Raw genomic sequence first — 132,829 nt, 5'->3', positions numbered from 1 at the left:
GTGGCATAATGGCATGATCACAGCTCACTGCGGCCTCAACACCCCCATGCTCAAGCAATCCTCCCGCCTCAGCCTCCAGAGTAGGCAGGACTGTAGAAGCGTGCCACTATGCCCGGCTACTTTTTTAAATTTTTAGTAGAGACTAAATTTTTAACATAGTCTTTCTATATTGCCCTGGCTGGTCTCAAGCTCCTGGGCTCAAGCGATCCTCCTGCCTTGGCCTCCCAAAGTGCTGGGATTACAACCATGAGCCACTGCACCTGGCACATCCATTCTTTTATGAAGTGATGGGAAGAACGGATAGTGGGTCCTTATTTTTTTTAATTTCCTCCCTTGGTATGGAGGGAACTTAGCAACCCTCTGTGGCTCCTCCTCTGGCTTGGGGGAGAGGAGAGGCTACAAGAAAAGAGGCTTCAGCCCCACTGTTCCAGCTCTAGGCATGTCTGACTGCAACCATCTGAGGTCCCAGGCTAGGCCCTTCCAGCTGGGTGTGTCCCAAATTCCCGTCCACAGAAGCCATGAGAGAGAATAAAATCTTGGTGTTTTAACCGTGTTTTGGGGTGATTTCTTACAGCGGTAGATAACTGGAACACCTCGTCTGCTGTGACTCGTGGAACATAGGCAGAAATCCCAAGTCAGGCAACAGAGAGCCCTGGCGAGCCCGGGCTGGGTCCCACTAATAAAGTGGGGTCAGATCTCTGCCCGCTGTGGGGGCCGCTGCGGCTGCCATGACTCCCTGTCAGAATGCCACAGCCAAGGTGAGGGTGGACCAGGAGAGGACCCGTAAATCTTCACCGGGCATCAGGCCAAGAGCTAAGGGCAGGTGACGGAGACGGGGAGAGGCATCCTCTCACAGCCCCAGCTCACCCTGCAAAGGGAGGCGAACGGCCATGGCCTGAATTTGACTTGTGAAACCAGAGGAAGTCACTGGAATCCGAAGCCCTGGAAAAGCTCAGGGAGCTAAGAAGATTTTAATATTTCAAAAGCTTCCAGGTCGCAGCTGAAATGCTGCTTAAGAGGCTTGCAAAGTTCAGGGCCATAACCAACTCAGCTGTGTACTCTGGAGGCTCAGAAGGCAGAGGATACAGGCTGGGGAACAGCCACCTGGGCTTCTAGTGACTCGTGGACCTTCACATGCTGGGAATGTCTCGGGGAGTGACACAAAGTCGGGCAAGTCTGTGCTGGGGTCTTGGCACGGCTGCATCCTTGCATGGGGCAGAGCGGTGAGGCCCACTGAGGGCACAAAACCAAGACCCAGGTCAGCAGGGGCATTGGGAGGTAGGCTCCGGGTGCAAAGGGCCTGTGGCCTCAGCCCAGGACCTCCCAGCCAGGCCGCCGGAGCTGGGACAGAGGATAAAGGGAGGACTCAGCCTCAGAACAAAGCGGCCACCAGCAACTGCAGTCAGCGGGGCTGGGGAGAGGGGAGAGGAGTGAGAGAGGCCGAGGCTAGTCTGCCTGGGGGCAAGGCAGCCTTGAATGAAGGGAGCTTGCTGCCTGACAGCTCCTGGGGTGGAGGGGGTTAACCCAGCCTGGCAGCCCAGGTGCAGGGCGGCCTGCTTAATGAACATCTGAACCTCTCTTGGGGTCACACCCTCCCTCCTTTGAAAGCATTCCTGTGCTTCTGGCTCAGGCGCTGCAGCTGGGAGGACATTGTTTCCAATTCAAAGGGAAGGTGTCATTAGCGCTCTGTGATGACAGCCCAGCCTCAGGAGAGGGCAGGGGAGCAGGCTGGTGTTATTACTCCTTCCTTAATGGGCCAAGGCTGACTCTGGGGCGTTCATGACCTAGAGTGGGCAGTCCTCTCCCTCCCTCACCCGCCCCGCTTCCCCACTTAGCACTCCCAGCTGCATGTCCCGGTGGCCGGGTCACGCTGAGCTTACAGGGTGTGTGAGTTCCCTATGACTCTGCCTTAACAGAGTTCCACAGACTGGGTGGCTTCAAACAACAGAGATGTGGCCAGGCGCGGTGGTTCATGCCTGTAATCCCAGCACTTCAGGAGGCCGAGGCGGGCAGATCACTTGAGGTCAGGGTTTGAGGCAAGCCTGGCCAACATGATGAAACCTGCCTGCGCCCCACCCCCATTTCCCTGTGTTCAAGGCTGACCCCCAGCGTTGGAACTTGTCCTGAGGCAGGTGGAGTGAATTAGCTGGAGGTCAGTTGCAGTCGCGCCACCCTTGACCCTTTCTCCCATCAGGTGGCTCCTCCCAGTTCATGCCCTCCCGCCCCGTCCACCATGTCTCTTTGGTTCTTCTCACCATGCCCAGGAGGCCAACTGGGAAGGCATGTCACACCTGTTTTATGGAGGACAAAAGGCTTCTCATCAAGCCACAAAATCCCTAACTCCCACTGCATGGGGTGAGCTCTGTGATGGAATCAGTCACGCTGGTGTTAGAGTGTCTGTACTGGTGGCCATGTGGTCGATGCATTTCTTGGCTCTCTCTGAGCCTTCCTGGAAAATAAGGATAACCCTTGAACCCCTGGGATGGCTGTGAAGATGAAATGAGATCAACCAGGAATAGGGGATGTCAACTGTAAAGGGCTGTGCACCTCAAATGAGATATCAACCAGGAATAGGAGGTGTCAGCAGTAAAGGGCTGTGCACCTCAAAGGGGTCATTGCCATCTTCATCATCATCCCCCTGATTAACCACCTCCCCTCTGGTGGGGGGCCACGGCAGAGGTGACTTCTAGCCTCCATCCCGACAGCTGAGCAGGGGGCTGGGGAGAAGGAACCCGCCACAGGGACCCGATTCGCCTGGCGCTGACAGCTAAATTCCTGCAGGAGAAAGAAAAAGGCAGGAAGTGTGACCCCTGCCAAGGCAGCTCACACAGTCGGCCCCTGCAGCTGCTCTGAGTTCAAGAAAATAAGTGCTCCAGGGCATCTCGCAGCCAGAGCAAAACACAGTCATTATAGAGAAATGATAGACGCCGGCTGATTGAGTGAATTTTTCCCAGCCAAATCTGAAATTACTTGCGCTATTGATAAGGGCATAACGGGAAAGGCACAAATCCCCCCGCAGGGAGCCCCTGCTCGCCCTTGATGGCAGCAGGACCAGCTGGCCTCTGAGGCCTGGGGAGACCGACCACCCCCATCCCCACAACCCTTCCTCCTCACCTGCAGTGGTGCTGAAACCCACCCTTGGGCACCCACAGCTGGCCGTCTCCCAGGGTCCCACAGAGAGCAGGTGCAGCCAGCGCTTGCTGGTTTATGAATGAGTTAACCAGCCCTCACCACAAGTATTTTTTACAAGAACTGTCACCGCCACCCCCCATCCCCAGAGGAATTGGCTGCAGCTTCATTGTGCACATTTGGGGCTCCAGAATTCCCACCTGAGCACTGTTTTGTCATTGCCAGGATATACATAAAGTTTACCATTTTAATCATTTTTCAGTGTACAGGTCAGTGGCATTAAGTCCACTCACATTGTTGTGCAACCATCACCACCATCCGTCCACAGAACTGATTCATCTTCCCAAACCGAAACTCTCTACCCCTTAAACAACAGCTCCCCACCCACCCACCCCCAGCCCCGGCACCCAGCATTCTGCCTTTATCTCTATGGATTCGACCACTCTAGGCACTTCACAGAAGTGGAATCACACAGCTCTTGTCTGTTTGTGACTGCTGTATTTCACTTAACACAATGTCTTCAAGGTTCATCCATTTACTGGCATACGTCAGAATTCCCTCCCCTTCTAATAAGGCTGAGTAATATTCCACTGTATGGTGAGACCACATCACATTTTTTATCCATTCATCACTGATGGACAATTGAGTTGTTTCCAACTTTGACTATTGTGAATAATGCTACTGTACACACAGCTGTGCAAAAATGTGCTTGAGTCCCCGTCTTCAGTTTTCTTACCTATACCCGGAAGAGAAATTGCTGGATCATATGAGAATTCTGTGATGCTCTGATAATCCTGCAATGAATCTTTTGAGGACCCTCCAGACTGTTTTCCGCAGCAGCTGCTCCATTTTACATTCCCACCAATGGTGCACAAGGGTTCCGACCTCGCCACATCCTCACGAACACTTGTTATTTTCCGATTTGGGTAGTAGCCATCCTGGTGGGTGTGAAGTGGTGTCGCACTGTGGTCGTGTGTTGTATTTAAGAACCCACCCATGTGTCTGTCTCCCATCGGACCACAATGCCAGAACAAGACCCCTCAGCCCCAGCACGTTGGCGGCCACAGGGTTGGAAGTTTGTGGAGATGGCGCCCAGTCCATGCCAACTCCACCTGCCTCCTGCCATCACCTCTCTCCCTCCAGTCTCTCGCCCCCGCTGCAAATGCCGCTTCCTTCCCCAGCGTTTCCACGGGGGTAGCCTGGCATCCGCCCCAATCCTCGTGCAGGCCACAATTTGCTCTTCAAATTGCCAAACTGTTTACCCACAGCAGAATCTCCTTTACACCCTGCTGATCTGCAAAACCAGTCATTATCCCAAGTCTGGCCGCCTCAGCCTGGATGGTAACAACAGCTTAATAGGAAAATCAGCACAAATGGCTCAGAGGCCTTAATTGCTCTTGTCTGTTGAACCCCACGCCCTGCTACAGCTAGCTTCAGCCGAGTGGAGGTAGGAAGCCATGATCAAGATTCAAAGAGAAGGCCGGGCGCCGTGGCTCACGCCTGTAATCCCAGCACTTTGGGAGGCCGAGGTGGGTGGATCACGAGGTCAGGAGATTGAGACCATCCTGGCTAACATGGTGAAATCCTGTCTCTACTAAAAATACAAAAAAATTAGCTGGGCGTGGTGGCAGGCGCCTGTAATCCCAGCTACTCGGGAGGCTGAGGCAGGAGAATGGCTTGAACCCAGGAGGCGGAGCTTGCAGTGAGCTGAGATCACGCCACTACACTCCAGCCTGGGTGACAGAGTGAGACTCTGTCTCAAAAAAAAAAAAAAAAAAGATTCAAAGAGAAAATGCTTGCCTCCTTCCGGGGAGGACAGGGTTCGCCTCTAAAGGAAACTGCAGCTCATCACATGGTGCCAAGCCTGTCCTGCAGACAGAGGCGAGGCCTCCTGAAGGATGTCACCCCTAAGGATTGATCGGGCCTCTTGTGTGCTCAGCTGGTGGGAGGCAGCAGGCAGCGTGATCACAGCTCCAGACACACAGACTGGGATCCAATTTTCTCCCTGCCACTTCCCAGCTGTGTGAGTTGCTTGGCCTCTCTGGGCTTCAATTTCTTCACTGGTAAAACAGACAGCAATAGTGTCTTGTCTGTAATGTGCAGCAATAGTGTGTTGCTATCACAGAATACCTGAGACTGGGCAATCTTTAACGAACAGAAATTTATTTTCTCACAGTCTGGGGCTTGGGAAGTCCAAGGCCTTCCCAACCCCAACATCCAACCTCTAGCCAGGGCTTTCTTGCTGCCTCAGCACACAGCAGAAGGCAGAAGGGCAAAGAGAGACAGAAGGAAGCTGAACTTGGCCTTTTATAATGGCATTAATCCCATCCCTGCAGGCAGAGCTCTCATGGCCTAATCACCACTTAAAGGCCCCACATCTTAATACTGCTACAAGGGCAATTAAATTTCAACATGAGTTTTGGAGGGGACAAACATTCAAACCGTAGCAAACAGCGTCTCTCTCCTAGGGTCTGTGAGGTCTCATGGCAGAGACAATCCACAAAAGGCTTCTCCAGAGTCTGACATGGTGCATGCAATAAGGAGACAGGTATTTCTAGGTTTGAATCCCAGCTCTGCCACTTACTACCTCTAGGGCATTGAACAAGGCACCTAACTTCTCTGTTTCCTCATCTGTAAACAGAAATACAACACTAATTTTGCTGGAGGTTTGCAAGAATGGCATGAGCTCATGCCTCTGAAGGCCTCAGCAAATGAGAGCCCCGGAGCCCCTTCTTCCTCCTATGGGGTCACAGATGGTGGGGCATTCTGGGAGATGCCCCAGCACCCAACACAGAGTAGGGATGGTGCTTAGCAAAGCTCAAATCCAAATAGGAGCACCTGGGGAGTGAGGGGTGGGATGCTTGAGGGGGGCCATCCAGCACAGTAGACACCAGGCCCCCAGGAGCAGAAGGGTTCCGACCCCCTGCTGGGGCACTGGCCCCAGATGTCCAAGGCTGTGCACAGTGCCTGTGCTTCTCAGCATGGCAGTCCTGCAACCACTGCAAGGCAGAAGTCCTTAGAAGAGGTGCTCACGGGAGGACCACCTGGGCACAGGCAGCCAGAACCTGGGCTGCTGCCGCAGAAGGGCCAGCGTGGCAGGTGCAGTTGGCTACAGGTTAGATGGCAAGGGCCACCCCCTTTTCTAGCAGGACAGCCTTCTCCTGCACCACCAGGTCCTGTGTCCTTGCTCCGGCCAGAGGTGGCCTGGAGTGGCGAGCGGCCTTGCACACAGGCCGGGCACTGGCAGCAGTGGGGAAGCTGTGCTGACCGGATGGCAGCCTTCAGACCCGGAAAGCCAGTGGGCTTACTAGCTCAGTGCTCTGAGTGGCGGGCATGTGAAAGTGAATAAAATCCTGGTCTAATAGGGAGGCTGCGCCAGATGGGTGATGACAGTAAAGGCTCACTCAGTGTCTGAAAAGCAGAGAGCAGCAGAGGGGAGGGCCCTGCCCCAGCCTGAGGCCCAAGGCAGCTGCCCAGGGAGCCCTTTGAAGGAAGGGAAAGTAAAACAGATTGAGAGAGGGGTAGGCTGGGGAGGGGCCTCTCAGGGGCTGGTCCGACACAGCCTCGCATGGGTGGCCCTCCCACATAGTCAGGGTCAGAGCCAAGTCTCAGAGGAGGACATGCTGGCTGATCACCCACACATGAGCTGCAGGGGGCTGGTTACGGTGGCGACTGCACGCTGGTGAGCCCGTGCCCTCCCCACAGACCACTCACCCAGGCCTGGGCACCACATGGAGGCTAGGGAAGCATGAGGAGGCCCAGGCCCCACGTGCAGCCATCCCAGGAAATGGGGAAGGAGCCCAGGAGACAGGCCTGGAGCTGTCTAAGAGTCATGTCTTCCCAGGAGAGTTGAGGTGGGGGCTGAACCCCAGCCTGGAACTGGGCAGGCAGATGTGTGGCAGCGGGAAGAGGCTGCCGCACCGGGCTCTGCTGTCTGCACACGAGGCTCCGTGGTAGGTGAGGGCTGGAGGGGAGCGGCTCTCTTTCCCCTCCTAGCTGCCATGGAGACCTGGGCCAATGATGCTCTGTTTTCTGCTGCATCCAGTTGTCTTTCTGCCATTTGTCTGTGGAGCAGGGATTTGCGTGCCCACAGACCTGGGAGATTCCAGAGCTGCTCTTTCATCTGCGTTTCCACCTCTCTCAGTCCTCCTGGTGGGCCCCGCGCCCAGGGGTCCAGCTTCAAAGAAGGGTGAATAGGAGAGGAGGGAGGCCCTGCCAGGAGGCAGGGGCTCAGAAAAAAAATGTCATGATTCATCATCCCCAAACATGAGCCATCATACATAATGGAACAAACTCGGACATGGTGATTCAATGTGTCAAAATATAGAAAGGCCATTTAGTATTGGTGACAGAATTAGATGAGAGGCTTCACTTCTTCCAGTGAAAGAGCAGACGGAACAGCGCCAAGAGGGAACCAGGGCCCACGCCTCGGCCTGCACACACCCAGAACCTGTCTGCCACACAGCCCAGGCTACTCTGCTATGACCAAAGGTCACCGGATGCACCGAAGAAACCTCACGTTATTGAAATGCATGATGGGAAAACACCGCGTCTCTGGGAATGAGGAGTTAAGACCGACCTAGAGTGCTTTACACGAGCAATAACACATTCTCTTGCAGGAATTTCAATAATTAAAATGTGTTTTATAAGAGCATTTACAAAATTGTGTTTTAGAAAAAAGCAAACTGATTGATCAAAACTCATCAAAAGCAAAGCCAAAACACTCACCAAAACAGAACTGTTTCTCATTTGCACTTCTCCAGCTACAAGCTGAGAAGCCTCTGTCATTTGGCCTCCAGGTTGCAATTTTATTCTAAGCAAAAGAAGCACCTCCCGTCCTCCGCACTCCCCACCCCCACCCTAAATCCTTTGAGCAAAAGAAAATCCTCAAAGCAGCCACGGATCTGGGGGCTTTGCAAGCCACAGTCTTCCTCCGCTTTTCTGAATTAGTTCCCATCGCCCTGGCAATCTATGCAGTGACTGTCTGAGTGGAGCAATGCGTATCCCCAAATTAATCCGACCTGTTAGATTCAGTTTGCACTGTAAAATTGACATGGTGGAAAAAATACCTGCATCCACGTAGAACGCATTCTTCACTTGCTGTTGAAGTTTACCACAGAATTTCCCTGAACTAACCCCATGAAATTTTTTCCTTCCTTCCTTCCCTTTCCTTTTCCTTCCTTCCCTCCCTCTCTCCCTCCTTCCTTCCTTCCTTTCCTCTTCCTTCCTTTTCCTTCCTTCCTTTCTCCTTCCTTCCTTCTTCTTTTCTCTTTCTTTCTTTCTCTCTCTCTCTCTCTCACACACACACACACACACACACACACACACCACACCCCCTTCTCTAGGTAAATATGTCTGAGATATGCCACATAGAATACCCCTCTTCTGGCAATTTTCAATGCGTATTAACATACTAAAGGCCTTCAGAAGTCCTGCAATAAGGAAATCTGCTTGACTGTGTTTAACCCAGTGTTGCATCAGATTAATTAACCAAGGAATCTTTTTTAAATTATTAAGACCTATTGACCTATGGAGACGCCCACAGACCACAAAACCCACTGGGAAGTGCTCATATACACATCATCAAATACTTCATCTTTGCATTTGTAGTTGTTTTCCAGAGGAATCTCCCAGTCATCCCTGATGGAGACAGCAAGGCCTTATAACCCATGTGTAACGGCAGCTCCATGAGAGTCGCTTATCTCAGGTTGTACGGAAAGCACTTTTCAGGGAATGTAACCGAGATTTCAATTATATGCAACGTTTATTGTCCATTGAAAAATTGTTCTCTGGTTCAAATGACTGTTCAGAAAAGTCCTGCCTGTCTGTGTCTCTCTGTTGCTCGCTCCTCCTCTGTTCCTGGTGGGACTGTTCTCTCTCGGGCTTGTAAAGTCCCTCTCTGTGGGATAACTATCCAAGCACACGGATCCCAGCCTGCCCTCCACTAGTGAGGGGGCCTCTTTCCACCTGAATGCCACCAGAAGTGTATCTTACTGCCAAGAGAGTTTGGAAACAGCCTTCCTGGACCCTGTGGCAAGGAGGCCACATGGGAACCCAGTCCTGGGCCTCCAGGTTGGCCACACACAGAAGAACAAGCTGAGAACATTCTGTGATGAGTGATAACAACCTGGGGGGCTGTGCGGCGGCTCACAACTGTAATCCCAGCACTTTGGGAGGCAAAGATGGGAGGACTGCCTGAGCCCAGGAGTTTGAGACCAGCCTGGGCAATTCTATCTCTACAAAATATTTTTTAAAACTAGCCAGGCATGGTGGCAGGTGCCTGTAGTCTCAGCTACTCAGGAGGCTGGGCAGGAGGATCCCTTGAGCCCAGGACGCGGAGGTTTCAGTGAGCTGAGATCGTGCCACTGCACTCCAGCCTGGACGACAGAGCAAAACCCTGTCTCAATTTAAAAAAAAAAAAAGAACTTGAAGGTCAAGGTACTATGTCCGGCACAGCCCATACAGTGAGAGGCAAAGGGCTGTGCTATACCCGTGCAGAAGGCCTGGACTGGTGCAGAATGCTGCCTTCGGCCACAGTGGCTAAGGGTGTTCACCAGCTTCCAAGACAGGAGCCAGGATGTGCCCAGGGCCTGACTTGCCCACGTTGAAATCCACAGCCACCTCCCTACAACCACCCAGTCACAGTCAGAATTCCTTAAGGGACGCATTGCCTCCTCATCCTAATCCCTCCTTTTGGCAGGCTCCACCCTGGAGGTAACAGGAATTGGTGCCAGCAATCCCAGGCCACCCGTCCTCGATGACCTTCGGTCCTGCCCCTAGACCTAGGCAGCCAGGGACCCTGCTGTGGGGGCCTCAGATTTTAGAAGGCCCTGCTCTGGGCCTCCTCTCACCACGCAGGGCCCAGGAGACCCCCCCACCATTCTCAGCCTGTGCCCCTGTGTCCTCCAGACCACACCCACCTGCGTTCCCTGCCCACCTGCTTTCAGGATGTGTGCAAGAGGGGGGCCGGGCACAGAGCTGGATCCGCAAGCCCCCGTGTGGGATGGAGCGGGGGTGGTTTCCAAACCCAAAAAACAGTGTGAGTGTTTCAATTCTGTCACTCATGTGATCCCTTGGAGTTTTATTTGTATGTAAAATTTAAAAGCATTTAACAGAGTACAAACTGCAAGGTGTAACATCTTTGTTTGAAAAATACAAATTTAGTTCCGTGTGCGGAAAAGAAAGAGAGATCAGATTGTTACTGTGTCTGTGTAGAAAGAAGTAGACATAAGAGACTCCATTTTGTTCTTGTTGCCCAGGCTGGAGTGCAATGGCACGATCTCGGCTCACTGCAACCAATACAAAAAAATTAGCCGGGCGCGGTAGCTCACGCCTGTAATCCCAGCATTTTGGGAGGCCGAGGTGGGCGGATCACCTGAGGTCGGGAGTTTGAGACCAGCATGACCCACACGGAGAAACCCCATCTCTACTAAAAATACAAAATTAGCCGGGCGTGGTGGCGCATGCCTGTAATCCCAGCTACTTGGGAAGGCTGAGCCAGGAGAATTGCTTGAACCTGGGAGGTGGAGGTTGCAGTGAGCCAAGATCGTGCCATTGCACTTCAGCCTGGGCAACAAGAACAAAATGGAGTCTCTTATGTCCACTTCTTTCTACACAGACACAGTAACAAGCTGATCTCTCTTTCTTTTCCCCACAGTTCCACCCACTAAATTTTCACAAAGAGAGCATGCTTGAGAACCAGAACTTGGATCAAAAAATAAAACATTGCTGGAACCCCTAGAAGCCTCCCTCCCTCGTGACCTTCCAAGGGTAAACACAGCTTTCTTTTTTTTTTTTGAGACAGGGTCTCACTCTGTCCCCCAGGCTGGAGTGCAGTGGCACGATCTCAGCTCCCTGCAACCTCCGCGTTTCAGGTTCAAGCGATCCTCCCACCTCAGCCTCTCGAGTAAGCTGAGACTGCAGGCACCTGCCACCACACCTGGCTAATTCTTTTCTTTTTTGTAGAGACAAGGCCCCACTATGTTGCCCAGGCTGGTCTCAAACTCCTGGGCTCAAGCAATCCGCCCACCTCAGCCTCCCAAAGTGCTGGGATTACAGATGTGAGCCACTGCCCCCGGCCAACACAACCTTATGTCTTTTCTTTTCCTTTCTTATCTTTTCCCTCCCTTCCCTCCCCTCCCCTCCCTCCCTTCCCCTCCCCTCCCCTCCCTCCCTTCCCCTCCCCTCCCTCCCTTCCTTCTTTCCTTCCTTCCTTCCCTCTCTTTCCTTCCTTTCTTTTCTTTTCTTTCTTTCTTTTTTCCTTTTCTTTTCTTTTCCTTCCTTCCTTCGTTTCTCTTTTCTTTCTTCTCTTTCTTTCTTTTCTGACAGGTTCTCACTCTGTCACCCAGGCTGGAGCGCAGTGACACAATCTTCACTCACTGCAACCTCCACCTCCCGGGCTCAAGCGATCCTCCCACCTCAGCCTCCCTCCCTGGGACTACAGGCATGTGCCACTATGCCTAGCTAATTTTTGTATTTTTGTAGACACAGGGTTTCCTTACGTTGCCCAGACTGATCTCAAACTCTTGGACTCAAGTGATCCACCTGCCTTGGCCTCCCAAAGTGCTGGGATTACAGGCGTGAGCCACCGCGCCCGGCAGATGTTCTTAATTTTAATGCAGTCCAATTTATCATTGTTTATTTTGTAGTTAGTGCTTTTTGTGTCCTCTCTAGGAAATATTTGACCACCGCATTAAGACATTTTCCTGTTTCTTTCTGGAAACTGTACTGTTTTGCTTTGCCAATCTGTATCTACAGTCAATCTGGAATTGGCTTTTATGTATGGCATGAAGTAGAGATCAAAGTTCACTTTCCATATGAATATCTGCTCAGTCAGCTCGGGCTACTGTAACAAAATATTGCGGGTCTTAAACAACAGAAATTTATTTCTCACAGCTCTGGGGGCTGGAAATCTCACAGCAAAGTGCCGGCAGGTTTGGTGTCTGGTTAGGCCTCGCTTCCTGGCTCGTGGATGGCTGCCCTCTGTCCTCACATGGGAGGACCATAAAGGCACCAACTCCAGCATGGGTCTCCACCCTCATGGCCTAACCACCTCCCAAAGGCTCCACCTCCTGACACCATCACATTGGGAGTTAGGGGTTCAACATATGAACCCCGGGGACACAGGCGTTCAGTCCACAGTGCTCCACCCCATGGGCTCACATCACCCCAGTTTCCCACCCTCCCTGGCCTGCACGCTTTGCGGGTTCCATTTCCCCCACTCCGGCAAGAGAGGCAGTGGGTGTGGTTAAAAGCAGCATATCTGCTGTCTATGGGGCCCTGGGGGTCTGAGAATGGTGGGCCCACCTGCTCAGCAAGGCTGTGTGGAATTCAGTGAAAGGATATGCTGAAGCTTGGAGCCCAGGGCCCTCTGTGCATGCTTGGTGAGTTCCCACCCAGATAACTTCATACTGAAACAGGGTCGCTCCAGGGGTGTCCCTGCCCGGAAGGGACTCTGGGTGTCTTGCTGTGAGCACCACGGTGGCTCTCACTTCACACTGAGGGCTGGGCTTCTCCAGACTCTGCATTGAGAGAACCAGTTGAGATCCTGGAAGACTGATTGGACGGGAAAGAAAGATTTGGTAACTGAACTGAGATCATCCAACCCATGCCCCCAAATTCATCAAACACATACTGGGCGCTAGGGAGCCGGAACGTGGCCAAGGGCTGGTCCCTGCCCACAAGGAGGTTGGAGTCCATGAGGGAGAAAGATCCAGAGAGATGATTTCGGCACAGGGAGGAGGACTGGGGCCAAGGCAAGCCAGGAACCATGGGCCACGAGGAGGGGCCCTTGTTCACCCGAGGGAGGGCATTGGCTTGGGGAGAGAGTTACAGGAAGTCTGGAGAAGGACTCCAGGCTGCTGGGCAGCAGGAGCAGGGATGGGGACAGCACAGAGCCTGGGGCAGATTTATCCCACCTGGCCAGCAGAGCCAAGTGGCACAGATTTCAGCTGTGCCCCTGGATAAAAGGGGTGATGGCAGCCAACAACACCAGCTACGGGGACTCTTTGCCACCTTCACCATTCTGGGAATAAGCTCTCAGCTACCGTGAGAGCAGTCAAAGCACCGATTCACTGAGCCCAGATTGTATCTGTCTCTGGCTATGCAGGGAGGGTCTATTAAGCCCCTTAGGTCTCCATGGACGGGTGGGGCACCGCCTCCCATTGAGTGGCATCTAATGGATAATGGGCATTCCCCCAGTAGGAAGATTTGGAAGCCGATCCCAACACACACACACACATGCACACACGCATGCACGCATGCACATCAGCTGCAGTCCCAGGGAGGCAAAGACAGTTATCAAAAGGAGAGGGTTTTCCAGATGAATATTCCAGAAGCATATTCCCACAAGAAAAGAGGAGACTGGGCAGACAAAACAATAGTGTCTACTCCACAGGAAGCCACACGGAGGTGCTGAGGTGTGTGGGGCAGGAGAGCAGCACCCCCGGCTTTCTACTATAGAAACTACTTTCCAGGCTGGGCGCGGCGGCTCACAGGGGTAATCCCAGCACTTTGGGAGGCCAAGGTCAGTGGATCACTTGAGGTCAGGAGTTCAAGACCAGCCTGGCCAACATGGTGAAACCCCACCTCTACTAAAAATACAAAAATTAGCCGCGCATGGTGGTGCACGCCTATAATCCCAGCTACGCGGGGGAATGAGGCAAAAGAATTGCTTGAACCCAGGAGGCAGAGATTGCAGTGAGCCAAGATTGCACCATTGCGCTCCAGGCCCTAAGCGATGGAATAAGACGCCATCTCAAAAAAAAAAAAAAAAAGAAACCACTTTCTGCAGCAGGGACTGACTGGGGAGGCCAATTTGGCCACCAGGCAGGCAGGAGACAGGACAGGTCTGAACTGGCAGGATCCAGTGCGTGGGAGGGAGGCCTTGAGCTGGAGAGGAGGGAGGGAGTTAGCAGGCACAGGGATGGGGCATCTGTTGGATGGGTGAGGGGCTGCAGAGGGCATGCAGGGTGATACGTGAGTGTCTGGCTTGGCACTGGGTGGATTGTGGTACCAGAACGTGAGATAGGCTCACATCAGGAGGGGCCATGGCTGGAGATGAGTTGGGTTTGTCCAGCTGGCAGTTGGATCTATAGCTTTGCAGCTTGGGAGAGAAAGATGCCAAGTAAGCCCATGAAATCCTTATTAAAAATATTTTTGTTCACCGAAATTCAATATGAAAACAGCTCATGAAACAAAGAGTGAATCAATAACCCTTTACTCATCTTAAATTAACAAAGATGAGTGGCGTGCAATTACTTTCCATTACAGAATCCTTCTGCCCAAGAGATTCGGTGAGATCCTTGTCAAAAGAGTTAGGCTTTTAACATGTGTATAGGAAGCATATTCTTTTGTGTCTGCTCATGGATCCAAATGTTTGATGCCTTAATGATTTTATGACTCAGAATTGTTTATTCCTGCCTCCTGGGTCTCACTGCAGTCCCAGCGACACAGAGCAATGTACATTTTCAAAATGGGAAAGGCTCTTGTTGATCTGTATTTAATCTGCTTGGCAGAGCTGAGTGGCTTCCTTCCCAGCCCCTTCCCCTTAGGACTGGGTGGTCTCAGCTCTGCTCTGGATAACCTGGGGCCAATCACCTGCCATCTACCCACTTGCTGTCCCTGCGGCTTCCTTCTTCTCCCCAAGCATCACTGCAAAAAGCCCCTGCTCTGCCTCTATTGTTTTTCTCTATTTTCTCTTCCCAATTCCCAATTCCTTCTTTCTCCAGTTATTTCTTATGGCTCTTACAATTCGTTTATACAAGAACAAAAATTCACATGGATGTGAAAAAGAAGTGAATCTGCTTATTCTAGAATTTCAAATAAGGGAAATTCTAGGGTGGCAGGCACCACTCACTCACTCATAAATTCAACAACTGGTGAATGTTTACTGTGTGTCCATGGTAGTCCTGGAGATCTCTCAGGGGCCAAAGGAGAGGAAGGATTTTACCTATAGGAACTTAAAATCCAAAGGAGGATCCAGACCATAACTAGCTACATGAATAAATGTGAAATTGCTCATGTGATCAATGTCACAGATGAGGGGACCATGGCACGAGGAGAACATTTAATGGGGGAGAGCTGATGTAGTCAGGGAGGTCAAGGCAGGCTTCCTGGAGGAAGTGCCAAATGAACTAAACGATAAGTGTCATGAATTAGACAAAGAAAGAAGGGAAGGACCCACTCTATAGTGAAAACAGCACGGATAAGAGTCTATGTGGGCAAAAAAGATGGCACCCACGAGGGGCCAAAAGAGTCCAGAGAGGCTGGGGTGGGAGGTGAGTCTGAGAGGTGGTCAGGGACCGAGCCATGAAGACCTCTCTAACCTCTTAAACGTTTTTGTTTTTATCCCCAGGGTAGTGGGATACCATTTCATGTTTTAAACAGAGGGGAGACTTTATCAGATTGCCTTTCAAAGAGAGAGCCTCAGGTTCAGTGTGGAGAGCGGGCTGAGCGGATCAGAGGGGTTCAGGGGCTGGAAGGCCAGTTGCAGGTGGTGAGCAAAATGCAGTGGCAGCTGGGTGGCCATGGAGATGGAGAGAAAAGGGCAGAGTTGAAAGAGATTAGGAGGCAAAGATGACAGGACTGGGGGTGATTGGATATGGGGGAGGTGAGGGAGAAGGGGTGTCCAGATGATGTCTATGTTTCTGACCCGAGTGATTGTGGTCATCATCCACAGGCCAAAGCTCCAGGAGGCGCGGGGCTGGGAGAGCAGATTGTGAGTTCGTTCTGGACATACTGAGTTTGAGTCGCCTCTGAGACGGCCGTTCCCTCTGCACACAGACCTTCCGTCTGAAACCTCTTTCCTTCTTCCTGAAATGCATTGGTGTGGAGCCCCTTTAGTGACAGTCTCTGCAATAACTGCTCTCAGCTTTTGTGTATCTGAAAATGGCTTTATTTTGCCCTCATCCTTCAAGAATCTTTTGGATTCTAGATTGTAGTAATTTCCTTTGTGTATCCAGCTCTGTGTCTTCCATTATTGCTGTTGTGAAGTCAACTGTCAATCTGTTGCTGGTATTCTGAGGGTAATCTCTCTTGTACTTGCTTCTTTTAAAATCTTCTTGTTGTCTTTGGTGTTCTGCAGTTTCACTCTGATGGATCTAAATATGGATTTCTGTTCATTTATTCTCTCTGAGAATTGTTATGGTTCCTGATCTGAGGACTGGGGCCTGCCTTTGACTATCACATGTCCCCTTCACTGTGTTATCTTCTTCTCGAACTCCGGTTAAGCATGTGTCAGAATTCCTCATTCCACTGCCACCTTTTTTTGGCTCTCTTTTGTGTTTTTCATGTGTTTGTCTCTGAACTGCATTCTACCTCTTGTTCATACTTCTCTTATTGCTGAGTAGTATCCAAGCTATACATTCCATGGGTACTCCTTCACATAATAGATGTTTAGGTGGCTTATATTTTTAGTTATGGTGAATACAACTATTATGAAAAATCTTATACAAGTCTTTTTATGCAGATATATACATTTTCATTTCTTGTGCATAAATACCCAGAACTGAAATTTCTGGGTCATAGGTTAGACATGTCTTTAACATTTTTTTTTTTTTTTTTGAGACTGAGTCTCTCTCTGTTGCCTAGGCTGGAGCTCAGTGGCACGATCTTGGCTCACTGCAAGCTCTGCCTCCCGGGTTCATGCCATTCTCCTTCCTCAGCCTCTCGAGTAGCTGGAACTACAGGCGCCCACCACCATGCCTGGCTAATTTTTTGTATTTTTAGTAGAGACAGGGTTTCACCATGTTAGCCAGGATGGTCTCGATCTCCTGACCTCATGATCCTCCCGCTTCGGCCTCCCAGACACTCTCTTGGCCAGGCACAGTGGTGCATGCCTGTAATCCCAGAACTTTGGGAAGCCAAGGCGGGAGGATCATATGAGGTCAGGAGTTCGAGACCAGCCTGGTCAACATGGTGAAAACCTTGTCTCCACCCACTAAAAATACAAAAATTATCCAAGGGTGGTGGCGGGTGCCTGTAGTCCCAGCTACTCCAGAGGCTGAGGCAGGAGAATCACTTGAAACCAGGAGGCAGAGGTTGCAGTGAGCAGAGATTGCACCATTGCACTCCAGCCTGGGTGACACAGCAAGACTCCATCTCAAAAAAATAAATAAATAAAATAAAATAAAAATAAAAAGGACCCTCTCAAACTGTGTGTTTGTTTTCCATCCAGCGTCTCTGCCATAAATCTTTTTCAGACATCCAAACCGCATATTCCTTGAAATGGAAGGTATCTCTCTCCCTTTCCATGTCTCTCCTCCTGCCTCATCCCCTGAGAAACTAGAACCAGAAAAGTAAAATAGAGCCTTCCCCCACCTCCGAGTGTCCACGAGCATCAGAGGGAATGGAGAAGAAAATCATTCATCCAGTTTGAGGTGGAAGTCTTCATAAGCCCCAATAAGCCGGACTTGAGTCTGAAAGTGATGAGAAAACTCTGGGTTCTGCCCCAAAACGTGTTCTGACCTGGGGAGGATGCTGAGTGGGACATACGGAGGGCAGTGGCCGCAGATATCACAGGCCCCATTCAAGCTGACTTCCCAGGGGACGGTTCACTAATTGTCAATACTGAGCCCCCCTCACAGCTCAGGCCTCAGCCCCTGCTCCACGCCCCCTCCTCATTTCTCTGGGTCTCTGACTCCTGGCCGCCAGCTGAACTAGCCAGGACAATAGACAAGATTCAGGGTGAAGCAGACAGATTCTGAAGAGACGGTAAGGACAAAGAAGCCATAGGGAGCTGGGCGTTGAAAACAAAAGTTTGCTGGATTTGAAGCAGACCACGTGGGGTTGCTTCTAACCACTGCGTTTGACTTTGCTCACACTATGCCTCGGCTGTTTTAGAGCCATACTCCTGGGGACCACCGGGGACCAGGCCTATGCTTCCTGTAGGACCCCATAGGACCCACTCAAGGTCTGCACCTGGCTGGTCTTGGCGATGCCTGTTCAATGTTAGTGGCACATGATGACATCTCTGACCACATCAGGAGGGGCTGTGGCCTCAGAGTTCAGTGCCACCCATCTTGGAAGAGGAAAAGGGACCCTGAGGTTTGGCTCCCAGCCACAGACTAAGTATCTGCATAGTGCAATTGAGAACGGATGCGGCAATGAGTAATTAAACAAATTAGTCAGTGCAGACGTGTTCACAAAAGCCAGGCAGAATCAATGGGGCGCCGATGCATTAGCGTCCTGTCCCTAATGGCCTCGGCTGCTCCCGGCTAGCGGCTCCTCTGAGAGCAAACCACACTTCCCTGCACCCAGGGCTGGGCACAGCACTGAGCAGGGCTGGCAGGGTCACAGCCAGCGACCACAGAAGCCAGGTAGGCTGCTCCGGTGGTCTCCATCAGAGACTTGGCTGCTCCTCTGCCAGTGGACAGAGTGGCAGCTGCCCACCAACCGTTCCTCCCTCTCCTCCCCATTTTCTCACACATTCCTCTCCCTGGAGTCTCCTTCCCTGCTCTCTTCACCTAGCTGATGCCTAGGTATCCTTTAACACTCACCCAGCATCACCTCCTCCAAGAAGCCTCCTCTGATCCCATAGGCTGGATGGGGCCTTTTTGTGGGCTCCCAGGCCCATCACAGGTCAGTCTCCCCTGGAGGTTGGGCTCTGCTGTTGGACGAAGCCAGGCCCCAGGTGAAAGAAGTCTATCTTCTGCTTGTCTCAAGCACAGGGGCTCTGTCTCAATGAGGGTAGTTGGGATGCAAGCAACAGAAACCCAATCTTGGCTAATTTTAGGGGAAGAGAGGAGTATGCTAGAAGGCTAAGGCATGCTCAGAAAATCACAAGGACTGCTGAATGGCCTCACCTAGAACAGGGACCAAGCAGCTCCAGGGATCCAGCTAGCAGGAAGTACCAGCAGTCTCTGGGGGTGCACTTGGGGGAGAAAGGCACAGCCACCATTTGAGTCTTTGTGTCATCAGCCCAAGGCTCAGAGTTCAAATTCTCTGGAGAAAGAGCCTGAGGGTTTGACTTAACCGTAAGCCCCGTCTCCTTGGTCAAGGTGGAGCCGGACTCCATGTCTGGTAGACCTTCACATGTATGTATGTATGTATGTATGTATGTATGTATGTATGTATGTATTTTTGTGAGACAGAGTCTTGCTCTGTCACCCAGGCTGGAGTGCAATGGCGCAATCTCAGCTCACTGCAACCTCCACCTCCCAGGAGGTTCTTCTGCCTCAGCTTTCTGACTAGCTGCAATTACAGGCTCACGCCACCACGCCTGGCTAATTTTTGTATTTTTAGTAGAGAGATGGGGTTTCACCATATTGGCCAGGCTGGCCTCGAACTCCTGACCTTGTGATCTGCCCACCTCAGCCTCCCAAAGTGCTGGGATTACAGGCGTGAGCCACCGTGCCTGGCCAACCCTCACATGTATTAATTCATTTACCCCTCAGGAACAATCTATGCATAGGTGCCACTATTATTACCTCCCACTTAACAGTTGAGGAAACCAAGGCATGGGAGGTTAAGCAGCTTGCTTGAGGTCACACAGCTAGTGGGTGGCAGTCAGGAAACAGGAGCAGCCAAGCCAGCCCCAGACCCATCCTTAAGCCACACCGCCCCTGGGATGGTATGATAAACACGTGAGTGTTGAATGAATGAGAGAATAAGCTAGTAAACTGACAGAGGGCTGGCTTCTCTCAAAAACGGCTGCTTCCTGGTGCATCACTATTTTCCGAGCCAGATGTGGGTGGGTGTTTGGCCCTGGCTGATGGATGGCTGATATTTCCAGGGGAGAAGAAAGGATGGAACGCCTGTCATTGCCAGGGTAATTACTTCTCCCTCACTGGCCTTTTGGCCAAGCTGCAGCCTGAACAGTTGCTGTTCTTTCTCCAGCATTTGCAGCAAGAGCTTAGAAAAAGAGGAGGTGGAGAATCTGTGTTGCTCTGGATGGTCTCAGAGGAAGACGTGGCTTTAGAAAATGGGCCAACGGCTGGGAACAGTGCCTCACGCCTGTAATCCCAGCACTTTGGGAGGCCGAGGCAGGCAGATAACTTGAGCTCAGTGACAGAGCAGGAGAACACCATCTTGGACAAATACTGCCATTTTAAGTTCCTCTTGATTAAAAACCACCTAAATCCACCCTGAAAACAGCAGCCTAATGGCTAATGTCAGCATGATCATAAACCACAAATGACACCTCCAACCAGACACATTCCAACCCTGAGATAAACCTGTCTCCAACCAGAAAAATGCCAACCTGAGATAACTTCCCTGCCTACCAGAAACCTTCTCACCCCACAATAAAACTCTCTTCCAACCAGAAACATTCTGAACCTGTGATAAGCTCTCCCTCCCTAAACCCGTAAATACCCTTAGTCTATAAGAGAGAGTGCTCCTGACAGAAATCGGCCAGAAGCCCCTCTCAGGTTTATTCTCCAAAATAAATCTGTCTTTGACTGTTGAGCCACTTTTCATATTTATTTCTTCCTTCTTCAAGTCTTACATTTGGTGCTGAAACCCAGAACATTCCAAGGAAAGGCTCCAACATTCCAAGCCACTGTCCTTACATGCAAGGTACGTAGGAAAAGTAAAATATACTTTTGGTAGAAAGATTGCAGGGAGGCATGAGAATGTGGATTTTTGCCAAGTTTTAAAGGTTGAAGCATTTTTTTTCAGTTGGATAAAATAAAAATGAAGGTTTGGGCTAGTTGTGAAAGGCTGATTTTAGAGGCAGTTCTGTGTGTAAACATATTGGCTAAAAGGGGTATCCTCCAGTTTTTCTGTAAATTAAATTTTATTAAAATAAAAGCACAGTGGGTTTCTCTTAGAGCACTAACCTGCTCTTTAACAAAAATTGTAAAGGATTGTAAAAAGTCTATAAAAATCTTACCTTGTGGTCAGACATTAAAATTGAGTAAATATGTCTATAAGGATTTACTAATTCGGTTTAACATTCATAGTACACTAACGTAAAGGTGAAATTTGGCTTATTTGGTATAAAAATTTTACAGAAAACATTGTCAAATACGAAATGGTGTTTGGCTTTCTTTGGGCTATATTTGCGTAGATATGTTTTTGATATGTGTTCCAAGGTTGTGGGAGACTCCTACAATCCTGATATGTTTTAGTGTACATTATCAGTAATAATTATAATTGTTATGTTAAAATTGTTGTGTGCCACGTAGGTAACAGATTTCCTTGGCAATTGTGTCTTTAACCGCAGCCACCCTAAAACTTTTTGTCATCCATGAACAATTGTTGTCTTGTTTTGGTCATCTGTAGAAGCTGGTTCTATGATCAGCTGTAAAGTTCTGACAGGTGCTCTTGAACGCAGGTTTCTGATAACTTTGGAGATTGTGACATCAGAATAGAGGAAGGACATTCAGGACTCTTGAAGAGCTGGAATGTTCGTTGATATCAGGCAGGACGGGAACTGACTGCGTGAACTGAACTAATAGACTGGAGTGATCTTTTTGATGTTTTGCTCGGAATATTGCTGGTCCTTTGTTTGCTTTTCAGAGTCAAAGAGGCTTTTCTTTTGAGCTACTGACAGCTTTTGACAGTTTGGTGTGCTCCCATGAACAAAATTTGAGGCATGCTTATTTCTCTCTGCCTTGTTTTCTCCAGAGTCTGGAAACTACCTGTGAGTATCCTTAAATTATGGCAGTACGGTTATTTGCATAGGTGCAATAAAAATCTGTTTTCTTTCTTTCTTTTTTTTTTTTTTTTTTTTTTTTGAGATGGAATCTTGCTCTGTCCTCCAGGCTGGAGAGCAGTGGTGCAATCTCGGCACACTGCAACCCCCACCTCCCAGGTTCAAGCAGTTCTGTCTGCCTCAGCCTCCTGAGTAGCTGGGATTACAGGCATGCACCACCATGCCCAGCTAACTTTCGTGTTTTTTAGTAGAGACAGGGTTTCGCCACATTGGCTAGGCTGGTCTTGAACTCCTGACATCAGGTGGTCTGCTCGCCTCGGGCTCCCAAAGTGCTGGGATTACAGGTGTGAGCCATGGCACCCGACCACAAATCTGTTTTCTTTTATGGCAGGACACAATTGGAAGAAGCGGTTGTTTTACCAAGGCTTTGACTGGAATGGTGTGCTCTCCTTTAAGGAATCAAACTTGACTTGTGAAGCCAGTGGAGCCCTTAGATGGCGGGCCTCATATTTTGTGCGCGGTCCCTGTGGGCCTCATATTTTGTGCACGCGGTCCCTGTGCAGGTTTCTGACCTGAGGTAAGTAAAGAAATGTCACTTTCTCACAGGCCAGGAACCCCAGGTTATCTTGGAGCCTCAAGAGGGGAAGAGTTCACCCAACTCATAGGTATTTGATGGTGCAGTTCCATGGCTGGGATTGGCTTTTAAAAGGTCTTATCTCAGATTCCTTCCATGAAACAGTTTTTTTGAAGCCAATTTAAAAGGCCTATGTAAAAATAATTATTCTTGCTGCACTTTATACAAATAATCTGGCCACAGCCAGGTGCGGTGGTTCACATCTGTAATCCCAGCACTTTGGGAGGCTGACATGGGTGGATCACCTGAGGTCAGGAGTTGGAGATCAGCCTGGCCAACATGGTGAGACCTCATCTCCACTAAAAATACAAAAATTAGCTGGGCATGGTGGCACATGCCTGTAATCCCAGCTACTCAGGAAGTAAGGCTGGAGAATCGCTTGAACTCAGGAGGTGGAGGTTGCAGTGAGCTGAGATTGCACCATTGCACTCCAGCCTGGGCGACAAGAGTGAAACTTTACCTAAAAAAAAAATCTGGCAAAGCAAACTAGTCATACCATGATTTGTCTTTTTTTTTTTTTTGAGACTGAGTCTCGCTCTGTCACCTAGGCTGGAGTGCAGTGGCATGATCTCAGCTCACTGCAAGCTCCACCATCCGAGTTCACGCCACTCTCCTGCCTCAGCCTCCCGAGTAGCTGGGATTACAGGCGCCTGCCACCACACCCAGCTGATTTTTGTATTTTTAGCAGAGACGGGGTTTCACTGTGTTAGCCAGGATGGTCTTGATCTCCTGACCTTGTGATGTGCCTACCTCGGCCTCCCAAAGTGCTGGGATTACAGGCGTGAGCCACCACACCTGGCCCCATGATTTGTCTTTTAATAAAAATGGAAAACTGGAGAGAGAGAATTGTGTTTCAAAAACTATAGCACATCTGTTGTTAAATTCTAATCTTGTCTGAGGTTTTTCAATTTTTATTGTTTTCTACAGTTTGGATTAAATTCTAATTTTTCTGGCTACAAGTCTCAAAAATAATGTCTTCAATTTTTCCTTTTTCTTTTCCTTTTTTCCCTTTTTGTTTTCTAGCTGGAGATCACTAAAACCTAAGCTGTGCTTTCTTGAAGCCCTGTGAGCTGAAGATTAGATGTTTCAGCAGGTGCTGCCTCTGGGCCTCTGAGGCAGAGAGTGCTACCCAGAACAAATTGACTTCTTCCACTCCAGCACCACGTTCAGTGTCCCATAACAACGACAACCCTCTCTCAGCAGGAAGTAGCCAGAAAGAGCACACCGCCCCTCATCCTTTTATAACTATAGGGTCTGGATTGACAAAGCAGGAGCATCGCCATTTTGGACAAACACCACCATTTTAAGTTCCCCTTGATTAAAAACCACCTAAATCCAGCCCCCAAAAAATCAGCCTAACGGCTAATGTCAGCATGACCATAAACCACAAATGACATCTCCAATCAGAAACATTCCAACCCTGAGATAAAGCCCCTTCCGACCAGAAACATTCCTACCCTGAAATCAAACTCTCCTCTGACCAGAAACATTCTGAACCTGCGATAAGCTCTCCCTCCCTAAACCCTTAAAGACCCTTAGTCCATAAGACAGAATGCTACTGACAGAAATCGGCCAGAAGCCCCTCTCAGGTTTATTCTCCAAAATAAACCTGTCTTGGACTGTTGAGCCACTTTTCGTGTTTCTTTCTTCTTTCTTCAACTCTTACACTCAGGAGTTCAAGACCAGCCTGGCCAACATGCAAAACCCCATCTCTACAAAAAATACAAAAAATTAGCCAGGCATAGTGGTGCACACCTGTATCCTCAGCTGCTTGGAAAATTGAGGCTGGAGGATTGCTTGAGCCAGGGAAGCTGAGGCTGCAGTGAGCCAAGAGCGCACCACTGCACTCCAGGTTGGGCAACAGCACGAGACCCTGTCTAAAAAATAAATGGGCCAAAGATGGTGAGACCCAGCTTGGCGGCAGGGTCTCCCAGCTCCCGTGAGCTCAGCTTAGGGCTTCTCCCAGGATCAGAACACAGAGGTCACTGTAAACATGGAAGAAGAATGACTTTGGAGGAGATGTTAGTTAGTCCACTTCTGGAGGACCAGAAGTGGAGGACTGCCCTATCCTGGACCACAATGTTCTCTGATGATTGTCCTGCTGAAGATGCACCCCGTGGGTGGGGCTCCCCTGAAGTCTGTGCATAGCCCCAAAAAGGATGTATGTGGTACATATAGGGGAGAGGCAGGGCCTGAGACACAGAATGCGACCTGGGGAAGGAGGAGGGTTTCCTCCTCCTTTGGGGGGTGTAATTGTTGAGTTCTACACCTACGACAACAGAGCAGACGTGCTTAGGAGCGTGCTTGTGGGGAGGGAAACCTGGACCCTGCCCCATTGGAGGCTTCTGTGGTCAGACAGGCAGACAGGCCCAGCAGGACCCAGGGCCTCTGAGAGGGGCCCCGTCCACCAGCAGCAGTGCTGAAAGTCTGAGTGTCCTTCCTCCCAGAGCCTGGGCCTTAGAGAAGGTATGGCAAAGGCTCTGCTGGGCCCTGGGAAACCCTAAGATGGGACAAGCAGGACAGTAGGTAACAGACACTTAGTTCCTGCATGGGAGTGAAAATTAGAATTTGTTGGTCTTTAGTATTGCAAATGTGACTTCAACTTAAAGGTTGAAAGGACCAGGAGCACTGGGGGCCACTTAACTCAGTGACACCCTCCCCTGGGTCCACGTGCAGCCTCCTCCCTCCTAGCCTGCAGGTGTGCCCATCCCGCAGGTATGCCCATCCACAGGTGTGCCCATCCACAGGTGTGCTCTCTCCAGGCTTTGCTCAACGCTCTCCAGCCCTTCTGCTGCCCAGTGCTACCTGGGGCAGGGCAGGAGGCCATCTGTCCCAGGCCAGTTTGAGCAGCCCCTGTGCCCAGGAGTCTCCATGTCCCCCCAGGACTGGTTGGGCAGAAGGAACATGACGAAACGAAGAGCCAGGAGAGCCAGGCAGGGAGAGGCAGAGATGGCCCACAGAGCCGGCAGCTGCAGACCCAGCCTCCCAGCCAGGGACTCACGTTACCCTTCACAGAGCTGTGACTACCTGTGACTTCCCTCGATCCGCACACCAGCCCTCAGAGGCAGGGATGTTGTCCCCACTTGAAGGAGCGATTGTGAGGCTCAGAGACTGAGTCAGCACCATGCGGGGCTGGGTTCTGTGAGTATAGACCTAGGGCCTGGGGAGACGCCGTGGCAGGGGCAGGGGCAGGGGCAGGGGCAGGCCGAGCTGCCCTGGAGTAAGGCCTTGTCTGAGTGTGGGGAGCTCACTGGGGTGAGCTGAGCTGGCTCCCCTGGACCCCGGAGCACCTTCTCAGACAGCCAAAAGGCCAGTGTTGGTGCTTGAGAGAGGGAGATGCTGCTGAGGAGCGTGGCCTCAAAAGGGACGCGCTCCTGGGGACCCCAGCCACGCAGTCTCCTTCCCATCAGGGGTCAGGGGGCCCCAGCCCTGTCTTCACTCTGAGGCCCTGGCATCAGTCACTCCTGTCCCGGCTGCGGCACCCCCTCTGGCCTCCCGGCTCTGGCTTGGCATCTGGCCACAGCGACCCTGCCTCCTCACTGCCTGGCCCCGTCGCCCTGTGCGGTCACTGCCTGTTTCTTGTCTGCTCCCTCCGCCGGATGGCTGTGCAGGCCAGGGCTGCTGGCTGTGCATCCCCAGAGCCCGGCCCCCCACGGGGACCACACACAGAGGGTTTTGCTGGGTGGGACAACGGCTGGTCCTGGACTCTTCACACCCCACCCAGCAGCCAGGACACAGCCTGGGTGGGCAGACTGACCTCCTGGGCACAGTGTCCTCAATGTCCACTCCCAGGCACTGCCAGGCAGTGCCGGCTGCTGGTCACCACAGAAACAGCCACAGTCTGGACCCAGGGCTCCTGCTGGTCTGTGCCAATCCCTAATGCCACCGCGCCCCGAGATGAAACCCAGCCCTTTCCAAGGAGCCATGGAAGGAAGGCAAGAAGGCTACCTGGGAGACCCCAGCTTGCTGCTGGGCCATGGGCCTGCAGTTGGTGGGGGTTCGTGGCCCATCCCACCCCTCTCTGGCCACCTTTGCTCCCCGCGCCCTCTGTCTTCCCACGGGTCTGAAGCTCCTCACTGCTCAGGCCTCATATGAGGACAGGGGTCTGCAGTGCCGCAGGGTCTTGCCGGAGGAAATACAGGGTGAGAAGCCACACATCTGACTCACTGCTCACCTAATAAGGACTTTTGACCACAGCACATAACAGCTCTGTGGTGCCAGGGCTGCTTCGGCCACCCCACAGTGGCAGGTCCCTGGGCGGGCAGCTCTGCCTTGCCCTGCTGGTGGCAAGATGGCTGCAGTGGCACCAGGCACCATTTCTAGCATGACTGTGTTCAACACTGGAAGTGAGGGTAGGAACAAAAGGGATTTCCTCATATGAGTCTCTGTCTTGTCCAAGCAGGAAAATTCTTTTCCAGAGCCTCCTTAGCAGGTTTTCCTAACACAGCATTGGCCAGGCCAGGTCACTACTTACCTGTGGCAGCCAGTCCTACACAGGACCACCACAACAGCCTTCAGCCAGTCACGACGCGTCCCTGAGGCCCAAGGACACTGCTGCTGGGCAGTCAGGGAGAAAGGCAGGAGGCTGTTGGGGACCAACTCACAGGTCTGCCACATGGGTCCACCCGAGGCTCACCACAACCTCTTCTCCCTTGCTTCCCACCCTTGGTCTCCAGGTAAACGCGGCTCACTTTGTCTGGGACACTCCTTCCTTCCTCCCAAGTCCAACCCTCTGCCTCCGAACCCCACCCATCCTCCTGGGACCACCTGAGCCGCTGCCTCCTCTGTGAAGCCCCCCCTCTGCAGAGAGGCTGCCGCACTGCCTCTCTTCCCATTCTGCGCCCACCTAGCCCACCTGTCACATGACCCCTCGGACGGTGGGTCTTCCAGAACATGCCTGTTGCCCTCGGTAGCTCCCCAGGAGCTCAGACCACACCTGTGGCCCTCACCACCCTGCTAAGTGCCTTTTCCAAGGCTGAGGGATCAGAATGAATTTTAGATTAAACTCGTAGCCACGACCGCATGGCCTCGTGAGGGTTTTGGCGGGCACGTGCCTCACAGGCCTTGGCTGTAAACCCACACACAGTAGCACAGGGCCAGGTTACCCGCGCCACTGAGAACAGAGACGCCGAGAGGTCTAGCAAGCAACTCGCCCAAGGTCAGGCATGAGGCAGCCCCAGAAATGGAACTCGCATGTTTCCCACCATGCCAAGGAGGCAGGGAGGAAAGTCAGGGGGCGGCTGTGACCAAGGAGTGACAGATGAGGATGCAGGGGAGGGAAGGACAGGACAGTGGGGCTGGTCAGAAGGCAAAGTCTGGATGCCCCCGTAGAGCCCCAGCAGGAACCCCGCTGAGCCCACTCCAGGTGGAGGGAGGAAAAGGCAGAGGCACTTAGGCAGCAAGTGCTAACTTGGGCCAGAGCCCATGCTGGGCACGGGACACCAGGCCGGCCACGCCACCCGGGGCCCACCAGTGGTTGGGGAAATGGACATGTGCCATAAAGCAGTGAAGCAGGACGGAGAAGTGCACCGCTAACCCGGGAGTGCGGGGGGACAGGCCCCAGTCCTCACACACACACCCCATCCCTTTTGGGCCTGCACAAGCTGGGGAGTAGGAACTGTCATTTCTGAGTCACAGATGAGCCAGGCTGAGGCACGGCAGGACCAAGACCTTACCCCCAGAGCCCCGCCAGTCAGCAGCCTGACCAGGAGTTGGACACAGGCCTGCCAGCGTCACACCGCCGCCTTTGCTTAGAGGCCACTTGTCTGTCCAAGAGGCCTTTGTCCACAACTGAGCCCGGAAGCTGGCCACAGCCTTGTCCACCCAGGAAGCTGGCAGCCTCCTTCCTCTTCGAAGCTTTTCCAGTTCTCCCGGTTCTAATACCAAGTAGAATCTCTTCTTTTCCTTTCAACGATGACTCATAAGATGAAATGAGGCGTTTTGGAGTAAATGATGATGGGACTGAATTATTCAAACTCCTACAGATTCCGAAATGACTTTCATTTGTTTATATTTGGCAATAAGCATTGAAATGGACAGAGGGTTCACAGGATTTATGTTAATTTGTGAAATGTCTCTGGGTGCCACGCTCCAGCCCAGGAGCAGCCGTAATCTAAATGTCTAGGGACCTCCGTGTGCCAATTAATCCAAACTGTCTTTCTTGCTGGTCATTTTGACAGCCTGGGTTTTGGCTCTGCAATCTCATGCTTGCTCTCAGAGGCCCAGCCCCATCCCCAGGGTGAAGAGGGGTTGCTCTGTGACTGCTGCGGCTCTGCTGGGACATCCTGAATGAAGCCCAGGGTCTGTTGTTGCCCATGGTGCAACTGCCCAGTTAGGGCACGGGACTTGGGTAACCTGAACCTGTTACGTTCATGACTGACAGGTGCCCAGGAGGTCCCCTGGCGTGTGGTAGGCAGTCAGCGATGTTTGCTACAAGGACCGCCTCAGAGCTGTGCCCACACGAGCAGAGCCCTCCGCCCCTGAGCAGGACAGGCTCCTGCAGGCGCGCTCAGCTGGCATCTTGAAGAACACGTGATGCAGAGGCTGTTTGCAGAGGAGTGGGCAGAATGGAGGGACAGTGGGGGACACTGAGGCACCCGGCACCCAGCCCTGTGGAAAGCTGTTGCCGCCTCCAGGCCCAAAACAGTCTCACAGAGCCTCGTGAGAAGGAGGGGCTGGAGGAGAGGAGGCCACCAGAAGGAAGAAGTCTCCCTGCCCCACAGCAGCAGCTCCAGGAGGACGCACAGGAATATTCCAACCTCGCCTTCTACACTTGCATCTCTGGCCAGGGCTTCCCAAATGCAATGATCATTAAAGGGCAAGTGAGTCATTGACAAAATGCATCCACGCCAGCCCCCTGAGACCTAAGCTGGGTAGAAAAAGCAGGGAACCGACGGGGGAGGGCTGGCAAAACAAGGAGGCCACCGGAGGCTTCTGGCTTGTCACCTAAGCTCTTCTGCAGCGGAAGGGCCTCTGCAGAGTAAGACTAGGGGCTGCTCAGAGCAGAGAAGGGAGCCCAGGGCAGGTCTGTGTGAGGGTGTGGCCTCCCTGGAGAAGTCTGAAGGAGGACCCTGAGCCCAGGAGACTGCAGCGCAGCAGGGACATGCGGGTCAGAGACCGAGAGAGGCCAGAGCTACCTCCTGCTGGAGGAGAGAGGCTGGCTCTGGAAAGGGGTCATCAGTTGGAAGCTGAGCTATGGAGAGGAGGGTCCTAGAACCCATGAAGCTAGGGGTTCAGGGTCCGAATGCACCACCTTTGGGTACTGCCTGTGGCAGCAGGGGGGGTGGAGTGGCAGTGCCCAAGTCCGCAGCGGGACTGACCCCAGACAGGCCCTCTAATACTTTCAGTCTTCCCCTGCTGGGTGGTGGAAGTGGGTTCCTCGCAGATCCTCAGACAGGAAACAGGGACCCAGGAGACCAGCCCCAGCGAGGGGGTGCCCAGCCGCCTCTCCGGGCCCCTTTTCCACTTAGGCTTGGGCTACCTGAGGCTGCTCTCACACCAGGGGATTGAAAACCCTGGTCACAAGTGGGCAGGGCTCACGGCCAGGCAGGCAGACCTCTGTCCTGCATGGGAAGGCTTCCCAAAGTGTGTTCCCCAGAGCTGGAACTCCCCAAGCTGCTATAGGGAGAGGGTTCTAGAGTCACCTCGGTTGGAGAAGCCCTTTCCTCCTCTACCATCACCTGAGCGTAACAAGATTCCCTGGCCCATTAAAGGCTCTGAGAAGTCCTTCAGGGAAAACGCCCCTGGGGAAGGCTTTGCTCAGTGCCAGGACATTTACATGTTTGGGTCGGTTCACAGAATAGGACAAACCCAGGTCAGTCCCTAGGCTGAGAAAGCCTCGGCTGAACAGCTTTCACCTCCCCCTCCCCACCCCCTCCTCTTTTGAGCTCTCTTGGGACAGTGGCTGCAGCCTCCGGGAGCTCTGGGCTCTCACAGAGCAGCTCCAGCCCCTGCCCACCCTGGCCTCTGAGCTTGCATCCCTCCACCTCTGGGTGAGTCCCCTCTGGCTTCCATGAAATCCTCAGGAGATGCCGCTTGAGGCCTTACATCAAGTGACAAGACAGCCAAGAGGAGTGTGCAGATTCCTCGAGGGGTCGTGGACTCATTCAACGCCATTTCAGCGTCCTCCTGCTTCCATGCTGTAGGTCCCAAAGTGTGTCCTTGCTGCTCCTGCTGCCAACACCAAACCCCTACCTCCACAGCAGCCGGACCCTGGAAAGGCCCACAGCTCCCACGCCAGGTCTGAGACAGCAGGAGCCTCTCACTTATTCCCAGTGTGCATGGCCCCGGCTGCCCGTGTTCCCTCCAGACCCCGAAGGTTAGCCTGGTCAGGAGGGCTGGGTGAGCCCCTGGGTCCTGAGCCCTGGCTGTGGGCTGCTCCTGGTGCTGGGCCTCCCAAACCCAAGAAGGCCCCAGTTGCCCTCTCTCCCGCCCCTGCTCCGCTCCAACTCAGAGACTTCCCTTTGTGGGCAGCGGTACCTCCTCTGCCTGTGCACCCAGCTGACAGCACCCATTCCCACTCTGCCTAGCCACTCACAGGCACAGCCTCTCTGGGTCTCACCCACTGGCTACTCGCTGCCACCTGTGCCTCCCAAGCCACAGAGCTAAGTCCCTACCCTCACTGACACTGATCTACTGTGGCACTAAGACCTCTCACAGACGCGATCTTGTTAACCTTCCTAAGTGTCATGCAAGGTTTAGAGAGGTCAAGGAGCATGCCAAGGTCACATGGCTCATAAATGTCAGAACCCAGCATTCTGCTGTGACCAAGCCCACACTGCCCCAAGAGTCTCTGCTCCCCTGACAGTCAACCCCCTACGGGCTGATAGGCACAGCGGGGGGGGCTCCAGGCACGAGCAGTGTTGAGCAAATGGAAAACAAGCCACATTCCTGACTTCCTTGTCCTCAGCACATCTGGAAAAAGGTTCAGAGGGCAATGCCAGGGTCCTGTGGGGCAAACTGCTCATCTCGCCATGCCTTTGTGCTCCAGAGAAGCCCAGTGGTTTGTTCTTTGCAGGAAAATGTCATAATTAGAATTACTTTCCATCCACAGGTCACAGGTGGTTGGCCATAGTGGAGCTCAGGCAAGAGCAGGTGAGAGACACAGCTAGAGAAGAGGAAGTGCGTATGGGGACTTGTATTACCATCGTCACCATCACCATCATTACTCTCAGCATTGTAACCATCTCTGCCATCACCATCATCACCACCATTATCATCACACTCATCACCACCAACCCCACCATCACCACCATCATCACCACCATCACCACCATCACATCATCATCATCATCATTATCATCACACTCATCACCACCAACACCACCATCACCACCACCATCACCGTCATCACATCATCATCATCATCATTATCATCACACTCATCATCACCACCAGCCCCACCATCACTATCATCATCACCACCACCATCACCATCATCACCAGCACCATCACCATCATCACCACCATCATTATCATCACACTCATCATCATTACCAACCCCACCATCACCACCATCACCATCACCGTCATCACAACCATCACCACCATCACCATGATCACCATCATCGCCACCATCACCATCACAATCACCAACATCACCACCATCAACACCATCCCCACCACCATCATTACCATCATCACCATCATCACACTCATCACCACCAACCCCACTATCACCACTGTCATCACCACCATCACCATCACCACCACCATCATCATCATCACCATCACCACCACCATCACAATCACCATTATCACACTCATCATCACCACCAACTCCACCATCACCACCACCATCACTGTCATTACCACCACCATCACCATCATCATCACCATCACTGTCATCTCCACCATCATCAGTACCATCAGCACCACCATAATCTCCATCATTACCACCATTACCACCATCACCATCATCACCACCATCATCTCCATTCACCACTTGAAGCCCCTCTTGAGGGAAGGGGACAGACACTTCTCAATGACCCACTATGCGCCAGGCTCTGGGCCAGGAGCTGGAGATGTCAAGATGAATCAGAGTTGGCCCTGCCTTCAGGAAGCCCTGGCCCATCTAGTGTCACTGTGCCTCATGCCAGACTTTTAAGCACATCATCTGACTTAACATTCACCCTGTGAGGTCAGCAGTGGTGTTCCCTTGACATGAATGAAAAAACTAGACTAGGAGAGTTGAAGTCCCCTGCCCAGGTTCACACTGCTGCCCACTGTGGGATGGAGGATGGGGCTGTGCTGGGGACTCTAACCAGCCCCTGGCCTGAGCTCCCCCAGACCAAAGACAACAGCCACTGGGGTCTGTTTTCAGGCTTCCACCCCAGCAAGGGGCAGGCTGCTGGTGGGCGCACTGGCCTGGCCCAGGCTGAGCTGATGCCAGTGCTGGAATACCATCACCTCCAAGCGTGCACCCTTGCTCCTCCTGCCCTACGTGGCCTCGTCACTTTGGCTGCCAGTTTCTAAACGGCACTGGCACTGGCTCGTGGCTGATGAGCCATTCCTGTCTCCTCCGGGGCAGCGCCTCACATTCCTCTCCCTTCTAGATCACTCCCACCTGGCCTTAGCCTCCAGAATCAATGCATCTGACTCCCCTGAAGAGCAGGGGCCACTGCCCACAGGAAGGGAGGGGGCTGGCCCACTCTGCACCCACCTGGAGTGCCCCTTGTGAGCACCTCCTCGGCCAGGTGGGAAGGGCGTGTGTTCTGGGGCCAGACATTGCCTGCGTTTGATTCTTGAGGCCGTGGGCCCTCGCTTAGCCCTCCTGTGCCTCCATTCCCCATTCAAGAACTGGAGGATTACCTGTGTGCCCTCTTTCACCAGTGACTGTGTGGCCTGAGTGATTGATGTGTGGGAGGCAGCAGCATGGCTCTCTGGGCCCTCAGCCAATGCTCTACCAACATCAGCTACTTGGGGCGCCGGCGCCTCCCCGCAAGGATCCAGCCTCCGAACGCAGCCAGGACTGGGAACTCATGACTTCTGACTTCTCAAACTGAAGCTCCTAGAAGGACGCAGGAAGACACACACCACTCTCTCCGCAGCGCCTTCTTCCTAGCTGAGCGCCTGCCCCTCTCTTCAGGGGTCTGGTGTGTTTGCAGTGCTGGTGGAGCATTTCGAACACCGGCCCACAAACGCCCCCCATGCCTCAGCCCAAGGCCCCAGGCCCTGGGTCCCAGCTGCCCTTTGTCCCCCTCAAGCAGGAAGGTGGCTCATGACGACCCCCTCAGGAGCTGAGAGGCCCAAGGAGACTGAGTGTCCCCCAAAATCCATATGCTGAAGCCCAACTCCTCAACGGGACATATTTGGAGATGAGGTCTTTAAGGAGGTGGTTCATGTGAAATGAGGTCCTGGGGGTGGGACCTTAATCCAATAGGACTGGTGTCCTTACAAAGGACCACCAGATGAGGGCGAGACTCCAGGGATGCATGGACAGGGAAAGTCCATGTGAGGACACAGCGAGAAGGCGGCCACCTGCCGGCCAGGAAGAGAAGCCCCACCAAAAACTGAGTCTACCAGCGTCTTCATTTGAGACTTTCAGACACCAGAACCATGAGACGATCTATTCCTGTGGTGTGAGCCCCCAGTCTGTGGCCTTCTGTTAGAGCAGCCCGAGCTGACAGACACCGAGGGAGCAGCAGACCCCAGGCAGGACCACCGGGCTGCCCACTGCACCCCAGCCACCTGGGCCCTGCTCACACTCACCCAAAGTGGGAGGGGGAAGCCCTGGGGGCTGCAGCTCGGGGTCCTCAGGGAAGCAGGCGCAGAGTGTCTCACCTACAAATCATTAGACCAGAGGGTCTCAAATTCGAGGGGCATCGGAACCCCCTAGAGCATGTGTTAACGCACAGATCTCTGGCAGCCCACCTCCCCGAGTTTCTGATTCAGTCAGTCTAGTGTGGGGCCAGAGAACTTGGGTTTCTAGAGTCCCCACAGGAAGCTGATGCTCCCAGGCCAGGGACAGGGACCACACTTTGAGAACCGTGGCATCAGGGAGCATTGGGCAAATGGCCCAAGTCAGAAGCAGGAAGCGGATGGCTCTCCTTGCCTTCCTCTGTCCCCAACCGAATCATGGTGCTGGAGGACAGCAGAGGTGAAAAGGGGCCTGAACCTGCCCAGCCCCTGTGGTGTGGCTCAGCCCGGCCCATCTGCAGGGCAAGCCCAAGAGGTAGGCACCACAATCCCTGTTTTACACACAAGGAAGGCTGGGCTCAGAGTAAAAAAAGTGCCAGGGCCACCAAGATCCACGTGGGGCCAGAGCCCCTGCCTTTCCCTTCTCTCAGTGACCCCCACCACTGTGACCTGGACACACAGAGCCAGCCCCAGGCCTCAGAGCATCCACATCTCCCCCAAGGCCACTGCTGAAAACAAGACAGGCAGGGAGACGCAGAAAAAGCCTCTCTCACTGCACAGTCAGCCCCAGGCCGCCTTCTCCTTCCAGGTGCCTGTAGTTGGCGAATGGCTGTAGTATCTTACCATCACCTGACGCAGCTCCCACGCCCCCTGTGAGCCCGCGGCACCGTGGGAGAGGTAGGAAGGAGGGTCCTGCTACGGAGCCCTGCGTGACCGGTTTCCATGACAACTGGGCTGCAGCTATCCAGAAGGACAATTAACCTCAGAGCTGATCTTCCCGTGGGACTCTTCTGCTAGGTGGAGAGGAGCGGCCCCAGCAGCATCAGGGAAAAAGGGAGAGGCTGGGCCCAGCCCCTGGGTCATTCCTTGTCTGAGAGCCCTCAGTGACCAGCACTCAGCAGGAAACGCCATGCAGCGCTGGGAAGGACCAGGAGGCTGGGCAAAGGCCCCACAGAGCAGGGCTGCACATGGGCCTCAGGGGCACCGGCACCAGCCCCGCACGCACCTCCTCTAAGCCCCCCTTCGGGGGACTCCTGGGCACCAGAGCTCCTGGATCCTTGTCCTGGCCCTGCCAACTTGGATGGTTCAGCGTTCAGCCTCACTGGGACCTGAGCACATGGAGCACAGAAGACGTGTGTCCCCAAGCCCCCGATCTGTGGAGTTGGGGCCTGGCTCCATGTGAGGGGAGGGGTAGTGGCTAAGGTCCAGCCAATCCCCTGGCCCCACCCTGCTTCAGGTAGGGAGTGGTAAGTAATAATGACAGCTGGTGTTCGCTGAGCACTTACTATGTGCTAAGCAGGACCTACGCTAAGACCCTTCCATGTATTTGATCCCAGGAAATCTCTCGACCACCGCTCAACTATCATGAGACTCATTCAGCAGATGAACAGTAGAGGCACAGAGGGATTAGAGGGCATTGACCCCAGGCAGCCTGGTCTCAGCATCTGCTCCTGTGGACCTGCAGGTCTCTGCTTTTAACTGTTTGTACACACTATGGTTCACCAGGCTTTGGTTAGGCAAAGAATGAATCTGCTTCCGAAACCAGTTTGAAAACCACTGCTGGCCGGGCACAGTGGCTCATGACTGTAATCCCAGCACTTTGGGAGGCCGAGGTGGGCGGATCACGAGGTCAGGAGATCGAGACCATCCTGGCTAACACGGCGAAACTCTGTCTCTACTAAAAATACCAAAAAAAAAAAAAAAAAAAAAAAAAAAAAATTAGCTGGGCATGGCGGTGCGCGTCTGTAGTCCCAGCTACTCGGGAGGCTGAGGCAGGAGAATTGCTTTAACCCGGGAGGCGGAGCTTGCAGTGAGCCGAGAAAGCGCCAGTGCACTCCAGCCTGGGCAACAGAGCAAGAAGACTCCATCTCAAAATAAATAAATAAATAAATAAATAAATAAAAATAAATAAAGAAAACCACTGCTATGGTCCACACCTCCCCACTTCACAGAGACGGAAACTGGGGCTCTAAAAGGTAAAATGGCTCATCCAAAATCACACAGCTCTCAGTCAATATATCAAAAGGCCAGTTCAGTCAATGTGTTCATTGATTGTAACAACTGATACAAGTTTACAGTGATCCATAATGGAGGGATTTCTTTCTTAAAGATTTTGAAGATTTCTGCCGAATTTAGGCTAGCTCTTCTCCACTGGACTTCATAACAACATTCAAAGTATGTTGGACCTGCCTCTGTCCAGCAGCCTACTGCTTCAGCTAGGAGAAACAGTCAAGGAGAGAGAACCTCAGCACGAGGAAGGACAGAGAGGAGGGTCAGCTCAGCAGGGGCTGCACTGCCCGTCACCCAGAAGATGAGACTGAGGGTCAGAGTAGAAGTTTGGAGTTTAGGGGAGACTGGGGAGAACAGAGAGGGGAGGTGAAGGGTGGGGGAGAGGAGACAAAGGGACAGAGAGAGGAGGCTGAAAGGCAAGGAAGGGGAGACACAGGGGCACAAAAAATGTACATTTGTAAGAATTCCTCACCCTCAAGAATACGTTCAAGAGTATTTTCCAGAATGTATCCAGTACACTTGAGAACAGAGTCAGATGGAATTCGGTGGCTAAAATCACCTTAAAACCATCCAGATTTGGGAGAGGAGTGAATGGGTGAGGAACAGGGTGAGACAAGACTGGCCACATATGGACCTCTGTTGACACTGATGTCACACGCTGGGCTTTTCTATTGTTCTATTTTTGTCTATGTTCAAAGTTTTCCATTATAAAAAAGTCGTTTAAAGTATGTAGTCAACATATTTCAGAATTTTTAAATAAATAGTTTTTGAATATAGTTTTGAATATATTAATGAATCGATGCCGTCTGTCTCCCTCCCACACTCAGCCTCTCCCGCCTCTCTCTCTCTCACTCTCACGCTCTCTCTCTCGCTCTCACGCTCTCTCTCTCTCTCTCTCGTCCTGGAGTCAGCAGCCAAAATTAACAGCTGCATACTGATTCTCCTCTGCATGGAGGAGATCCAAAGCATTTGTTAAAATACTGATACAAAAGGGAAAATAAGCATTAGTCAAACAAAACAGCACAGAAATCTTCCAAATCTACCGCATCCTACAGGATTTGCTATAAATATTCATTTTTATAAATAGATCAAAGAAACCAGTAAATAGAATGACTTGTTCATTCGTCAGATTGGCTTTGGGTTAGTGCTGCTCTGGGCATGCTGGTGCACAGGGCAGAGACGGGGCTGAAACCCAAGTCTTCCATCTTCAGACCTGTGCTCTTCTAAACCCACAAACACTCTACGGGATCAAAGTCAAGTTGCAAGAATCTTTCTTAAGGCAGTCTCCTCCCTTTCTGACTCAGTTTCCCCATCCGCACAAGAAGTAGATGGTTGAGATGTTCGTGGAGCTCCTCCCAGACCAGGGTGGTGACACTTCCAGGGACAGTTGGTGTTACTGGACTCAGGACCATTCTGGGCCTGCCCCAAAACCATGGAGACCAAGAGAGCTCAGGTCTCCCCTCAGCTGTGCATGGAGCCATAAAGGAGAACAAGGGGCCGGGAGGCAGCTGCAAGGAGGCCTCAGCCCCATGCCAGGTGGGTGCTGCCTCTGTCCGGCCTGCCCCAGGCCTTAAAGGGCCTGCTATGTGGGCCTCCTGAGGGAGGGACGTTTTGGACCAACAGTCCCAGTTTGCCCAGGACTCAGGGCCTCCCACAGCGTAAAACTTTCATTACTTTTGTGATTTTCAATGCTAAAAACAGGACCATCCCAGCCAACCTGAGCCAAATTGGTCCCCCCACTCCCTGGAGAGTTGGCTGTGCAAATTTTTAGTAAAGAGGAATATTGGAAGGGAAGGAAGTTTTGTTTGGATTGCCCAGCTTTGGGAGAAAAGAAAAGAAGAGATTGCTTAGGAACTGCAAGCCCTCTGATGAAACAGCAAACTACCAGGCCGGTGCTGGTCCAAGATCTAATGGCAGGACGTTTGCAGTCCTGATGTTACCAAGCTTTGTCTCCCCAAGCCAGAAAAGGCAGTGGAGCCAGGGCTAGGAACCCTGCTGCCCTGCTTCTTTGCTTTTTTTTTTTTTTTTTGAGACAGAGTCTCACTCTGTCACTCAGGCTGCAGTGCAGTGGCGCGATCTTGGCTCACTGCAAGCTCCGCCTCCTGGGTTCACACCATTCTCCTGCCTCAGCCTCCCGAGTAGCTGGGACTACAGGCGCCTGCCATCATGTGCAGCTGATTTTGTTTTTGTATTTTTAGTAGAGACAGGGTTTCACCATGTTGGCCAGGATGGTCTCGATCTCCCGACCTCGTGATCCGCCCACCTCGGCCTCCCAAAGTGCTGGGATTATAGGCATGAGACACCGCGCCCGGCCTCTTTTTTTTTTTTGAAACAGAGTCTCACTCCATCACCCAGGCTGGAGTGCAGTGGCGCAGTCTCAGCTTACTGCAGCCTCCAGGGACATGTCACCATGCCCAGCTAGTTTTTTTATTTTTAGTAGAGACAGGGATTTGCCATTTTGGCCAGGCTGGTCTCAAGCTCCTGACCTCAAGTGATCCTCCTGCCTTGGCCTCCCAAAATGCTGGGATTACAGGCATGAGCTACCGTACCCAGCCAGAACCCTGCTTCTCTGAATGAATCAGCCACAGAGCAACAGAGGCCTGCTGTGATTGGAATCAAGGAAAATGACCTCACCATAGAGGAGCAGGCAGCCAGGAGAGGATGAGCCAGGCTGGCCCAAAGGGCGCTTGCCACTGTTGACTCTGTCACAGGCTTCTTATTGGATGTTGCCCAGACACCTGCCTCCACCACTCCAGTGTCCCAGAGGCTCAGAGCCCAGTCCCACAGGTCTCAAGGGTCAGAAGGCACATCAGCCCGGTGAGTCCTGAGGCACATAAAATCCTTAGGCCCAGATGTGGCTGGTAAGTGCTGGGTAACCAGTGCTGCCGCTCTTTGGCCATGCTCTCAATGCTCACGCCTCTCCTGCTTCTATTTATTTTGTTTTGTTTTAGAGACAGAGTCTTGCTCTGTGGCCCAGGCTAGAGCGCAGTGGTGCCATCATAGTTCGCTGCAGTCTCGAATTCCAGGGCTCAAGCCATCCTCCCGCCTTAGCCTCCCAAGTAGCTGGGTACACACCACCATACCTGGCTAATTTTTGTAGAGACAGGATCTTCCTAATGTTGCTCAGACTGGTCCAACTCCTGGGCTCAAGCAGTCCTCCCACCTCAGCCTCTCAAAGTGTTGGGATCACAGGTATGAGCCACTACACCCAGCCACTCTCCCACTTTTAAAAGAGTCTGCGTTTCAGTGGCCATTTATTTCCTTGCATGGATGTGTTGGCTGTTTCCCCTAACCTGAGCTACCCTGGAGGGAGGGACACTGGGCAAAAGGATGTCACTGTGATGACCTGGGAGGAAGATGAGCGAGTTGGCAACCATTTGTTTCAAACCACTGATATGTAGCTACTGGTCCTCATGGCTCGTCCTTCTAAGGACTAGCTGCTAAACTCTTAACCCAATTTTTAATTTTTATTTTTTAGAGATGAGGCCTTGCTATGTTGCTCAGGCTAGCCTCAAACTCCTTGGGCTGAAGCAACCCCCTCACTTCCACTTCCTGAGTAGCTGGGACTAGTGTCCAGCTTCTTAGCCCAATTTCAATTAAAACTGTGTATATTTATTTTTTAGGGCTGCTGTGACAAATTACCACAAACTCAGTGGCTTAAAACGACCTGTGAGAAATAATTGTTTCTAGACCACCTAGTTCATAGTTTTGTTTTTTGTTTTGTTTTGAGACACAGTCTTCCTGTCACCCAGGCTGCCAGGCTGGAGTGCGGTGGCGCAGTCTCAGCTCACTGCAACCTCCGCCTCCCGGGTTTAAGCAATTCTCCTGCCTCAGCCTCCCAAGTAGCCAGGATTACAGACACGTACCACCATACCCAGCTAGTTTTTGTATTTTTAGTAGAGACAGTGTTTCACCATGTCGGCCAGGCTGGTCTCAAACTGATCTTGGGGAAGGGACAGACATGAAAATGATTTGCTCAATGCTAGAAAAGAGTATCATAAAAAGAGCCAGGCACAGTGGCTCACACCTATAATCCCAGCACTTTGGGAGGCTGAGGAACGAAGATTGCTTGAGCCTACGAGTTCAAGACCAGCCTGGGCAACATAGTGAGACTTTATCTCCACGATTTTTTTTTTTTTAATTAGCTGCATGTGGTGGCTCACTCCTGTAGTCCCAGCTACTCAGGAGACTGAGGTGAGAGGATCCCTTGAGCCCTGGAGGTCAAGGCTGCAGTAAGCCATGATCGCAACACTGCACTCCAGCCTGGGCGACAGGGCTGAGACCCTGTCTCAAAAAAAAAAAAAAAAGAGAGAGAGAGAGCTGGGCAGTTTGTCAGATTGAGCACAATCCCACCTGGACATCACCAGGAAAATTGGAAAATATTTTGAATGGAATAACAAACTCCAACAATCAAAACTTGTATGTGCAGGGATGCAACCAAAGCAGTACTCAGAGGGAAATTTCTAGCCTGAAATGCTTGCCTGAGCCCAGGAGTTCAAGACCAGCCTGAACTGGAGAAAGGAGGAAGGATTGAAAAGAAATGCACTAAGATCTATCTCAAGAAATTACAAAAGGAACAGAAAAATAAATCCTAAGCAAGCAGGACTAGAAATAAAAATACACATGTAATGAACTAAGAAACAGAGACAATCAACAAAACCTAAAGTTGGTTCCTTGAAAAGGCTGCAAAAACTAATACATTTCTGGTGAGAATGATTGAAAAGAAAAGGGATGACAATTGCTACCATCCTGCAGGCAAATTGCAATATGCTGCCTCTTGCCAGCTGCATGTCTTTGGGCAAATTAATTAACCACTCTAAGCCTGTTTCCTCATCTTAAAATTGAGAAAGAGAATATCTGCCTCACTGGCTATTATGATAATTAAATGAGATAGTGTGAGTTAAGGGTCCAGCAGAGAATAGAAACTATGTAAATCATACTTGTTATGATCACAGTGGTGGTGGTTATCAATATTCTAAAGTGCCACAGGGGGCTGGGTGCAGTGGCTCACACCTGTAATCCCAGCACTTTGGGAGGCTGAGGCAGGTAGATGACTTGAGGTCAGAAGTTCAAGACCAGCCTGGCCAACATGTTGAAACCCCATCTCTACTAAAAATACAAAAATAAGCCAGGCATGGTGGTGCGTGCCTGCAGTCCCAGTTACTCGGGAGGCAGAGGCACAAGAATCACTTGAGCCTGGGAGGCGGAGGTTGCAGTGAGCCGTGATCATGCCACTGCACTCCAGCCTGGCGACAAAGTGAGACTCCGTCTCGTCTCAAAAAAATAAAGTGTTACAGGGGGGACAGAGAGGGAGGATGTCTTCCTGCCCTGGGAGGTGACAGGGAGGAGATGATTTCCAAGCCTTGAAGGATGGAGAGGGCTTCATAGAAGAAGAGAAAGAAGCACCATCCAGGCTGAGAGCCTAGTGAGTAGGAGGCAGGAGCCCTGGAGGCCTGAGTTTCATCCAGAGGGGAGAAGGGGCCAACTACGAGTGCCAAGGCCCTCGTGGGCCTCTCTGAGGCAGTGGCTGACATTTGAGGCCAATGTTGAAAACATAAATGGGCCTGGCCCGCAGCCTTCATGCATTATGCAGCGAGGGTGAATAATGAATGACTTGGAATTTTTTTAACCATTTGGGCACAGATTTCTCTCCTGGGTGATGGAAACACAATGGCCATGCCCAGCCTGTCTGTGTCGTTCACAGAATGATTTAGTTATAATAACCTCCAGGCTCACAGCAAAGTTATTTTCTGCTGGAAGTAAGTGAACAAGTCTTCACCAGACCAAGCCAGCTTCCCCCAGGACGAAGAGGTTCTCTCGGCACTGTTTATTTTCTCAAAGGCCTCTGTCTACGTGACAGAGACACACTCAGGTAAAGAGCTCCCGGTGTGTCTGGAGCCAGATGTGTTAGGCTGTAAGCCTCAGCTGAGACCCAGACCTCCTCTGGGGGAAGGGAGCCGTGGGATGGCATTATCCTCTATTCAGCACGAGGGCTCCACCATCCCACAGGAAAGTCATTGGTGGGGCTGCTCTCACAGAGAGGTGGCTCTGGGTGGAGGGCTTCCAGAGGAGGTGGCTCTAGAGCTGGATTAGACACAGGGAAGCTCTAATCCCCAAAAATGAGGGGTACGGAGGTCCCCAGAATGTCATAATAATAAAGGCTTCAGAAAATGTTTGCATCAGAATATGTAACTGGCAGAGTAACCTATGACCCTGGGCTCCTCTAAAAATACCGACAATCCCTGGTTTATGATGGTTCAACTCAGGATTTTTTGACTTTATGATGGTGTGAAAGTGATACACATTCAATAGAAACTGTACTTCCCTCACAGTGCTGGACAGAGGCAGAGAGATGCAGCTCCCACTCAGCCACGCTGCCAATTTACAGTGGGTTCATCAGGAAGTAACCCTGTTGTAAGTCAAAAAGCATCTGAAGTTATGAGGCAAATACCACACAACCCAGCAACTGCATTTTTTTGTGAACATAAGTTCACAAAAGAATCTATACACTAGTCTCCATAGCAGCTTTACTATAGCAGGCAAAAACTGGTAGCACTCAAATGTCCTTTTAAGGGTGAATGTCAGGCCAGGCGTGGTGGCTCACATCTGTAATCCCAGCACTTTGGGAGGCCGAGGCGGGTGGATGCCCTAGGTCGGGAGTTTGAGACCAGCCTGGCCAACGTGGTGAAACCCTGTCTATACTAAAAATACAAAACTTAGCTGGGCGTGGTGGCATATGGCTGTAATCCCAGCTACTTGGGAGGCTGAGGCATGAGAATAGCTGAACCCAGGAGGTGGAGGTTGCAGTGAGCCGAGATCACGCCACTACACTGCAGCCTTGGCGACAGAGTGAGACTCTGTCTCAAAACAAACAGACAAACAAACAAACAAACAAACAAACAAACAAACAAAGGGTGAATGCCAGACACACTGCAGCATGTCCAAATCCAGAAACACCACTCAGTAATGAAAAGAATAAATCATCGGTACAGTGTCTTAGTCTGTTCCAGCTGCTATAACAAAATACCTTAGACTGCATAATTTATAAAGAGCAGAAACTTATTGCTCACAGCTTTGGAGGCTGGGAAGTCCAAGATCAAGGTGCCGGCAGAATCGGTGTCTATTGAGGGCTCTCCAATTCATAGACCGCAGTTTGTTGCTGTGTCCTCACATGGTTAAAGAGGCAGCGGCACTCCCTTCACCTCTCTTATAAGGGCATTGATCCCACTCATGAGGTCACAGCCCTCATGACTTAATCACTTCCCAAAGGTCCCACCTCTTAAAACTATTATATTGGGTATGAGATTCCAACATGTGAATTTAGGAGGGCACCAGCATTCAAATCACAGCACACAGCAACCTGGATGACTCTCCAGAGAACTATGCCGACTGCAAAAAGCCAATCCCAAAAGGTTACTAGTTGCTTGATTCCATGTACAGACCATTCTTATGGTGACAAAGGTATAAAGATGCAGAACAGATTGGTGGTTGCCAGAGGCTGGGGGTAGATGATTGTGTTAGAAACAAACAGGAGGGATGGCCAGGCACAGTGGCTCATACCTGTAATTCCAGCATTTTGGGAGGCCGAGACGGGTGGATTACCTGAGGTCAGGAGTTCAAGACCAGTCTGGCCAACATGGTGAAACTCTGTCTCTACTAAAAATACAAAAATTAGCCAGGCGTTGTGGCAGGTGCCTGTAGTCCCAGCTACTTGGGAGGCTGAGGTGGGAGAATTGCTTGAACCCAGGAGATGGAGGTTGCAGTGAGCTGAGATGGTGCCACTGCACTCCAGTCTGGGCAACACAGTGAGACTTCACATTAAAAAAAAAAAAAAAAAAAAGCCTGCAAGGTGGCTCACTCTTGTAATCCCAGCACTTTGGGAGGCCAAGGCGGGCAGATCACAAGGTCAGGAGATTGAGACCATCCTGGCTAACACGGTGAAACCCCGTCTCTACTAAAAATACAAAAAAAAAAAAAATTAGCCGGGCGTGTTGGTGGGCACCTGTAGTCCCAGCTACACAGGAAGCTGAGGCAGGAGAATGGCGTGAACCTTGGAGGCGGAGCTTGCAGTGAGCCGAGATCGCGCCACTGCACTCCAGCCTGGGTGACAGAGCGAGACTCCGTCTAAAGAAAAAAAAAAGCCTGAGTGCAGTGGCTCATGCCTGTAATCCCAGTACTTTGTGAGGCTGAGGTGGGTGGATCGCCTGAAGTCAGAAGTTCGAGATCAGCCTGGTCAACATAGTGAAACCTCATCTGCAGTAAAAATACAAAAATTAGCCAGGCATGGTGGCCTGTAATCTCAGCTAGAAAGAAGAAAGGAAGGAAGGAAGGAAGGAAGGAAGGAAGGAAGGAAGGAAGGAAGGAAGGGAGGGAGGGAGGGAGGGAGGGAGGGAGGGAGGGAAATAAGGAAGGAAGGAAGGAAGGAAGGAAGGAAGGAAGGAAGGAAGGAAGGGAGGGAGGGAGGGAGGGAGAGAAAGAAGGAAGGAAGGAAGGAAGAAGGAAGGAAGGAAGGAAGGAAGGAAGGAAGGAGAGAAGGAAGGAGGGAGGGAGGGAGGAAGGAAGGAAGGAAGAAAGGGAAAGGGAAGAAGCAAACGGGAGGGATCCTTGTGGCATTGGAACTGTGGTGGTGGACTCACAAATATATGCAGGTGATAAAAGTGTGTAGAACTAGAGGAACACACACGCGAATGGATGCAAAGAAAGCTAGGGAGATCTGAGGATACTGAATCAATGTCAATACAGTTATTATGATATTGCCTCTAGGTTCACAAGATGTTATCATGGGAGAAAAGGGTACAAGGTGCACTGAATCTCTCTGTTACTCCACACAACTACATGGGAATCTATCATTATCTCAAAATAAAAGTTCTAACTTAAAATTAGTAATGATTGAATGTAAATGAAAGTAAGTGAAAAAGGCAGACCTCAAAACTTTATGTGATGATCAGTACCATTTTATTTTATTTTATTTTTTGAAGCAAAATCTCGCTCTGTCGCCCAGCCTGGAATGCAATGGTGTGATCTTGGCTCACCGCAACCTTCAACTCCCGGGTTCAAGCGATTCTCCTACCTCAGCCTCGCGAGTAGCTGGGATTACAGGTGCCCACCATCACGCCCAGCTAATTTTTGTATTTTTAGTAAAGATGGGGTTTCACCGTGTTGGTCAGGCTGGTCTCGAACTCCTGACCTCCGGTGATCCACCCGCCTCGGCCTCCCAAAATGCTGGGATTACAGGCATAAGCCACTGTACCCGGCTCAATCAGTACTATTTTAAAGATGTCAAAATTTACACCTAATATCTACTAAAGTGAAACAATTGCCTACCTTATGGCCCAGCAATTCCATTCCTAAATATACCCACAGGAGAAACAGGTGCATATGACCACCAGAAAATGTGTACAAGATGGTTAACGACAGCTTTATTCATAATAGCCACAATGGGCAACAATCCAAATGTCCATTAATAGGGGAATTAATAGATTGTGTTTTGTTCATACAATGGAATCCTTAACACAGCAATTATAAACAAACTTGTGCTGTTCACATTGATGAATTTCCCTGACCAATATTAAGCAAAAGACACCAGATACAAAATGTAAAATGATGCAGCCACTGTGGAAAACAGTATGTGGTTCCTTTAAAAAATTAGAAGTAGACAGTGGCTCACGCCTGTAATCCCAGCACTTTGGGAGGCTGAGGCAGGCGGATCACCTGAGGTTGGGAGTTCGAGACCAGCCTGACCAACATGGAGAAACCCCGTCTCTACTAAAAATACAAAATTAGCCGGGCATGGTGGCGTACGTCTGTAATCCCAGCGACTTGGGAGGCTGAGGCAGGAGAATCGCTTGAACCCGGGAGGCGGAGGTTGCAGTGAGTCAAGATTGCGCCATTGCACTCCAGCCTGGGCAACAAGAGCAAAACTCCGTCTAAAAAAAAAAAAAAATTAGAAGTAGAATTACCATATGATCAGGAATTCCACTTCTGGGTATATGCCCAAAAGAACTGAAAACAGGGTTTGAAGAGATATTTTGTGCACACATGTTCACAGCAGCATTATTCCCAATGTCTAAAACTTGGGCGGATGCTACCCAGAGTCCATTGACTGATGAATGGATGAGCAACATGCCATGATATCCATAATGAAATATTATTCAGCCTAAGAAAAGGAAAGAAATTCAGACATGCTACAGATACGGATGAACTCTGAAGACATTATGCTAAGTGAAATAAGCTAGACACAAAAAGGCAAGTACTGTATGAATCCATCCATAGGAGGTACCTAGAATGGTCAAAATCACAGGAACACAGCCGGGCGCAATGGCTCATGCCTGTAATCCCAGCACTTTGGGAGACTGAGGCAGGTGGATCACCTGAGGTCAGGTGTTTGAGACCAGCCTGGTCAACATGGTGAAAACCTGTCTCTACTAAAAAATATTAAAAAAAAAAAAAATTAGCTGAACGTGGTGGTGTATGCCTGTAATCCCAGCTACTCAGAGGGCTGAGGGAGGAGAATTGCTTGAACCTGGGAGGCGGAGGTTGCAGTAAGCCAAGATCGTGCCACTGCACTCCCACCTGGGGAACATAGCGAGACTCTATCTCAAAAACTAAAATAAAAATTTTTTCAAATTCATATGAACAGAAGGTAGGATGGTGGTTACCAGGGGCTGTGGGGAGGAGGGAATAGAGAGTTAGTGTTTAGTGAGTATAGAGTTTAGTTTTCCAAGATGAGAAGAGTTCTAGAGATGGATGGCGGTGACGGTTATACAACATTATGAATGTATTTAATAACGTTGAACTGTACACTTAAAAATGGTCAAGATGATAAAGTTTATGTGTGTTTTAACACAATTTTTAAAATAGGGGAAAAAACAGCAAGACACAAAGACCACATACAACACGGTTCGTTTATATGAGGTTTAAGAAAGACCAAACTATTCTATGGCAATAGAGTCAGAATGAGGGGTTACTGAAGAGAGTGTGAGTGCAGCTGGGCAGGGCCTGTGGTGCCCTCTGGGCACTGGCCATGCTCTATATCCTAACAGAGGTGGTGGGTGCAGAGTATGCACATGTCTAAAACTTATCAAACTACAGACTTCAGATTTGTGCACTTTTCTGCATATAATTATATCTAAATCAACATTTTTAAATAAGAAAAAAGCCCACATGCCTAGATTAAGGAATAGAAGGACTACAGCAGCGTGTTAGCAAGGCCTTTCTGGGTATATTTAGGCATCTTTTCCTCTTCTTTCTATCTTCCCTATCTCCAAATTTCCTGTAAAATGAGGAGGTACTGCAGAAGAGAAACTTTATAGCAGCTATCAACATTTTTTTTTTTTTAATCATTTTTGAGTCTCACTCTGTCACCCAGGCTGGAAAGCAGTGGTGCAATCATAGCTCACTGCAGCCTCTATCTAGCTCCTGGGCTCAAGTGATCCTCCTGCCTCAGCCTCCCAAATACCTGAAACTGCAGGCATGTGCCACCACGCCTGGCTAAGTTTTAAATTTTTTGTAGAGATGGGGTCTTGCTGTGTTGCCCAGGCTAGTCTGGAACTCCTGGCTTCAGGTGGTCCTTTGTCCTCCCAAAGTGCTGGGATTATAGGCATGAGCCACCATACCTAGCCTTTTTTTTTTTTTTTTTTTTAAGGAAAAAAATCAGTAGTCTACAGTCATTGAGGTCTTCTGAAGAGAGTGACCCCTCAGGGAGTGTTTCTTCCTCACTCCACTCCACAGGCGCTCAATCGTGGGCCTGTTTCACGGGGGACACAGAGCTGGGAGAGCCTCACCTGCCCAGGGAGCTCACTGAAGGCCCGGCTGGTGAGGGGCCAGCAGTGGATGGCCGTTCCCCTCTGTTGACATCAGGGCCAGGGCAGCTGCCACTGAGGAGCTCCTCAAATTCTGCTTCTCCCCAAGCGCCGCTGTCTTAGCTCAGGCCGCAGACGGGCAGCGTAATCAGCAGAAATCTACTTCTCACAGTTCTGGGGACCAGAAGTCCAAGGTCAAGGTGCAGCCAGGGCCCAGTTTCCAGTAAGGGCTCCTCCTGGGTGGGAGACGGCCGCCTCCTCCCCGTGTCCTCACGTGGCAGAGAGAAGGTGGCAGGTTCTTATAAGGGTCCTAATCCTAGTGGATCAGCACCCGCCCGTACGACTTCATTTAACCATAATTACTGCCCTACTCCAAATGCAGCCACACTGGGGGTTTGGGCCTCAACATGTGAATTGCAGGGGACACAGTTCAGTCAATGGTGCCTCCACAGTCCCACCTCCAACGCTTTGCCAGATCACGCCCCCCACAGAGCACACCCTGCACAGAACCAGCCTAATCACCACTTGGTCACCCAGCCACCCAGGCAGATCTAGGTCCTAATCAGCCCGTGCCAGGCCAAGGTCTCCAGAGGGCAGGAACCCTGCCTTCTGCCCAGCCGGCACAGGCCCTTGTTCTCTCCAAGTTCACTGAACTGGGTTATACTGAATTCTTCTGGGCAGGTCTTCTGGCCGTGTGGCCATCAGAAGCCCAGAAGGAGACTGTGCATTGGGGGTGCCCAGGGAGCCCCATCACCTCTCTACTCGCTCTCCTTCTCTATTGAGGCTTGAGGGCCGATTCCAGGTGAGGCTCCCAAGCCCCGCAGAGCCCTTCCCAGGGGCGGTGGGAAGAGCTACTCCCATCCAGCCACGGGCCTGCATTGGGCTGGGCCTCTGCTGAGGGAGGTAGGGGGATAGACGGGGGTTTGCGGGGATGCTGGAACTGGGTCATCCCTAGAGCCAGATGACGGATCCAGCTGCTCCTTGGGCGACTGGCCATCCCAGTGGTGGGGATCAGGCTGTGGAAACAGGCTGGGCACTTGCCACTATTGTGCATCTTGGGATGCCACTGGGGGAGAAAGGGGACTAAGGACAGGGGAACCAAATAACGGAGAGAGATGAAATAAGATGGAAAAGAGAGAAGAGAAAGAATAATCTTCGTGGCCAACACCCCTGAGTGCCTGCTATGGAACCCAAGCCAGCCAAGCTTCGCACACCTCATTCTCATGACGATCCTAGGAGGTAGGAGCTCTTTATCTCCCCATTTTGCAGATGCGGAAATCTTAGCACAGAGCGTTTAAGTCACTTGCCGAAGGGCTTACAACTAGGAAATGGTGAGCTCATTTGAACCCAGGCAGCCAGAGTCCACACTGTCGAGTGCTGTGAGAAGAAGGAAGAAAGTTGAATGGAGGCGGCAGGAGAGGACAGACAAGGAAGAAGGCGAAGGAAACTGGATTTTCCATTCAACAGATATTTCCTGAGTGCTGATTTGCCACTGTTCCCCGGGACTCAGGGGACTGGCATCACGGGTTTGGGATCTGTGTGGCCACACCGGGGCCCTGCTCAGGTGGGCCCTGAGCTCGGTTTCAGGCTCTGCTGCCACCATCTTGAAATGCTTCATTGTTTTTCAACAAAGGGCCCCACATCGCATTTTGCAACTGATGCGGGCAGTCCTGGGTGCAGCAACAGCACACCCAGCCCCTCCCTTCTCCAGGAGTCTATTCAGAGGCTGCACCGACAGACAGAAGGAAGAGGGGAAGGGGCCGACCCAGCAGGAGGCGAATGTTCTCTAATGCCACGCGGAGGGCTGGGGAAAGGGCACAGGTTGTCTTTGAAGCTGGAAAGGCATAATTCAATTATTTTTACAATTTCATTACTGGAAAAATCTATTGGCCCCAGGAGCATTCTGCTCACAAAATTGAACTAAAAACAAAAGGGCCTGCACCATCTTCCCTCAGCTCTCGGTTGAGCGGGCTTCCTATAAATCACTGACGGAGACAAGGAGTGCTGCAGAAGCAGTGTCCTCCGTCCGCCCCTCCCCCGGTCCCTCCGGAGCAGGGTCAGATGGAGGCAGCGGAAGTGGGAGGGAAACAGGCACAGCCCAGGGACCACCACGGTGCTAGCCCCGGCCTCCTTCATCTCGTCCGACCTCCCCCAGACCCTTGCCAGACAGGCAGGCCTCAGCACCCATGACTTAGAGCAGAGAAATTGCGCCCATGCAAGGCGACACAGCAGTTAGTTAGCAGATGGGGCAGGACTCAGCCCAGGTCTGTCTGGCTCCCAAACGCATGCCCTGTTAACACACACATTCCCCGTTAACGCACTCATGCTCAAATGCACGCAGACCCCAAAGGAGCTGTGCTTCCCCTCATCCTTGGGCATTGGCCCGGCCTGGACTAGCAGGGCTCCTCTGCCTGGTTTTCTAAACAAGCAGCACCATCTCCTAAGTTTTCCCAGCCTCTGGACAGGTGGGGACACCTCACAGCTCCTGTCTTCTCCTCTTCATCCTGAGCAACACAAGGGCCAAGTTTCTGTATATTTTGTTTGTTCCTAAGACCTCGTGTCCAGAACAGTGCCTGACACATAACTGACACTCAATATTTTTTAATAAGAAAGACTGTTCCAGGGACGTTGCTGGTGGGGAGGTGTCTGTGATTATTCTGCAGCCGAGCAGAATTCGTTCCTGCCTCTGCCCGGCTGCCCTGCTCGGCTCCCTATGCCAGGGGTCCTGGGGTGGCATCCGTGTCGTCCTGACCCAGATGCTCAGGACAGCGGCTGCTGCTGCTCCCAGATCACCCTGTTCCTTTGTTCAACACCAGCTCCGTCTTACAGGCCACATTAGGGAGACTCTGGCACTGACCGGTGGACACCACCTTGCCCAGCCCTGCTTAGCTCACTCGACCCACAGGCCCCTCTTTAGGAACAATTGCAGAAATGTCACCGGCTGGCACGAAGGGCCAGGGCTTCCCTGGAAGCACGGCTCAGGAGGAAGGCGGGAGACGCAGACAACAGCAGCAGCCAAACCCGACGGCTTCTCAGCCCACTGGTGCCGCTGGATTTCTCTTTCCCTTTGCTGTGCCTTGCTTGGTACTGCATGGCTCTTAGCAAGGAGTTGCTCTGTGTTTATGTCTTATCTCATTTAATCCTCCTGACAGCCCAGGGGCAGAGCTGACTGTTCACCAGTGAGGAGGCTGGGCCAAGCTGCCAACCAGCAGAGGAGGGGCTTGGCCTCCACACCACACCCTGCCCCATCGTAGGCTCGCTGCCTGGGGTCTGTGCAGGCCCCGCAGCCTATAACGAGTGGCACAGCCTGTGCTGGGTCTGCTCAGTGTGGAGGGTCACCTAGATGCCCACATTTCCCCTGGTGAGGCCTGAGCCCCGCATCTCAAAGGGGCTTGCAGCCCTGAGGTGCCTGGGCTGGGGACAAGCCCCCTCTCTGTCACTTAGCTCTCTCCTTTTAAAGGACGCCACCTCTCCTGGTCTCTTGATTTTGGAACAGACATGGCTTCTTTCTGGCATCTGATTCCTAATCAGGCGTTCATTCTGCTGTGCTCTCAAAGGGCTGTGGCTGGGGGTGGGGGCGTGGGGGTGCGGGACACAGGCCCCATGGAGTCTCCTGTGCTGCCTCTGCTGTGCCAGGCACACGGGAGCCTGCACACCCGCTTCCGGCAGCAAGAAAGCAGGTTGGAGAGAAGGAGGAGGGAGGAGAGGGGGAGACCCAGGCCATAAATGACCCATGACCCAGCTGGGGCTGGTATCTGTCCCCACTGCTGACCCAAATGACCGCAGTCACCCTGGGGCTGAGCTCATCAGCTGCCCAGGCGCCTCCTTGGCATCATTCTCTCTTGTCCCCCTCCTTTCTCTCTCTCTCGCTCGACAGGAAAACAAAGCTGAGAGTACAGCCCATTCACCCCTGCCCCCCCAGCATTCATGACTCACCCTGAAACTCCCTCCTGGTTCCAGCGCCCACGAGCCAGGGGCCGTCTGATTTCACCACAGGGCAAGATCGAAGTGACCTGGCCAAGCGACTCCTTCTTGAGGAGGGAGGACATTTATTTCCATGATAAGCAAGTCAACTCCCAAGTCATGATATATTTATGTTCTGTCTCTAGCCACCTGCTCAACCTCAAAACCAAATTCCATTTCCAAAGAGGAAATGTGAAAGGTAATTGGGAAAACTGGGAATGGGTCATCCTGGAAGGTAGAGGCGGCTCAAGGGGTTCCGGCAGGTGCAGGAGCTCACTCTGGATGTCCGGAGCGTGCCTTAAAGCTAGGAAGTTGGCAGGGAAAGGCACCTCCTTCTCTCTGGAAAGCCTTAGCCCCAGTCCTGGGGGCCTCCCATGCTGCCTTCAGGGACAGCAAGGGCACCAGCTGCCCCCATGGCCTAGCTCACTCGGGTACCAGAATCTGGATCAGAACCGTCAGGTGGGGACACTCTCTATGTAAACTGGATGCCAGCCAAGGCCTCCCAGGCCCTCAGGAACTAGGAAAACCTGACTCACATCTCCCTCTTCTCCCCAAGTTCCAGCGTGGGCAGAAGTTCAAAGCCAGCTCCCAGGCTTCCTCAGATCCCTGGGGGCTGCCATCCCCCTGGCCTCAGCCTCCTGCTCCTGCTCCTGTCTTCAGGAAGCCCGGTGTGGAGGCCAGCTCTCCAAACTCAGAGGCACTCATTTTCATGGCATGAGCACTCAGGGCTGTGCAGACCTCGAGGGGACCAGGAAAGGGGCACGTATTCTATGGCCATGCCTGCCAGCTTCCAAGGAGCAGCCGCCCCCATCTTCAAATGCCCTCCCCCTGCTGGGGATCCCCCTGCACCTACCCCACCCCAGCTCACCCTCACCGTCCTGGCTTTGCATCTCTTACAGTCTCTGTAGCAAAAACCAGAACTTGTCCCATGCAGAGCATTTTGCTGGCTTCTCTGTTGCATTGGCACCAGGGGACATCGAGGCCTTCACAGCGCCTATGAGCACTTTTCTAGAACAAAGACAGTCTTTGTCTTTCAGAGCAATTCTGGACCCAGCAATTAATCTAAGATTTCCCCTCATGTTGCACGTCTAAAACTACGCCTGAAGGGGGTGCTTCAACTTGGAACTTACAAAGAGAAGCAGCTAGGCACAGTGGCGCACTCCTGTAATCCCAGCACTGTGGGAGGCTGAGGCAGGAGGATTGAGCCTAGGAGTTCAAAACTAGCCTGGGCAACACAGTGAGACCCCATCTCTACAAAAAAAAATACAAGCCGGGCGCGGTGGCTCACGCCTGTAATCCCAGCACTTTGGGAGGCCGAGGCGGGCGGATCACAGGGTCAGGAGATCGAGACCATCCTGGCTAACACGGTGAAACCCCATCTCTACTAAAAATACAAAAAATTAGCCAGGCGAGGTGGCGGGCGCCTGTAGCCCCATCTACTCGGGAGGCTGAGGCAGGAGAATGGCGTGAACCCCGGGGGGCGGAGCCTGCAGTGAGCCGAGATTGCGCCATTGCACTCCAGCCTGGGCGACAGCGAGACTCTGTCTCAAAAAAAAAAAAAAAAAAAAAAACAAAAAGTAGCTGGGAATGGTGGCATGTGCCTGTAGTCCCAGCTACTTGGAAGGCTGAGGTGGAAGGATGGCTTGAGCCTGGGAAGTGGAGGCTGCAGTGAGCTGTGATTGTACCACTGCACTCCAGCCTGGGTGACAGAGCAAGACCCTATCTCTAAATAAATAAATAAATATTATAATAATAATTAAGAGAAGCAAGTGACCAGTGTTTGTTGAATAAAGATGAAACAGGAGTATGTGTTGAGCATTTGCTCTGTGATGGGAGTTGGGAGCCACTGCCTGAAGGAGTCCATGGTACAGTTGCACAGGTTGGGTACTGAGGAAAGGTTGGATTGAAGGATAGAAGAATGAGTGGGTGATCAGGTTGGTGGGTGGGTAGAAGGAAGGAATGACTGGATAAATGGGAAAAGAAAAGGAGAAAAGAGAGGGAAGAAATTAATAAACAGGACAGGGGGCTGGAAGGTGGAGCAGCCAGCCAGGCCAGAGCCGGCACATCTTTTTAGCAGGTAGGGATGTATAGGAGAGTGGTGTGGGACCCACCCCAATCCCCAGAGTTGGTATCAAGATTATTTTAAACTGAAGACATTTGAAATTCAACAGATCCAGAAAGAAGCATTTTTGGAGTTTCCCTTATCTGACTAAAAGCAGAAACTTCTGGGAGTGAGGCTGCCATAAACTCCCTCTTCAAGAAGGGGCAGCTTCACTCCCAGTAAGGAGGCCCAGAGTGAAACTGCCATAAATTCCTTTCTGGGGTGGAGGGGAAGCCCTGCCAGGACGAAGGTGGAGGAGATCTCTCGAACCTACTGTTAAATCAAAATTATTCAATGATACTTGTTAATGATGGTAAGAAGGCACATTTTATTGGGGGTGTCAGGGGTGGGGGGAAGGAACTATGGCCTTAGGTATAGGAATAACTGTGATGCAATTCTGCAGTTGGGGAGAGAGATTGGGCTCAGCCACAAATACAGCAAGGAAAAGTAGGAATTTATAGCCAAGGAGCAGGGTGGGGGTTAGTTGGGGGAAAACTACTAAGGGAAACACCAGGAATGAAGGGGCTCTGGCTAAACCAACCTAGCAGGATTCTTGCTTAAGGCAGGCCAGGGCAATCAGACATCACCTTGGGAATGAGAGAGGATTAGGTGGGGATGCAATCAGATATTGAGGGTGATCAGAGAAGAGGTGGGGAATTTCTTGCTCAACTTCCTTAGATTCTTGCTAAAATTGAACAATGCAAAGATGAACACAGAAGTGCAAAAGTGAGGCCTGGGTGGAAAAGAGTCCAGGAGACTGAGTGGAGTTTGGTCCAGGGGACAGTCTTTCTCACTGCATAAGCAAACTTGGTCACAGACTGTCTGATCTCACATGTTGGTCCCCTGAAAGCCCATTTGTCTTTCCATTTGTTCTTCAATAAATGCCTTTCCTCTCCCTCTCTTTCCCCTGTTCAGTTAGGTGCTGGCGAGCAGCAGTCGTCCACCTTTTTGGCACCAGGGACCAGTTTCGTGGAAGACAATTTTTCCACAGACAGTGCGGGGGATGGTTTCGGGATGAAACTGTTCCACCTCAGATCATCAGGCATTACAGTCTCATAGGGAGTGCGCAGCCTAGATCCCTCACATGTGCAGTTCACAATAAGGCTCGCACTCCTCTGAGAATCTAATGCCACTGCTCCGATGGGAGGTGGAGCTCAGGCAGCCATGCTCACTCACCACTCTCCTCCTGCTGTGTGGACTGGGTAATAACAGGCCATGGACAGGTACCAGTCTGCAGCCTGGACCCCTGCTATAGATAAGACCTCCTCCACTTCTCCAGTGTTACTATACACATACATATTATATATATATATATATATATATATGTATATATATAAATACATATGGTTTTCATCCACAGTTCCCAGCTCGTAACTCTCATAGCCCTTGTTACAGTCTTCGGTTATAACATTGGGTGTTAAGGCCTCAGGAGACAGAATCTCTCTGAACTTCTCCTGCCCCAAGGCAGGACTCTAATCTTCACCTACTTTTCTGACTGTGGGTCTTTTCTTTTTCTTTTTTTTTTTTTTGAGACGGAGTCTCGCTCTGTCGCCCAGGCTGGAGTGCAGTGGCACAATCTCGGCTCACTGCAAGCTCCGCGTCCCGGGTTCACGCCATTCTCCTGCCTCAGCCTCTCCGAGTAGCTGGGACTACAGGCGCCCGCCACCATGCCAGGCTAATTTTTTTGTATTTTTTTAGTAGAGACGGGGTTTCGCTGTGGTCTCGATCTCCTGACCTCGTGATCCGCCCGCCTCGGCCTCCCAAAGTGCTGGGATTACAAGTGTGAGCCACCGCGCCCGGCCTGACTGTGGGTCTTAAGACCCTCCCCAGAGAGGGTCTCGCCCCATACCCTGGGGGAAGAGATGCTGACATCATGAAGCTTCCATAAAAATCCAAGAGGACTGGTTCTCCAGCTTTAAGATGGTGAACCACACAAAGGGTCCTGGAGGGTGCCGCCCAGGGAGGGCATGGAACCTCCGCGTCCCTTCCCCCACACCTTGCCCTGCGTACTTCTCTCTCTGCATGCTTTGCAATATCCTTTATAATAAACCAGTAAACACAAGTGTCTCCCTGAGTTCTAGGAGCCACTCCAGCAAATTATTCAAACCCAAAGAGGGGGCTGTGGGAACCCCAACCTGAAGCCGGTTGGTCAGAAGTTCTGGAGGTTGACTTGCGACTAGTATTTGATGGGGGGAGGGCAGTCTTAGGGACTGAGCCCCCAGCCTGTGGGATCTGACACTATCTTCAGGTAGACAGTGTTGGCACTGAATTGGAGGACACCCATTTGGTGCCGATACCTGGTGTCTGCTTGGCCAGAGGAATCGTCTCCCAGGCTTCCTTCCGGAGGAACCTCCACACATTCGGTCACTGAAGTCTTCTGTGTTGATGATGGCTGTGGTGTGAGAGCAGAGAAAAAAACACAGTTTGAGAGGGTTTTCCCCAAGACACAATCCATGTGCATATGAATAAACTCTGTCTCTTCAGGCAGGCTGGGTACAGTGGCTCAGGCCCGTAGTCCCAGCACTTTGGGAGGGAGAGGTGAGAGACTCATGTGAGACCCCATCTCTATTGGTCTTTACTGTTTATCTGTTGACTGTTGAATTTCTCAGACTCCCAAACACAGAACCTAAGTAGGCAGAGGAAGAGCTTTTCCTCCTAACACTGTAGTTTGCATGCTTTCGAGCTGTCTCCAAGAAAGCCCGGGAGACGATTCCTCTGGCCAAGCAGACATTTGACCTAAGGGCTTATTAAATCTCAGAGGCAGCCACCATGGCCTTGTGTGGGAAGAGAATAGTCAAGTTATCTTCAAATGAGGACAGGCAGGCCATAAGTCTCTGCCATGAAGAGTTCTGGGTGGGAACCCATGGTCCAGTACACTGTCACCCAGGCTGGGGACATCGGCACTGATCCCACCTCTCCACTTCCTCCTGGCCCAGAGAGAAGACACGAGGAAGAGCCAGGACACAGGATGAGCAAGGGACAGAGGACCTTCCCACTGCCGCGCCCACTGCAAACACCTGGCCCAGGACTACACACAGCCTGAGAGGAGAGAAAGAAGCAAGGCAGGGCGCAGTGTTCAGAGCCCTGACACTCACCAGCTACTACATCCTATACACAGGCATGGACACACACCCACCACCCCACTATTTGTCCTCTGCAGCCAGGCAGGGCGAGAGGCGAGTCCAAGCCGAGCAGTGAGATCTCAGCAGCAGGGCATTCTAGAGAAGGCTATCCTGGGCCCTCGGATCAGCTTCTTCCCAGTTCCATCAAGAGGGCCTTTTGCTTCCAATCATTTGCCCTTCACTGGCTCATCGTTCCTTCATTGGTTCAATCTTTTATCAACAATCATTTACTGAGCGCTTCTTACGAGGCAGGTGCTACACCAGGCCCAGAAAAACCAAGGCAGATAAAACCGTCGGGAGGGTGCCACGCAGGGGTGGGAGAGTGGCAGTCGAGGCGTGTCTCGAGAGCAGCTGTGCCAGGGCTCTTGACAGGTGTCACATGCATGAATCAAACAGCATTTGACATCCTGCTCCAGAAGGCAGAGTTCTTAGCCGTGTTCTCAAGGCATCTGCCATCCTGCTGACACTGGCCCCAGCAAAGTGACCATGACCTGTCCCCATAAGTGGCATGTACAGACACACTTGTTTCCTAACAGGGTCAGTGGTGACTCATTGCCACACTCCCAACCCCGCCGGGGTAAAAGCTCTGAGAGAGAGACCATGAGCAAACCGTCACCATCTAGACACGCTCATGCTTGTGGAGTGCTTAGGACACGGGCAGGGACGTCGGGCCTGTTCCATCGCCGCTCAGCAAATAGAATGTGATGACAAGGCACTGCTCCACGGGAGCATCCAAGCAGCTGGCGCACCATAGGGAACAGGGCGAGGGCTTTGCAGGCAACAGGCTGAGCCTTGGTCCCTGCCTCTGCACCTCCTAGCTACGCATCGCAGACGGGCCTCAGTTTCTTCAGCTGTCAAATGGGACCATAATTCTCTACCCCCAGGGGCAGTGTGGAAGATAAAAGGAGACCCGGGATGCCTGACACCTCACCCATTTGCCAGACACGGACGCAGGGTGCAGGGAGCACACGCGGTGTCCCTGACCCACCCTCACCCTGAGAGACCAGGCTCTGTTCAGGGCAGCTTGGTGTTCAGGGGCAGGGCACAGAAGCCAGTCGGCTGACCTAAGTGTGCCGGCCACCAGGAACCTGGGGTGCAAGCGGGGCTGGTGGACAGCAGTGCCCGGGAGAAGGGCTGTGGGCCCCTGGCCTGCCCGTGCAGCCGGCTCTGGTCTCTGGACTTCACTCTCCCGCACTCAGCTCTGGAAGGCCTGGTTAATTTAGAGGAGTCATTTTAATCAATTAGATGAAGTGTAAAGCAACTGTTCAGCTCTGCTCAGGAAATGGGGCCTGTCATCTTTAAGGCTTTATTGGAAAGGCATTAAGATAGAATGGTGTCCTCCACGCTGCCCTCGCTGAGCTGAGCCAAACCTCGGGGCAGAAGAACCTTCCAGAGCCCCTGTGGCGACCCAGCAAGCTGTCACCAGCAGCTGCTATGCTCCCCCGGGGCCGCTGGCTGCCCTTCCTGCCTTCAAACACCTCTCATGCGGCTGCTGCCCAGAGCTTCTAGGCACACAGTTCAAGCCTCCGTCCCTGCCCATCACCAGCTCCTCAGCAAAAGGGCTGTGAAGCACTGTACGGAGTCACCACAGGGCGTGTGCACAGGGACCAGGAAGCAATCAGCAGGCCCTGGACCCTCCGCACTTATTCCAGTGAATCAAATGCAGCTTTTCCAGCACAGCTCTTCCATTTTGGAAGGCAGCACCCCGGTCTCTCTGGGTGAACCAGTCCCTGATCTCTTTGCTTTTCCTCACATGTGGTGTTTTGGGTCATTCATCACCCTGGTCACCCAGGAGAGGATGAGAGCGGTGATGATGATGAACGCCTGTGGGCACGTTATCCAGAGCTTGTTTAAAACCGTTATTTCCCATAAGCTTTACAATATTTATCTCCCTTTTTTCCACATGAGCGGCGGAAGCCTTAGAAACAGCTGGTCCCCAGCCGGTTAAATGTGGCCCCTGCGCTGTGTCCTCACCCCTGTTGGCTTCGCTTAGGTCTGCCCGTCTTCCCACACAGGGCCCCTGTCCTGGGACCGTCAGCTACGGAGCCCACTAATTGGGAGGTCCCCACATGTGACTCTACTTCAGTCCCTCTCCTGGCCGAAATTTCATCCCAGAGGATTCAGTGTAGGTGCCCAAAAGGAAATGTGCTTGATGGGATCTCTCAAAGGCCCTGCAATTGTTCCGATGAAGATAACCAAAAGAAGCTGGGCACAGTGGCTCATGCCTGGAATCCCAACACTTTGGGAGGTCGAGGCAGCCAGATTGCTTGAGCTCAGGAGTTTGAGAACAGCCTGGGCAACATGGTAAAACCCCATCTCTACAAAATATAAAAAAGCAGCTAGGTGTGGTGATGTGCACCTGTGGTCCCAGCTACTCAGGGGGCTAAGGTGGAAGGATGGCTTCAGCCCAAGAGGTTGAGGCTGTAGTGAGCTGTGTCGGGCAAAAGGAAACCAAAAGGGTAAAGCGGGGTCCCCTCTGTGTGGCAGAATTCAAAACACTTTATTCAAGGAGCAGCAAAGGGTAAAGCCAGCTGAGAATGAGGAACCCCTCGCAGTCGGTGATGGCAGCCAGTGGCAGCCTTCCCCCGTGTGCCTGGCTGCAAAAACTGAGCCTGGTTGAGTAGCCTCACATCCCAGATGGACTGCAGGACCAGGGAGGGGCAGTGGGGGCCCTGGCTTGTAAGTGATGGGGGCACCTCCTGCAGGGCCCTGGCCACCCAGATAAGAACTGGGTGGTCCCCAGGGCTGGATTCTCTGGCCACACCCACATCCCTCCCCTAGTCCCTGCATCTGTAAGTAGCCCTTAAGTTTCTGTCTCTTCTACCCTGGGATGGCATTCAAACTGTTTAACAACTAACAGGGTTCAAGCAGAGACCAATCCAAACAGATGCCAGCCTGCTCATCTTGCCCGTGAGCACTGAGTGAACCCGAGCCCTGTGTGCTCCTGAATGGATTCATCCCACTTCACTGGCTGGTTCATGTGGCCGTTACAGTGACCCTCAGCGTCAAAAATAACGATGATAAAATGTATTGAGCACTTACTGCCAATCCTTGTACTGAGGCTTCCGAGTGTATTAAGCTGTCCACACACCTAGGCAGAGATGTGGACAGATGATATGATCTCTACTTACAAATAAGAAAACAGGAACAAAGTGGCTTCACACACAGCTGGTGAGGTGGAGCCCAGATGCCGACTCAGGCCAGCTCCATAGCTGGTTCTCTGTCATTACACTCTGCTGCCTCTCTTTAAAAAAACATAAAAAGAATTTGGGAAATACACCCTGGGCTCCATTCAAAAAAGGTTGAAAAATACATACATTATTTAGAAACACTTCTGTGCAACATAGCCACACACACACACTCATATGCACACTCACACACACGTTCACTCATGCACACACACACATTCACACACATGCACATCCACAAGCACGCTTTAGTTTGAGGGAAATGAACTCGCAGGACTCTAATTTCCTGATGCCATGGGAAGAACAACGGGCATTCCTGTCATGTTTTTCATGGGAAGCACAACGGGCATTCCTGTCATGTTTTTCATGGGAAGCTGATTCAGAGAGGCTAAGGGGCATCCCTAACGTCACACGGCTAAGAGGCAAGGCTGAGGTGTGCACTTCCACTTCTCTGACTTGGAAGCCCAATGAGGCGCTCAAATAAAAATTAGAAACCTTTTCCTGTTGTCCAGGCAGAAAACCAGGAGAGGGGAGAGGACAGCCACTAGGGCGGGGACAGACCGTGGCCACTGGGCAGCCAGGGAACCGAGGCTCGCGCCTGGCTGCAGACTTCCCTCTTCAGGCCCTTCCGGCACCATCTGCTGTGGACCCCACAGTTCCCACCCGCCGCTGCCCGGGATAAGTGGGCTCCATCTGCTCATTCTGCACACACTCATTTTGCAGACCCGGGGAAACTGAGGCCGAGAGGGCTATGTGACTTGCCCCAGGTCACACAACCAACCCTTACCGGACTGAGGGGAGTGGCCCTGAGCTTGCTGTCGGACCTGGCCTCTGCTCCCAGCCTGGCTGCCCCACACCCACGCGTGGAGCTTGGTGCCCCGTGCAGGTGGTGGGCTTGGCCCCAGCCTCCAGAGACAGCTGCAGATGCCCCCCCACTTTTCCCCACTCTGCCCAGCTCTGCCCTTTGGTTCTCCCAGGAACAGGCTGACATTCACCATCAAGCGCTGGCTCCCCCTCTCCCTGCAGCCAAGAGCTAATTATCCTGATTTCTTTCCAAGAGCAGTCTCTCTGAATAGCCTTCGCAGGCACAATTAGGCAGGTTCAGCTTGACTTTCACACTCCAGTTCTGAAAAAATCAAATCAGCAAGGAAGCAGAGCCTCTTGGAAGTTCTCTGAGAGCGCCTTTGTGCAGGAACAAAACACACACATAACTACCTGCTTCGCTGATGAGCTCAGGACCCGGGGCCCTGCGTGCAGAAGTGGCCCACTGGCGGCCCCGCGCAGACCCTGTCTACTCTATTCTTGGAAGCAGCCAGCCAGGCTGGGGCTCCTCCTGGGACCTGCGGAGGATGAACATGCCCCGGGGGCCCCCTGCCCCTGCAGGCCATTTGTCTCTACCTAAAGAACCCCTGTCGTGGATGGCTGGCACATGTGGACCAATCTGAACAGCAAGTGCAATGGCCTTATTGTCAAGATGGAGTGCCTGAGGCCCAGAGAGGGCAAACGCCCTGCCCAAGGCCACACAGCAAGATCAGGAAGAGCTGTGACTCCCCAGACCTCGGCAGGGGGGTGGGGGGTGGTGGGGGGGGGCGTGGGGGACTGATGTCTTCCTGGCCCTGACTCTAAGGCTAACTCACGGTGCACAATCATCCTGCCCAGAAAAAAGCAAGGGCTTTGACCTCATGAAAGAAGATAGTTTCCCACTAAACAGTGGGTGCATCGCTGTTGACAGGCCAAGGAGAGTGTGGCCAGCACTTTTTCTGGGGACAGAGAAGGAAGGGGTTCTCTATCTCCATGTGGAGAAATCAAGGCCCAGACGTCACACAGCCAAGAAATGGCAGAGCTGAGACTCATCCCCGTCTCTGATTCCTGGGCCGGCGCTTATGACTAATATCACCCGCAGCGGCGGGTGGGAGCTGTGGGTTCTGGAGCAGATGGTGCCGGAAGGGCCTGAAGAGGGAAGTCTGCAGCCAGGCGCGAGCTTCGGTTCCCTGGCTGCCCAGTGGCCGCGCTCGGTCCTCGCCCTAGTGGCTGTCCTCTCCCCTCTCCTGGTTTTCTGCCTGGACAACAGGAAAAGATTTCTAATTTTAATTTGAGCACCTCATTGGGCTTCCAAGTCAGAGAAGTGGAAGTGCAAACCCCAGCCTTGCCTCTTAGCTGTGTCATGTTAGGGATGCCCCTTAGCCTCTCTGAATCAGCTTCCCATGAAAAACATGACAGGAATGCCCGTTGTTCTTCCCACGGCATCAGGAAATTAGAGTCCTGCGAGTTCATTTCCCTCGAACTAAAGCGTGCATGTGAATGTGTGTGTGCATGAGTGTGAGTGCATGAGTGAGCGTGTGTGAGTGTGCATATGAGTGTGTGTGTGTGGCTGTGTTGGATAGAAGTGTTTTTAAATAGTGTATGTATTTTTCTCATATGTAGAATGGAGATGAGGCTGGCCCCTCACTGGGCCGGGGAGATTCCTGGTCCAGGTTGCCACATGACACATCTGCAGGAGGCTGTGCCCCTCCTGCACGCGGGTGGTGGAGGTCATGACACACACATATCTGCCCTGCGATATCGTATCTGCCCTGCGATATGATACACATCCATATCTGCCCTGCAATAAAGAAGTCAAAGTCTTGGACCTGTGCTCATAAAGAACCACCAGGCCAGGTGCAGTGGCTCATGCCTGTAATTGCAGCACTTTGAGAGGCCGAGGCAAGTGGATCACTTGAGCTCAGGAGTTCAAGACCAGCCTGGGCGACGCGAGGAAACCCTGTCTCTACCAAAAATATAAACATTTAGTCAGGCATGGTGGTGCATGTCTGTGGTCCCAGCTACTTGGGAGGCTGAGGTGGGAGGATTGCTTGAGTCTGGGAGGTTGCAGTGAACTGAGATCACGCACACTCCAGCCTAGGCTACGGAGCGAGACCCTGTGTCAAAAAACAAAAAAAAAGGAACTACCAGCCTGGGACAGGGTGGAGCTCAGTGCTGTGTAGCCCAGATCATGCTTCCTGCAGCCCCAAAGAGGGAGGCTCGGAAGGACAGAGCGACCAGCTAGGAAACAATTCCATGGAGAGGCAGGGCTGGGGGTCTCAGGGCCAGGCCAACTTCAGAAAGCCTGGTGGGAGCACTGCAGGGGCACAGGTGACGGGGCAGACAGAGGTGGCCAGGGGGTTCTGGCTTCCCAAGAGAGCAGCCAGCTCACCTGGCAGGGGCAGGGTTCCAGGAAAGACTGAAAATGCAGTGGGCTGCATGGTGCAGTGTCCTGACGTCCAGGGAGTTGGCCTGAGATGTGGGCAGAGCAGGCAGGGAAGCCATCAGATGCCCTGAGACTGGTCTGGCAGGCGGGGGTGGTCTGCACAGGTGGTCCTGGGGCAGAGGCAGAGGAGAGAGGGGACCCAAACCTCTATGGTGAACATGGGAAGGAAGGAGAGGAGCTGGGCATGAGGGAACCGCCTCAAATCCAAGCAGCCTCTAGGGAGGAGCCCCTGCCCATGCCAGCCTCCTCTCCCCAGCCTGCACGGCTCCCCTTGCTGGGTTCCACACAGTAGGCACCTTCAGTCAATTTGCTCAAAGCTGCAGGGCCCAATGGGCAAGCCCGAGGTGAAGCTCTTGGGTTTCCTGGAGTCTCCACTCAGCACCACTCCGTGCAGGCATCGGGGACCCTGGGATTAACCAGACTTTGGCACTGCTCCCCAGGGGCCCACATCTTGTCAGGGAGTGAGATGCTGTCAGCTCAGAAGGCATTTGGATTTGGTAAAAAATGCTGGGGAGCAGTGAAATGAAAAGCTAACACAGGGCAATCAGGAAGGCTTCCTGGAGAGGGGTGCAGCTCAGGTGAAACCCGAACTACGTGCAAGTCATGGGGAAGGGCATCTAGGCTGAGCCCGGCATGAGCAGAAGACGGCAGCCCATAAGAGCAGGAACCCCCTGGTTTGCCTGGGATGTAGGAGCACACAGGAAATCACACAAGAGCAGGAAGAAACTCATCACAGAGGGCCTGGAGGGGCAGGGAGAGGGGGCTGGACTTTCCCCGGAGGGCCCTGGGGATGCACTAAGCACAAAGGGTAAGAGCACAGCTGTGTCCTCAAGGAGGAGAGCTGGGCCTCCTGGGCGCTTCCCACCTCCAGCCACCTCCCTCACCAGCAGAAAGCACAACCGAGAGGCTACAGAGAAACTGGGGGGCAGGCTCCCAGGGATCCTTCGAGCCAGTGTTTCTGAAACGCTGGGCTCTTCTCCCTGGAGAGGCTTCTAGGAAACAAAGATCTGAGTGTTGGGGAAAAGCCCCAGTCTTTGTGAACACACAACACAGCGGCCAATAAAGGCTCTGAGCAGCCCTGCAGGAAGGAAGCCTCTTTAACCATTTCAACCCAGTGACGCCTAAACCTCAGTCATCCTGGAGCCTTTCTTTTCTTGCTGCACTATTAAAATCCTGTTTGAAAAACACCACTCAGAGCTCAGGAACTCGTGGAAAGACCCTGTGTCTGATCTGGGCCCAGGGGTCAAATCCAGCGCATGGAACTGAGTTGGAGGAGAGACCCGCCTAGGCCAGACCTCAGTCTCCTGAGAATTAGACACAGGAGTGGACACTATGCAAAGGCCGGCAGCCAAAAGACGGGGCTCTGGAAGAACTGAAGACTCAGTGACATTCCCAGGCTGAGGGCGAGAACCAGTCAGGGGAAAATGCTGGCGTCACCTCCTCCAATCCCTCTGGGGCTCTGCTCATCGTCTGGGTAGCTGGGGCACCTGGTGGCCACTGTTCACAGCTCTTCAACCACTCCAGCCTTTGGGCTGAGGGTGTGTCCACCCATGAGGGAGTGGTCTTATCTCATTTAGGGATACAGCCCCTTTGAAAATGTCACCCACTCCCACCTCACCTCTCAGTACCAGAGGTGAACAAAACTTAGGGCCAATTTGGTCCCCATTGGAAACCGACTTCCACCTCTGGACAAGAAGAGTGTGATATAAATGACTCACTTATGGAAGAAGACGTCCAAAGGACCGATGATGTGGACCAGCCCCTGCGGCACTGTTCTCACTACTACTTGGTTCTCCAAGGTGAAGGTCTGGGGATGAGCTCTCCTAGGCCTGCCCAGGTTGGGTCAGGTCAGTGTCAGCTTCTGCCTGGTCATAGCTGACCAGCTGACTGACCCCGAGCTCCCGGCAGAGGAGGCCACTCCTCGGAAGCACCCTGCCGTTTCCCAGCTGGGGCAGCCAGGCCTTCCTCAGAGCACGGCCCCAGCCCCCATGCTAGTCTGACGCTCGGCTGCTCATTATTGGAATTCAAATGAGCATAATGAGTTTGAGGGCCCCTATTACTCCAGACACAGAAAATGAAATTAGTGAGCACAGACACTGCAATTGTATTCCAACCTCATCCTCTGGGTAAAGAAGGTGAGGGGAGGAAGAGCGCCAGAGCCAGGGCTGCTGCATCCAACAGAGCTGCTTCATCACAGCCCGGAGTTAGGGCAGGGAGCAGAGGTGGCTCAGAGACCCCTCACCCTCTGTACTGAGTGCCTCAGCTGGAAAGACATGACCAAGACCGCTTTGCTCACCTAATCTCCCAGAGGCAGGCAGCATGGGGTGGCAGGAGTTGTGCAGGGGGGTGATGGAAGGCTGTAGGTTCAAATCCTGGCCAAGCCACTTACAGGCTACATGAGCACAAACCAGAACAATGATGGGCAGGAAGTTCGTGAGCGCTTTCCTGTGCCAGGACTGCTGACGGCTTTGTGTGTATCACCCCCTCATCCGCTCAACAATCTGCTGAGCTCTACGGACACCCATTTCGTACATGGGAAAACGGAGAGCTCAGAAGAGTTAAATGACCTGGATTCTCTGAGCCTTGTTATTTTTTTCATCCATAAAATCAAGGTAGCCATCCCAGCTCAAAGGGTTGTGGCAAGGATTAAATATGGCAGCATTTATGAAGATGACCAGAGGTGTTTGACACAGGTGAGTACCCAATAATGCTCTTCCCAGAAATGCATTCGTTTAGTCACTTACCCCTCCTCTCATTCATTCCTTTATTCCTTCATTTATTCATGAACTCATTTATTTAAAATAAATAGGCCAGCTGTGACGCCCAAGGTTCCAACATTAGGCATTCTACTAGGTTACGCCATGGAAGGTTCTCACTAAAATACGTCACCTGCCCCTTCACAAGTTCAGTTCCTATGGGCAGGGTTGGTTTGCAGAGTAAGGAGCAAAACTGAGCCATTAGTTGCCTCTAATAGAATTATTCATAATTTTAAAAATGAAATGCACAAATGCCAATCGGGGTAGAATGAACAAACTGTAGTATAGTCAAACAATGGAATACTCTCTACAGCAACAAAAAAGTAAGATTACAGCTACCTGCAACAGAGTCTCACAAGCATAATGTTGAATCAAGCCAAAAAAGGGCACCAAAATGTGTACCATCCTTGATCCTGTCTGCATAAAATACCAGACCGAGCAGCGGCCATCTCTGCAGATGGAAGTGGAGATGGAGGCGCCTTAGTGTGGTCAGGACTGGGAGGAGCCGGGAGGGGTTTCCTGGGTGCTAATGATGTTCTGTTTCTCCATCTAGGGGCTGACTTCACAAGCGCATACACTTTGAGAAAAGGCATTGAGCTGTGCTCTTATGATATGTGCATTTTTCTGTAGTGTAATAATTTAGTTTAAAAAAATGTCTATTAGGGCCAGGTGCAGTGGCTCACTCCTGCAATCCCAGCACTTTGGGAGGCAGAGGCAGGCAGATCACCTGAGGTCAGGAGTTCAAGACCAGTCTGGCCAACATGGTGAAACCCCATCTCTACTAAAAAATACAAAAATTAGCCAGGCACGGTGGCTCACACCTGTAATTCCAGTACTTTGGGAGGCCAAGGCAGGAGGATCACCAGAGATCAGGAGTTTGAGACCAGCCTGGCCAACATGGTGAAACCCCGTCACTACCCTACTAAAAATACAAAAATTTGCCAGGCGTGGTGGCATGCACCTGTGATCCCAGCTACTCAGGAGGCTGAGGTAGAATTGCTTGAACCCAGGAAGTAGAGGTTGCAGTGAGCCGAGATCATGCCGCTGCACTCCAGCCTGAGTGACATAGCGAGATTCCATCTCCAAAAAAAAAAAGTGTCTTCCAGACATCCCAGGGGGAGCGCTTCATAGACAATGAGATACTTGAGTGAGGCAGCCAGGAGGGCCAGGACAGAGCCATGAATGTCAGCGTTGTCGGTGGGCCTGGTGGGAGCCAGCAGCACAGGAAGGCGGGGGTGCTGAGCTCTGGGGTGCAGGAAGTTGGGAGGGGAGAGGACCCAGCAAAGGGAACAAAGAAGAGGAGGTGGTGATGCTGGCGGAAACCAAGGAAGGGTGGGTCCCAGAGGCCAGTGGAAGTTTCCAGGAGCATGTGCTGCTGAGAGTCATGCAAGATGAGGCCCTGAGGACCCACTTTTGGGTCTGGCAACACGAAGGTTACTTGATAAAAGCATTTTGGGGACAAAGAATGGATAAGGGCCAGACTGTAGCCGGCTGCAGAGGGGAGGGAGACAAGGAAGAAGAACAAGACCTCCGCCTCCCGGATTCAAGCAATTCTCCCACCTCAGCCTCCCGAGTAGCTGGGTTTACAGGTGCACACCACCACACCCGGCTAATTTTTGTATTTTTTAGTAGAGATGGGGTTTCACCATGTTGGCCAGGCTGGTCTCGAACTCCTGACCTTGTGATCTGCCCCAAAGTGTTGGGATTACAGGTGTGAGCCACCGTGCCCAGCCCTGAGACTTACTTTTTTTCTTTTGGAGATGGAGTCTCAATAGGTTACCGAGGCTGGTCTCAACTCCTGGGCTCAAGTGATCCTCCCACCTTGGCCTTCCAAACTGCTTAGATTCCAAAGTACTTGGCCTTCCAAAGGGATTACAGGTGTGGGACATCATGCCTGGCCTCTTTTTTGAGACAAGGTCTCACTCTGTCACCCAAGCTGAGCGTCATGACACAATCATGGCTACTTTAGCTTCAACCTCCCAAGCTCAAGTGATCCTCCCATCTCAGCCTCCCCAGTAGCTGGGACTACAGACATGAGGCACCATGCCTGGCTAATTTTTAATTTTTTTGTAGAGACTAGGTCTCATTATGTTGCCCAGATGGGTCTCGAACTCCTGCATACAAGCAATTCTCCTGCCTTGGCCTCCCAAAGTGCTGGGATTACAGGCGTGAGCTACTGTGCCCAGCCTGAGACCTTCCCAAAACTCGGTTCTCTCATGTAACAAGTCATTCCTCCCCAAACAGTTGTTTTTGTATTGCTGTGCAAAGGTTATTAGTATAATGATGAGATTTGATATCACATTAATTTGGTTGTGAATTATTTGTATTGTCACAGTCATTAACTCGGTGATTGCAAATTTGTTTTAATTTGATTTAGCTCCTTGTGCATTCTCTCAAAACTTCCAGCAACAATGTAACCCAGAACTGTGTAATGTAATGTTGCATTCATGGTAATCTGACCTGGGTTATGGATCAGGCAAACAACAGAAGGTTCCAGTACTCACCTCCCTGGCTTCACTCAGCCTCCAAGACCTCACTACCCTGGACCTTTTCCATGGGTAGAAAAAGGTTTCTGAATCAGGTTGTCCATCAGGGAAGCAAAGCAGATGGGGTGGAAGGGGTGCCCTTTGTGGGAGAGGAGTTATCCTGAATTAAGCAGTCAGGCACCAGGTGCTCTACTAGATATGTTTCTCAGAACCCATTTTACAGATGAGAAAACTAAGGCTCAGAGAGGTTCAGCAACTTGCCCAGAAAAGGAAAGCGCAGAAGTGGGAGAGTGGAGAAATTTTGTGTCTGACCCCAAAACCCTTTTCCTTCCACTGGCCAGATTGCTTCATGGACCTGACTGCTGGCAGACAGCTGGCCTCGCCATAGGCTGGCCCTGCAGCAGGCGCCCGCTAGAACAGACAAAACAGCAAGGACAGCAGGTGCAGACAGGTAAGAGCCAGGTAGGACCAACACTCACCCCCCTCCCACACAGGCAGCTCGGTTCTCTGGCCCCATTTCAGCCCCCTCTGGACCCCGAGGGCCTCAAGGACAAGAACTGGGTCAGCTCACCTCTCCGCCCCACAGAGAGCTCAGGTCAGCATCCTGCACAGAGCACAGGCCTCAAAGAGCAGTGGAAAAGCGGCACAGTTTGGAATGAAGGAATGACCAGCTCTAGCAGCACTTGGTTTTGGCACATAGGGCAGAGAGCCTGGATATGTAATATAGGTCTTCTTTCTTCTCTCTCACCGGCTCACATCATGACCCTAGCCCTGGTCCAGGCTGCAAAGGCTGGAGAAAAGCTCAGGTGACTTGAATTCATCTGGCTTTTCACCACTGGGCTTCACAATCTTTGCACTTGAACTGAACATGACCTTTTGCTTACTGAGCTACTGATGGCTGAAGCCAGCTGACTGTCCTCCAAGAGCCCTCCCAGGTAGCATTTACCTTTCAGCTGACCCAACTCAGAAACCTCACTGCCATGCCAGAACCAGCACACATAGTAGCTTGCAAGGAAGACTCACATTAGCCAAGTTTACATGGCTGATGTATAAACCAGGAGCCATTTTTTTCATTAATAACAAGCAACTAAGCTGTGACAAGCACTGGACTACTTTCTCCCAGAGATGCAGTCTTCCCTTCATCTGCCACTCCAGGCCTCTTTCTGGGCAGTCATAAAGCCCCTGGGTGTCCCAAGGTGCCAGGCACAGTGCTGTCACCTAGCCCCTACTTGGGTCTCTTCTTCCGCTCCCTGCAATGGTGTGTCCCATCCTGACCCATCATGCTGCTAAAGTTCAGGCTACATCCCTTGTCCCCGCTGCCAAGGGACATGGCCCATTCCCTTTTCACTTCTCTTCCATTGAAGCCCCTCGCACTGAAACTTTGGGAAGATCCAAGTATAAGAAATGGGCTGAGCTCAGAAACTCCCTTCCTCCAACACGTTACCATTGATTCCAGCATCTGAAACGTTCCTCTGGCTGGGCACTGTGGCTGAAGCCTATAATCCCATCACTTTGGGAGGCCAAGGGGAAGCAGAAGGATCACTTGAGCTTGGTTGTTCAAGACCAGCCTGGCAGCATAGTGAAACCCTGTCTCTACCAAAAAATACAAAAAGTAGCCAGGTGTGGTGGCGTGGGCCTGTAATCCCAGCTACTCAGGAGGCTGAGGTAGGAGGATGGCTTGAGTCCAGGAGGCGGAAGTTACAATGAGCTGAGGTTGCACCACTGCACTCCAGCCTAGGTGACGGAGACCCTGTCCCAACCAAGCAGTCAATCAATCAAGCAGTCCCTCACGTTGTCAAAGCTCAATAAATAGGGAATGAAGGAATAATGAACACGACCTAGCTTTCGCACCTCTGTTCTGTGAGAACTTTCCCAGGAGGCAAAGACCCTGGTGTGCTATTCCCAGCTCCCCAGACAACTGGAGACACAGCTGGACCCCCACAGAGGACCCCACTGCCCAGGACTGCCCCTTTCCCTGCTCACAGCATTCAGTGAGTACCCTGATAGGTCTTACAGGCCTGGCAGCTGTTTCTTCTTTAAGACTGTACATATCTCTGATCCATTATAGCAAGCTTGTCCAACCCGTAGCCCAGAACAGCTTTGAATATGGCCCAACACAAATTTATAAACTTTCTTAAAACATTATGAGTTTGTGATTTTTAATTGTTTTTAGCCCATCAGCTATCTTTAGTTTTAGTGTATTTTATGTGTGGCACAAGCCAATTCTTCTCCTTCCAATGTGGCCAAGGGAAGCCAAAAGACTGGACACCCCTGCCTTACAGGCTAACTGAAAAGTGAGCTCTGAGAGCAGTTAGAGCTCCAAGGTCTAGAGGGGCTTACTGGGGTGCCAGCAGGGCTCTTCCTGTAGACTCAGGCAGACTCAGGCCAGAGAAACCCAGTCCTCAGGAGAGCAGTGTGGGCTGGAGGGCTCTGGAGTCAGATATCCCGCTCTGGAAGATGACCTGAGTGGCTCTGCCTGCGGTGCACAAGCTCCTTGGGCAGTAGCCTCCTTATCCTTAACGGAGAACCAATGTCATAGTGCGAATTTGACGATACAATTTCACCTCGCTAGGGGCACAGTGGAGCCAGGTAACCCTGACTCAGAGTCGCTTCCCAGTGAGGGGACGCAGCTCTGGGCGATCTTTTTGCCACTGTTCTGGAGGAAATCCCAGCTGGAGAGCACTGGAAGTGGAGGGCCAGTGTCTCCCAGGTCAGGCCCAGTGGCTCATGGGTCTGCAGCTGCTGCTGATCAAATGAAGATCAGAGGCGTTTAGGCAGAAAGGAGGCATTCTGGACTGGAACAGAAGAGGGGAAGGAAGCAGAGGGTGGAGGAGAGCCCCAGAACCCCTCAGTAATAGGGAGTGGGAGACCAGATACCCAGCCCACCCCTCATTTCATAGTAATGAAACCAGGGCCTGGCAGTGCGGCCTGAGCTAGGGACACACCCAGCTCGGTCTAATTCCAGGCCCACATCCCCTCCACTCCTCCCTCCAGGCTGCTCCCTGGCTGGATGGATGAATGAGCAGGGTACCTTCTGTCCACAGCAAAAGGGCACAGAGAGAAAACCCAGAGGAGGGAGCCTCATGTAGCCAGGTGGAAATTAACAATAATACTCGGATATACACTTATTTATGTCTCTGCAATTTATCTAACCATTTTCACAAGACTCCATGAATGTAAACTTGCTAATCAAAGAAACCCCATTAGGCCCTGAATCAAGACTAGTGTTTTGCTGTAGCTGTTGGTTTCAAACAGGATCCAAGAGTGACGTCTTCCTTGTGGGCCTGTTCGCTGCTCAGTATCCCAGTGTGAGTGGCCAATTCAGTTGGAAGCAACATGGCCTTGAATATAAAGCCATTGTTTTTTTTACAGAGCAATTTAACTATGTTAGGCTTAAGAATCAGGAACTTACAGGCCGGACTCACGCCTGTAATCCCAGCACTCTGGGAGGCTGAGGCAGGCGGATCACCTGAGGTCAGGAGTTCAAGACCAGCCTGGCCAACATGGAGAAACCCCGTCTCTACTAAAAATACAAAATTAGCCAGGCATGGTGGCGCATGCCTGTAATCCCAGCTACTTGGGAAGGCTGAGGCAGGAGAATCACTTGAACCCGGGAGGCAGAGGTTGCAGTAAGCCAAGATCGTGCCACTGCACTCTATCCTGGGCAACAAGAGTGAAACTCAGTCTCAAAAAAAAAAAAAAAAAAAAAAAAAAGAATCAGACTTACTCTGTGGAGATAGAGACTTAACCAAAATAATATTTATTAAGGCCGGGCACGGTGGCTCACGCTTATAATCCCAGCACTTTGGGAGGCCGAGGCGGGCGGATCATGAGGTCAGGAGATCGAGACCACGGTGAAACCCCGTCTCTACTAAAAAATACAAAAAATTAGCGTGGTGGCGGGCGCCTGTAGTCCCAGCTACTCGGAGAGGCTGAGGCAGGAGAATGGCGTGAACCCAGGAGGCGGAGCTTGCAGTGAGCCGAGATCACGCCACTGCACTCCAGCCTGGGCGACAGAGCGAGACTCTGTCTCAAAAAAAAAAAATAATAGGCCGGGCGCGGTGGCTCACGCTTGTAATCCCAGCACTTTGGGAGGCCGAGGCGGGTGGATCACGAGGTCAGGAGATCAAGACCAGGTGAAACCCCGTCTCTACTAAAAATACAAAAATTTAGCCGGGCGTGGTGGCGGGCGCCTGTAGTCCCAGCTACTGGGAGAGGCTGAGGCAGGAGAATGGCGTGAACCCGGGAGGCGGAGCTTGCAGTGAGCCGAGATCGCGCCACTGCACTCCAGCCTGGGTGACAGAGCGAGACTCCGTCTCAAAAAAAAAAAAAAATAATAATAATAATAATAATAATAATATTTATTAGCCACTCAGAGGAACTTGGTCCTCCTCCTTTCTTCCCACCTCCTCCCTTCCCCCCCTCAAGATCACTTGCTTGCTTTGTGACTGTTAGGATATTAACCAAGCAACCTTATACTGCCTGGTAATTTTTTTTTTTTTTTTTTGAGATGGAGTCTCGCTCTGTCACCCAGGTTGGAGTGCAATGATGCCATCTTGGCTTACTGCAACCTCTGCATGCCCACCCCCCACCCAACCACCCACCAGGTTCAAGCGATTCTCCTGCCTCAGCCTCCCAAGTAGCTGGGAGTACAGGTGTGTGCCACCACACCCAGCTAATTTTTGTATTTTTTTTAGTAGAGGTGAGGTCTCGCTATGTTGGCCAGGCTGGTCTAGAACTCCTGACCTCAAGCGATCTGCCTGCCTAGGCCTCCCAAAGTGCTGGGATTACAGGCGTGAGCCACCGCGCCCAGCCTGCCTGGCAATATTTAATTTTAATTCACATTTATGCTGATGGTCCATACTTCAGTTAATCACTGGGGAACTTAGATGTTGACTACAGCTAACTAACCCCAGAGGGAATATGCTTTTTTAAAAATACTCTTTAATTGTGGTAAAACATAGCTAACCCAATGTACCGTTTTAACCATTTTTAAGTGTGCCATTCAACGGTATTACGAATATTCGCGATGTTGTGCAATCATGGACACTTTCTTTTCCAGAACTCTTCCATCAGCCCAAACAGAAACTCTACCTGTTCAACAGCACCTCTCCCTTCTCCCCTCCCCAGTCCCTGCTATTCTACTGTCCTATTTTCCATCTCTCTAAATTTTCCTGGGAATTTGCTTTTTTAAGCCACTATACCGGTCTGTGTCTTATACTTGGCAGCAAGAAAAAGTTCTCAGTGCTTTTGGGTCTTGTCTTATTTGTTGGACATTCTGGTAAAATCATTTTTGGATTAAAGGTAGGCAAGGGGTGAGGGAGGGAGCAGAGAATCGCTGTGAGGCTTGCTGAGAACTGTGCCAACCTTAGCTTACTGTTTCCCTTGGTATTGCTGATGGCTTTTCCTATTTTTTTCCTAGAAAAGAAAAAAATAGAAACCTCAGCCCATGGGGCCTTGTATAATAGCTTGACACAGCAGAGGAGCTGGTGGGTCCTTCCTCTCCTCCCAGAAACCGGCTCAAAGAGAACAGAAAAATAAACCCCAATCTCCAACTTCAAACCATACACGAAAATTAACTAACAAGGGTGCATAGACCTAAATGTAAAAACTACGAAGTACCTAGAAGAAAACATCTTTGTATCGTAGAGTCGAAAAAGATCTTTTTTTGGAGACAGGGCCTCACTCTGTCACCCATGTTGGAGTGCAGTGGCACGATCTTGGCTCACTGCAACCTCCGCCTCCTAGGTTCAAGTGATTCTCCTTCCTCAGCCTCCCAAGTGGCTGGGACCACAGGTGCGTACCAGCATACCCAGCTAATTTTTGTATTTTCAGTAGAGACAGGATTTCACCATGTTGGCTAGGCTGGTCTCAAACTCCTGACCTCAAGTGATTCACCCACTTCCGCCTCCCAAAGTGCTGGGATTACAGGCGTGAGCCACTGCACCCAGCCCTTTGATCCCTTCATTCATCAATACCTAGGTTGTTTCCATATCATGGCTAATGTGAATAATGTTGCAATTAACACAGGAGTGCAGCTATCTTTACAAGGTGGTGATATAATTTCCTTTGGTCAGTCATATGGTAGTTCTATTTTTTATTTATTTAGAAACCTCCATACTGCTTTCCATAATGGCTGTACCAATTGACACCCCCACTAACCATGTCCAGGAGTTCCCTTTTCACCACAGGGAAAGATTTCTTAAGAATAGTACACAGGGGCCAGGCGTGGTGGCTCTTGCCTATAATCCCAGCACTTTGGGAGGCCGAGGCAGGCGAATCACCTGAGGTAAAGAATTCGGGACCAGCCTGGCCAACATAGTGAAACCGCGTCTCTACTAAAAATGCAAAACTTAACCACGCGTGCTTGCGGGCGCCTGTAATCCCAGATACTTGGGAGGCTGAGGCGGGAGAACTGCTTGAGCCCGGGAGGCCGAAGCCACAATGAGCCAAGATCACACCACTGCACTCTGGCCTGGGTGATAGAGCGAGACTCCGTCTCAAAAAATAAAAAATTAAAAAAAAAAAAAATAGTACACAGAAAACATAAACTATAGAAGAAAAAAAAGCAACAGTAAATTGGACTTCACCAAAATTAAAAGCCTTTTACTTTTCAAAAGACACTGAATAAAATGAAAAAGAGGGGCACAGACTGGAAAAAATATTTATAAGTCATATATCTAATAAAAGACGTGTCACTAGAATAAAGAGCTGTTAAACCTAATATATAATACAAGTCGACATTTTTAAATGGGCAAAGGATTTGAACAATTCGCCAAAGATGGTGTACATATAAAAAATAAGTACATTTAAAAAGGCTCATGCCATTTGTTATTGGTGAAATGTACATGAAAACCACAAGGATATACACTAGACACCCACTCAGAGGGCTAAAATGTAAAAGATTGGCCATGCCAAGTGTTGGCAAGGATGTGAAGCAACTGGGACTCTTGTGTTGGTCTCATGTGCTCAGAGGCATGTAAAGCGGTATGGTCACTTTGAAGAGCAGTTTGGTCACTTCTTAAAAAGTGAAACCTACTATATGACCCAGTCATTCTGCTCCTATGCACCTCCTCAACAGGAATGTGGCCAGGTGTGGTGGCTCACACCTGTGATCCCAGCACTTTTGGAGGCCGAGGCAAGCAGATCACGAGGTCAGGAGTTCAAGACCAGCCTGGCCAACATAGTGAAACCCCATCTCTACTACAAATACAAAAAAAATTAGCTGGGCATGGTGGTGGGCACCTGTAGTCCCAGCTACTTGGGAGGCTGAAGCAGGAGAATCACTTGAACCCAGGAGGCAGAAGTTGTAGTGAGCCAAGATCGCACCACTGCACTCCAGCCTGGGCGACAGAGCAAGACTCTGTCTTAAAAAAAAAAAAAAAAAAACTACATGGAGACTGGCAGCAACTTGATTCATCATAGCCAAAAGCTGGAAACAGCCCCAATGTCCATCACCAGGTGAATGGATGAATAAATATGGCATAGCCATACAATGAAATGCAACGCAGCAATAAGAAGGAATGAACCACTGTTTTTTTTTTGTTTGTTTTTTTTTTTTTTTTTTTTTTTTTTTTTTTTGAGACAGAGTCTCGCTGTCGCCCAGGCTGGAGTGCAGTGGCGTGATCTCGGCTCACTGCAGGCTCCGCCCCCCAGGGTTCACGCCATTCTCCTGCCTCAGCCTCCCGAGTAGCTGGGACTACATGCGCCCGCCACCTTGCCCGGCTAATTTTTTCTATTTTTAGTAGAGACGGGGTTTCACTGTGTTAGCCAGGATGGTCTCGATCTCCTGACCTTGTGATCCGCCCGCCTCGGGCCTCCCAAAGTGCTGGGATTACAGGCATGAGCCACCGCGCCCGGCCGAACCACTGTTATATACAACTGAGGGACTTCAAAATAATTATGCTAGGCCAGGCGCGGTGGCTCACGCCTGTAATCCCAGCACTTTGGGAGGCCAAGGCGGGTGGATCACCTGAGGTCAGGGGTTTGAGACCAGCCTGGCCAACATGGTGAAACCCCATCTCTACTAAAAATACATAAAATTAGTCGGGCGTGGTAGCGGGCACCTGTAATCCCAGCTACTCAGGAGGCTGAGGCAGGAGAATCGCTTAAACCCAGGAGGCGGAAGTTGCAGTGAGCCGAGATCGCGCCATTGCACTCTAGCCTAGGCAACAACAGCAAAACTCTTTCTCAAAAGAAAAAAAAAATTATGCTAAGTGAGAGAAACCACATAAAAAAAAAAACATACTGTAGGATTCTATTTACATAAAATTCTAGAAAATGTAAACTTTAGCGATGGAAAGCAGGTCAGAGTTTGTCTGAAAATGGGAGTGGAGGTAAGAAACAGCACGAGGAAGCTGTGGAGGGTGACAGGTTTTCCAGTGGCTGATGGTTGTGACAGTTGCATGGGTGTATACACGTCAGAACTTACTAATAACACATTCAATAGGCGCAGTTTATTGTATGCCAGTTATATACCAATAAAGCCAAAAAAAGAAAAAAGAAAAGAAATCATCCCACAGTAACAAGGAGAAAGAGAAACAGGATGCAAATGCCATCTTTTTTTTTTTTTTTTTTGAGGCAGAGTCTCGCTCTGTCGCCAGGCTGGAGTACAGTGGCGCGATCTTGGCTCACTGCAACTTCCACCTCCCAGATTCTAGCGATTCTCCTGCCTCAGCCTCCTCAGTAGCTGGGATTACAGGCACCTGCCACTACGCCTGGCTAATTTTTTGTATTTTTAGTAGAGACGGGGTTTCACCGTGTCAGCCAGGATGGTCTCGATCTCCTGACCTCGTGATCCACCCACCTCGACCTCCCAAAGTGCTGAGATTACAGGCTTGCACCACCACGCCTGGCTAATTTTTGTGTTTTTAGTAGAGATGGGGTTTCACCATGTTGGCCAGACTGCTCTCAAACTCCTGGGCTCAAGCAATCCACCCGCCTTGTCCTCTGAAAGTGCTGGGATTACAGGCATGAGCCACCGCGCCCAGCTACACTCCATTTCCAGTGAAAACAGAAGAGAGATGAAACCCAAACTAGAAACGAGTCAGAGGGTTGCCCAGAGCAGGAAATACCACACAGATGTTTGGGAAGAAGCTGTGAGAAGGGATCACACTGCCCACCAACCAATGTCCCTTATCTGCATGAGCAGGAGTGGTGCCTGTGATCTCATGACAGCGGCATTTGAGACACAGGTAAGCTTGGAACCAAGAAGCAGAAGCACCAGATCAGACACAGACAAGCCACACTTGCAGGCACAAAGAGGAATCAGCAGACTGCACATGAGCAGCCCTACAACTGCACACGGCACTGGGTGTAGTCCTCGCTTCTTCTCCCACACAAACCTCTGGCAAATAGATGGTTGAAGAAAAACTTACCTTGCCCAAAGATGAGAAATAAAAAAGCAAACAGCGCAGCATCTACAGGAAGACACTGCAAGAATTAAAAAATGAAAACGAGAAAAGGAACAGGAAAAACAAGTGGCAAGTGAAAACTCACTAGTAAAAACGTTGTCATAGAACGGATGAAAATTGCCAGCAAACTTTTCGCTGCAAATTAAACAACAACAAAAATTAATAAAGCAGGGCCGGGCGCAGTGGCTCACACCTGTAATCCCAGCATTTTGGGAGGCTGAGGCGGGCGGATCACCTGAGGTCAGGAGTTCGAGACCAGCCTAGCCAACATAGCAAAACACCATCTCTACTAAAAATACCAAAATTAGCCAGGCATGGTGGCGCAAGCCTGTAATTCCAGCTACTTGGGAGGCTGAGGCAGGAGAATCGCTTGATCCCAGGAGGCAGAGGTTGAAGTGAGCTGAGATCCCACCACTGCATTCCAGCCTGAGCAACAGAGTAAGACTCCATCTCAAAAAAAAAAAAAATTAATACAGCAATCATCTCCAGAAAGCAAGCACACAAAACAGATATGAGAGCTCAGGGGAACATGAAACTGGAGCTGACAGAACTGGAGAAAGAAGGAAAAACATTGCATCTTCAAAGTCATGACAAAATGGAAAGCTGCGCAGAGGAGCATCAAATATTGCTCAAAACACAATCAAGACACTGAGAATAAGACTGAGGAAAGTGAGCAAAAGGAAATGAAAATGAACGGTGTAAAGAGATTACAGAGAAAATTACAGATTTGGAAGATCTACAAAGGGCCCATCATATATCCCAGAATAGAAAACTCAAATAAGGGAACATAAATATTTAAAGATATCATTCAAGAAAATTTTCCTGAAATAAAAGAAGATAAATCTACAAACTGAAAGGGCACACCATGTCTTGGGGAAAATGACAAAAATCTGTCAATAACAAGGTAATTTCTATCAAAGTAACTAGACTTAAAATATAAAAGAAAGGGGGAAACAGCTAAATAGAAAAGACTTTGGACAGTCAAGTGAAAACATCAATTCATAAAGGGTAACAAAATAGAAGTTAGACTCAGACTTTCCCACAATGGCATTTAACTCTAGAGACGGAAGTGACATCTGCGAAGTTCTCAAGGAAAGAAGTGTGGCCTGAGAATTTTATATCCTGGAAAGCTGTCAATCAAACACAAAGACTAGAAACCTTTTTGAACTTGCAATAACTCAATAATTTTTTTTTCATTTAGTCCCTTTTGATTAAACTACTGGAGAAGGAATTTCAGCAAATCAAGAGAAAAATAGGAAAACTTCAGCAAGAGAACTGACAGTGAGCAGTGAATCTACCTGTAGGGCCAATGTGAGTGAGGATTAAGGACATATATAAATATAAACCCTGAATTTAGAAATGATACATTAAACAAAAATTGGGAAGAAAAGAAAGAAGGAGAGAATTGTTAGTATCTGATTTCTTTTCTTTTCTTTTTTTTTTTTTTTGAGTCAGAGTCTCACTTTGTTGCCCAGGCTGGAGTGCAGTGGCATGATCTTGGCTCACGGCAACCTCCACTTCCCAGGTTCAAGTGATTCTCCTGCCTCAGCCTCTGGAGTAGCTGGGATTACAGGTGCCTGCCACCACGCCTGGCTAACTTTGTATTTTTCGTAGAGACAGGGTTTCACCATGTTGGCCAGGCTGATCTCAAACTCCTGACCTCAAGCGATCCACCTGCCTCAGCCTCCCAAAGTGCTAGGATTATAGGCGGGAACCACCACACCCGGTCTAAGTCTCTGATTTCTTTATATTTCTTATGGGGGAGGGGGCAAAAATAAGAAAAAGATAGCATAGAGGTATAAGTACATTTTAAAGCAAACACTAAGAAATATAATCTAAAATTAGATGCAAAAAAGGAGAAGCGGTAAGAGAAAATACACACTTTTCATAAGTGTTTTTAGTAGGAAACATACTGTTGAAAAAGGAATTCAAGGCGAGTGCAAAGGCTCACACCTGTAGTCTCAACACTTTGGAAGGCCAAGGTGGGTGGATGGCTTAAGCCCAGGAGTTTGAGAAACGTATCTCTAGCCGGGCGTGGTGGCTCATGCCTGTAATCCCAGCACTTTGGAAGGCTGAGGTGGGCAGATTTGCTTGTTGCCTGGGCAACAGGGCGAAACCCCGTCTCTACAAAAAAAATACAAAAATTAGCTGGGTGTGGTAGTGCACGCCTGTAGTCCCTGCTACTCAGATGAGGTGGGAGGATCACTTGAGCCCAGGAGGTTGAGGTTGCAGTGAGCTACGACTGTGCCACTGCACTCCTGCTTGGGCAACAGAGTGAGATTCTGTCTCAAAAACAAAACAAAAACAAAAAAAACCCTTATCTTTAAATAAAGAAACTAAGCCGGGCCCAGTGGCTCACGCCTGTAATCCCAGCACTTTGGGAGGCTGAGGCGGGCGGATCACGAGGTCAAGAGATCAAGACCATCCTGGCCAAAAATTAGCTGGGCGTGGTAGTACACGCCTGTAGTCCCAGCTACTCCGGAGGCTGAGGCAGGAGAATCGCTTGAACCCGGGGGGCAGAGGTTGCAGTGAGCCAAGATCACGCCACTGCACTCCAGCCTGTCGACAGAGCGAGACTCCATCTCAAAAAAATAAATAAAAATAAAGAAACTAAAGTATACATCTAAAACAGGAAGTTAGAAAAGAAACAAACCTTAAAAAGTAGATAGAATACACAAAAAGTGAAAATTGATTAGAAATGAACACGCACCCAAATGCAGGCATTTCCTTACTACCTGTGTACGCTTTCCCCATGCTCAAAACAGGGGCAAGGCTGGGGGTCGCTGCCCTTGCACTGCCCTCTCCTCTCCCTCCTCCTCCTCCCTACCCTTCCCGGGGCTTACCAGGCACCCCCTCAAGGCCTGATCCATCCCCAACCCATCTCAGCTCTCCTGCGCCCCTCCAAGCATGGCCCACCTGCAGCAAGGGCAGAGCGAGGAGCATATGCTGGGGGGAGGGGCAGAGGGGACATAGTGTTGCCCAGTGCGAGGGGGCTAGCAGCCCCCAGAAGGCAACCAGTCCATGCAACGGCTGAATGGATGGACCAGCAGGTGGGAGGTGGGGACAGAGGGCAGACACAGGGCCACTTACACCCCTTCCCTATTCCCCAGAGCAGAGGCGCCCCTCCCTAGCTGCACGTGAGAATTACCAGGGAGCTTTAAAAATGCTAGGGTCTCTAAGTCCCTTCCCCATACACTCTGACTGAATCAGTTCATGTCTCTCCACGTTGGTCATCTGGTTCCAAAAAGCAAGGTGCACTGGGGAAAGAGGCAGCCCAGGGCATGGAAAAGAGAGGGGGCTCTGGAGCCATCGTTCGGAGTTTAAGCCCTGTCTCTGCCTCTCCACTGGCTGTGTGATCTCAGGCTGGCACCTTAACCTCCCTGAGCCTCAAGGTCGCCATCCGTAAGATATGCTTTCCTCCCAGAAGGGGCCAGGGATGGGTGATTGTCCACGTAAACCCTTCTGCTGGTGCAGGGTGCCCAGGATGAGTGTGAGAAGGAGGGCTGTCATGGTTCCCCTACAGCCACCTCTGACTCTCGGCAGGTAGGCTAGGCTCCAGGACCACCTGCCCCCTCTGGGGAGTTCAGATGTGAGCGAGACCCAGGGGGTGGGGGCAGCCTTGGATCCACAGTCCCAGCTTTGGAGGCTATTCGGGTTCCAATTCAGAATCCCTGGCTCCTGGCTCAATGGGCTTTGTCCCAGAGATGTAATTTCTATTTTGATTCCATGTGACATTTAATGAAATGGCTTTCAGACACCACACAGTGACTGAGTTATGAAACCACAGCTTCTGGATCCTCAACACGCCTCACAATGACAGGACCCCTCTTGCTGCTTCGGGAGCTGCCCCAAGTCTCTTGAGGCCTGGGGCCCAGGACCACTGAGGTGGGGTCTTCACTGCGGAGTCCCTGGGGTCTGCCCCAGGCCCACTGCCTGGCACTCGCGTCTCATCCTAGCTGGACTCACAGCAGCCTCTGCCTGGGTTCCCGCCTCAGTCTCCCTCTTGCCAATCCAGTGTTGTTCTAACTGCAGATCAAAAACATTCAGGGAGACAGGAAGCCAATGTAGAAGACTGCAAACAGCATTGTTCAAAGAACAAATGAGCCAGAATAGAAGCAGAACAGAACACGCCAGAACGAGCTGCACATGGCAAGGGCGACTGCAGCTCACAAGCCTGGGCTGCGAGTGTGCACACTAGGTCTCTATGTATGGGAATTTGAGAAAGTTTGAATGACGTGGCTGTAACCCACCACCGTGCCACTCCCCAGTTACAACTTTCGGGATGGACTTCAGACCCCTCAGCACAGCACTAAAAACCCTTCCAGACCTGGCCCCTGTCTACCCACCCACCTGGCCCACAGCCAACTCCAACCACACTGAGCCACTGGGTACTGCAAACTCTGCCAGGAGCTCCCATACCTGCCTGGAATGCAAGAGCCTCCCTCCTCTCTCCAGGCCTCCTTCCCTCCCTCCTTCCCCTCCCGCAGCTTCCACTCTGCCACAGACTCCTACCGATCCTTCACCCTTCAAGGGAAAGGCCACCTCCTCTTTGGTGTCTCCCTGATTCCCCAGCAGTCTTGGCGGCTCCCGGCCCGGTGCTCATACTAGATGGTGCACACTTTGCATAACAGGGTCACCCTCACTAGCTGGTGGGGTCATTGTTTTCATGCCTCCCCGCTCTTCCCCCAGTGGGCAGCTAGGACTTCCCTAGAGGGGCTGGCTGAGCTCCTTCGTGCTCAGTGTCATACCATTTACTGACGGCAAGTGCAGGCTGACACCGGGGCCTCTCCCAGGTGACCCTCTCCACATGCTGACCCTCCCTGGGTGAAGACGACCTCCTAGATTCTACAGAAGCAAAGATATAAATATCTCTGGAGCCCTTCCGTTCAAAAGGAAGTAGAAGCCCTACAGTTTCTCAACAACTTGGCTATTAAAAATAGGAATTCCACCTACACACAGGAACAGTTTGTTGGGGATCATGGAAGGGCCAGAATCGTGAGGTCACACGTGTTCAGGATCAAGAAACCTGCTGGACCCAAAAGCTGAGCGCTGTAAGAAGGCAGGCAGCTGTCTGCAGCTGGTGCTACAGGCCCGAGGCCCCAGAAATCTCTAGAACCACAGGGATGCCGAATGGTACTCTGCCAAGGGTTTTATAAAACTCACTTCCCCACCACATCATGTGAACATCTGCACAGCACAGGTTCCAAAGGAAATTGAAAAAGAAATAAATCATGCATTAGCAAGCAGATCTGAGACCTCGTCTCTGACCTTGGAAGAGTGTGAGGAGATGCCTCAGACTCCATCTCCTGCTGCCACCTCCTCCCACTCCCAGTCCTCAGAACAGAGCCCCAGACCCGGCCCGAGTTGGGGTCCCCTGAGGATTCAGTCTTCCACGTTCATTTCCTGGCCCTCAAGGCCTGAAGCTCCATCCTTCCGCCACCCCTCTGGGTTACAGTAGAGTCCCCAACAGGCGCTGTGCGTGAACAATGACGGCAGAGCAGACATGCATTCTGTCAGCATCCACAGCCACTCCAGAGACAGACTTGGTGGAGACAGGAGAGGAGGAAGAAGGGGAAGAAAGTGGGCAGAGGGGCTGGGTACGGTGGCTCACGCCTGTAATCCCAGCACTTTGGGAGTCCGAGGCAGGCGGATCACAAGGTCAAGAAATCGAGACCATCCTGGCCAACATGGTGAAACCCCATCTCTACTAAAAATACAAAAATTAGCTGGACATGGTGGTGCACGCCTGTAGTCCCAGCTAGTCAAGAGGCTGAGGCAGGAGAATTGCTTGAACCCAGGAGGCGGAGGCTGCAGTGAGCCAAGATCGTGCCACTGCACCGCCTGGCGACAAAGCGAGACTCCGTCTCAAAAAAAAAAAAAAGTAAAAAGTGTGCAGAGGTAGCGAGCCCCACTGATGACCCCCACTCTGGTGGCCAGGGGCTCCAGTCATGATCTCAACCAAGCCCCCCCAGTGCAACTGCACGTCACCCTGTCAGACACAGCAGCTTCCCCTGCAGGTCACTCACTCACTCATTCATTCAACAACACTGAGAGTGCCCGGCCAGGTGCTGGCTGAGCACACCGGGGAACACGGACCCCATCCCTGCCCTCAGGGCACTCACAGCTAGAACAAGGCATCAGAAAAGTGTACGATTCTATACACTTTGGATAGTATGAAAAAGCGAAGTGGTAAACACTTGGGGCCGTGAGGGCTCTGAGGAGGCCCCTAATCTGGCCTCACTGGGTCTGAGGAGGTTCCTAGGGAAAGTGACCTCTAAGTTGAGACCTGAAGGATCAGGAGCAGGTGGGTGGGGACAAAGTCCAGGCTAAGGGAACAGCCTGTGTGAAGGCAGGAAGCTAGAGGATGTGGTCTTTAAGAAGCTCAGGCTCGGGCCAGGCATGGTGGCTCACGCCTATAATCCCAGCACTTTGGGAGGCCGAGGCGGGCGGATCACAAGGTCAGGAGATCGAGACCATCCTGGCTAACACGGTGAAACCCCGTCTCTACTAAAAATACAAAAAATTAGCCGGGCGAGGTGGTGGGCGCCTGTAGTCCCAGCTACTCGGGAGGCTGAGGCAGGAGAATGGCGTGAACCCGGGAGGCAGAGCTTGCAGTGAGTTGAGATCGCGCCACTGCACTCCAGCCTGGGTGACAGAGCGAGACTCTGTCTCAAAACAAAACAAAACAAAAGAAGCTCAGACTCAGGAAGGAAGGTTCAAGGCAGAGGTGAGCGGTGGGGGAGCCCGCGGGCACCTGGGCTCAGGCAGGGCCGAGAGCTGCGGTGAGGGGAGGGGCTCATGCAACACAGCCACATCGTCTGAGGTACTGCCCACACATTCCAGAGGCTATGTGTGCAATGGACTGGGGGAGGGTGAAGGTGGGCCTGTGGGTCTGGCCATGGTTGGGGCCTGAGCCCCGGAGGGATATAGCTATGCTGCACACTGGAATGGGAGGGGGATCACAGGACCCTGCTGTCTGGGGCATGGGGCGAGGGACATGGGAGGGCGAAGGCTCCCCCGCCTGGCCACACATAGAATGGCAGAGGCTGGCAGTACCTGGATTTCTTTCTGACCTGGCAGGGGTGCTTGGGGGCCCTGTTCACTGAGTTAGGGAACAGCAGGTGACAGACCCCGCAAGCCACCTCCACGGTGGCCCCTCTTCCCCCACCGTGCAAGTGGCCATCATTTCTCACCTGAAAGCTGCGACTGCCTCCTGCTTCCACTGGCGCACCCCGAGTAACACCTGACACGCAGAGGCAGGGGTTTCCCTCTCAAGATGTAAGGCTGGTCAGACCTTCCCGAGCTTCTCATCCCCTTAGAAATGAAATCCAGACTCTTCACCTGGGTCTACAGACCTGCCATGTACACACCCCAACCCACTGACCCGGCCCCATCTCCCACCCCTCACTCTGCTCTGACCACTCACAGACGTGCTTGCCCACCCTCCGCCTGCAACATGCTTTCCTCCCCTAACCACGTGGTCAATCCCCACATCCTCTGGCTCCCTCTGTCTCCCCACATGAAAGAGCACAGGGGCATAGCCCGCCCCTTCCTCCCTGCTTTCCTTGTCTTCAGAGCTTGTCACCGTCTGACTTACCGCACACTGGGTGGGTGATTGGTCTCCGTCTCCCTCACTGGCGTGCTGTCTCCTCGAGGGCCTGGACTCCATCTGCTTTGCACTTCACGGTCTCCCAGAACCTGCAGCAGTGCATACAGGAGGGCTCAGTGACTGCATGCTGGAGCAACCGCCTCCCAGCCCCGGCCCCAGGGCCATGGCCACTGCCTGGTGCTCTGTTTCCCGTGCTTGGAACAGCACCCCACCCTCACCTTCTCTTTCCTTCCCAAGAACAGGTCGAGGTCTCTTGCCCTCCTTCCTACCTCCCCGCTTCCCAGAGCTAATCACGCCCTCCTCTGTGTGATCTTGGAACCCTTAAGCACATGCACTCTTGACTCCAAGACCAGACACCAGGCCTCCTCCATTCCAGCACAACCACAGATAATAGCCACTGTCCACCACCACGTGCCCAGGCCTCTGCTGGCAGTGACCGAGGATGCAGAAGCAGAAGATGCATGCCCACGAGGGCTGGCAGTCTCCCTGGAGAGGGCACACTAACATGGGGACAACGTCCTAGCACAGCACGAGATGCGTGTCAGTGAGCGTACCCAGGGGGCACCAACTCCCTGAGGCTCGGAGTGAGACACAGGGGTGGGGGGCAGAGATGGAGGGAAGATGGGATGGGAGGTGCCAGTTATGCCACCCGCAGATTTAACCCGAGCCCCCAGAGCACACAACTGGTCAACAGCAGAGCTGGGCCTGGCTGGGTCCATCGGGCTCCAAGCCAGAGGTTTCTGAACTCAGAATGGCCCCCATTGGCTGACCCCTTTGGACAGAAGCAACTGACTCCCACCTCTCCACGAAATCCCAAGCTCCTAAGCAGCTTCCAGAGGCTACAGCACAATAGTGAGCAGACACACAACTCACAACATGGGCCCCGCCCATGACAGCAACGTGGGCAAGACGCAGCCCCAGCCTCCAGCTCACAGGAGCGAGGGCCGCCAGCCGCCACATGCCCGGAGCACCTCCTAACCCTGGTCCAGAGCTCAGGGTCCCTCTCCCTAAAGCCCACCTGAGACCCGGAACAGCCTTCTGCCTGAGTAGCTGCTTCCCCTAGTGGCTGCGAGTGCTCATCAACACTTATTATAAGAACGTTATAGGAAAATTTAAACAGAAAAATAGAATAGAAAGAAAAACTGCTCTTACTCCCAACCCGCCCCCTAAGGCACCTTTTCATTTCTCCACGTGGGACACCTTCCTCTCTATCCATACGTACACATTTTTATGACAACGTAAGCACAGTATACCCATAATTTTACATTCTGCTATTTTATCATTTTCCTGTAAACAGCTTTCCTTGTGTTTAAATGTGATCTGCGTATTTCTCATCTAGAGTGACTGGTTAGCACTCCATTAATAACCGGCTCTCTGAGCGGGCACCCCACTGGCTCAGCCACCACCAATGCCATCCACTACTTTCCCATCAGGTCCACTACGGAGCCCACAGGAACAAGGTCAGGCCTTACTCAGAGCTCATCAAGCATTTTCTGTAAAGACAGAGATAGAAAATACAGACCGTGGCAGCTATTCTAGTCTCTTATCCATGGTGAAGGCAGCCACAGACCATACGTAAATAAACAAGTGTGGCTGCGCCCCAACGAAGCTATTTATGGGCCCTGAAATTTGAATTTCATAGAATCTTCATGCAACACGAAATGTTCTTTTGATTTTCTTTTTCTTTTTTTTTTTTAGAGACAGAGTCTCACTCTGTCGCCCAGGTTGGAGTGCAGTGGCGCGATCTCGGCTCACTGCAAGCTCCGCCTCCCGGGTTCACACCACTCTCCTGCCTCAGCCTCCTAAGTAGCTGGGACTACAGCTGCCGGCCACCACGCCCAGCTAATTTTTGTATTTTTAGTAGAGACGGGGTTTCTCTCGATCTCCTGACCTCTTGATCCGCCCGCCTCAGCCTCCCAAAGTGCTGGGATTACAGCCATGAGACACCACGCCCAGTCATTCTTTTGATTTTTAAAACACATTCCTAGCTCCTGGTATGTATAAAACCAGGCGGTGAACCAGATCCAGCCCATGGGCTATTTCCTGACCCCTGCTCCATTAAGATTGGAGGATCCAGGGGTGGAGGAAGGAAAGTCTTAGAAAGGAGTGAAGGAGGAGGGTGGAAACTGAGGAAGCAAAAGAAGGCCCAACAGACTACTCTCTGTGTTCCGGAAAGTTCTAGGACTTGCTTCTAATCCCCAAGGGTCCTGGGACAGTCCAGCTCTCTGAAACTCCCCGAACAGAGCAAAACCGAAGGCCTGGACCATAGAGATGGCTCAGCACCTCATTTTTGTGATGGAGGGGAAGGGTCACCAAGAGAGATGGGAAAGAGCAGACCCCAAATCCACTAACTGTCCCCTCATCTGCCCCCAGCAAGGTGGTGATTCCAGCCTTTGACACCCCTACTTCTAGTCAGCTTGTCACCAGCTCAGTGGCAAAAGTCCCCTTCCAGACAATGCCCCACAAGTCTCTTTTTAATGCCAAGTGGCCTAAAATGCCAGGAAAGATCCTTCTGAAATGTAAATCAAACTTCTCTCTGCAAGGCAGACCCATCCTCTGCTGCCCCTGGCATTCTAAATGATCTCTTAGAAATAAGAGCCAGTGCCTTTGCCAATAATAACTTCTACTTTAGAAGTGCCAGATCAAACCAGAGAAAGTAGCTCAGTGGCTGCCCAGGGCTGAGGCGGCAGACGGGAGACAGGGAGTGACTAAGGGATATGAGCTCTTTTTGGGGTGGGCAAGATGTTCAACTGTGGGGATGACTGCCCATACCTGTGAATATACTAGACCACTGAACCGTACGCTTTATTTTTTTTGAGTCAAAGTCTCGCTGTGTCACCCAGGCTGGAGTGCAATGGCACAATCTCTACTCACTACAACCGCTGCCTCCCAGGCTCAAGCAATTCTCCTGCCTCAGTCTCCCAAGTAGCTGGGATTACAGGCACCCACCACCACGTCCAGCTAATTTTTGTATTCTTAGTAGAGACGGGGTTTCACCATGTTGGCCAGGCTGGTCTCAAACTCCTGACCTCAAATGATCTGCCCGTCTTGGCCTCCCAAAGTGTTGGGATTATGGGTGTGAGCCACCACGCCCGGCCAAGAGCCATACCCTTTAGATGCGCAAACTGAATGGCACGTGAAAAAGTTTCTCATGAAAGCATGCCAGGCACTTCACTCATCTAAATTCTCACAAGCCTGTTGAGCCTGGATTACAAATCCTAGTTCACAATGTGGAAACTGACGCTGAGAGCAGTGATGTGATGTCCCTAACCATTTCATAAGCAGTGAGAACTGGCTCCAAGGGCAGTCAGTTTTTCAAAAGGGAGGTGACAAGCCGGGTGCAGTGGCTCACACTTGTAATCCCAACACTTTGGGAGGCCGATACGGGCAGATCACTTGAGGTCAGGAGTTCGAGACCAGCCCAACCAACATGGTGAAACCTGGTCTCTACCAAAAAATACAAAAATTGGCCGGGCACAGTGGCTAATGCCTGTAATCCCAGCACTTTGGGAGGCCGAGGCAGGCGGATCACCTGAGGTCAGGAGTTCAAGACCAGCCTGACCAACATGCAGAAACCCCGTCTCTACTAAAAATACAAAATTAACTGGGCATGGTGGCACGTGCCTGTAATCCCAGCTACTCAGGAGGCTGAAGCAGGAGAATCGCTTGAACCTGGGAGGCAGAGATTGCGGTGAGCTGAGATTGCGCCATTGCACTCCAGCCTGGGCAACAAGGGAGAAACTCTACCTCAAAAAAAAAAAAAAAAATTAGCCAGGCGTGGTGGCAGGAGCCTGTAATCCCAGCTGCTCAGGAGGCTGAGGCATGAAAATCACGAACCCAGGAGGCAGAGGTTGCAGTGAGCCGAGATCACGTCGCTGCACTCCAGCCTGGGCGTCGCAGCAAGACTCCATCTCAAAAACAAAACAAAGAGGGAGCCTAAAGTCAGCCCTTTGCTGCAGCAGCCCCTGCACTAACAGGACCTGGAAGTGCCCCTCAGTAACACTGGGACCCACATCAGTCCAGAGGAAGGCCAGAGCAGCTGCAGGACCTGTTCCCAGCCTTCCAAATTCCCTCCCATCTCGTCCTGGCACCCCTTCTGGAGGAGAGGCTAGACCCCCCCTGAAGTAGAGGAGAGGAAAGACTCAGAGAGGCTCAGGGAAGACCTCACCCAGGCAGCTGCTGCCCCAGGGCTTTCTGGAAACTGAAACCTCCCCGTTTTCCACCTCCAAGGGAAGCTGCTGCTTCCCACTCACCCCATTCCTAAGCATGAGGCTCCATTTGGGCATGTGAGTACCTGTCCCTAGACTATCCTTTGTGGCCATAAGCTACCTTTCTAGCATGGTACCCAGAGCGTCCCAGGTAGAAGCAAACTGAAAGTGGCCCCCACTCGTGAAGTGCAGACAGTAAGAGAGCCCCTGGTCCTATCTGGACAGGATCCCCACAGCCACGGTGACAAGGGGCAAAGCAGAGGTCACCCTTCCCCGCTACCACAGTGCAGTGACCAGGGAGGAAGGGCAGGACGAGGCTAGGCATGACCAAACCCTTCCACATAACTCACTGGCCAGCTGGTGGTTTCAGGAGCCATTCCTTGGGCAGACCAGCATGGGGCTGGCAGGTGCCTGCTCTCCCATCAAGAGGGGCACATGCAGTGAGAAGACGAATGTAGACAGGTTCAAGTTCTGGTCACCCACTGGTTTTTGTGCAGGCCAGTCCTCTGTGAGGCACATGGCCTCCCTGAGCCTCCAGGCCATATCTGTAAAATGGGGGCGATCATCTCTGCCCCACAGTAGCTGTGCAGATCAAGTGAATTCTGTTGGGGTGGAACTGACTGCACGTGGCAGGAAAATCAACCTTATCCTATCAGGAATGTATTGACCTACTTCTGTGAAACATGTGAGATGTGGACTTCAGGATTCGCTGGACTCAGAAAATGAATGTCATAAGGCTTCAGCCTCTCTGTAGATCAGCTCTCCTTTCCTCAGTCGGGGCCTCACTCTTGGACAGGTCTACCCTCATGGGTTCAACAGCCCCAACCTTTGGCCCCCCTTCTACACCCCCCACCCCCAAAGTAAAAGCCTTGAAGTGTGGCTCATGGGGTCCTGGTTGTATGGAGACTAGACTCCCAGGGGCTATGGCCAGGGCATTTGTCTTTAAGAGTGGGTCTGTTGCCCAGGCTAGAGTGCAGTGGTGCAAGCACGGCTCACTGCAGCCTCAACCTCCTGGGTTCCAGTGATACTCCGTAGCCAGGACTGCAGATGCATGCCGCCACATATGGCTAATTTTTAAAAATGTTTCTGTAGAGATAGGGTCCCCTTATGATGCCTAAGCTGGTCTTGAAATCCTGGCCTCAAGCCAGGGATTCCCCCTTGGCTTCCCAGTGTTGACATTACAGGCACTAGCCACACCTAGCCACCTGCACCTCTGATAAAGGGCAACAGGGGGTCAAGCAGTGGCCTCTAGGTGAGAGCGTGCCTTTTCAAGGTCACATCCACACCCAACAGATTCCATCTTGCCAAAGCTTGGAAGGACAGCACCCTACACAGTGGAGGCCCACCCACACCTGGGAAGGCTCAGACTGCCCCAGACTAGGAGGCCCCAGCATCTCCATCGCAGCACATGCTGCAAACCTGTCTTTTCACCTGGTATCATCTGGGCCTCAACCTCTCTGCCCTTTATTGAGATTCCAGTGTGGCCACGTTGCATAATCCAAACCATTCATTTGTGAGCAGTCATTTGACCACACCCTACCCCATCCAGGCTTGCCCCAGCCCCGCACTTTGGTGGTGCTGCCCGGACACAGGAAGATGGAACATCTCACATCTGGTAGGAATGTGAACTCTCAAGCAATTGCCTGTAGAGCCATGGAGATTCTCTGCAATTGGCATAAAAGCAAACCCAGGGACCGTGTGTAGGGCCAGAGGACAATGAACAAAAAAAAAACACATGACTAAAGAGAATATGGCAGCACCAAGACAACACCCTGCTTCATCACTGAGCCTGAGCCCAGGACTCATCAGTCCCTGGGGAGGCAGGGATGAGGTCACACCCAAATACTGCAGAGACCATGTTGCTTGGGGCAGTTATTACCATCGTGTTTTCCCAGAGGAACAATCATTCTTTAGGCCAATAACTTCTATCTCTAATGGGCTTTTTGCTTTAAAGTCTTTTTCCTATAGTAATTGCTTACACTCTTAAGTGTTTAGTTTGGCAATCGTTTATAGCTAGAATTTGAGCCTTAAGAGTTTTAACTCTTAGTTTATTTACATCTATTGTGCTGCTTTTGTTTCTACCATCTTATTTTGTGCTTTCCATTGACTTGTTCTCTGCTGCACCCCTGACCCTTTCCACCTTCTACTAAACCCGTCAAGCTTTAACTCCCCTGCAACACATCCCACACCCGCACACATGCCCCTCCCCTCCCCCACCAGGGCCCCCACTTTGGAAGTTGACGTTAAATCTTCTGGTGCTATGCCTCCAGTGGTCACTCTTAAACTTTAAACCATGTATCTCCAAAGCCTAGTAGTACAAAGACCTTAGTATTCTTTATCCCTCTGCAATATCCATTATTGTAGTTCCATTTGTTGTTTGAGTTCCGTCTCACTGTTGCTCAGGCTGGACTCAAGTGATCCTCCCGCCTCAGCCTCGTGAGTAGCTGGGATCACAGGCATGTACCATGATGCCCAGCTTCCTTTTGATTCTATTGATTCACTGTGGACCAACCAATTTCTCTGCTCATCACCATCCTCTTTTGGCTCAATTCGTTAGGAATTATTTTGGCTTGGGGATGTGAATGGTAAAACCTTGGCATGAAAATGTATCTTCTTTCTGAATAATTTCATCCCATGATTCCCTCAGCATTGAAGATATGATTTCATAGTCTTTTGGCTTCTGTTGAAACATTCGTTTAATGATTGTTTTTTCTGTTCATGTTCTGCAGCTTCATTCAAATGAGCCTAGGAATGAATGTGTCTTTGCTTCTCATGTGTGATTCCTTGTAGACTTCCTGATCTCAAGGATGAGTCCATTCTGGAAAGTCACCAGTCATTACCTCCTCAAACACTGCCTGTCCACTCTCTCCATGCTTTCTTTCACCTTCTTTAGAATAATTCCCTTAGATACATCCCTTCCAACTCACAAGTCCACTCTTCAGCTATGTCTAATCTTACTGTGTTGAAATAGCTCTAAGAGCCTGAACTCTAGTAGTTATGCTGTATCCCATTCTACCTGATTCCAAAAATCTATTTCTTCACCATACCATGCTTTTTTCCCCCTTTTATCTGTTGTGTTATCTGAGTTTCCAATTTAGGACTGTGAACCCCACGTGTGGGAATCCTGTGCGACCAGGCTACGGATCAATACTGGGGATTCATTTATCTTCGAGTAGTTCCTAGACCACAAATTTATGTGAAGGTTTTTATTTTTAAGAATCCAGAAGGATTAAAACTCTTATCTTCCTCACTGTGCCAACGGGGCTTTTGTCTAGTTCCTGTATCACTGGGGCCCCTAGCTTTATGCCAGGGTTTTGGTCCCAGCTCCTCCTCTGGTTTAGATTAACCTCTCCCTCCAAATCCAACTGCATGTCAGTGCCTGCCCGTTTAATTTCTCTAAGGGACTAACAACCACTCGGAGAGCTGCTACAAGCTCCGGGGCCTCCATGGTCACTTTCTTTGTTCCCAAAAGAGATAATTCTCCTTTCCCAAGAGGTGATCACCTATTTAACTTTGCTTTTTTTTTTTTTTAAAAGATGGAGTTTCACTCTTGTCGCCCAGGCTGGAGTACAATCTCAACTCACTCCAACCTCTGCCTCCCAGGTTCAAGTGATTCTCCTGCCTCAGCCTCCGGAGTAGATGGCACATGCCACCACACCCAGCTAATTTTTGTATTTTTAGTAGAGATGGGGTCTCACCATGTTGGCCAGGCTGGTCTCAAACTCCTGACCTCAGGTGATCCACCCACCTCAGCCTCCCAAAGTGCTGGGATTACAAGCGTGAGCCACCATGCCCGGCCCACCTATTTAACTTTTTGCTGTGCTATTTATCACGGGCAAGTGTTTGAAACAGGAATTCGGTTCCTTAGTCCACCTCCTTGCTGGAGCCACTCCAGTCTCTAGAGCCAAGGCTAAGGTGAGCATGACTACTGAACCTTAAGCAGCAATGGCTTCAGCTATTCTCATCATTAAAAAAAAAACAAAATCCTGATGTGACATATTCCCTCCAGGGAATGGCAGGGAGACACCACTGATGTGTTCCCTTCTGTGTCCAGACAGACACCAGGAGGGTAGCCCCTCTGCACTCAGGGACTGCTGAAAGATGTCAGGCCACACAGTCCAACTGCAGCCACTCACGGATGAGAGGCTGGGCCTGTGTCTTGCTAAGAAGAGTTAAACCATTATCAGTATCTCCAGACCAACATTGGCAGGGCCACTGATCCTCAAAATATAGCCAGTTAGCTCCCTGGCCAGGTGACAGTTAAGAACACCCATCTGGTTCCTCCTTTGCATGACAAAGTCCTCAGGTCAGAGGCCACGGCAGTACCAGGTGAAGGGAGGTTTTTGTAGGTCTGCTTTTAGCAGCCAGGCCTGGCCACTGCAGCTGGGCAGGGCCCCGAATGTGCACATACAATGAAGTGTAACTCTTACGCTGCATGTCTAGAACACACCAGAAAACACATCTGGAACATGCTGAAGCTCAGCAGGGCTGCCTTTTCCCCAAGTGAGATCCAGATTTTAGTAGCTTTTAAAAGCCCCCAGGTGATTATAATTCACACCCAGGACTGAAGTCCACTGGTTTGAACTTTGTCAGGAGTCTATCCCACCCGATCTCAAATGTCTGAGATCTCCCATTAAGATCACAGGGTCCCTGGTTTACCCCCGGACTGATTCAGTAGGTCTAGGGGTGAGGCTGGGGAGGATGTATCTAATGAGTACCCAGGGCAATTGTCTCAGCAGCCTGACCACTCAACTCTGCAGGCCCTCCTCGGGCAGCATGGGAGACACGTTCTATAGAGCATGGCAGCTGGCATGGGGCCGGGGGGAGCAGAGAAGACTGCAGGCCACCCACAGGGAGGCTGTCCTAGTAGTTGGTCATCTTCTTGAAGCCTGGCTGCCCTGAACTTCTGCAATAGGCCTGGCACCAACCTGACATTACAAATCGAATGACCTTCACTGAACGCTTTTAGGTGTAAAGGGAAAGCTCTCTACTAGATTCCTCTGGGGCACAGATCACAGTTTTACCCAAGATACCATCCGCCCCAAAATACTTCAGTTCCAATTAGTTTATTTCCCCATGTACCAGTCACTTAAATACCTGATCCTTACAGGCCTTATGCTTAGAAATATAGAGACAGATAAAAATCTGTGCCCTCAAAGACAACTTTCTCTTACAGAGCAGCACGGGAAGGAATCTTCATGAGAACACAGGAGTCGGAAGCAGCACAACCTCAAACACTAGTCCCAGTCCCCTCCACCAAGGAAACATCGTCTCCCCATCAGGCCTCTCCCAATCACTCCCACCCACCTTAGAATTCTCTGCTGCCCCCACCACTGCCCAACACTTCAGATCTACTCATCTATCAGTTTTCCTCTCTAGGAGTAAACCCAAGCTCCAGAGGAAGGGGCCTCCCCTCTGGCTCAGCACCCCATCCTCCTGAATTAAAATACAGGTAGAAAATGGCACCTGACAGGCCGGGCGCAGTGGCTCACGCCTGTAATCCCAGCACTTTGGGAGGCCGAGGCGGGCGGATTACGAGGTCAGGAGATCGAGACCATCCTGGCTAACACGGTGAAACCCCGTCTCTACTAAAAATACAAAAAATTAGCCGGGCGTGGTGGCAGGTGCCTGTAATCCCATCTACTCGGGAGGCTGAGGCAGGAGAATGGCGTGAACCCAGGAGGCGGAGCTTGCAGTGAGCTGAGATCGCGCCACTGCACTCCAGTGTGGGTGACAGAGCGAGACTCCGTCTCAAAAAAAAAAAAAAAAAAAAAAAAAAAAGAAAATGGCACCTGACAAGAGAGCTGCTGTTTGTTTAATGAACTGAATGGCAGTGGCATGAGGTACAAGGAACGATTGGTTCATCTGGGGATGGGTGTCATGAATTCTAAAAGGCTTTATCAAAGTGGGTGGGATTCCGAGTCAGGAAAGGGCCTTTACAGACACAGGGACCAATCCAAACCTGTGCTGGAGTTCACACAGGTCAGATGAGGGATAGCAAAGCAAAACTCCAGCTGGGAAGACCTCTAGCCCCACCTGTTTTGCAAACGGGAAAAGAGCCCCAGGAGTGGCTCCCCCACAGTTGAGAAGTTAACTCAGCCCCGGCTTCACACACTTCACTGCAGTACGGCAGTTAATATTTTTGGGCACCACCTTTCGGGTGTACCTGTCTCCTATACACCTTGTGCCAGAATAGGCACAAGGCAAATCTCTTGCCCAGAACCAGTGGAAAGCAAATGAATTTGTTAGCCTTTACAAAAAATACTTTTTTTTTTTTTTTTTAAGACAGAGTCTCACTCTGTTGCCCAGGCTGGAGTGTAGTGGTGCAATCTCAGCTCACTGCAACCTCTGCCTTCCAGGTTCAAGTGATTCTCCTGCCTCAGCCTCCCGAGTAGCTGGGATTACAGGCGTGCGCCACCATGCCTGGCTAATTTTTGTATTTTTAGTAGAGACGGGGTTTCACCATGTTGGCCAGGCTGATCTCCAACTCCTGACCTCAGGTGATCTGCCTACCTTGGTCTCCCAAAGTGCTGGGATTATAGCCATGCCTGGCCAAAAAATATTTTTCTTCCTGAATTAAAATGCAAATTTTACCAATCAAGAAACTGACATAAGAACAGTTTTATTTTAATCACTTAACACTTGTGCATTATTCAATTTTGAGACTGAAATACTTGTTTCCCTTTCAACTGATTAGGAAATGGTCTGAGTTGGCATAAGTTAATCCTCACATTATTCAGCTAATGAGAGACAGAATCCTAAAACCTGATTCCAGCTTCCGCCTGTACCTCACGATGCAAGACAAAGCCTTTCATTTTAATGTTGTACAAGTATAAGGACCATATAATCTGAATTAACTTTAGGTAACAATAACTTAAAAGATAGGAAAATGTATCATATTACAGAGATTTAAAAATTGTCTATACAATAAATGATGAAGAAAACTAACAATAGAACAGGACAATGTTCAAATGGTGAATACAATTAACAAATGGGGCCAAAAGGATCAACATTTATCTCTCATCGTCTTTCATGCAGTCTCAGCTTTCTTCTCCCAAACATAAAGGCAGATTAATTCAAAACAGCCCTATTAAGAATATTTGTTTATCACGCCTGTAATCCAGCACTTTTGGGAGGCCGAGGTGGGTGGATCACCTGAGGTCAGGAGTTCAAGACCAGCCTGACCAATATGGTGAAACTCCATCTCTACTAAAAATACAAAAATTAGCCAGGTGTGGTGGCACATACCTGCAGTTCCAGCTACTAGGGAGGCTGAGACAGAATTGCTTGAACCCAGGAGGCGGAGGTAGCAGTGAGCTGAAATCGCACCACTGCACTCCAGCCTGGGCGACAGAGCAAGACTCCGTCTAAAAAACAAAAACAAAAAAAAAAATTTATGTTTCCTTCTGAAATTAATATTTGAATGGAACTGTATTAATAGCTCATGGTTTCCTACTGAAGTTTAAGATTCCCCTAGATAATGCTCAGATTTAGACAATGCTAGAATAAGACATTGGGTGATTAAAGTATGAACTACAGGTAAAATCTAAAAGAACATAGATAATAAAAAATTTCTGATTTAAAAGACATAGTAAATATAAATGAATTAACTCACACAACCTACTTACACACAAACAAAACTAGAATAAACAACTTGTAGGAACCACCTCTAGTTGATTTCACCACTTAACAGGGGCAAGATCCTAGGTGGGTCATTTTGCTTAAGGATGACTTGAAATTTTACAATACTACCTTGGCTCCCACATATGAAAACTCTTCAAGAATTTTTTCTTTTCAACTAGAAGTTGAGGAAAATACAGTGAGAAATAAAGTGAAACGGCTTCTCACACATACGAAGGCCCAGATCACCCCTAAATTTCTAGTGATTTAACTTAAGAAGCTCTTTGCGCTGAGATTCCTTTATCCCACAACACTCTACTCAGAGGGGGCAGAGAATCCCAGGACACTACCCAAGCCACAGGATAAAAACACAACCTGTCTCCTATCTGGCACCAACTGACTAATATCTAGCTACACACAGGACTGACTTTAAAGTTGGTTAACGAATATTTTAATTCATTAAAATAAAACTTACAAATTGCATGCTTAGTCTACACAAGTTTAACTTACTTTAGTCACTTAGTGAATTGTGAATTGGCTCCCATTAGTGGTCAGGAGAATGCTTTGTATTTGGTGTAGAAACCAAATAAATCAAGCTATTATCGCCTTGTGAGTACAAACAATGTTTATTTGTTTGTAAAGTGCCAGTTTTATATTTAAGTAAACATTAAAATCTGCATTGAAGCAGTGAGGCTGCATCTTTCAACTGCCTGTGCTGGTTAAAGGACTGTTTACTCCTGCTGTGCCAAGTTCACTAAAGGGTCACCCCTCACTTTAAAGCCAAGACTGCCATTGTCACTGCTATGGTAAGTCACAGCCAGCCAGGCCTTCTGGCAAAAGGTGATACTACCAGCACTATAAATAAACAGGACTGGTTGTGAGGTAGCTACACAGTTTTAAAGATGCTGGTTAATGAACATTATGGGCAATTCATGGTGTGGCTAGTTGGTAACACTTCAGCTGATTTTTCTTATGAGATGGAAAAAAAAATCAGCCAAATAAGGGCATATCTTCAGTTCATTTAGAAGTCAGCATCCAAGGTAAAAGAATTCTCTGTTGGACTTGACATCACTCCCATCCTCTGATACTCGCCTACTCTCTTCTCAAAGAAGTTAGTCTTTCCTTCCAGTGAAATATTCTCCATAAAGTCAAATGGGTTCTCTACTCTGAAAACCTGAAAAGGTTCACATCAAGATATAAATACAGAGCACCAGTTTCAAAACAAGCAGAAGGCTATGTAAACAATACTTTACCTTGCCAAAACCCAGTTCCAGCATAAGTCTGTCTGCCACAAACTCAATGTATTGCTTCATTAGAATGCAATTCATCCCAATGAGCTTCACAGGCAAGGCCTCAGTGAGGAACTCCTAGGAACCAAAATACGGCTTCTGAATACAACTAAAGCACAGGCATTTTCTAGCAAGCTTGAGTGACCCATTTCATCACCCACTTACCTGTTCTATCCGAACAGCATTAATAATTATTTCTCTTACTCTCTCCTCCGACGGTTTGTGTACCAGGTGTTTGAACATCAGGCAAGCAAAATCACAGTGTAAACCCTAGAAAAAAAAGTTCAAGATCACTAAAGCCAGAAGACTTCTGTCATTAGCATGGAATATGGAATTACTTTATCCTTTTCTGCATTCTCCTTATCCAACATGCTCAGCCATACTGAGAGCACTTGAACTCTCAAAGGGAAGATGACTTCAACTACTGACTTCTCTGCTGATGTCACTGAGGCAAGCTCAGTCCCATTCAAGGCCCTCAAAGCTGCCACCTAGATGAAGACAGGCAAGGTCTATTTCTTGCTATGCTGTGTGGTGGCAAAGGAGGAGTCAGAGCTTCCCTCAAAGTGTTCTTTCTACAGCCATGAGTGCTAATTTTGCCACTACTCCCAGCAGGAAAGGCAAAACTCAATAATAAGGCTAGTTTTTAGATGCTCAGGAAATTTGTATGCAATTTCAAGTAAATCAAGTTTGCAAGTTAGTGCATTAAACACCAAGCTTCACAGCTTATCTCCCAATCCAGTAAGGAAGGTCTCCCTACAAGGTAACCATGTTTGATTTGCCCACTGGGCTCCAAGTAAGATGGAGTTCATGCTCCTGGCTTTTCAAATGTGACTTAATCAAAGACATACACTAGACCAAAAGGTATACTCATTTCATTGAGATGCTTATTAACGTTGAAGTAGAGGGGCAATTTCTAGATCAAACAGGAGAAACATAATGTCTACTATGAACATTTTTTTTTGGGGGGGACGGAGTCTCGTTCTGTCACCCAGGCTGGAGTGCAGTGGTGAGATCTTGGCTCACTCAACCTCCGCCTCCCAGGTTCAGGCGATTCTCCTACCTCAGCCTCTCAAGTAGCTGGGACAACAGGCACGTGCCACCACGCCCGGCTAATTTTTTGTATTTTTAGTAGAGACAGGTTTCGCTGTGTTAGCCAGGATGGTCTCAATCTCCTGACCTCGTGATCCACCCGCCTCATCCTACCAAAGTGCTGGGATTACAGGCGTGAGCCACTGCATCTGGCTCTACTACAAACATTTTTACGGAAAAGGGGATCACATATTAATACCAGGCAAAAATAATAAAACATGCCTTAAAATCCCAATCCCATCAATAACTTGTAGTTTTGGCTGGGCATGGTGGCTCATGCCTATAATCCCAGCATTCTGGGAGGCCAAGGCGGGTGGATCACCTGAGGTCAGGAGTTCAACCCCAACCTGGCAAACACGGTGAAACCCCGTTTCTACAAAAATATGAAAATTAGCCGGGCACGGTGGCGGGTGCCTACGATCCCAGCTACTTGGGAGGCTGAGGCGGGAGAATCACTTGAACCTGGGAGGCAGAGGTTGCAGTGAGCCAAGATCACGCCATTGCACTCCAGCCTGGAGTAACAGAGCAAGATTCTGTCCCCTCAAAAAACAAAGAACTTGTAGTTTTATGCATTCAAAGCCTATAGGGCAATACATATATACTAATGTATTATAATATATTGAGAATGCAAGTAAAACAGTTTCAGTAAATGAAAGTATTTCCTTCTTTTGTCAAGTATGTGTATGGTTGAACTCACACACTAAATGTGGATATATGCCATCTAGTATCTCAGGTCCCCGTCAGTGAACACAAGAGCATGCCCGAGGTGTTTGGGGTTTAGGTCACCCTATTATTTGATTTAGACTCACCTCATCTCTGCTAATAAGTTCATTGGAAAATGTGAGGCCAGGCATCAGTCCTCGTTTCTTGAGCCAGAATATCGATGCAAAAGAACCAGAAAAGAAGATGCCTTCCACTGCAGCAAAGGCTACAACACGTTCACCTATTTAAGAGTTGACACCAAGATGATTCTAGTGAGTTGGTATTCAAGGGCCAAAAATCCAGTAACATTACCTGGAAAATGAAGCTCAGGTTTAAGTAGGGGCAAGGGTCTCCTTACCATAGGTAGCCTCTTTGTCCCCAATCCAGCGCAAGGCCCAGTCTGCCTTCTTCTTGACACAAGGCATCGTTTCAATGGCATTGAAGAGAAATTCCCTAGTAGGCACATACAGCATCAGCAATTGAAGCATTACAGTAAAAGACCCCTGATTACCAACTGCTAGGTAAGAGCTCTGGGACAAAGGCCAAATTCAAGTATTTGCCAGTCCTCTTCCTAAAGAAGAACTCACACCGAAATGTTTTATTTTTACTGGTCAGTTTCTTCCCTCCAGTGTTCTTTTAAAAATCTCAACATTTGATTTACATTAATACAAGTTTGGGTATTCTATAGTTCATATTGAGCTTCAGGGTCTACAAACTGTAAAACATAGTCCAGTACAGCAGGGACATTTGTTGCCTTTAAAATTATTTCAAGTCCAAATCATTGTTCAATTTGAAGAATCATAGAATTTAAATTTGAAGAACCATAAAATCCTAACTGCTGTGCTATTATTAGACTATCATTGGGTGCATTATTTGGCCCCAGTTGCCATATCTATATCATAAAATAATTAAACCAATAAACTAAGATTGCTTCCTACTAGAAGTCTGTGCTACACTGTCGATCCCAGGTCAGGAAGGCAAATCCATGCGTACTATAGTTAACTGGGTCTCCCTTACCACCCTCCTCTGCCTCCCTTTATTCTGGTGCCCACCTTGAGAGGCTACTGATTTCCCAGCCTGTTCCTACCCAGATGACCTTGTGTTCTGAAGCCAAGGTCACCAGACATTGGGCAGCTTTCATTTTTTTGAGATGAGGGTCTCACTGTGTTGCCCAGGCTAGAGTGCAGCCTAATGATCACAGCTCATGAAAAACCAAACTCCTGGGCCATCCTTCTGCCTCAGCCTGCCAAGTAGCTGGGACTACTAGCTCACACTACTAGCTCACACTACCACTCACACTACCACGCCCAGCTGCCTTTCATTCCTTCCATCTCACTGTCCTCTTTGAGACCTGGGTCTGCCTCTCCCCTTGTTTTTGAGGCTTCCCCAGCAGACCTTCCTGTTCCCCTTCTGGGCATTTGCCCCTGATCATACCCCTAATCTTTGCCTTCTTTTCTCAATTTCCACCTATAAACATGTTCAAATCTCTTTACCCCCAATGAGTTTCCTCAGTCCTTTCAAGTTACCACTTTTGCTCTTCATGTACTTCAAAGACTACAATAGCTATTTTAGGTTGCAGCTTCACCACTTCCACTCCATACAAGGTTCCAGTCCCTAAAGCTGACCTTTGTTTTTTTTTCTTTTGTTTTGTTTTTTGAGATGGAGTCTTGCTCTGTCACCCAGGCTGGAGTGCAGTGGCATGATCTTGGCTCACTGCAAGCTCCGCCTCCCGGGTTCACGCCATTCTCCTGCCTCAGCCTCCCGAGTAGCTGGGACTACAGGCGCCCACCACCACGCCCGGCTAATTTTTTGTATTTTTAGTAGAGATGGGATTTCACCGTGTTAGCCAGGATGGTCTCGATCTCCTGACCTCGTGATCCGCCTGCCTCAGCCTCCCAAAGTGCTGGGATTACAGGCGTGAAGCACCACACCCACCCTAAAGCTGACCTTTGTATCTAGACTACTCCAACAGCCCATTTCTAATCCCCCCACCTCCAATCTCCAAAACAAAACAGACCTTAAGCTACCTTTATTCAGCCAAACTGCTGCATGCCTAAATCAATCTCAGGGTTCACTGCTGCCTCTGCCTTATGTAACTCCTACTAAGTCTTATTTGCCTGTACCGTACTGCAGACTCCTTAGGAGGCAAGTCCTCCCTGTCCTTCATCCCACTGCAGCCGCATTCTAGCTTCTCAACGAATTTACCATATGAGCAAAGATGGTCAGACATAGGTTTCAGTTTGTCTTACCCAACATCTAGGAATTTTTTCAAAAGAAGGCTTTAGATTGGTAGACATCCAACTCTAAAAGTGGAGTACCTTCACAACTCTAAGTGAATGATAAAGTGAATTTAGGCCCCTTGCTAAGACCAGACATGACCACGGGTGCTGGAAATGCCTATGACTCTCTGCTTAGTCATTCTGGAGTCATTTTTATCCCTAGATGAACTAAAATTTTGTAATAAATCAACAATTAGCGAATCCTAAAAATCTTGGCATACCACTTGAATACTCACCTTTCTTTGGGATCTTTTATGTAAGTGTCAATAAGAAGACTATACATTTCAGAATGTATGTTTTCCATGGCAATTTGGAAGCCATAGAAACAGCGGGCTTCTGTAATCTGAACTTCTTGGCTAAATCGCTCCACCTAGTGGCAAAACATCAAAGTTAAGCTTTAGAAAAAACTAACAGCAGCAACTGTCAACGGATACTGGCAGCATCGCACTTTGTACCATTATGAGGTTTATTTCTATATTTATTTCATCCAATTTGTCACAATTCTTTGACATTTTATGTCATATGCTCAACTTACAGGTCAGGAAATAGATACATATAAAATAGGATTTCTGTGAGCGCTTGATTTCCTAATTAATTTATGTCAAGAAAGATCCATTCGCAATAAGAGATACAACCAAATTATTATTAAAACAACAAAGCCACAAAAAGGAGGGAGCAGAGCCGGGCGTGGTGGCTCACGCCTGTAATCCCAACACTTTGAGAGGCTGAGGTGGGCGGATCACCTGAGGTCAGCAGTTCGAGACCAGCCTGGCCAACATGGTAAAACCCTGTCTCTACTAAAAATACAGAAATTAGCTAGGCATGGTGGCACACGTCTGTAATCCCAGCTACTCATGAGGCTGAGGCTGGGGAATTGCTTGAACCCAGGAGGCGGAGGTTGCAATGAGCCAAGATCGTGCCACTGCACTCCAGCCTGGGCCAGAGTGAGACTCTGTCTCAAAAAAAAAAGAGGGAACAGATGTGGTGGCCACAAGGAGACATCACATTGCTACCACTTAATATTGTCTCAGCTTCTCTAGGGTCAGGAAAATACCATAAGAAAGAACTGCAAAGTGTTACAAAACAGGAAATGCCATGTAATATAAAACCCAGCTTACACACACAGATGCATTCAGCACGGAAAAACGTAGAAGATGAGGAGAGCGAACTAGTTCGACCTCAGATCGTCAACGCCAAATGAATGAAAGATGTTTTGGAAACTCACCAAGTTTTCATTTACTATGCCATCGCTTGCTGCAAAGAAAGCCAGAACATGGGATATAAAATATCTCTCCTCGGGCTTCAGGGATTCCCAATGCTGAATGTCCTTGGACAGGTCCACCTGAGGTTCGGAAGTCACAATTTTAGCATAAAAGGAAGACAGTAAAGCCTGCAGGACTCACACTGAGCACTCAAACTTTAAGTGTGCTGGCACCACTTACTATGCCCCACAGTTAGCCCCCCTTGCCAACGGGAACCTCCAAGTGCATTTATGTCTGAGGCGTCACGGTCACCCCTGCAGGGGTCTTCTGGGGTCCTCCGATTACCTCCTCGGCGGTCCAGAAAGAAGCCTCCGCCTTCTTATACATCTGCCAGATATCATGGTACTCGATGGGGAAGATGACAAAGCGGCGGGGGTTTTCTCTCAGCAGCGGCTCATCCTCCACGCCGGGGGCAGCTGCTTTAGTTTTCTGTTGGGGGAGAAAATAAAACATTTAAGTACGGGGCGAACCATATGAAACTAACGTTTTTCTGGACCAAGTCCTTTCCGTTGGCGGCAATTTCATGGGGCCCGATGTGAAAACGTGGCTGTCCCGTCGCACTCCGTGGGTCGCAGCAGAGGAGCGCACGCCCGAACCGGGAAATGGGCCGAGGGGCGCGGGAGGCCGCCCTGGGGAGGGGCTGCCTAGGCGGGAAAGGAGCCGGCGCGGGAGTGTGAACAGCTGAGGAAACAATGCGGCTTTGGCGCCAAGACGCCCAAGGCCGCCCCTGGCCCCTCTGCCCCACGCCCGCCACTCACCGGCTCCGCGGGCTCCTGGAAGATCCTCCTCGCGGTCTTGCTGGCCAGGACGCGGGACCCGCTCAGGGCCGGCGGCTGCGGGGAGACGCGTGTGAGGGGCGGCTTCGCTTTCCCTGCCTCCCTCCCCGGCCCGCAGCGCCCTCCCCGCGCGCTCACCGTGTTCTCCTTGTCGACCAAGCTGAGCCCCTTCAGCGGCGAGAGCTGCAGCTGCTGCGGGTCCGTGATGGGCGCGAGCGGGACGCGGACGGAGAGCATAGTGACGGCGCAGCGAAGCAGAGCAAGCGGCCAGGACACGACGGCTGGGACGGGATGCACGGGCGACCCCTCACTCCAGCAGCCTTTAAATCTCCCGCGCCGCGCGCTCCCGGCCCTTCCCATTGGCTGTGCCATGCCCCGGCCCTTCCCATTGGCTGTGCCATGCCCCGGCCCTTCCCATTGGCTGCGCCTTGTCCCTACCCAGGCTGGCCGCGGGGCCGCGCGCGATTTTCAAGCGCAGCGCGGGAGCCTCCGCCGGCGCCTTCCGGAGACCCCCGGGGACACCCCCGTGGACGTCCCCCGGGACCTCCCGGTTCTCCCCCCACTCGCCCCGTCCGCTGGCTGGGTCGGGGGCGCCGCCGCCCGGGCCCCCACAGGTCCCACGGGACCAGGGCCGCAGCCCCTGAGGGTCTCGACGGCCTTGGCGCGCGCGGGCCCCAGTTCGCCCGGGAACCGTTTAGGATTGCGTGAGGCGCAGCGATTGGAGCCCGCGGGCGCGATAGGATCCCCGGGCCGCGGCCCCGCCTCCCGAAAGCACCTCCTCCCGGCCGGGCCGCCGCCGGGCAGGGGGCTTAGCCAACGAGGTTGGTGCAAAGGCCTGGAAAACGCTCCTGGGTGTGGGGGAGGCGTTGCTGCGACCCTTTCGATCCGTGTCCCTGGGGTGGGGGTGCAAGGGCCCCGAGGCCTGACATTTTGGCGGAGTGGTCGGCGAGGACCCTACAGCCTAAAAGTTAGGGCCGCTGAGCCACGCAGCTCGTTTTGCTGTGACTGGGACAAGCGACCAGGCTTCTTACAGATTCGGTGTCCCCGTGAGTAAAATGGGACTCCTAACCGCGTGGGGTGTTAATGCGGTGAGGAGAGCGTTCGTTGAGATGACTCATGTAAAATGTGCAGTCCTTTGTAAACCTTCAAACCACAGGACACGGAGAGAAGGCTCTTGGTGCAGTTTTCCACAGAAATCCTGTCTCCTGTCAGACCCCTGTCCCCTATTCTCACCCTTGCCTTAAGAATTGCAAACTGTGGCTGGGAGCGGTGGCTCACGCCTGTAATCCCAGCACTTTGGGAGGCCGAGGCAGGAGGATTGTTTGAGGCCAGGAGCTGGAGACCAGCCTGGGCAACATAGTAAGACCCAGCCCCTGCCATTAAAAAGAGAAGAAAAAAAGTTGTTTTAATTGCAAACTGAGCAAAAATTCCTGGGAGAAAGTTCACAGAATGATTTTAGGACTAGGAATTAATGTACTACTCACTGGGCATCAAATATGCTGAAGAAGAGTTAGAAAACTCCACTGGAGTAGAGACTGGAACTTAGCAACAGCTTTCATTTAATTTTCTATGTGGCTTTGATTTGTCAGGCCCTGCAACGGGCAAAATGCCAAAAATAAAGGAAGAGAAAGCAACTTTAAGATCCAAGAAAAAAGTCATTAACATGAGAAAGCTTCAACAGCTGCACTCAGGGCTGTTATTGAGAGACTCGGGACTTTTTTTTCACAAAGCCTTTTCTAGATAAGATACTTTAAAGAGGGTGGGGTGGGACAGGTACCCTCCCCACCTAGGTCTGTTTCTCTCATTTCTTAAAAGTACTACAGACTTGTAATCAAAGTATTCTCGTGTTGCAGGAATAAGTGACCATCACATTCCTTACACAAAGCCACAACTAAAACTTTGGTGTAGCATGATTTGTTTAAAGCAACTCGCCATTCATTGCCATTTTCACCCCAAACACACTAAAGCACCCATCTCCAGGAAATTGGTATTTTTATTGATTACTTTATGGTTGATAAAGCTATTATCTAACAAAATTATAATTTATTGGTGTCATCTCATACTCAGATTTCAATTTCCCATAATCAACGTCTAAAACCCCCGTTTCGGTTGCCCTAGGGCGCCACGTGCTTTTTTGCTCCTGTTACTGAAGTAGCCAGAGGTGGCTTCATTGAGTTTAGTTCCTGGCCACGTAATTAACATAGCTATTGTAGAAGACGCGGAAAGATGCGTACGTGTTAGAGGCCGGGTGAAGTAGCCATCCTCCTTTCCCGCGCTGAACCTGAGTCATCTCGGCGTGGCCCTCCTCCCCCCAGGTCCGGCAAAATTGCCCCGCTGCGGGGGAGGTGGCGGCGCCCAGGGCCACGCGGCAATGCGGGCGGTTCCGCCTCTGGGGGGTCGGGCGGTGCAGCTCCTCCCGGAAAGCTGCCTGCCGCAGGCTGCTGCTAGCGCTGGGATTCACTCCTTTTTCCCTCGGTGCTCGTTTTTTTGGTTTTATTTAAGTAAACAGACGAGGGTCTCGCTTGTTTGCCCAGGCTGGTCTCAAACTCCTGGCCTCAAGCGATCCTCCCTCCGCCTCCGTAAGCGCCAGGATTCCTGGCGGGAGCCACTTGAGCGCGCGTTTTGACATCTGCATCTACTCCACCATTGGTCTGCACTGGAGGCCCCGCCCCGCCCCCCGGAAGGCTCTTCTGCATTCCCAGACTCAGGTGCCCCGCCCCGTTTCCGCTGCGCGCTCTCCGGCTCACACGCCCCAGCCTGGGCATGTTTGCAGGTGCCTGGCCAAGGTTAGCCCGTCTTCCAAAAGGCTGTTCCTACCTGTCCACCATTAGGGTGGAGAAACCGCGGCCCGGGGGGCTCAGCACTCACTGTGTACCAGACGCCCTGCCGAAGGTGGTCATAATAATAATTAAGGCTGCAGCACCCACAGCCTCTGGGCGCCTGGATCATGTGAGGCTGTTTTTTTTGAGTTTTTTGTTTTTTGTTTTGAGACAGTCTCGCTCTGTTGCTGCCCAGGCTGGTGGCTCCATTATAGCTCACTGTAGCCTCAACTTTCCCAGCTCAAGCGATCCTCCCACCTCAGCCTCCCGAGTAGCTGGGACTCCAGGCAGGCACCACTACGCCAGGCTAATTTTTTAATTTTTTGTACAGATGGGTTCTCGGTATGTTACCCGGGCTGGTCTTGAACCCCTGGGCTCAAGCCATCCACCCGCCTTGGCCTCCCAATGCTCAGATTACAGGCATGAGCCACCGCCCCACCTCTATATATAGATGAGCTCTCACGATATTGCCCCGGCTGGTCTCAAACTCCTGGGCTCAAGCTATCCTTCTACCTCGGCCACCAAAAGTGCTGGGATGACAGGCATGAGCCCTTGCGCCCAGCCCAACATTCTTAATATAGCACAGCACAGCAGCGCCACAACCGCAAGTTTCAGGAGCAGCCCAGTTCAACTTTGTAATTAGTTTATGTGACCCTTACTCAGAAGTCGGCAGGAAATGGTTAAGCAGGAAGCAGGGTGGACAACCACATGGAGCTGTTTGATGTTGATGTGAGTGTCACCACATCATGTGTCTAGAACATTTGCACTGGAGAGCTTCAGCCACTGAGAGGCCATTTTCAGCAGATGGTGACGATGAGGCAGCCAGCCCAGTGCAGAGCCTTTGGGATTAATGATTTTCTTTGTGCTCAGATAACCTCTAAAATGATGTTGAAAAGTTATGTGCCACTTTACACACATTTAAAATGACATTTAGCCAGGCACAGTGGCACACCCTTATAGTCCCAGCTACTCTAGAGGCTGAGGAAGGAGAATTGCTTGAGACCAGGTATATGAAACCAACCTGGGCAACATAGCAAGACCCCTGTCTCTAAAATTAAAATAAATAAGAATTAAACTGACATTTAAACTTTTAGTCATAAATTAAATAGTTACAGGAAATATAATCTCCATCATGTTGCAAATATTAGCACTTTAAAACGACAACTGGCCGGCATGGTGGCTCACACCTGTAATCCTAGCACTTTGGGAAGCTGAGGTGGGAGGATGGCTTGAGCCCAGAAGTTCAACACCAGCCTAGGCAACATAGACTTTATCTCTATGAAAAATAAAAAATTGGCTGATTGTGGTGGCATGCATCTGTGGTCCCAGCTGTTCAGGAGGCTGAGGCAGGAGTATTGCTTGAGCCCAGGAGGTTGAAGCAGCAGTGAGCCGTGATCACGCCGCTGCATTCCAAGCTGGGCAACAGAGCAAGATGCTATCTCAAAATAAATAAAAATAAAAACCACAACTATGTGCTTTTGACTCTTAGAATTTAGAATCCACAGATTTCAGTATGTTTGTTATGCTTATTTAAAAATTCCTAGTCCGGCCGGGTGCGGTGGCTCACGCCTATAATCCCAGCACTTTGGGAGGCCGAGGTGGGCGGATCATGAGGTCAGGAGATCAAGACCATCCTGGCTAACACGGTGAAACCCTGTCTCTACTAAAAATACAAAAAAATTAGCCGGGCGTGGTGGCAGGCGCCTGTGGTCCCAGCTACTCGGGAGGCTGAGGCAGGAGAATGGCGTGAACCCGGGAGGTGGAGCTTGCAGTGAGCCAAGATTGCACCACTGCACTCTAGCCTGGGCAACAGAGCGAGACTCCGTCTCAAAAAATAAAAATAAATAAATAAATAATAAAAATTCCTAGTCTGTCACATCTTTTTTTTTTTTTTTTTTTAAAGAAACAGGGTCGGCCGGGCGTGGTGGCTCACGCCTGTAATCCCAACACTTTGAGAGGCCGAGGCGGGCAGATCATGAGGTCAGGAGATCAAGACCATCCTGGCTAACACCGTGAAACCCCGTCTCTACTAAAATACAAAAAATTAGCCGGGTGTGGTGGCACATGCCTGTACTCCCAGCTACTTGGGAGGCTGAGGCAGGAGAATCGCTTGAACCCGGGAGGCAGAGGTTGCAGTGGGCCAAGATTGGCACCACTGCACTCCAATCTGGGCGACAGAGCGAGACTCCGTCTCAAAAAAAAAAAAAAGAGGATCTTGGCTGGGCATGGTGGCTCACGCCTGTAATCCCAACACTTTGGGAGGCCGAGGCGGGCAGATCACCTGAGGTCAGGAGTTCCAGAACAGCCTGACCAACATGGAGAAACCCTGTCTCTACTAAAAAAATTACAAAATTAGCCGGGCATGGTGGCGCATGCCTGAAATCCTAACCACTCGGGAGGCTGAGGCAGGAGAATTGCTTGAACCCGGGAGGCAGAAGTTGAGTTGAGCTGAGATCGCCCCATTGCACTCCAGCCTGGACTACAAGAGCAAAACTCCATCTGAAAAAAAAAAAAAAAGAAAAAGAAAAAGAAACAGGGTCTTGCTCTGTCACCCGGTCTGGAGTGCAGTGGTACAATAATGGCTCACTACAACCTTGAACTCCTGGATTTAAGCAGTCCTCCCACCTCAGCCTCCCAAGTAGCTAGGACTACAAGTGCACACCACCACACCCAGCTAATTTTTTTTTATTATAGAGACAGGGTCTTACTATGGGTCCCAGGCTGGTCTTGAACTCTTGGCCTCAAGTGATCCTCTAGCCTCAGCCTCCCAAAGCACTGAAATTACAGGCCTGAGCCACTGTGCCTGGGCTTTGTCCATTTATTGACTGGGTCATTTATCACTTTCTTATTGATTTATAGGGGTTTTATATGATTGGGACAGTCTTTCTATTATATGTGTTGCAGTTTTAGTTTCCTAATATTCCATTTATGTCTTTTTTTTTCTTTTTAAAAAAGTATTAAGCTTTATTTTGAGGTAGTTTAAGACACACAGAAGTTGCAAAAATGGTAGAGTTACTCATCCAGGTTACTGAATATCTTACATAACCATAGTACATTGTCACAATCAGGAAGTTGACAGTAATTAAATTACTAACCTTGTTTGGATTTCACTGGTTTCTACATGCAGTCGTGTATATGTGTATGTGTACATGGTTCTTTGAAATTTTATCACGTGTAGATTTGAATAACCATCACCAAATCAGGATATAGAACTGTTCCATCACTACAAAGAGGATCCCTGTGTTGCTCCTAATTGTTAACACCCTAGCCTTAACTCCTGGCAACCACTAATCTGGTCTCTATCACTGTAATTTGTCTTAGAGAATATTCTATAAATGGAATCATATAATGTGGAACGCTTTGAGATTAACTGGCTTTTTTTAACTAGAAATAATGCCCTTGAGATTCATCCACGTTGTTGAATGTATCAACAGTTTCTTCCTGTTTATTGCTGAGTAGTATGCATTTCCTTGGATTGCTGTTCACCTGGTGCGGGACATCTGTGTATTTTGCTTTCTTGTTTTATTTATTTATTTTTTTGAGTTGGGATCTCACTATGCTGCCCAGGCTGGACTCCAACTCGTGAGTTCAAGTGATCCTCCCACCTCAGCCTCCCAAGTAGCTGTGATCACAGATGCATATCACCAGGCCCTTGCTCACATCTTGCTAACTAATTAATTTCTTTCCTTATCCCCTCTCAAACATTGGTTGGGTTTACTTCTTTTTTTTCTTTTTTTTTGAGACATAGTCTCTCTGTCGCCCAGGCTGGAGTGTGGTGGCGCCATCTTGGCTCACTGCAACCTCCCGGGTTCAAGCAATTCTCCTGCCTCAGCTTCCCGAGTAGCTGGGATTAAAGGCACCCACCACCATACCCAGCTAATTTTTGTATTTTTAATAGAAAAGGAATTCCACCATGTTGGTCTCAAACTCCTGACCTTCAGTGATATACCTGCCTCAGCTTCCCAAAGTGCTGGGATTACAGGCATGAGCCACCGCACCCGGCCGCTGTTACATTTTCTTTTGAGTATGGATTTGGCAAATCCCACAGGTTTTAATGGATAGTGATCTCACTTTTGCATTTTTTAAATAGTCTGAGATGTGTGTTTTGATTTCCTTTATTACCTACATCTGGTTTATTTAGAATGTTAAAACTTTTCATCTCCATGTGCTTTGATTTTCATTTTGAATATCTTTTCATTCAGATTACATTGTTAGAATCACTAGATCAATTTCAGGAGAACTGACATCTTTATGATATTGAGTCTTCTAATCTATGGCCACGGTATATCCCTCCATTTATTTATGTTGTCCTTCATTTTTTTCAGTAATTTTTTTGTAGCTTCCTATATAGCAGTCTTGCACATTTAAAAAATGTTTTTCCTGGCTATTTATTATTTCTTATTCTATGATAAATAGTATCATTTAATTTTTTTATTTTCTAAATTTATGCACTGATATATATATAGACATTGTTTTTCATGTTATTAACCTTAAATCCTACAACCTTGATCAATTTGTAATTAATTTGGTTTATCTGTGGACTCCTTTATATTTTCTTCATTCACAGTCATGGTGCCTGTAAAGTGACAGTTTTACTTCTTCCTATCCAATCTTTATGCTCATTTTTATTTTACTTTATTATCATTATTATTATTTAGAGACAGGATCTCACTCTGTCTCCTGGACTCAAGTGCAGTGGCACGATCGTAGCTCACTGCAGCCTTGAACTCCTGGGCTCAAGCGATCCTCCAGCCATCACACCATCTACATTGAATGTAATTACTTATACATTTGGTTTACATCTACTATGTTAGTACTTGTTTTCTACTTACCCACCTATTTTGTGTTCTTTTGTCTCTTTTCTTTTTGAGATGGAGTCTCGCTCTGTCACCCAGGCTGGAGTGCAGTGACACGATCTTGGCTCACTGCAACCTCTGCTTCCCGGGTTCAAGCAATTCTCCTGCCTCAGCCTCCTGAGTAGCAGGGATTACAGGTGCCTGCCACCACGCCCGGCTAATTTTTGTATTTTTAGTAGAGACAGGGTTTCACCATGTTGGCCAGGCTGGTCTCGAACTCTTGACCTTCAGTGATCTGTCCGCCTCGGCCTCCCAAAGTGCTGGGATTACAGACGTGAGTCACTGCACCCGGTTTTTGTCTCTTTTCAAATATTCTTTGGAATTAAAAAAGTTATTATTTGGCTGCACCAGGCCTCACCAGATTAATTCTACCTGGTGACTTCAGCTTACATCACGTGGAGAAGAAAAATTGCCAACCTTAGCCCCATCCAAATTCCTGATACACAAAATTATGAGATAAAATGGTGGTTGTTTTAAGCAGCTAAAAAACAGAAGTCTCATTTTGAAAGCTTTGAAAAATACTAAGGCCAGGCACGGTGACTCATGCCTGTAATCCCAGTACTTTGGGAGGCCAAGGCGGGTGATCACGAGGTCAGGAATTCGAGACTAGCCTGACCAACATGGTGAAACCCCGTCTCTACTAAAAATACAAAAATTGGCCAAGTATGGTGATGCGCGCCTGTAATCCCAGCTACTCAGAAGGCTGAGGCAAGATAATTGCTTGAACCCGGGAGGTGGAGGTTGCAGTGAGCTGAGATGGTGTCACTGCACTCCAGCCTGGGCGACACAGCAAGAGTCCATCTCAAAAAAAGAAAAAAGAAAAAGAAAAATACTAACAAAATTGTTTTTCATTTGTAAGATTTAAACAAAGATCTATTTTTATTTATTTATTTGTTTTTTTTGGAGACGGAGTCTCACTCTGTTGCCCAGGCTGGAGTGCAGTGGTGCCATCTCGGCTCACTGCAAGCTCCGCCTCCTGGGTTCAGGCCATTCTCCTGCCTCAGCCTCCTGAGTAGCTGGGACTACAGGCACCCGCCACCACGCCTGGCTAATATTTTTTTTGTTGTTGTATTTTTAGCAGAGACGGGGTTTCACCATGTTAGCCAGGATGGTCTCAATCTCCTGACCTCGTGATCCGCCCACCTCGGCCTCCCAAAGTGCTGGGATTACAGGCGTGAGCCACAGCGCCCGGCCTTAAACAAAGATCTTAAGGTCTAGGCGGTCTCTAATAGGGCTGTAATAGGTTTCATTATATGATTTCTAAATCTTTTTTTTTTTTTTTTTGAGACGGAGTCTCACTCTGTCCTCCAGGCTGTACAGTGGCACCATCTCTGCTCACTGCAAGCTCCGCCTCCCAGGTTTACGCCATTCTCCTGCCTCAGCCTCCCGAGTAGCTGGGATTACAGGCACCCGCCACCACGCTAGGCTAATTCTTTGTATTTTTAGTAGAGACAGGGTTTCACAGTGTTAGCCAGGATGGTCTCGATCTCCTGACCTCATGATCCGCCCGCCTCAGCCTCCCAAAGTGCTGGGAGTACAGGCATGAGCCACCGTGCCCGGCCTTGATTTCTAAATCTTAATGTCACCCTATCTCTTCCTACTAATTTTTTATCAATTAATTTTTTTAAAATAGAGACAGAGTTGCCCAGGCTGATCTTGAACTCCTGAGGTCAAGCAATCCTCCTGCCTCGGCCTCCCAAAGTGCTGGGATTACAAGTGTGAGCCACCACGCCCAGCCCCTTCCTACTAATTTCTGTGTGAGTTCTTAATTGTCAGTGGTTCCCAGCTCTATTGGCTGTATTTGTTCTTAACCATTTTTATACTGCACCTTCTTCTACTATTGCTATTATTTATCATCATCACTAGTGTCTAAATTTTGGTATTTGGCCCAGGCATGGTGGCTCACGCCTGTAATCCCAGCACTTTAGGAGGCCAAGGTTGGTGGGTCACCTGAGGTCAGGAGTTCAAGACCAGCCTGGCCAACATGGTGAAACCCAGTCTCTGCTAAAAAACAAAAATTAGCTGTGGGTGGTGGCATGCACCTGTAGTCCCAGCTACTTGGGAGGCTGGGGCAGGAGAACTGGAACCCAGGAGGTGGAGGTTGCAGTGAGCTGAGATGGTACCACTGCACTCCAGCCTGGGTGACAGAGCAAGACTCTGTCTCAAAAAAAAAATGTATTTGGTCTTGAATTTAGAAATTATTTATTCTAGGCTGGGCACGGTAGCTCACACCTGTAATCCCAGCACTTTGGGAGGCCTAGGTGGGTGGATTACCTAAGGTCAGGAGTTCGAGACCATCCTGACCAATATGGTGAAACCCCGTCTCTACTAAAAATACAAAAATTAGCCAGACGTGGCGGCGCGTGCCTGTAATCCCAGCTACTCGGGAAGCTAAGACAGGAGAATCGTTTGAACCCAGGAGGCGGAGGTTGCAGTGAGCCAAGATTGCACCACTGCACTCCAGCCTAGGCGACAGAGTGAGACTTTGTCACAAAAAAAAAAAAAAAAAGATTTATTCTAATAGTTTGGAGACTATCTTTTAAAAATGGCAGTTTTATCTCTTCCTTTCCAATGCTAATATCCTATGCAAAATTTTGTTGTTGTTGTTTCTGTTGTTTTGTTTTGTTTTGAGATGGAGCCTCACTCTGTTGCCCAGGCTGGAGTACAATGGCACGATCTCGGCTCACCTGTAACCTCTGCCTCCCGAGGACTCCCTGTGTTGCCCAGGCTGGTCTCAAACTCCTGGCCTCAAGCAATCCTCCAGCCTCAGCCTCCCAAAGTATTGGGATTACAGGCGTGAGCCACCATGCCCAGTCTATTTTGTTTTTTTAATTTAAAAATTTTTGGTTTTTTTTTTGAAACATGCTCCACAGAAAAGCATATATTATATTCTATGATGAATTGACATAGTTTATGCTTTATTTAGAATTTTTAAATCAATTTCTTTTCTTTTTTTTGAAGTGGAGTCTCTGTCGACCAGGCTGGTGTATAGTGGCCGGATCTCACTGCAACCTCTGCCTCCCAGGTTCAAGTGATTCTCTGGCCTCAGCCTCCCAAGTAGCTAGGATTGCAGGCATCCGCCACCACGCCTGGCTCATTTTTTTGTATTTTTAGTAGAGATGGGGTTTCACCACGTTGGCCAGGCTGGTCTTAAATTCCTGAGCTCAACTTACCGCCTGCCTCGGCTTCCCACAGTGCTGGGATTACAGGCCTGAGCCACCACACCCCACCTAAATCAGTATTATTAATTGAAATTACCCTATAATTTTATTTTCTTGTTCGTTTTCCTATTTAGTTATGTATGAAGTTTATGCTTATAAAATGAATTTTGCAACTTTTACTCTTATTCTGTTGCTTAAAACACCGTATAGTATGGTGATTTTTTTGTTAATTTAATTTTTTTTTTTTTTTTTTTGAGACGGAGTCTTGTTCTGTCGCCAGGGTGGAGTGCAGTGGCATGATCTCAGCTCACTGCAACCTCCGCCTCCCAGGTTCAAGCGATTCTCCTGCCTCAGCCTCCCAAATAGCTGGAACTACAGGCGCACACCACCACACCCAGCTAATTTTTGTATTTTTAGTAGAGATGGGGTTTCACCATGTTGGCCAGGATGGTCTTGATCTCTTGACCTTGTGATCCTCTTGCCTCGGCCTCCCAAAGTGCTGAGATTACAGGTGTGAGCCACCGCACCTGGCCTGTTCATTAAATTTTTGTCAGTAACTCCTATAAAACTGTCTAGGATTAGTGTCTTTTTCAGGGGGAAAGTTTGAGACTTCCAAATATGTTTCTTTCTTGGCAATAGGTTATCCTAATTTTCTATCCCTTCTTAACTCTTTTTTGGATATTTATAATTTTAGAAAATTGTCCTGTTGATCTTAGGTTTTCACATTTATTTTAAGTTTTCTTTTTTTTTTTTTTTTTTTTGAGACGGAGTCTTGCTCTGTTGCCCAGGCTGGAGTGCGGTGGCACAATCTCGGCTCACTGCAACCTCCACCTCCTGGGTTCACACCATTCTCCTGCCTCAGCCTCCCGAGTAGCTGGGACTACAGGCGCCTGCCACCACGCCCGACTAAATTTTTTTTGTATTTTTAGTAGAGATGGGGTTTCACCGTGTTAACCAGGATGGTCTCGATCTCCTGACCTTGTGATCCGCCCGCCTTGGCCTCCCAAAATGCTGGGACTACAGGCGTGAGCCACTGCGCCCGGCCTTATTTTAAGTTTTCATAGCATTGTTTTATCACTTTTTTTTTTCAAGGCCGAGTCTCACTCTGTCGCCCAGACTGGAGTGCAATGGCGCAGTCTCAGCTAACTACAACCTCCACCTCCTGGGTTCAAGCGATTCTCCTGCCTCAGCCTCCTGAGTAGCTGGGATTACAGGCGCCCACCACCATGCCCGGCTAATTTTTGTATTTTTAGTAGAGACAGGGGTTCACCATGTTGGCCAGGCTAGCCTCAAACTCCTGACCTCAGGTGATCCGCCCACCTCGGCCTCCCAAAGTTCTGGAATTACAGGTGTGAGCCACCACGCCCGGCCCTGTTTTATTACTTAAAACGTTATTGTGAAATAAAGGGAGTTTTTGAGCTTCTAAAGCATTTGTATTGTGAACCCATTTTAATTCCTAATAGTGGTTAGTTTTGGTTTCTCTGTTTTTCCCTTATTAGTCTTTGTAGAAATTTGCCAATTTTATATATCTAAGAGGGAAAAAGAAACTTTTGGTTTTGTTGTTTCTTTTTTTTTTCTTCTTTGTATTTTTAGTAGAGACGGGGTTTCACTATGTTGGCCAGGCTGGTCTTGAACTCCTGACCTTGTGATCCACCCACCTCGGCCTCCCAAAGTGCTGGGATTACAGGTGTGAGCCATCATGCCTGGCCCTGGTTTTGTTGTTTCTGTTTCATTCATTTAAATATTTATTGGATATATATTTAATCAATTTCCATTTTTTATTCGTTTTTTCTGCTTTTTTTGTTTACTCTGTGGATGTTTTCTACCTTCCTGAGTTAAATACTTAGTTTATTTTCACTATCTCTGTTTTATAATAAATGGTATAAATCTCCCTTCAAATAGGATTTTAGCTGCATTCCAAAGGTTTTGATATGTTACATTTATACTAAACAGTAGTTGAGTGTAGAATTCCCTGGGCCAAAGTTATTTTCCCTCAGGCCTCTGGCATTGTTACTCCATTGTCCACTGTCAGCTGTTTCTTGTGAGAAGTCTGCAGTTGTGTTTCTCTTCATAGGTTTTGAGATTTTTCTCTTCCTCTTTGGTATTCTGAAATTCTATTCTGATGTGATTACATGAATGCTTACTTTTCTTTATCTTGCTTAGTTCCCAGATTGTATTTCATTGTGAAATCTCATGTCTTAAATTCTGAAAAATGATCAGCCAGTTTTTCCTCTGATGTTTCTCATCTTTTTTTTTTTTCTGAAGTTCCTAACTGCTGCTTGTTGGGGCTACTTAATCTATACCCAGGCTTTTAACTGTTCTCATGTTTTTAAAAACCTATTTCTCTCACTGTTCAACATGTTATTATTCATTAGCTCCAATCTCTTTCCTACCATTCTGTCTTTTTTCTAATTCACCTTGCACGGTGCTACCAGGTTCATCTGAAAGTGAAATTCTAGTTATTGAACCAGTGAATCGTGAATCATGATTTTAGAAGTGAATCCCAAAAGCCTTTGATCTTACCCCTCTTGGTTTATGAGAGAAAAAAATTTAGATCCATGCCGGGTGCAGTGGCTCACGCTTGTAATCCCACCACTTTGTGAGGCTGAGGTGGGAGGATTACTTGAGCCCAGAAGTTCAAGATTAGCTTGGGTGACACAGAGCATGTTGGTGCACACCTGTGGTCCCAGCTACTCAGGAGGCTGAGGCCGGAGGATCACTTGAGTCCAAGAGGTCAAGGCTACATTGAACCATGATGTACCGCCACACTCCAGCCTGGGTGACAGAGTGAGACCCTGTCTCAAAAAAAAAAAGTTACATCCAGAGATAAAGAGAATCTCCCAAAGTCACACAATAGAAGAACAGGCAGGGGAGCCTCATGGATTCTAGTATAAAGTTGCTTGGGCTGCCCCTTTGAAGGAGCACCTACCCTGGCATAGCATGAGACCCCCAACTGGCACTACAGGGAACACAAAAATAACAGGGGAGGCTGGGTGCAGTGGCTCACGCCAGTATCCCAGCACTTTGGGAGGCTGAGGTGAGTGGATCATTTGAGGTCAGGAATTCGAGACCAGCCTGATCGACATGGTGAAACCCCATCTCTACTAAAAATACCGAAAAAATTAGTCGAGTGTGGTGGCACTTGCTTGCAGTCCCAGCTACTCGGGAGGTTGAGGAGAAGAATCGCATGAACCTGAGAGGTGGAGGTTGTGGTGATCCGAGATCATACCATTGCACTCCAGCCTGGGCAACAGAGCGAGACTGTCTCAAAAACAAACAAATTAGTTGGGCGTGGTGGCACACACCTGTAATCTCAGCTACTAGGGTGGCTGAGTCATGAGAATCACTTGAACCTGGGAGGCACAGGTTGCAGTAAGCCGAGATGGTGCCACTGCATTCCAGCCTGGGTGACAGAGTGAGACTTTCTTTCTAAAAAAAAAAAAAATAGGCCGGGCATGGTGGCTCATGCCTGTAATCCCAGCACTTTGGGAGGCCGAGGCGGGTGGATCACGAGGTCCGGAGTTCGAGACCAGCCTAACCAACATGGTGAAACCTCGTCTCTACTAAAAATACAAAAATTAGCCGGGTGGGCCGGGCGCGGTGGCTCACGCTTGTAATCCCAGCACTTTGGGAGGCCGAGGCGGGTGGATCACAAGGTCAGGAGATCGAGACCACAGTGAAACCCCATCTCTACTAAAAATACAAAAAAATTAGCCGGGCGTGGTGGCGGGCGCCTGTAGTCCCAGCTACTTGGAGAGGCTGAGGCAGGAGAATGGCGTGAACCCGGGAGGCGGAGCTTGCAGTGAGCCGAGATTGCGCCACTGCACTCCAGCCTGGGCGACAGAGCGAGACTCCGTCTCAAAAAAAAAAAAAAAAAAAAAAAAAAAGAAAAAGAAAAAAATAATAATAACAGGAGGGAACACCTACCTCATCTTCTGGGCCTTTTAATTGCTCTGAATCATCATAAGACAAGGGAAAGGAGATCACTTTTATTCAAATTTTGTGATTTTTATCATTAACTTTTAAAAATCATTTTTAAAAATGGTAGTAAAATACATATAGCATAAAACTTACCATTTTAGCCATTTTTAAGTGTGAAGCTCAGTGACATTAAGTATATTCTCATTGTTGTGCAACTACTGCCACCATCTATTCACAGAACTTTTTTATGTTCCCAAACTGAAACTCTGGACCCATTAAATAATAATTCCTCAGGCCAGATGCGGTGGCTCACGCCTGTAATTCCAGCACTTTGGGAGACCAAGGTGGGCAGATTGCTTGAGTCCAGGAGTTGGAGACCAGCCTGGGCAACATGGCAAAAACCTATCTCTACTAGAAATATAAAAAATTAGCCTGGTGTGGTGGCATGTGCCTGTAGTCCCAGCTACCGGGGAGGTTGAGGTGGTAGGCTCCCCTGAGTCTGGGAGGATTAAGGCTGCAGTGAGTCGTGATCACACCACTGCACTCCAGCCTGGGCCACAGAGATCACCCTGTCTCAAACAAAAAACAAAACCTCCTCATTCCCCCTCCCTATAGCCCCTGACAGACACCATTCTACTTTCTATCTCTATAATTTTGACTACTCTAAGTACCACATATGAATAGAATCATACATTGTTTGTTCTTTTAGTGACTATCTTATTTCACTTAGCACAACATTCTCAAGGTTCATTTATGTTGTAAGATGGGTCATAATGTCCCTTTTTTAAGGCTGAATAATATTCCATCGTGTGGATAGACCACATTTTGTTTATCCAATCATCTGTGGATGTTTGGGTTGTTTCTACCATTTGGTTATTATGAAGAATGCTGCTGTGAACAAGGGCAAGTATACATGTACCTGTAAAGAAAGAGACAGGAAGATAGGGGAAATTTTGGAGCTTCCTAGAGACTTGTTAAATTGTTGTGACCAAAATGTTGATAGTGATATGGACCATGAAGCCCAGGCTGAGGTGGTCTCAGGTAGAGATGAGGAACTTACTGGGAATTGGAGTAAAGGTCATTCTTGCTATGCTTTAGCAAAAAGACTGGTGGCATTGTGCCTCTGCTCTAGGGATCTGTGGAACTTTAAACTTGACAATGATGATTTAGGGTATCTGGCGGAAGAAATCTCTAAGCCGCAAAGTGTTCAAGATGTGGCCTGGCTGCTTCTAACAGTGTATGGTTATATGCATGAGGTGTGAGCAAATTGATTATCTGAGGGCTGAGTGTGGTGGCTCATCCCTGTAATCTCAGCACTTTGGGAGGTCAAGGTGGGTGGATTACCTGAAGTCAGGAGTTCAAGACTGGCCTGGCCAACATTGGGAAACCCCATCTCTACTAAAAATACAAAAAAAAAATTAGCCGGGCGTGGTGATCCACACCTGTAATCCCAGCTACTCTGGAGGCCGAGGCAGGAGAATTGGTTGAACCTGGGAGGCGGAAGTTACAGTGAGCCCAAGATCATGCCACTGCACTCCAGCCTGGGTGACAGAGCAAGATTCCGTCTCGAAAAAACAATACAAAACAACAACAATAAAAAAAGCAGAGATGATCTGAAACTGGAACTTATATTTAGAAAGGAAGCAGAGCAGCTGGGCACAGTGGCTCATGCCTATAATTCCAGCACTTTGGGAAGCCAAGGCGGGAGGATCACCAGAGGTGAGGAGTTCAAGACTGGCCTGGCCAACATGGTGAAACCCCATCTCTACTAAAAATACAAAAATTACTCAGGTGTGATGGTGGGCGCCTGTAATTCCATCTATTTGGGAGGCTGAGGCAGGAGAATCACTTGAACCCAGAAGGCAGAGGTTGCAATGAGCCGAGATCACACCATTGCACTCTAGCCTAGGCAACAAGAGTGAGACTCCTTCTAAAAAAAAAAAAAAAAAAAAAAAAAAAGCAGAGCATAAAAGTTTAGAAAATTTGCAGCCTGACCATGTGGTAGAAAAGAAAGCCCATTTTCTGGGAAGGAATTCAAGCTGGCTGCAGAAATTTGCATAAGTAAAGAGGAGTCAAATGTTAACAGCCAAGACAATGGGGAAAATGCCTTGAAGGCAGGCCCTCTCATCACAGGCCCAGAGGCCTAGGAGAGAAGAATGGTTTCATGGGAAGGGCCCTGCTGCCTTGCGCAACCTCAGTACACTGCTCCCTGCATCCCAGCCACTCCAGCTCAGCCATGGCTAAAAGTGCCCCAGATTAATCTCAGGCAGCTGATCCAGAGGGTGCAAGACATAAGCCTCAGTGGCTTCCATGTGATGTTAAGCCTGCAGGTGCACAGAGGGCAATAGTTGAGACTTGGCAGCCTCCACCTAGATTTCAGAGGATGTATGGAAACGCCTGGATGTCCAAGCAGAAGTTTGCTGCAGGGGCAGAGCCCTCATAGGGAACCTCAACTAGGGCAGTGTGGAGGGGAAATGTGCGGTTGAAGCCCCCACACAGAGTCCCCACTGGGGCACTGCCTACTGGAGCTGAGAAAAGGGGCCACCGTCCTCCATACCCCAGAATGGCAGATCCACCAGCAGCTTGCACCATGCACCTGGAAAAGCTGCAGGCACTCAATGCCAGCCTGTGAAAGCAGCCAAGGGGGATGTATCCTGCAGAGCCACAGGGGCACAGATGCCCAAGGCCTTGGGAGCCCACCCATTCCATCAGTGTGGCCTAGATGTGAGATACAGAGTCAAAGGAGGATATTTTGGAGCTTTAAGATTTAATGACTGCCCTGCTGGGTTTTGGACTTGCATGGGGCCTGTAGCCCCTTTGTTTTGGCTGATTTTTCCCTCTTGAAATGAGTGTATTTACCCAGTGCCTGTACCCTCATTGTATCTTGGAAGTAACTAACTTGTTTTTGATTTTACAAGCTCATAAGAGGAAGGGACTTACTCTGTCTCAGTGAGACTTTGGACTATGGACTTTTGAGTTAATGCTGAATAAGTTAAGATTTGGGAGACTGTTGAGAAGAGAGGATTGTATTTTGCAATGTGAGAAGGATATGAGATTTGGAAAGGGCCAAGGGTGGAATTATGTGGTTTGGATTTGTGTCCCCACCCAAATCTCATGTCAAATTGTAATCTCCAATGTTGGAGGAGGGGCCTGGTGGGAGGTTATTTGGTCATGAGGGTGGATTTCCCCCTTGCTGTTCTCATGATAGTGAGTGAGTTCTCATGAGATCTGGTTGTTTAAAAGAGTGTAGCACCTCCCCCTTCTCCCTCTTCCTCCTGCTCACAGCCAGGTAGGATGTGCCAGCTTCTCCTCCACCTTCTGCCATGATTGTAAGTTTCCTGAGACCTCCCTAGCCATGCTTCCTATACAGCCTGTGGAACTTTGAGCCAATTAAACCTCTTTTCTTTATAAATTACCCAGACTCAGGTAGTTCTTTATAGCAATATAAGAACAGACTAGTACATAAACATAACTCTATGTTTAATTTTTTCAGGAACTTCCACTTCCAACTTCAGCAGCTGCACCATTTTATATTCCTACCAGCAGTGCACAAGGGCTCCAATTCCTCCACATCCTCACCTATACTTATTTTCTGCTTTGTTTTGTTTTAATAACCATTTTTTAATTTACATGTCCAGCATTAACTTTTTTAGAGGTATTTTAACAGGTTGACAATGTAGAGTTTGGAACAAAAATGATCCTGTTCTCTGCTGCATATCACTTAACCCTGCCTAGTGAAAAAGGTTGAAAAAGTTAGACAAAAGATTAGAGATTTGTTGAGCTGGGACATGGTGACAAAGGGGCCTTAATTTTAGTGCCTCTGGAGTCAGACAGACCTCAGCTGACTCCCCCTCTGTGCACTTGGAATGTGTAACTGGAAGCTCCCTGGCCTCACTGAGCTTTACCCCCCCATCTATAAAATGAGCTATTGACACTTCAGTAGTGTGTCGTGAGGCTTGCATGAGTGAACCTGTGGCGGGCAACAGCACAGTGCCTGCACATTGAATCCTCAGGGAATGCTAGCTGGTGCAATGACTGTGAGCTCTGCCGGGGTTTTCCAGGGCTCCCTCTTTTTTTTTTTTTTTTTTTTTTTGAGATGGAGTTTCGCTCGTCGCCCAGGCTGGAGTGCAATGGTGCGATCTCAGCCCACTGCAACCTCCGCCTCCCGCGTTCAATCGATTCTCCAGCCTCAGCCTCAGCCTCCGTGGTAGCTGGCATTACAGATGCTCACCACCATACCCAGCTAATTTTTGTATTTTTAGTAGAGACAGCGTTTCGCCATGTTGGCCAGGTTGGTCTCGAACTTCTGACCTCAGGTGATCCGTCCATCTCAGCCTCCCAAAGTGCTAGGATTATAGGCGTGAGCCACCACGCCCAGCCCAGGGCTCCCTCTTTACCCACCACTCAAAAGCCCCAAGATGACACCAGGAGGTGTTGCCGTTCTTCCCTGGTGGAGCCTGAGAGGCAGGCCCGAGAGGCTTATCTCAATGTGGCCCCATAGGGATGGCAGTCCTGGAGAGATCAGTGAAGTTAGACATTGGCCCTAGTGGGTGCACATGTTTAGAAGCCTGAAGGATCACACTTAGGATGGGTTGACAAAACCAAAGTGGCAAGACAACATTCCAGGAAGTGGAGGGACAGGTTGGCATGGGAAGAGCAGGGCCTGGAGGCAGGGAGGCTGGGCTTCAGCTGTCCTGAGGTGCTCTGGCTTCCCTGTCTCATCCTACTTGGCAGAAGTCCCAATCCTCAAAGGCCCCCAGGGTGCCACGTGATCTGCTCCCAGCTCCTCTCCGTGCCCTCCCTACGCCCACCCCTCCAGCCGCAATGACCTCCTCCTGTTCCTGGGAAACTGAAGATAAAACAGCTGCCTCAGGGGCTCCTCTGGCCTTGCGGCTCCTTCAAGGCTTTCCCCAAAGTCACCTTCACTGCGAGGCCTCTGTCATCACTAGGCTCGAGTAAAACCCTAAACACTTAGCCTGCACTCCCCACTCTCTGGCCCCTCCTGATCTTTCTCCATTGCACCAATTGCCTTCTCCATAATACTGACTTCTTCACTTGCTCACATTTCCTCATCCCCTCTAGAATGTCGGATGGACATTTTTACCTCTCCTACTCACTGCTGTATCCCAGCATCTAGAATGACACGTGGTACACAGTGGACACTCACCGGAGGAACACAGAAACAGAGGGAGGTAGAGTTCTTGTTTCCAAGGAGACTGCAGTTATCTGGGAAGACAAAAGAAATGCATATAAAACACTTATTTAGTACCACAGAGAAGCGCTTTCCCTCTTGGCATCTGTCAAGCCCCTTAGCCACTCTCACCCCCTCCACTGAGGGGTAGATGACTAGGCTGCCCTCAGTCCTCCCATGTGGAAGTTCCAGGAGCCCCACCCAGCCCGAGCTCTGGAGTTAGCCTGGAAATGTGTGCCGCTGGGGGAGCCCCAGCCTCACGGTGGTTCAGGGCCTTTTCCTCCAGGCAGAAGCAGTGAAAAGCTCTGGCTCCCCTGCTGGGAGGAACAGGGAGAAACTGACCTGAAACACGACCTGAAGGTACAGAGGCCGGGTGGGGGCTTGTGTGGAGGCGAGGGCAGGATGCAGTTGTTCATTATATAGAAGACACTGGGACATTTTTATTGCAGAAGAGACATTTTTATTCCACATTGCGCACAGGTATTGACACAGTCAGCTGAGCATCAAAAAGAGCATGGGGCTGGGTGTGGTGGCTCACACCTGTAATCCCAGCACTTTGGGAAGCTGAGGGAGGCAGATCACTTGAGGTCAGGAGTTGGAGACCAACCTGGCCAACATAGTGAAATTCTGTCTCTACTAAAAATAGAAAAATTAGCTGGGTGTGGTGGCATGTGCCTGTAATCCTAGCTACTCAGGAGGCTGAGGAGGGAGAATCACTTGAACCCAGGAGGCAGAGTTTGCAGTGAGCCGAGATCGCACCACTATGCTCTAGGTGGGTGACACAGCGAGAGTCTGTCTCAAAAAACAAAAACAAAAACAAAAGCATGGATTTGGAGGACAGGCCTACCCCTGTGGAGCCCCTCTCTCCTCACTGGCTGCTGGGGCCTGGGCCAGCTCCACACTCCTCTGGGAGCCACTGCGCTGGGAGGCCTTCACCTGCTACCCCGCGCAGTCCTCCCACCGGTCCTCTGTCCTGTGATCCAGGGGAGCTGCTTCCCCCTCCCCAGGCTTCTGCTTGCCCACCTGGAAGGATGGCGTTTAGACTGCGCCGGCTCTGTCCTTTGAGCTCTGGCTTCCAATCCTATTCATATGTCCAGAGCCAAAGGTAAAATAAGGCTGTGATTAAAGCAGCCCCACCCATCACCAGAATAGGGTGGCTGGGGCTAGGGCCTCAAAAACGGTCATTGAGTTGACACCAGCCTTCAGCTGGTGATACATTCTCCACTTAGTTACCAAACTTTTCCCATGAACTCCAGGGAACAGGTTCTTTCCACTGACTTTCTGGGAAAATGTATTTCGAGTTTTAAGTAGCTGTCTTTTGCAAAAGCATTTATAGCTCACTGTTTGAGCCTCATCTTCTACAGCTGTACTGATTGCTCAACATGCATAATCACTTTTAATTGTATTCACTTCTCACAACAACGCAGCGAGGTGGGCATTTATTATTCATCGCACTTGAAGGCGCGGTGAGATGAAGTAGTTGATCCACAGCACACAGATAGGTAACTCCCCCTGAATCCAGAGTGCCTCCATTTCCCGAGCACCGCTGCTCCCTAGGCTAGCACTTGGGGACAGACCCCACTCCTGCTCCAGACAGACAATGTGCATGTGGCTAGAAATATCCCTGCCCTAGAAGAACAAAAACCTATGAGGAGCAGTTCTGAGGACCATTTGCCCAGGCGTGTCCCGGAGAAGAGAGGCTGTCATACATCCTCCTCTCACACTATTCAGCAAGGTAACAAATAGTTATTGAGGTTCAGACACTGTAAACACAACCAATAAGTATAGTAATTGATAAACATAATAAGTACATTAAATTGTACCTTAGAAGGCAAAGGGCTATGGAAAGAAAATAGAGCAAAATAAAGGGATCTGGACTGGCCGGGCACGGTGGCTCACACCTGTAATCTCAGCACTTTGAGAGGCCGAGGTGGGCAGATCACCTGAGGTCAGGAGTTCAAGACCAGCCTGGCCAACATGGGGAAACCCCGTCTCTACTAAAAATACAAAAAATTAGCGAGGCAGGAAACAACCGTCTTGAGATGCCTGTTCCGCCTGACAGCACAAATGGTGAAGGAAAGGGTTTGGCCCCCACAGGCCCCTTCAGGATCAAAGTATCAGCTCCACAGTTTGCTACTGAGATGGAAGAATGCTGCCATTTGGAAGGAGAGACCCCACCTCACCCCAGCTCATCGGGACCACTGTCCCAGCCGTCCAGCTGGGCTCTGGGCCTTTGTTTTGTCCTCTCCATTCCCTGTGTTGGGCAGCTGAAACTCACTCTATAAACTCCCTGCAGCCCTCAGAATGAAAACCAACCTGCTCAGCAGCGGTCAAGCTTCTTCTCATCTGGACCCACCCACCTCCCCTCCCATCCCACACACCCTCCCATCCCATCTGGCTCGCTGGGCTGCTGATGCTCTTCTCTAAGCTCCATGACTGAACCACCCTTCTCCATTGTCTCTGCCTGGTGAACGCCTAATTATCTTGTTTTCTCTTTTTTTTTTTCTTTGAGACAGAGTCTCACTCTGTTGCCCAGGCTGGAGTGCGGTGGCACGATCTCAGCTTACTTAAACCTCCACTTTCCAGAGTCAAGCCATTCTCCTGTCTCAGCTTCCTGAGTAGCTGGGATTATAGGTGAGTGCCACCATGCCCAGCTAATTTTTGTATTTTTAGTAGAGATGGGGTTTCACCACGTTGGCCAGGCTGGTCTCAAACTCCTGACCTCAAGTGATCCACCCACCTTGTCCTCCCAAAGTGCTGGGATTACAGGCATGAGCCAGCGTGCCCAGCAACCTCTATTTATCTTTTAAGAAGCAGTTCAAAAGCTGCCTCTGCTGGGAAGTCTGCCCTGATGCCCCCAGGCAGAGGTACTTGCCCCCATGACTTTGTGTGAGAGCTCTATCCGATTTATCCCGCTGGACTGCAGTTATTTGTTCACCCTTTTATCTCCCCAGTCAGGGTACATACTTTCTGAGGGCAGGGTCGGTGTATGTCAAGCTCATCTCCCCACAGTGCTTAGCACAATGCCTGAGACTAGCAGGGCCACAAGTGTTTGCAGAATTACAGATGAGATGTTCCCTAGACTTTATATTCTGTCTCCGTATGCTAAAGGCACCCCCATCCCCACGCTCAGCACGGGGCCTCACATGCAGCTGGTGTGCAGTCAGTGCATGTGAACTAGCTGACAGGCTAATCAGAGGAAGATCAGATCAAGGAAAGTACCTTACTTAAGCTCTCCTCTCCCCACCCGGTGTTCTGAAACATGCAGCTAGAGGTGAAAGAGGGGCCTGCTGTGAGCTGAGCTTTGTAGCTAAGACCCGAGTGGTGTTACTTGGACTGCTGGAGTCCAGAAGAGCAGGATGGCCCAGTTACCATGGCAACCTGAGCTTGCTCTAAGGGGAGCTGGTGTTCGGATCTCATTTGGACTTAGAGATGCAGTAGACAGCCTAATGTAATGATGGTTCAGATGCCACGCAAATCCAAATAATCCCCTCAAGCATTTGGCCGCCAGAGGCGGGCACGTGGGTGCCAGGTTATACGAACTGGAAGATGGACCGTGATCATTTTAGGAGTGGAAGATGCTGACCCGGCTCCGGTCTGGGAGAGAGTTCCCTCAAGGACAGGTACACATGCTTTACAGATGCCACTGAAGCCATTTGTGCAACTGTCTGCTGGTCTGTCGGTATCAGTGGCTTGCTGGTTATGGAGAGCATGGCCAGGAGCCAGGATCCTGGCCTCAGGTTATGGAAGGTGTCAGGGGAGCACGGTCCCTGGAGGGAGACCCCGAGGCTCCCCCATGGATTAGCTGTGTGACTACGGGCAAGTATCTTGGGCTCCCCAAGACTCTGCGCCCTGTCCATCAAGTGACGTTCAGAGTCTACCCCATTATGCTGCTGAGGGAACTTCAGAGCCTCACAGGGTGCCCAGCACACCACAGCCCTCAACAAAGGATTGCTCTGGAGCACGTACTGGGTGGCTTTGGAGGAGTCACTACCTTCTTCAGGGCTCTGTTCCCAGAGTGAGTATTATCCAGGGTTCCTTCCACTGCAGACTCCAAAACTCCGTGTTTGCTGTGTGCTCATCCAGCACCCGCGTAGTGCCACACAGGCCATATGCCTAATACCATCGTGGGGGCAGGAGGTGCCTCTCTTCACTTTTGGGTTTCACTTTCTTCAAAATGCAAGATGCTTTTTAGAAATCAGATTGCTCGGCCTCACACCTGTAACCCCAGCACTTTGGGAGGCCAAGGCACGTGGATCACCTGAGGTCAGGAGTTCAAGACCAGCCTGGCCAACATGGTGAAACCTCATCTCTACAAAAATACAAAAATTATCCAGGCATGATGGCGGGTGCCTGTAACCCCAGCTACTCGGAGGCTGAGTAGGGAGAATGGCTTGAACCCTGGAGGTGGAGGTTGCCACTGCACTCCAGCCTGGGCGACAGGACAAGACTTTTTTTTTTTTTTGAGACAAAGGCCAGGGGCGGTGGCTCACGCCTGTAATCCCACCACTTTGGGAGGCCGAGGCGGGTGGATCACCTGAGGTCAGGAGTTGGAGAACAGGCTGACCAACATGGTGAAACCCGTCTCTACTGAAAATACAAAATTAGCCGGGCATGGTGGCGGGCGCCTGTAATCCCAGCTACATGGACGGCTGAGGCAGGAGAATTGCTTGAACCTGGGAGGCAGAGGTTGCTGTGAGCCAAGATTGCACCATTGCACTCCAGCATGGGCAACAAGAGTGAAACTCCATTTCAAAAAAAAAAAAAAAAAAAAATCAGATTCCTCTTTTCCTCACTCTAGCAGTGAACTTAGGCCACGTGGGAAATAGCACCATCTCTTGCTATTCTGTCCTTGCCTGGCACACTTACCTCCTTGAAAGTCCTGTGTCCTTAGTATTTTAGTAATTCTACCTCAGTACCTTCCCTTCTCATTTCCGTAGTAGTCCTACCGTGTTCAGAATTGGTAGGCTCCTGGTCTCACTGACTTCAAAAACGAAACCACGGACCCTCGTGGTCAGTGTTACCGTTCTTAAAGATGTCATGTCCAGAGTTTGTTCCTTCTGATGTTCAGATGTGTTCGGAATTTCTTCCTTCTGGTTGGTTCGTGGTCTCACTGGCTCAGGAGTGAAGCTGCAGACCTTCGCGGTGAGTGTTACAGCTCTTAAAGCGGCGCGTCTGGATTTGTTCATTTCTCCCAGTGAGTTCGTGGTCTCACTGGCTTCGGGAATGAAGCTGCAAACCTTCTCGCTCGATCAGTGTTACAGCTTACAAAGGCAACGTGGACGCAAACGCTAAACAACAACAAGATTTATTGAAAAGAGCGAAAAAACAAAGCTTTCACAGCATGGAAAAGGACGCAAGCGAGTTGCCAGGGTTGGCTTGGGCAGCCTGCTTTTATTCTCTTATCTGGCCCCACCCGCATCCTGCTGATTGGTCCATTTTACTGAGAGCCGATTGGTCTGTTTTACAGAGAGCTGATTGGTCCGTTTTGACAGGGTGCTGATTGGTGCTGATTGGTGCTCAATCCCTGAGCTGGACACAAAAGTTCTCCACCTCCCCACCAGATTAGCTAGATACAGAGTGTCAATTGGTGTATTTACAAACCCTGAGCTAGACACAGAGTGCTGATTGGTGCATTTACAAACGTTGAGCTAGATACAGAGTGCCAATTAGTGCATTCATAATCCCTTAGCTAGACATAAAGATTCTCCAAGTCCCCACCCTATTAGCTAGATACAGAGTGCCGATTGGTGCATCCACAAACCCTGAGCTAGACACAGTGCTGATTGGTGTGTTTACAAACCTTGAGCTAGATACAGAGTGCTGATTGGTGTTTACAGACCTTGAGCTAGATACAGAGTGCTGATTGGTGTTTACAAACCTTGAGCTAGATACAGAGTGCTGATTGGTGTATTTACAATCCCCTAGCTAGACCTAAAGTTTCTCCAAGTCCCCACTAGACTCAGGAGCCCAGCTGGCTTCACCCAGTGGATCTCGAACTGGGGCCGCAGGTGGAGCTGCCTGCCGGTCCTGCACCGTGGCCCTCCACTCCTCAGCCCTTGGGCGGTCGATGGGACCGGGCACCACGGAGCAGGGGGTGGCGCTCGTCCTGGAGGCTCAGGCTGCGTAGGAGCCCACGGCGGAGGCGGGGAGACTCAGGCACGGCGGACTGCAGGTCCCCAGCCCTGCCCCACGGGGAGGCAGCTAAGGCCCAGCGAGAAATCCAGTGCAGCGCCAGTGGGCCAGCACTGCTGGGGGACCCAGCGCACCGTTCACAGCTGCTGGCCTGGGTGCTAAGTCCCTTACTGCCCGGGACTAGCGGGGCTGGCCGTCCGCTCTGAGTGCGGGGCCTGCCAAGCCCACACCCATCCGGAACTCTAGCTGGCCTGCAAGCGCCATGCGCAGCCCCGGTTCCCGCCCGTGTCTCTCCCTCCACACCTCCCCGCAGGCTGAGGGAGCTGGCTCCGGCCTCGGCCGTCCCAGGAAGGGGCTCCCACAGTGCAGCAGCGGGTTGAAGGGCTCCTTAAGCGCGGCCAGAATGGGCGCCAAGGCCGAGGAGGCACCGAGAGCGAGCGAAAGCTGGGAGGGCGGCCAGCATGCTGTCACCTCTCACTACCTCAGTACCTTCCCTTCTCATTTTTCTTCTGCTCGGAGAAACTCCTACTTCTTTCTTTTTTTGAGACAGGGTCTCACGCTGTTGCCCAGACTGGAGTGCAGTGGTGTGATCACAGTTCACTGCAGCCTCCACCCTCTGGGCTCAAGGGATCCTCCCACCTCAGCCTCCTGAGTAGCTGGGACTACAGGTGTGTACCACCATGCCTGGCTAATTTTTTTTTTTTTTTTTTTTTTTTTATAAAGATAAGGTCTTACTAAGTTGCCTAAGCTGGTCTTGAACTCCTGGGCTCAAGCAGTCTGCCTGCCTTGGTCTCCCAAAGTGCTGGGATTCCAGGCGTGAGCCACTGTGCCCGGCCCTTCCTTTGTATTTTGTACCTGTTATTACATGTTTCTCCAGTTACTTTAACTGTTTAACCTATCTGTCTCTTCCACTGGCCCCTGAGCATCTTGAGGGTAGGGATTATGGATTATTCATGTCTATATCACTAAATGTATCACATGGTAGGTGCTCTACAAACATTTGTAGAGTTGAATCAAATGGAACATGTGGGGTGTACGCTTATGCAAACAGATTGAGCTTCTTTTCTGATAATTTCATTTTGGTGTAAGTTTGCTTTCAGTTTAAGTAGTCAAAACATTTGGATAGCTATTCTTTTTTTTTTTTTTGGATAAGTATTCTTGAGTGGACTATAAATAGCTTTTAATTGATTTCTAGTGCCGATGCTGCAAAACTAGAAATCTAAGAGATTTTATCCTTTTATTAGAGTCTGAAGAAGAAAAAGAACAAGGGAGGGGAAATGCTTTTAACATTTTATCTGCCCCCTTTCCTGTGCCTTTTTTTTTTTTTTTTTTTTTTTTTTTTTTTTGAGATAGAGTCTTTGTCACCCAGGCTGGAGTGCAATGGCGTGATCTCGGATCACTGCAACCTCCGCCTCCCAGGTTCAAGCGATTCTCCTACCTTCCTGTGCCTAAGGTTAACACAGCCCTTAAAAGGCTAACACAGAAGGGCAAAGTAAGTCTCCATAAAACCCAGGGAAGACTCTGTGAACCCCTCTCTGGATCCTGTCTGGAGTCACAGCTGGAAAACAAAAACACATTTATCTGTTAGGAATAAAGAAATTTAGAAGA

The 132,829-nt window shown here is 50.3% G+C and overlaps 1 protein-coding gene and 2 non-coding genes across 4 annotated transcripts; 2 read left to right on the top strand and 1 right to left on the bottom strand.

Moving 5' to 3' along the window:
* Window positions 1-11,769: 11,769 nt before the first annotated feature.
* On the bottom strand, window positions 11,770-105,601 carry RRM2 (ribonucleotide reductase regulatory subunit M2). 2 transcript variants are annotated; one of them, XR_004027023.1, is made up of 14 exons: window positions 105,277-105,429; window positions 105,121-105,195; window positions 104,648-104,791; window positions 104,326-104,442; window positions 103,337-103,470; window positions 101,180-101,274; window positions 100,929-101,062; window positions 99,196-99,300; window positions 98,995-99,108; window positions 85,902-86,002; window positions 85,498-85,618; window positions 23,971-24,073; window positions 20,443-20,518; window positions 11,770-12,684 (listed from the first exon to the last, which is right to left on the bottom strand). XR_004027023.1 is itself a non-coding variant. In XM_003272727.4 (10 exons), exons 1-10 carry the CDS (start codon window positions 105,508-105,510, stop codon window positions 98,763-98,765), a joined length of 1,305 nt encoding a protein of 434 aa, XP_003272775.1. In that variant the 5' UTR covers window positions 105,511-105,601; the 3' UTR covers window positions 96,723-98,762. The 2 variants fall into 2 exon arrangements, 1 of the variants encoding a protein (XP_003272775.1); XM_003272727.4 differs by lacking the exons at window positions 11,770-12,684; window positions 20,443-20,518; window positions 23,971-24,073; window positions 85,498-85,618; window positions 85,902-86,002 and adding an exon at window positions 96,723-98,915 and having other exon boundaries at window positions 105,277-105,601.
* Window positions 72,096-72,231, top strand: LOC115831630. The gene has a single exon (XR_004027154.1). It is a non-coding gene; the product is annotated as a small nucleolar RNA SNORA2/SNORA34 family (small nucleolar RNA).
* Window positions 105,602-132,665: 27,064 nt separating the features above from the next.
* On the top strand, window positions 132,666-132,781 carry LOC115831636. The gene has a single exon (XR_004027159.1). It is a non-coding gene; the product is annotated as a small nucleolar RNA SNORA26 (small nucleolar RNA).
* The last annotated feature ends 48 nt before the right edge of the window (window positions 132,782-132,829 follow it).

This window comes from Nomascus leucogenys, chromosome 19, assembly GCF_006542625.1.
Source record: "Nomascus leucogenys isolate Asia chromosome 19, Asia_NLE_v1, whole genome shotgun sequence".
Lineage (NCBI taxonomy): Eukaryota > Metazoa > Chordata > Mammalia > Primates > Hylobatidae > Nomascus > Nomascus leucogenys.
The sequence above is the reverse complement of the archived record's forward strand: the minus strand, read 5'-3'. Positions and strand labels throughout refer to the sequence as shown.

Bases quoted from the DNA above. Each gene is read 5' to 3' on its own strand.
- RRM2 (XM_003272727.4), bottom strand. From the start codon at position 105,510: ATGGCACAGCCAATGGGAAGGGCCGGGAGCGCGCGGCGCGGGAGATTT. The intron at 104,792-105,120 runs GTGAGTGGCGGG...CTCCCCCAACAG, and splicing joins TCCAGGAGCCCGCGGAGCCG to AAAACTAAAGCAGCTGCCCC. The intron at 103,471-104,325 runs GTGAGTTTCCAA...TTTTGCCACTAG, and splicing joins GCATAGTAAATGAAAACTTG to GTGGAGCGATTTAGCCAAGA.